Genomic DNA, 144,179 nt, shown 5'->3' on the forward strand with positions numbered 1-144,179 from the left:
TTTTATTCAAGGCTATACTAACACTGTTGTCAGAAGAAATAAGTCTAGGTGAGCCCATAAGATCTGGGCAGCTTCACCTGATTATAAACATCTGTCCTCCACTACATGTTCTTACTTCCATTGTGTCTGGAAAACTTTTTTCATTGAAGGAATGATGAACTCTGAGAAATATATTTACATACTGAGAAGCAGAATTGTTGCAAAATGATAGAAATTCCAAGTAGAGATGGAATGCTGCAACATCATGATATACATTGCTAAAGGTTAAGATATTTATGCAAGAGAGGGAGATAGATATGCTTCATGGACCTGAGAGCTCTTCTGATTTAAACTCAATTGAAAACCTATAGTCATAATCAAGGTTAGACTTGGGAAACTACTATTGATTTTTTGAAATTTGATTTATTTATCTTTAGTTTTCAATATTCACTTCGGTAAGATTTTGAGCTCTAAATTTTTTCCCTCTCCTCCTCCCCCTTTCCCAAAGTAGCATGCAATCTGATATATGCTATACTTATACATTCATATTAAACACATGTTCACATTAGTCATATTGTAAAGAAGAATTAGAACCAATGGGAGAAACCACAAGAAAGAAAAAATTACAAAAAAAAAAGAGAACACAAATAGTATGCTTTGATCTGCATTCAGACTCCATAGTTTTGTTTTGTTTTGTTTTGTTTTTTTCTGGATGTGGATAGCATTTTCCATTGTGACTCTTGTGGAGTTGTCTTAGATCCTTGCATTGCTAAGAAAAGCTAGGTCTATCAATGTTATTCTTTGCACACTGTGTACTGTGTGCAATGTTCTCCTGGTTCTGCTTACTTCACTCAGTATCAGTTCATGTAGGTCTTTCCAGGTTTTTCTGAAGTCTGTCTGCTCATCATTTCTTATGGAATGATAGTATTCCATTACATTCATATACCACAACTTGTTCAGCCATTCCCCAATTGATGGGCATCCCCTCAATTTCCAATTCTTTGCCACCACAAAAAAAGCTGCTATAAATATTTTTGCACACGTAGGTCCTTTTCCCATTTTTATGATTTCTTTGGAATACAGACCTAGAAGTGGTATTTCTGGGTCAAAAGATATGCAGTTTCATAGCTCTTTGGGCATAGTTCCAGATTGCTCTCCAGAATGGTTGCATCAGTTCACAACTTTCCCAACAATGTACTAGTGTTCCAATTTTCCCACATGTTCTCCAGCATTTATCAAAAAATACTGTTGATTAAAGGTAGGCTTGATACCCAGTATAATAAAAATATGGTTTCATGATGAAGAATTAAAGAATGTGTCAAAATCTTGTGAATTCAATGTCAAATTATGTAAAATTTAATGACTGCCATGATATTGAATATGAAGGTTTTTTTGAGAATGTTAAAAGTTGTAAAGTTTATTGTATACCAACAATTTATTTTACTTTGTTTCACTTAATTTGAATGACACTATAAAACACATAGATACAAAATGTATACATGATTATGGGGTGGTTTGGAGTGGGGCAGGATGATTAGGGGATCAGAAAAGGCCTCATGTAGAAAATGGCATTGTCTTCCAATATTCTTTTGTGCATTTGTTCAGGCTGGTCTCCCAATTCTGGAATACATTCCTGACTTTTCCCTTCAGGTCCAACTGACGTATAATACTTCCCTGATATCCACAGCTGAAAGTGATGCCTTCTGTTTTTTTTATTTTTTATTTTTACTAGTCAACTGTGCTTTGCCTATCAAAGTCTTACCTTGTAGCATATGCATTTGCATACATTTTATATTCTCCCTCCTCCCCATAAATCTGCAAACTCCTTGAAGGCAGTAACTGTCATTTTTCCATTAGGTACTATTTAGCACTTTGAGAGATCTCCGATATCACTTATATACTACCATCAGTGATAGAGATTGTCACCTTCTATGCCTTCTCAGCCTGGGACACTCTTGTTCACGTCCTTTTATAACTTGTCCACTCAGCATGTTGAGGGCCTTCTGTAAGTCCTTTTGATGTGAAATGGATAACAATGGAAAACACAGGCTTTCCCTGCTGTACCACAGGACCTGGCCTACTTTTTCTGGCTATATGTTTCTCTTGTGACACCTTTACCTAACTTCCCTTGTGCAATTTGTGGTTGGCAATGAATATTTTGCATCCTACCCAGACCCACTGTACATGTCTCCATTGCCCTTTTGGTGAACCTCAACACATTTCATGATTGTTTCTTGATTGAATCATAACTTCCTTACTGTTATATTTGAATGTAGCTTGCAATATTTTTGTTGGTAAGGTTCTCTTTCTTATTTTGCTCTGACATTGGAAGTACTTCCAAAGTCAAGTTCTCACTTACCAATCAACAGCCTTCAAGGAAACTTGAACCCTTGTGGACTAAGATCAGATAGTGAGACCTCATTTTTTTTTTTTGGCAGAAGGGTCATGATCTGCGATTTCAGTGGTATAGGAAACTCCTTTTACCAATGCATATGGGCAGCTGCTCTGCAATTTAGAGCTTTAGTGAGTGGCCTGGGGCACTAAGAGTTTAAATGACTTGCTCAGGGTAACATAGGCAGTGTGTATCTGAGGTGGAACTTGAACCCAAGCCTTCTTCACTCAAGGCTCATCTATTTATCTACTATATCACAAGCCCTTAATAGGAGGTAGTTAAGACCACACACAGTTCCTCATTTTATTTACAGTTGCTAGTTAGAATTAATTTTCAATTAAAGAAAACATACTGAAAAATGAAAAAGCATGGTGCTAAGAAAATGCTACAAGAATTTTATGCCATATCATCACTATAATATACAATAGAGCTGAAAGATTTTCTAGTAAGATATATAACATATAATTCGAGAGTGAAGAATTATAACAAGGTAAATTATTGCTACATAACATGACACAGAGGAACTTAACTCCTACATGACCGGAATCTACACCGGGGTGTTCCTATGTTTTATTTCTTGATTGGTAGTTGTCTCATTATACCACTCTATCCATCTACCCATCTTCTCACCATGTAGCAATGCTTCACTGTAATTCCCAGGACTTCTCTCTAGGTACCTTGTACATACCCCTGTTCCCTACCTCGGTCTCCTGCCTTCCCTTTGCAGTTCTAGAACCATGATTAACTTTACTTTGTCATTGCTCCTGGAAAGGTTGCATCAGTCTATTCTCCTCCAGCTCCCCTCATCATCTCCATAATTCTCCAAACCAAAATCTCTCACCTGGTTCATGACTCCCCAAAATGTGTCACCTCCCCTAATTAGAATAATATAAGCTCCTAGAGGGCAAGAACTGACCTTTTGCATTTGTATCCCCATAGCTTGGTACATAGTAAGTGCTTAATACTTTCTCATTCATTTATAACATTGCCCTATTATCATGTTAATTTAAGACTGCAGTGCTCTGTACATTATCTTCAAAAGGAGGCCCCGATTCTTTGGTATCTCCAAATAATTGTTTTATGTATGATCTGGTCACATATTCCTTTGAATTTTTTAGAAAACAATTTATTCTGAGCTTAACCACCAAAAATAAAAAGTGGGGGAGACAGAGATAAACACACACACACACACACACAGAATTTTCATACACTGAGTAGAACACAGAAGATTCCACACGAAATCTCTAATCTCTATTTCATTCTGCCTTTTACTTAAAAAAAAATCCACTTGATACTTTCAAGAGTGTTTTGGTTGTCTTTTTTTGGTACAACACTACTCCTCCCCTTACCCAATTAAAAACCGAGAAAAAGAAATAGAAAAGAAAAACACCTTTGTAACAAATAAGCATAGTCAAACAAAGTAAATCCACACATTCACCGTGTCCAAAACTGTGTTTCAGCATCTTGTTTCCATCACTTCTATGGAGGTGGTCTGTCATTGCACTGATCAAAGTTCTTGTTTCAAATTTGTTTTTCTTTATCAGTGTTTCCATTCTCGTGTAAGTGTTCTTATTCTGCTCACTTCACTCCACGTCAGTTCATACCTACCCAAGATTCTCTGAAATCAGCTCTTTCATTATTTCTTATGGCTTGTAATATTCTATTATATCCATATACCAGAACTGGTCCAGACATTTCTCAATTATCTAAGAAACAATCTAAGGTACCCCCCCACACACCCTTAGAGTCTAGTTCTTTATTCCCCCTTCCTCTTTTAATTGCAATGTCAGAGGTTTTTTTTTTCCGATTACAGCTATTCCCTCCAAGGTCGTCCCCCTTCCCAGCCCCAACCGCTCCCACTGCTCCCAATCTCAGCTTGTATTTTGGTTGTTTGGTGTCTTTCTACCCCAAACGCTTCGTGTGTTTAAGCCTCCTTTATTCATTTCAGATAAGAAAATCATCTGTTGTCCATTCTTCCTATCCCTTCTTACATATTTGTATAATTTTTCCTCACATACTCTAATTAGAGAAATAGAAAATTCCACTCCATTTCTTCCTCCTTCTTTACACCAGTATATTCCTTTAGTTGTAAACCTATCTCTTTTATCTTCTGGAATTTAATATTCCATCATCTCCTCTCTTTTATTGTAGAAGTTCCCAGGTCTCGGTGTTTGAAACGCTTTTTTTCTAGATGCTTTTTCTATTTTTCTTTGATGTAGGAGCTTTGGCTCTAACATTCCTAGGACTTCTGCTTTTGGGATTCCTTTCAGGAAGTGATTGGTGGATTCTACATTTTGTCCTCTTATTCTAAAATATCCAAGCAGTTTTCATTTATAATTTCTTTAAATATTGTGTTCAGGCTTTTTTTTTTTAAATTGTGGTTTTCAGGGAATCTAATGATTTGAAGTTATGTTTTCCAGATTGTTTTATTTTTATTTTTAAAATTTTCAAATATCTTCTTAAATTGTCTTCAAGTTTTTAAGATTTTTTGATTTTGTTCTAATATTTCTTGCTGTCTTAGGGATCACGTTTGATGTCTTATGGTTTTCAAGGAGTTCATTAGTTGGGTAAGAGTGACATTTCATATTCAATCACTTAAAACTGATTCTACCTTCCCAACAACTCTTAAATGCATTTCTTCATCTATATTTCCACCATACCCACCATCTTAATACCAACCTTCATTGCCACCCAATTGTACTACAGGTCTTCCTACTTCTATACTTTCTAAATTCTCTAATCCTTCCTTTATATGGTTACCAGAATGATATTTAATACTGGTAAAACTGGCTATGTCATTCCTCTTTATTTTTTTAATTTTCAGTAACTCTGTTGTCTACCAAAGTTCAAATTCATCTTGCTTGTCATTAAAGACCTTCCACAATTTGGCACTTCTCTAGACACTTTTTAAAAAGCTATTTTCCTAATTCTTTTCTCAAGAGCTTTTATCTCTTGCTGTATTTCTTCTAGGTATTCATCTAGTCCTTGTGGAAACCTTTTTTTCCTCCCTTTGAATCACTGGTTATAGTTGTTACACCCTACTTGTTTATGTGGTTCTCTAGATTTGTGATAATGCTGATACTATTTACTGTTTTGATTTATTCATTTTTCTAGCTTTTGTCAAGTGGGGCTTCTACAATGGCTAGGCTTCACCCCCAGAGTACTTTTGGTGGTGGCGGTGGGGTGTTAGCTTGGGTTCCTTGGGTTCTTTTTGTTGTTTTTGTCTTTTGCTAGGCAATGGGATTAAGTGACGTGCCCAGGGTCACACAGCTAGTGTCAAGTGTCTGAGGCTGGATTTGAACTCGGGTCCTCCTGACTCCAGGGCTCATGCTACACTGAGCCACCTAGCTGCGCCCTGTCTTGGGTTCTTGTCTTGGGCTCCATCTTCCTTAGATACCCCCCCTCCATCTTTGCAGTTTAGAGTACAGGATATTTAGGGTGTACTCTGACATTTTAGGACAGAGGGTTAGGGACCTCAGAGCTTTGGGCGGAGGCTACTAAGTCTGAGTAATGCAGCACTGTGCTTTTCACTGCTTGCTTTCTGTGCTCCCTTGGGCCTTTAAGGTCTCCATACTGGGACTTTCTGATTATCCTGGGGCTTCTCAGGGAAGCCCTCCAGTCGCATAGCTTCTAGAGATAAATCTTTGCAGGCTGTAGGCGTCCCATCTCTGGTTGCACTGAAATGAAAAGATACTGGTGCTGGGTTTTCTAGAAGGTTCCCCTTTTCCTATTTCCTGGCTGGCTTTTTGTACAGTCATATGTTCCCTCTTAAGGAATGTACAATTTGCCTTAGACTAATATGGATTTATTATTATTGATTTTCACAATTAATATAGACTATTCAAATTTATACAGCATGTTTCACATTGGATACAATAATAAAACTTTGACAAAATTCCCTATTTCCTGATCTTTATGGTCGTCAAAAGGTAGCATTTAAAATCTGAAATATATTTTCACCATGTTAATACATTTTGAATCATATTTCATTCTCTCATTTATATATCACCAAGTAAATTTTAAATAATCTCTCATAAATTTGGTAGCTTATAGAAATGATCTTGAGTATCTAATATTAATATAATATACACTATTAGATTCTTCTGTCACTATGACATGATAAAACGTAATTGTTAGAATATATAAAGTTAAATTTAAATTGGTGTACAATTGTGTTAATAAATTATACTATTTTCATTATGATTTTGCAAAAAGTTCATATTAAACTATTTTTGATATATTATTGACCATACTGTACAAACTGTACAAAAGTATGTCCAAAACTGAGTTCATTCTTTTCCCTCCAAACCTGTTCCCTGTTTCTGACCTCACTATTTATCTGTTGTCTCATGTTTGTAACCTTGGAACTATCTTTCACTTCCTTTCATATACAATCACCAATTCCACCTTCCCAACATCTCTTGAATGCATTTCTTCATGTCTATTTCCACTACTACCACCATCATCACCATCACCTTAGTATAAGCCCTCATTACCACCCACTTGGACTATAGTTCTTCCTACCTCTGTGTTCTCTAGATTCTCTAATACTTCTCTTATAAGGTTGCCAGAATATTTAATCCCTGTATTACTGGCCATGTCATTGCTCTTTTTAAAAATCTTCAGTGACTTTACTGCTTACCGAAGTTTAAATTTCTCTTGACTGCCATTAAAGGCCTTCTACAATTTGGAACTATCTAGCCTTTCAACCCAAGTTTCCCACTTGCAAGCAACCTTTGCTCTCATATTTCATACTTTATAACTAATTAAGTTAGCATGTAACATTGTGAATTATAGCTATCAGTCTTTGTGTCTTATCTCCTTACTATAAGCAGGAATCATATCTTACCTCAATTTTGCCTTTTCCTCCTTGCTAATTAAGCACAGTGCTCAGCACAAAGTAGATACAGCAAATGTTAATTGTATCACATTGTTATTGTTTTTCAGTACTGAAAAAAACATGCATTGTTATTTTGGAATCCACAACATGTTACAATTTTAAAAACTAGCCTATTCCTAAAGTATTCTAATTTGGTATTGTGTAATATTGCACGAACTTTGAACAAAGGTTCTTTGTTTTGTACTTACTTTATCTAATAAATCTATTTCTTTCATATTTCAAAGTCCAGCCTGGGAACAACAACTTTACGAAGCTGCATTTGACAAAATAAGGATAATACAGATCACTTTCTAGTAGTACAACCAGCCTATTTCATAAAATTGACATTATGCTTATGCTACTCTTCACATATGAAGATGGCTCTACTCACTGCAGGCAAGACATTTTATATTGCTTTTCCAGTCGTCAAACTGGACATGTACTGATTCATCCATACTCTTTTGTCCCACCTTTGCGACCAGAGGTATGCCTGCATTTAACAAGATGGTCATCTGGGGTTATACTATCCTTTGCGTCCTTAGAATAAGGAGAAGCTACATTCCTGAATAGGGCAATTTACAATTTCAGTCTTATTAGCACCATGGTCTAACTGAATGGTATTTTTGTTTGTGTCTTTATTTTTGTGGGTAAGGTCTATGTCTTTCCTACATTTTCAAGTTATTTGTAATTGCAAACTAAGTGCGAAATTCTCAGTAAACTCAATGGACTATGATGTTGCCTAAAAGACATATAAACTCAGGAAATTATTAGAATGTTGAAGGATAGAGAAAAAGCGAAGAAACAAAGAAAGCCAATCCAAATGATAAAAAAGAATGGAAATATAATTAAGAAAGGTTAAGAGAGTCAGTACACACACACACTGGATATCTCTATATAGATATATGTAGCTATATCTCTATATAGATATATATAGCTATATCTGTATATAGTTACACACACACACACACACACACGTGGAGTGTATATGGTAGGTATATCACATTTATAGTAGATAGACCTGTGTACAAGTCTCTTTTGATACAGCATGTATGATCATGGGGAAGTCATTTAACCTTTTAGTGCTCCAGGAAACTCCTTAAGATTATAAGTCACAGAGCAGTTACATCTCTGTATTGGTAGAGGGATTTTCCTTACTGGAAGTTAATGATACCAGGTCCAGTATTTAAAAAAAAGGTTAAGTAAGATTAGTAATCACTGTCCTCAAATATAAAAACACATTATTATAAAGAGAATGCATATCAATTGTTCTTCATTTCTCCATAAGAGGGGAGAGGAGATTAAATGCCAGGGAATTAAATTTAGGAAAGACTCAATGAAGAGCAGCCTGACCAAACAATATAAAAGTCTGCTGAGAATGACTGTAGACTCACTATCCATGGAGAAATTTAAGGAATAAACCACCAGTCTTTTATGTTTTGGGTATCCCGTGGAGATATGAGGTGAAACCTTTTTATTTGTAATACTTCCATTTAGAATCTTATCGTAAATAAAAAATACTAATTAGATTTTAACTTCTCCAGCTCACAGCTTAGTCATCTTCTCATGATTCATAAGTAGGAAATGAAAAAAAAATTCCTCAAAATCCCAACATATTTAGTAGGATTAGTTAAATTCTTTATCTGTAATGGTAGGTATACCCTGGCCTTAACATTAATTTTGAAAATTGCAAAGAACTAAACATATATTACCTTTTATGTCCATTTATATTACTATGTATTTACATTATCTATGGGACAGTACTAATAATATAATTACATTGATTATATATTAAAATGGATATTAAACTTTTTCAATCAAAAGCATATGTAAATATCATAGTTCTTAAATACAGTTTTGATTTTAGTTTTGGTGAAACTTTGCATATTTGATATAAGTATAGAGAATAATTTTCTTAAGACATTACTTAATTTATTGTCCGCAAGAATAAAGAGGAATCAGATTTTTAAATTTGAAAATGTTGGAAGACTTCTTTCCCCCATTTTTATAACTTTAAATATACAGAAAATCATTAAGATAAAATTTGACAGAACAATAGATGTCACTGAGAAAAATGTTAAATTTTGAAAATAATTGGCTACTCTTAAGGTAATAAAATAAATGTGAATATGTGCAACACACCCATTTGTTCTCTGATTACTTGGGTACATATTTACCCTGTTAGTTAACATTTTCAAATGCAGAATGAAATGTAGAATTGAGTTAATAACTGGATAATGGCTAAGTTCAGTTTACAGAAATATTCTAGGAATTTTCATGTATTTCATTTAGGCATAAGCTACTATTAAAACATTTAACCTACAACCTAAAACAATACTCAAACTGTTCTTATATTGAAAAAAATTACAGATTTTCTCTAAAATACTAAAATAATTAATGGTCTAAAATTAGTCAAATTTTTTCAAAGGACTTTAAATATAAACTGCCATTATGCTCTTCTTTTAAATTATTTTTTTTAAACTTCTCAAGAAAGGTTAATTTTATGAATCCTCTTTTTTTGGAACCATATCTACATAATACAATTGAGTTGCTCATGGCTTAGTAAATTTGATTTCTTATGTTAATGGCTGATTTCTTCACAATTAATTAGACAAACTTTACACCTAGATGAATTAAGTATAAAGACAGCCAAAAATACTGACTTGTGTCATGGCCTAGTGGGGTTTACTTAACGGTCATGCTAGTTAACAGAGAAACTGTTAAGCAGGAGTCTACCTACTTAGAGATCTGTTATATTTATGATTAATGTATTAAGGAGATTAATTTTATTTGGGAAATATCACAAAAATAGGCATTAAGCAAAGAGGTAAATTTTAGTTTTATTGGTTGGTACAGTTGACCTTCAGGAATATGCTTGCTAAATATCTTATAAAAATGATTCTATATTTAGAAAAATACAAAAATAGCTTCAAAACCTAAGCATGTTTTTACTTATCTTATATAAAAGAAGTATATACTTATTTTATGTAAGTCAGAATTTGTTTAAATGTTTAGATCATTTAGTGGGAATAACAGGCCTCAGAAAGAGATTTGACTTAGTTGGTCTATTACTTGGGAACATTCCCAATTCAGTTTTATCAGGAAAGAGATAAATAGCTAGGATTTTCAGTTGCCTAATTTCAAAGATTTGCCAAGCAGACCAAGCCTTCTTCTGTTTCTATGTATTGTACTGCTTTAGGCTCTAATTCTATAAGTGGCTTTTCTTCTACCTTTATCTTCAGGTTTTAGTTTCCTAATTTTCACTTCATCTTCATTTCTTTTCACTCTTTCCTTTTCCTTTTCTTTTATTCTATCTTCTTCCAAATCTTTGCACCAAAGCTCGTTTTTCATGTACTAGGCACTTTGCCTTTCTACCACTTCTTATTTTTCTTCTTCCATTTCTGACCACCTTATAAATCACCATGACTTAATATTTTTCCTGTTAGCTAGTGCCTTGTACATGTTTTAGTAAGCTCCTCAGGGCAAGAACCTTGTCTTCCATATTTTATGCTTTGTAAAGTACCATGTACTCTTATGGCTCCTATTAACAATAAATCTCACTATGAATTAGCTAAAGCTACATCCTCCTAGTTTTATGTGTAAGCTCTAGGCACACACAAAGGCTACCATAAGTTCTTATTTGGCACTTCAAGGTATCCTTATTTCTTAGATAACACTACAATGCCACCTTTTGGTGTTCTCTGGCACACGGCCCCAAATCCATTATGACTTTGCTTATCTTTTTTTTTTTTTTTCTGGGACAAGTAGTTCAAGGACTTTTTTTTTTTAAAGAAATATCTTACTCTTTTCCACAATCTAGATTGAGGAATACAGGTCTGAAGGTCAAGCTGCTTTTTAATTTCAAATAATGCTTGATGGATAAAATTCTAAGTTTCTGAAAACATTTTGTGTTCCAGTGATAAAAACTATAAAGTATATAAATGTCAATAAGTAAGACTGAACAAATACTGATGGAATTGTTAATATAGTTGTATGCTTCATTTTCTCAGTTTTCCACTGAAATACAAGTTGAACAGTTCTGGTGCATTTACCTCAGGCTCAGATTAACAAGCTAATGTAAATTAAGGCAAACCTAAAAGCTCAATTTATGGTTTAAGAGCCACAATTTGTTTTTTGGGCACTTAGTCCAATGTCTTATAGCCAAGTAGCCAAAGATTATTCTGGTATTTTCCTGTAGTTTAGGATCTTTTCCCCCTAATCAGATACCTATGGCCCACTCTCAGATAATATTCTCAGAATTTAATTAGGTAAACAAGTCTCACCAAAGTGAGAGCTGATAACTCAAGCAGACCTTTCCCAGATGTGTTATATATACAATTTATAGGGGCCTATGCAAAATGTTCAAGTTGAAGGGATCTTTTTAAGTCTAAGTCAATGTTTCTTTGGAAAAAAAAAAAGGAAATTGATACTAAGAGAAATGAAATGACTTGCCCAAGGTCATATACAGGTATGTTGGAAATGTTTACCAATTGGCTCTCTAGGAAAAAGCAAGGTAGGTAGGACAATACACCTATGTTTAATTTGCATTATTGCTATTTTCTCCATCACTTTCTTAAGTCTATCTAAGCAACAAAACAATAAATCAAGCCTGGATTTGCAGCTAAAATTTAACAATAGGTTTTTGAGAGCCAGTATAAGTTGTAGCATACTGCAGGTCATATAGCTAGCATCTGGCAGAACTAGGACTTGAATCCACCTTTCTGGAATACAAATCTTATGTTCTTTCCCCTATATCACATGGTCCGTAGAGACAGAAAAGCATCCAAAGGAATAAAACTCAAACTGATCATGGTGGGGAAGGCATTTCCTGATGTCTTTTAAGTTGTTACAAATAGGTAACTTACTCCACTTACTTGTAGAGCCCAGATTAGGTGTAGGGTAAGGTAGGTAGCTGCACAACATGGGACACTTTTGAAATAGTTTTATATGAAGGCACATATTTCAAATGTCAGAACATTTTACTTTCCATGGTTCATGTTCTGTGATAGGTAGGTCAGTTTTCCAGTATTACAATGAAGGATCAAAGCCTTTGATGAATATAAACCCACAGGAGACTTAAATTTTCAAACTTTGCCCAGGGTGGCTTGCCAGCTATTAATAAGACTGGCTCTACTTTTTAATGACATTAACTTAACTGATGGCTTCTCTGAACACTGGGGTGAGGTGGCAGAATTTTGTTTCCTATTTATTTAGCTTGAGGTGCCTACATTCTTTGTGTTCTCCAGCCTATCCAGATTTCACTTTTCCTTACTTGTTGGCCTAACTCCAGACCCTCAAAGAGTCCCAAGATAGTCAGGAGTGACTCCAATAACACTTTGAGTCAGATTAAAAAGATCTTTGCATCAACAAGGGTCATCACGGAACTTGTGTTGAGACAATGGCCTAATCTGCTCACAGCCAGTTAGATGGTGCAGTGCCTAGATCCTTGGACCTGGAGACAGGAAGACCTGAGTTCAAATGCAGCCTCAAGACACTTATTGTGTGATTCTTGGCAAGTAATTTAACCTGTTTGCTTCAGTTTCCTTATATGCAAAATCGGAATAACAGCATCAACCTCCCAGTGTTGTTGTGTAAGACAATATTTATAAAGAACTTAGGACAGTGCTCAAGTTTACATAGGTGACCCTGGGCAGAACCATAACTCAAAGCTAAGTATTCTGCTTCCAAATCTACTACTCCTTTCATCAGGCTTGTAAACTAGGGGTCTTCTTGACTTTTTTTTCTCTCTCTCACCCTCCAAATATAATCCGTTGCTAAGGCCTTTCAATTTTACCTTTCATAACATTTCTTGCATTCACCCTTTTCTGACCTCTGACACTGTCTCAACTCTGGTACAAGCTCTCATCACCTCACATCAGGGCTACTGCAACGATCGGCTGGTTGGTCCCCCTATCACAAGGATCACCCCACTCCAATCCCTTCTCCATTCAGGTGACAAAGTGATCTTCCTAAAGCTCAAATCTGATCATGGTCCCTTTCCTCCCATTCAACTCCAATATCTCCCTATTACCACAAGAATCAAATACAAAATCTTTTTTGGTGTTTAGATCCTTTCACCTTTCCAGTCTTCTTAAAACTTACACCCCCTTCCACTGTGATTGTGATACTACCCTCCCCGATATTTCTCCAACAAGATACTCATCTCCTGACTCGACTTGGGGCACTTTCTCTGGCTGACCCCCATGCCTAAGATACTCCTCATCTCTGTCTCTACATTTTCTTCAAGTCCTAGGCAAAATCCCATTCTACAGGCGGCCTTTCCTGGACCCCGGCTAGTGCCTTCCCTTTGTTGATTATCTTCAATTTATCCTGTACGTATCTTGTTTGTACAAACTGTTTGCATGTTGTCTCCCCTATTAGACCATAAGCTCCCTGACAGCAGGGACTGTCTTTTGTTTTTCTTGGTATCCCAGCGTTTGGAACAGTGTCTGGCACATATGACAGGCCATTAATGAATGTTTTTTGATTATACCGCGTTTCCCTGTTTTGCTCTGGCTCCAAAGAATAAAAGAACTCAAAAAACCAGAGATTAGCATCAATTGCCATTTAAAGGTACGGGTGAGGACGTGCAGCTACTTTAGTCCAGAAAGGTGTTCAATCAGAAAGGTCACCTATTGACCTTTGAAGTCTCTAAAGAAGAGCGGGAGGGTCAAAGATTCCTGAGTAAGGACTGAATTTGTCCCTTGGCCTGGTCGCTTGCTCTGCTGCCGTCCAGGAGACATAGGATTTGGGGACACCTCAGGACTGCAACCAATCCTCCTCCGTCCTCTTCTCCCTGGCAGTCGGTAGGGCTTCCAGAGGACTCTTCACAGTTCGTCACTTTCATCAGCAGGGAACCTGGCAGAGGGAGGTCATGGAGAAATACAGCTTAGGCCACTTCGAGTCCAATCAAAGAGAGAAAGGAAGGCGTCGGGGAGAAGACGAGCCTCAGACGCCGCAGTAGGCGCCAGCATCAACCGCCTCAACTGCCCGCCCCCGTCACGTGACGGGGGAGCGCGGCGCACGGGGCGGCTCTGCTGATTGGTCGGATGGCGGGGGCGCGGTGTTTGATGGGAAGGGGCTGCTGGAGCGCTCTGTCACTAGTGGCTGCTGCCTGCCGGGGCAGGGGAAGGCTGTCTGCGACCGCGGCGGCGGCGGCGGCGGCGGGCGAGCGTCAGCGCCGGGCTCGGCCCCCTTCGTGCAGGTAGAGCCGGGCAGAGACGGGGGAAGGAGCAGGGTGAAGGGCTCCCGGGGATCCTTTCTCCCTCCAGCTCTCTCTCTGGCCGCCCGGCACCGGTTGGCCTAAAAGAGAAAAAGGCTGAGGTGGTGGCATTTGCAGCTGAGGGGCTTGAGCCTGGGGCTGACTCACTCCCGCCTCCTCCCCTTTTCATTTTGATGCCGCCTTAACCAAAGAGAGGGGAGGACAGGGGGGGGTCGGGCTGGGCCTGGGGGGGTGTGGGCGAGTGTGGTGGAGGTTTTCCCAGCCCCAGCTGAGGCGGGGGTGGGAGTTGCCTTTCCCAGCCCCGCCCTTTCTGGCCTCGGAGCTTTCTGGGGATGGAGCGAGATTGATGTGAGCATCCCCTCACCGCGGGCGGGGGCTGGGGTGGGACGGAGGGACTCATGGGTCCAGTGTCTACAGTGCCGCTTTAGGGGTATGCTCTTCTCGCCTCCCAACCCAGAGCCGGAGAGCTGCGAACTGTCAGTGTCACGCTGCCCAGCCCCGGGAGGAGGGAGAGGCTTGGGCGTGTGCGCCTCCTTGAGCAGCCGCTTGCCTCTTTATTTGGTTGCGGAGCCCCGCTGCGGGGAGGGGCGAGCTGGGGAGGCCGTGTAGGTTGGGGGGTAGGCGTGGCCAAGGGGAGGAAGCGGGACGGGAGGAGAGGGAACCCAGCTTCGGCTGCGGGAGGTACTTTTTGTTTGGGTGCGAAAAAGAGGGATGGTGGGTCAGCTTCGTGTGGCAGGCTGCTGGTCGTGGAGACAAGCCATATACCACGTGCCTGGCAACCGATCTCTTAGAAATTGCTTGGAAAGTGGCAATTCTTTGGGTATCCTTGTCTGGGTTAAGACTTCTGATTTTAGCTGCCTGTACAATACAATTTCTTAGTAATGCCTTCAGAACTCAAGCCTTTGTTATCAATAGAAGAAAAACGCTAGAGAGAAATTCCTTGATATAATTATTCAATTTAAAATGTCATCCATAGATTTCTTATTTGAACAGCCTAGAAACCACTTCAGACAGAAGCACCATTAGTATAACAAATAAAGAAAAACTGTTCAAGAGAAACATTGAAACCTTGTTTTGACAGTCTTAGGAATTTTTTGAGAGTCAAGGCATCTCACTCTCTTCTGCTTTGCATGTGTTTTGTATTACCTATGTATGTATGTGTATGTATGTGCATACATACGTTATGCATATGTCTGTTGGCTCCCCTGTTAATGTAAGCTCCTTGTGGACGGGGACTGTTTTAGCTTTGTTTTTGTTCCCGCAGCACATAGTGTATGAATGAATTTGGATTGGACTTACTCTGGGGAGCTTCCTTTAGGTACATGTTGCTTTTAGTATCCCAAACTGTATAGGAATATTGTGCTGTTCTCCTCGGACCATGAGTTGTTCTTTCTCTGGAAGGACCAGTTAATCTTACCTGAATCACAAAGTTAGGAGAAATGAATTTTGCAGTGGTGGGGGTGTGCTTAATTTTAAAATTTAAATTTTATGGTTACATTGTCAGTGAAACCAAAGTTAGGTAATTCTGTTATGATCAGACTTAAAGTAAAATAACATTAATAGCTGACATACGTAACTGGGATCAAACAAGTTTGTTTTATAGACATAGATAGTACAATAATATATGTATTGTATATACGGTACAATACAATATACATTTATATTATAAGACATATACAATATAATACATATGTACATACATATGTGATTTATTAAAAAAGCAAATAATATTTCCTTTTTGTCCTTAACCTCACAAGGAAGTGGTGACATATACTTGTTGCATTATTAAAAATTGTCATTTCATAATAACCCAGATCTTCTTTTGGTGTACAGTTTCAGATAGATGAGGGTGATGATAACAAATTTACAAAATTGTATTATAGTAAGTAATTTTAATAGCCTATTTACTTTTTGAAAGTTTAGGTTTCTATGCCAAATCACCTTGAATCTTACTTTGGTTACTAAGAAGTGCTGGTATATTGCAGGGCATTCTAAAGGTACCACTGATGATTATTATTTAGTCTCTGTTAAAGTAGATTTGAAATTTGATAAGTTAAGTGATCCTGGCCAAAAGAAATCATCCTTTGCTTTTTTCCCCCTAAAAGACCTATGACAGTATATTAATAAAATATGGTATTATTTTGCTTTTTTTATATTAGAGAAAAGGGAGTCAAAATAATTTTACTTAATATGTGAAATATATATATATAACTTAAACTTTTGGCTTATCATTTAATTATTTGTTGTACTTTTAGAAGATACTGTACCTGATCCACTCTGAATAGTATTTTGGTTAAGAATATGAATATCCAAGCCCTAAGATTTTGAATTATAATTCCCAAACTAAAATTTGTAAGTAGCATCTTAAAATATTTAGTTAATATAGTGGATAATATTACATATAGGAAAATGCATCATTTGAAAACTTAAGTCATTCCAAGGTACACTGACACCTAGACAGGAATAGAGAAAATCTTTACATGTTCTTGAGGGAGAGTGTCATTGGATTTATCCATCTCCTGATTTGATGGCAAATGAATTATTTAGTACATAACGTTGAAATAGTAGAGATATTTGATCTTACATATTTTCCATGGGTGTTTAAACTGGAGTAGGCCTTGAGATTGGACTACACAGAGGACTAGATGTGAGAACTGATGAAAGTGTACATAAATTAAAGCAGAAGAAAAATATTTCACTTAGCTACTTTATATTTTCATATATGTCGTAATGCATTGGCTCTTGCATGTGGATTTAAATATGTTTATTCCATTCCTTTTATATAGAAATGTCCAGGACATTGGTGGGTTTTTTTGTTTGTTTTTTTTTGGTGAGGCAGTTGGGGTTAAGTGACTTGCCCACAGTCAGACAGCTAGTGAGTGTTATGTGTCTCGACACATGAGGTCACATTTGAACTCGGCTCCTGCTGACTCTAGGGCTGGTGCTCTATCCATTTCACCACCTAGCTAGGGTTTCTATCTAGTCCAGTTGTTCTCTAAGTATGGTCTAGGGATCCCTGGTGTGGGGAGCTTGAGACCCTCTGTTGGGGTCTGCAGAGACAAAATGATTTTCATAATAATAGCAAAACTTTTAAATTTCTAATACTGTAAATGTCCATAGATATAACCTACAAACAAAAGCTCTTTGAGGGAATTGGCTCCCCATTAATTTTAAAGACAAGGAAATTTGAGAATTGTTTGATTGTCCTTTGCTTTCATAGAGGAGAAACTGAAGCCCAGAGTGGTTAAGTACTATGCCCAAAGTCGCAGAGCTCGGATGTAGTAGAGCTAGAATTGAAACCCAGGTTCTCTGTTTTTAATGCAGACTCTTGGGGTGTTTGGGAATTTTTGGTACTGGCACTAGGTCTGTTCTTGGAGTATTTGTCATGAGAGGGAGTGAATCAGTGTAGAATTGATTTATAGGCAGTAGAGGCATTGCTGGAAACCTGGGTGACTAGAAAGATTGTCTAGAAATTGATAGAAATATGGAAAGAGGGTTGGGTTTAGGGGAAAAATAATGAGTTCTGTTTTGGATATGTAGAATTTTGGACATGAGACATCCAGTGGATATCTAATAGGCAGCTGGTGACGTAGGACTAGAGCCTGGGTGAAAGATGAGGGCTGGATATATAGATAAGGAATTGTCTTCCTAGAGATGTTAGTTGAATCTGTAAGAGCCAATGAGATCACCAAGAAGGTAGAAAGAGGGCCTTGAATAGAGCATTTTAAGTTGAATGGAAGATATTGCAAAGGGCTGAGAAGTGAATGTGATGTGAGAAAATGAAGATAGCTTTTTTCCCCCCATAGGAGTTCAGCTTACGAAAAGGAGGAGAAAACTCAGGGCAACTTCAAAGTATGAGAGTCAAGTGAATGTTAAAGAAGCTCTGGCTAGGCATGTTTGAAGGCAGTAGGAGTGAACTGAGCTAAACATTACCTTTACTCTAGTTTCATTCAACAGACATTTCTTGAGTCCTATTAAGTATAAAGAATATAAATAAGCAGTTTTAAACAAAGATGAGGGAAGTAAAACTGAGGACAAACTTTTTAGAGCACTTAAGTTCTAGTTGTATGGGATGTGATTAGTATTAATGCTAATGATCATTCTCTGTTTATTAAAAAAAAAGTCCTTTTTGGAAATTTTTTTTAAAGCTTAAATAGCCATATCTTTATATATAATATCTAATTCAGAGTCTTTACTAACTCAGATTGGCATTCCCCACATTAGTCTGGAGGAATGGATTATATTGTGAGAATTAGCCTGCTGTAGTAGTTAGAGCTCTGTCTTGGAATCAGTAAAAATTAGATTCAAATCTTGCCCCAGAGGCTCTTTGCAAAGCGTAATCTTCACTTGATCCTACCATCTCTTCAAGCTAACAGATATCTCTTTCTTACTCAGACTCCCAGGAAATAAAATTCTCTACATCTGTGGTGGCAAACTCAGATAGAAATGGGGTCAGTAAAGATCACTGTGAGCCACATATTGCCTTAGAAAACCACACATGTTTACATAGAGATTTATTATTTTTTTTTATTAACACATCAACATATTAAAATCAGGGAGAAACTGTATTTTAATCTGGTTCTGCCAGCACTTGGGAGTATCATGGTTGTGTGGGCTGAATGTTTGATACTTCTGTTCTACATTATACTTCATCTTCTATACCTTAGCTCCTAGGATCTGTCATACCTCACCACTTAACTGATACTACTGTCTCCAAGGTTAACAGTAATCTCTTGTTAAATTTGTTGGTCCGTTCTGTATCACTTGACCATTGTCTTACCTACTCCCCTGAATATTTTCTCTTGCTTGCATTTTGTGGCTCTGAGCTCTATACATCATATTTCTTTTTCTTTTCTTCTTTTTTTTTTGGTGGGTCAATTGGGGTTAAGTGACTTGCCCAGGGTCACACAGCTAGTAAGTGTCAAGTGTCTTGTCTGAGACTGGATTTGAACTCAGGTCCTCCTGACTCTAGGGCCAATGCTCTATCCACTGTGCCATCTAGCCGCCCCTATACATCATATTTCTAACTGACTGAGAGTTCCTTTTCATTTGCTACATCTTAATCAATGTCCTATCGACCTTTTCAGCCCATATTCCATTTAACAGCTAAAATAATCTTCCTAAAGCCCAAGTCTGATTATGTCACTTCTCTGCTCAGAAACTTTCAGTGACTTCCTTTTATTTCTAGGATAAAATATAAAATTTTCACTCTATATTCCCTCCAAACTGACCTCCATATAGGTTTCCTAAACTGAGTATTTTGTCTCTCTGCCTTTATAGAAAAGGTTATCTTTCGTGTTTGAAATGCATTCCCTCCTTATCTCCATCTCTTAGAATCTCTAGCTTCCTTTAAGACTTATATGTTGTAACTTGTAGGAACAATCAGTCAACTTTTATTTCGCTTCTACTATGTGCCAGGCATTATTCTAAGTGGCAGGAGTACAAAAGGAAGAAAAAGACAGTTCCTGCCCTAAGGAGCTTAACATCTTTTCTCATCTCCATAAATGGAGGGTTGTTTGAAAAAGATCAGTTATTCAGTTAAGAGTCAATCTCAGTGTTTGTATGCAAAAACCTTCTCTTGAGTCCATGATCCCCTCAAGCTATCTGATTCTATCTCTATTTTTTTTTATAACTTCCCTCTTAGAAAATAATTTGTCCATACTCTGCCTGCATATCATCTCCACTTAATAGAATTTGGCTAAGAAAGGTCATTTGCAATTTGGCTTCAGTGGAAATTGCTTTTGCATGTATTTTGTATTTACTTTCCTGAGAACATGTTTCACATTGTTACCCCTTCCATGTAAGATCCTTGAGGGTAGGGAGAATCTTGGTTTTTGTCTTTGTATCCCCAGTCCCTAGCTTAGTTCCTGGTATATAGTAATTGCTTAATAAGTGGTCATTCATTTTTAAATTGTCATAATTTTCACATTAGTCAGAATAAGCTAGTTTTTACAGTGTTTATTGGCATTATAACCATAATATTTTAGAATAAATTATAGATGTGTTTTGTTCATTTAACATGAAAATAAACATTTTATTTCTAGCTGTGAATTCCATTACAAAATTGATGAAAGGCATCACCGTAACCTGTCTTCACAGATAAAAGATGGGTGGATTATTTTCCCGATGGAGGGTAAGTTTTCATTTTTTTAAGCTAGTTCTTACGTCTGAGATAATAATCTGACATAAAAACTTATTTACAAAAATCTGCTGTGTGGTATAGAATAGAGTATTAGTTGGATATTATCTCTGAGCATTGGTTTTCCTTTTTGAGTGTGTGTGTTCTCCTTTTGGTTTGATTGGCCTTTAAAAAAAGAAAGTTCAAATCAGTAGAGTTTAATAACTCAGGCATCTCTTGAGTTAATGAAATGAATAGTTGACATTTACTGATTTGTTAAAGTTTGCAAACACTTTGTCAATATCATTTCATTTGGGCCTTATGACAGCCTGTGAGGTGGAGACAATGATTTTCTACAGACTTGAAACTAAAGTTCATAGCAGTGAATTGACCTGCTTGGGGCTACAAAATTAAGACTCAAGCACAGGTTTTATATATAGCATAAATTAGAGATAAATCTTACAGGAAAGTCATTAAGGGAGCCTGTCGAAGGGATTTTAGCTGGGAACTGAAAGAAGTCTGGGAAGCCAGGAGGGAAGAGATGAGGAGGCCAAGAGTTCTAGGCATAGAGGAGAGTCAGTGGGATGCACAAGAGTGTGGAGATGGACTATTACATGAGAGGAACATCAAGGAGATCGGTTATTGTATCATAGAGTACATGGGCAGGGAGAGCAAGGTGTAAGAAGACTGGAAGGGTAGAGAGGGGTCAAGTTATGAAGGGAGTTAAGAGCCAAATACAGGATTTTAGATTTGATCTTGGAGGTAAGAGGGAGCTACTGGAGTTTATTGAATCAGGGGAGTGATATTGTCAGACTTGTGCTGTAGCAAGATCAATTTGATAACTGAGTGGAGGATAGACTGGAATGGGGAGAGATTTGAGGCAGGAAGACCAACCAGCTGCCTATTGCAATAGTCTAGGTGTGAGGTGATATGGGCCTGCATCAAGGTGGTTGCAGTGTCAGAGCAGAAAAGGGGTATATATGAAAGATGTTACCAAGTTAGAAATGTCAGGACTAACCAATTGGTTGGATTTTGGGGGTGTGAGAGAGAGAGAGAGAGAGAGAGAGTGAGGAGCAGACTAGTACATCTAGAATATAAGCCTGGATGACTGAGAGAATAGTGGTGCCCTAAGCAGTAAAAGGGAGGCTAGGAAGAGGGGAGATTGGAAAAGATATTGGGAAAGATAGAGTTCAGTTTTGGACATCCAGTTCTAGATGTCCATCAGGCAGTTGGAGATGTGAGGAGAGAGGTTAGGGCTGGATAAATAAATCTGAGAATCATCTGCATAGAGATGATGATTAAATCCATTTGAATGGACAGTTGAAGCTGTTGAGATTGTCAAGAGAAATGTTATAGAAGGAGAAGAAGGCGCAGGACAGAGTCTTGGAGGATCCTTACTGTTAAAGGATGGTGACGTGTATGAACATCGAGCAAATGAGACAGAAAAGGAGCAGTCAGACAAGTAGGAGGAGAATCAGGAGAGAGAGCAGTGTCATGAAAACCTACAGACAAGAGAGTTATCAAGGAGAAAAAAATGACAATGTCAAAGTAAAGGTCAATGACTGAGAAAAGGCCATTTAAATTTGGCAAATGAGATTATTGGTAAATTTGGAGAGAACAGTTTCAGTTGAATAATGTCAAGCCAGATTGTAGAGAATTAAAAAGAGAGTGTGAGGAAAAGAAATGGAGACTCACCTTGTAGATAGCACTCTCAAGTTTAGGCACAAAAGGGAGAGAACAGTTAGGGTGATAGCTAGTGGAAATGGATGGATCAAGTGAAGGTTTTTTGAAGATGGGGGAGACATGAAAATTTTTGTTAAGTAGTAAGGAAGCAGTTGGTAGACAGGAAGAGAATGGGGAAAAAAAAGATGATAGAGGGGAAAATTTTATGAAGAAGACAGGATGGATTTGGATTACTTGTGTATATAAAGAGGTTTGCCTTAATAAAAAGGGCTTCCTCATGTGAAATGGGTAAAAGAGGAGATGATGACAGAAGCCATCTGAGTAATATAAGATGAGGAATTCAGTAACATCATGACTTGAATGACATGTGGCAATTCTCTTTTCATAGGGAAGAAGAGGGAGCTCTTAGCAAATGGCCTCAATTGTTTTAGTGAAATATAAGGCAAAACTTTCAGCTGAGAGGCTATAAGGAAGGGGAACTGTGGGAGTTTTGAGGAGGGATGGAAAGATTTGGAAAATGTCTTTAGTGGGAGAATTGAGTCAACTAGGAAGGTATAAAAGGATTGTTTTGTTGCTGTAAGGGCCCAGTTGAAATTATGTAACATAAACTTGTGGACTCTGGCTTCAATCAGCACAGTTTTGTGATTTTTCTCCAACTTCATTCAGTAGCACATGTGTAGGAATAAAGACAGTGAATGGTGGGAGTGATCTAAGACTGAGCCTTTGGCAGAGCAAGATAGGCAGTACAATAAGGGGGCAAAAGACTATAGAATGGATAGTGTAGAGTTAAACTTACTCATCAAAGGGTAAAGATGGGGAAGGGAGAAGAATGTAGCTAGTGCAGGGGTGGTGTCTTGGGAAGGAACTGAGGAATTGAGGAATTGGAGGTCATGGTGTGTATGAAGAACAGGGTTTTTACAAGGCAGAGAGAGAGGGAGAGAGGTGGAAAGACAATAGATTGTGATTATGTAAGGGAATTTAAGAGTTCATGAACATGGAAATGGTGCATTTGTGGGAGATGGCAAGATTTAAAAATATAACCACCTTTACGTGTGGTATAGATGGGATGGAGGACTGGGCCATGGGAAATGAGTAAGTTACAGAACTAGGAGATTAGGGTATTTGAGATCGAGTCAGTATATATTGTGAACTCTCATAGTATGAGGGCAGGAGTTGGGGAGAAGAGAAAGATTGAGCCAGGCTCAGAACTCATTGAAGAAAGAAAGGGAACAACATCTGGAGGTGGGTAGACAGCAGCTACAGGAACCTTGTTTGGGTGGAAGGTATGGACTCAGTGAATCAAAAGAGAAGTTTCTGAGTGACTGAGGGGGGTGAGTAGAGGGAGAGCCTGAAAGTGGTAGTGGGTAGTGGCAAGATGCCATACTTCGTATTTATTAACTTCATTTTATTAATAATCCTTAAAAAAAGAGTCTTGTTTCCTTCTCAGATGTTTTGGGTCTTTATTTTAAAGGTATTTGTAATGAAGTGTTATATGTAATTGAATTTTGGATCTCTGTTTCCACGGAATAAATGCATGTGCAAAATCCTCATTAAATTGAATGCAAGAAAAAAATCCTTGGGCATTTAAAAAGTGTGATGAGTTTAGAAAACACCAGATAGCAGCATTTGTAAGGGAATTTTATTTAAAGGTCGTGTATTTGGGGAAGGTATATAGAGTTTGTATCTGGCGAATTCAAATTATATGGTTTCCATTTTTAAATACAAAGTATGAACTTCATAATGGAGGATCTAATCTGTGACTGGCAGTGAAGAAATATAACAAATAACAAAATGGAAATGTACCCCTTATTCTGTCTAGCTACCAATTTCATTTCCCTTCACCCTGCATTTCTTGTGTGTTTTGTGGCAATGGCAGCAGGTGGTATTTTAATATTATCTAGGGTACAAAAGTTTATATGACATAGGCATATTCGAGTCAAGTCAACAAACATTTTAAGTACCTGCTCTGAAGTTTCAGGCTTTGAACTAAAGGCCAGAAGCACAGATATTGTGGTTAGTGCTAAGCGTGAGTTTTCTCAAATGGTGTGTGAGACATCTTGGCAAATTTGAATTTCTCTCACTCTTCAGTGAATTATTAAAACTTGTAAAACCCAAACTCTTGTCTAACACTGTCCTTGATTCCTTTATGAAAGTAATAACTAACATTCACATAGCTCTTAAGGCTTTCCTATCACTTTACATTTGTTCCTCACAACAACTCTATAACGAAGTGTCGTTATTTTTCTTATTTTATAAATGAAGAAACAGACTGAGAGATGTTAAGAGACTTTCCCAGGGTCGAACAGCTAGTTGGTATCCAAGGTATAATTCAAACTCAGGTCTTCCTGAAAACAGGTCTGGTGCTCTATCCACTACAATGCCTAACTACCTCACAATCAAAATAGATATTTCTTTTCTTGTAGAAAACTGCTAAAGAATATTTTAGAAAAACTAGGCAGAACTTAATGGTTTTCATAGTTTTGCAAGATTTTAATGATCTTACAGAAAATCAGATTCTTTTAAAGAATTGGCTCCTACTTAAAGCTTAAATCACTTAAAGATTTAAATAGCTTTTTTGTTGTTGTAGAAAATAAATAATTTTATTTTTCCAGTTGTGAAATTGTTTTCCATAGAGACTGAGATAGACTTAATTTTGATTCTCTGAGAATTAAGTATCTTTTGTGTCTTGAAGAAAAAGAATAGTGGCTATAAAAATGCTTTTCATGTTCTCATAAGAATTTTTGTTTGCTAGAGAACACTCCACTTCTATTTGATAGTTATTCTTGTTTAAGCACATGATTCATAAATGCCTATGATTTACTTAGAAATACATTGACAGTATTATTATATGATGATATTTGGGAAAATTGAAACTTGCATCAAGAGAAATGTCTTTTGGTCTAGTATTTTCTGGTACATAAATACCCAAATGTCTACTGAATGTGAAAGTAGGTTTTATAGTGTAACAAGTTCTAAGTCTCCATTTTTTTCCCCTTCTGTAAACAGGCAAAACCTTCAACAGTAGAAGTTCTGGAAAATATAGATAAGGTATGTTTTTTAACCCTAAAGTTTCTCCAGACCTGAATAGAAAATTATCTCATTGTATGTAAAATAACATGCATTCCTTTGGAAACAAAATGTGATCTACAAAATTAGAATTATACTAGTAAGAAATAAGTTGGGTAAAAACCTTGATGTAACACAATCTCAAAAAAATCAAACTGTCCTAGGGAGTCTAGAAATCTGTGTCAGGTAATGGAACCTCTCAGAGTGAAATTGGATCTTCACTATAGTGTAAATCAGGATTGATGATAGAGTAAACTAAACTCTTTCGTATACACAAATTTTCACTTTGCGCAGTTTTCAGTATTCCTTTACCGGTGCCATGGTGATTATTCCTTTAGTACAAGGGTTCTTAACTTGGTCTCTATGAACTTGTGGCTTTAAAAATATTTTGATGACTATATTTAAATATTACAGTGTTCCCTTGTAATCCTAAATATTTTGTGTTTAAAATGTTAATCTGAGGAGGGGGTCTGTAGATTTCACTAGATTGCCAGAAGAGCAGTCCATGACACAAAAAAGGGTAGTAAGAGATGGTTGCTTTAATGGCTGTAGAGAATGAGTAGACAGAAGAACTACACTAGTTTTATGGGTTTTTTAAATATCAATTTTCGTTACATTTTCTAAAGCCAAATTTTTTCTGTTTTTTTTTTTAATAATGTAATGGACTTATAACAATTAGTTTCATTTTTAAAAGTATATGAAAGCGTAAGGCATGATTTTAGGCTGTTATCAGATGGTATTAGTCATTATAAAACAAATGTATTAATTTTTCTGAAGATAAAACATAATTAAACATTTAAATAGAAGTATTTTGTAAATGGAAATATGAGTAGGAGAAAGTTATTTCTAATATTTCAGTAATTGTTTAATGTTTTGTTTTTGAGGTTCAGTAACATGTGACAATTCTCTCTTAATAGGAAATCCAAGCATTAGAAGAATTTAGAGAGAAAAATCAAAGATTACAGAAACTATGGGTTGGAAGGTTACTCCTCTACTCCTCACTTCTTTACCTGTTTACTTGCATAGTAGTATACTTGTGGTACCTTCCAGATGAATTTACAGCAAGACTCACTATGACACTCCCGTTTTTTGCATTTCCATTGATGTAAGTAAATATATATTTCATTTTTCTTTTGGTGTTCTCTTTTCCCGAAATAGTCAGTTTCCTCTGGTCAGTTCTTTTTATTGTGGATTAAAGTGTCAGTGAGGCTTCTTACAGGCATTTGAATGCTTAGGTTTGCTTTTTGATAGTTTGAAGATTTGTTATATATTTTTTTAAAATAGAGCAGAGATCTTGTATTAGGTAACTCCTTCTGATGGAGCACCCAGTATCCAAAGACTTTCTGGGATATGCTCACATAATATAATACGATGATGCTTGTGCACTTTACAACTTTTAAATAAAAAATTTAATAGTGATGTTTACTATGCTAGTACTGGAGTATTAAGTTAAAGAGGATATGAGTATCACTTTCATTATATTAGTTTTTCATCTTTAAGTAGGAATATTACTTTGTAAAAACCATATCTTTTGGGACAGCGAGGAGGTGCAGTGGATAGAGCACCAGCCCTGAAGTCAGGAGGACCTGAGTTCAAATGTGGCCTCAGACCAAACACTTGACACTTACCAGCTGTGTGACCTTGGGCAGGTCACTTAATCCCAATTGCCTAAAAGCCCCATATCTTTCATAGCAACTATTTAGAGCAGGAAACATATCTCCTAAATATTATATGCCGTCTTTAGTGAACCTGTAAGAACTAGTCTTGTCCCAGCTGTTACAAATGTGTATATAGGCTTTTGAATGTTTTCATAGTGCTTTGAAGTTTGTTATTCATACTTATTTCCATTTTTTCTTTGAAATCTTGTCTCTTATTAGTGCTTTTTACTCTAGCTATGATACTGTAACTAAATATAATAACCAGTTATCCTGAGTTCCTTTCCTTAGGCTTACTTAAACAAATAAACAAAAAATGATGGTGGTCAGGAAATGGAGAAGCTCTGTTAGCAAACTTTCGTACCAGAATTAGATTGCCCTTCCACTGAAATGTGTTTTGCTAATATTTAAGGGTCTTGTGAACTTGGGATCTTTTGACTCTGGCAATAATATGGCTTGACAGATTGTACACAGTAACTCTGGTTTTTCCTTGAAAACAAGGATGTATAGCTATTGAACATACAATAATTAAGTATACTGTTAATGTTTTGGGGAAATTTTTACAAATAAATATGGCAGTTTGCTAAATAACTACTTTGCATGGATATTTTTATCATCTAAAAAGTTCTTAGGAGTAATTAGCTTTACAGAGGATGTGTGTATACAGAGAAAAGCACGTATGCACAGAGAATTAAATGGGGTATACCTTTCCATGGAGTTTGGATTATGTTGAAATTCCTGGTCAGACAATCTAGACAAGAGAATTCCTAGGACCCTGGAGGGCCTCAGTCTATAGAAAAGGGCCATAGAGAAAGGGAATTCCACTTCCGTTTTCTAATTTAATTCCTTGTCCAAGATTCTCAAATCCTGTGTCTTCAGCTCACCCAACCCACTTCACTACTTCAGACTCATGGTATTACCTGAGTTACCTGAGGAAAGTGAGGAAGAAAAAAAGGAGGATCTCCATTGTCCTAATCCATTCCCTAAAGGATAGGATGGGGAAAATATCCTTTTCCTTGATTGAATTTCCTTTTCATTCCAATTGGAATCACAGGTTCATAGATTCAGAGCTTCAAAGAACCTTGGAGATCTTTGAGTCTAACCTCCCCCCCCCTTTTTTTATAAATGAGGAAATTGAAGTAGAGAGTGACTTGTCTAGGGTCACACAGATGTGAGATATCTGAGGTAAGTTTGAATTCAAGTCTTCCAGACTTCAGTTCCAACACCCTGTCCTCTATATATCTGACTCACATTCGTCATATTTGTATTTCCATCCTTTTTCTGGAACATTGAGTGAACTGAGGGCATGTGGCTTCTACTTTTTGGCATATTTCATGCTTCCTTTTGTTAACTGCATGAGTTTAATAACCAGGTTTATGGTCAGTGAAGTGGAATGCTGAATGGGGAAAATCAGCTGTCTCAAAAAAAAGGCTTGTTCTACTTTTACTTGGCTTTTTCTTCGATTTCTTTCATTGCTTTAGAATAACTACCTCAGGCTTTTCTGGCTCCAGCTCTTATACTTTTCTTCCTCAGTCCCTGGGGAATGCCAGCTAGTAATTGGCTGGATTATATCATTTCACTTGATTGTGACATGGAAAACATGAGTAATCATGTTGCTAACAGTTGGGAGGAGGTCAGTTACTTTGATCTAGAAATTCTAGTGTATTCTAGAGGTAGGAAGTAGGGAAACATAATTTCTACATATAATAAAATTTAATTTAACTCATTAATTTGGAACCTCATTTGGAATTTATGATAATTTAGGCATTTGCCATATTGATGACAAAAAAAAGGAAAACATACTGCAAACAAGGTTGTAAAGCATGTTTATCTTAAGTAAAACTTTTAAAAGCAATTTTAAACATACTTTAACAGTATTTGTTTCCACATAGTTTTCTGGTTAAAAATATTTGTATTCAAAAAAGGTCTGGCAAGAATTCTACCTTGTTAGTTCTAATTAAAAGTAGACCAATATTGCCAAGTTGGGGGTTCAGTTGCATCTCCTTTGGTAGTGTAACATCATGGAAAGAACCCTTGGAGTTGGAATTAGGCCTGGGGGCAGCTAGGTGGCGCAGTGGATAGAGTTCTAGCCTTGGAGTCAGGAGGACCTGAGTTCAAATGTGGCCTCAGACACGTATCATGGGCTGTGTGACCTTGGGCAAGTCACTTAACCCCATTGCCTAGCCAAAAAAAAAAAAAAAAGGAGGAATTAGGCCTGGATTCAGGATTCCAGATCTTGGACAAATCAACTCTCCAGCCTTAGTTTTTTACTTATAAAGTGTAGTTTGTAGTATTTTCACTGCATACTTCAATGGGATTGTTTTAAGGCTCAGTTGTGATAATATGTAAAATGGTTTTAATAGTAAAGTCCGTTATATTCTTTTTTTGAAAAGCATTTTTTCTAATGAATTGGTTTTAATGCCTTTTCAATTTTTAACTCCTTATATTTGAGAGGAACAAAACTTAAGTTAAAAATGCTAAATTATTTAGACTGATCTCTCTGTTTTGATTACAAGGTTTTTATTGTACTTCCTGTGTCACCGATTGAGCTGTCTTTTTCTCTCATCTCTTTTTCTAGAATTATCCTTTGGTTTGTTAAATACTAGGGCTATTCTTAATGTGGTCTCACTCATATTTGTGACAGTTTTCCAACTGATGAAACTTTATGTTTTAATTTCAGTAATTTCTTAACTTCTGTGATTATATCAAATATAGGAAGCAACCAGCAGCCATTCATTTCTAATTTTTTCTGTAAATTGAGTAGAGTTTATGACTTTGTCATTGTTGGTAGTTTTAAACAGTAGTGAAAACAAAAATTGCTGGAAAGTGAGGGAGGTCTTTACAGGATGAGGCTTGGTTTTCTGGTTTCATTGGAAATTGAAGCTTGGAAATAGTTTGATAGTTTGTAGCAACAGTAACAGCAAAAGGCACATCAGCTTCTACCTTATTTTCTCCTTCTGTTTGTGGTATTTTGCAGAACCCCTAGGTACATCTGATGTCTGTAAAAAAGGTGTGCTTCCTATACGTTTCAAACATTTCAGATTCTCAGTATTAGAATATTTGAATTTGGGGCAAGGCAAAACATTGGATATCTCTAGCAAAACCTTGTGGAATATTAGCCAAACAGAATATGACAAACTTAATTTGATTTAAACCTACTTTTCTTCCCTCTTGCCTTTCGTCTTGTTCCTTATTCTCAATGTTATTAACTTCCTTTTCATGTTTAAGATAAGACTGTGCATGATACCTTTATAGTCTTTATAGTCAGAGAAGGTTTTGGTTGTAGAGATAGCTTTCATCTATGTTTCAGTAGCTGATATTCACAGGTAATTCAACTAAGTCATACTTATAGTACTCCCTTGAACACCTTTCTTTCAAGTTCCAGAGCTGTAGAATTCCAATCCATGTAAGTTCCACACAGGGGAAAGAAAATGTATTCAGAAGAATTAGTCATATATTTCCTCTGTGGTTTTCCACTCTTCTTTTTTTTATACATTGGGAAAGAAACTAAAGCAGAGGAACTGAGCCCAGGAGATTTTTCAGTCAGCCAGGCGCTGTGATAAATTATGGGGATACAAAGAGAGGCCAGAAACCAAACCAAACCAAAAAGTGTCTGCCTTCAAGAAGTGTACATTTGAATGGGGTAGACAACATGTAAATAACTAGTCAACTTGCATTTATTAAGCACCTGGTATGTGTCACACACGGATGAGGCAGCTATGTGGCTCAATGGATAGAGTGCTGGGGCTGAGGTCAGGAAGACCTGAGTTCAAATTTGGCCTCAGATACTTACTAGCTTTGTGATCCCAGGCAAGTCACTTAACCTCTGTTTGCCTTAATTCACTGGAGAAGAAAAAGGCAAACCACTACTTTATCTTTGCCAAGAAAACTCCATGAACAGTAGAGATGGTCCAAGGGATCCCAAAGAGTTGGACATGACTGAACTACTGAACCACAAATGTGCCAGGCACTAAGTAGTGGGGTTATAAAGGAAGGCATAAAAATTTCCCCCTCTGTTCTCAAGGAACTTACAGTCTAATGGGGGAGAAAATATGTAAGCAACTATGTACAAACAAGATAAATACAGGATAAGTTGGGGGTAGTCTCAGAGGGAGGAATGCACTAAGATTAAGGAGCACTGAGAAAAGCTTCTTGTAGAAGGAGGAACTTTGTCTAAGACTTGGAAGAAGTCCAGGTAAGAAAGAGGCAGAGATGAGGAAGGAGAGTATTCCAGGCATGGAGGACAGCCAGTGAAAACACTCAGAGTTGGGAGATGGAGTGTGTGAGTACAAACAGCATAGAGGTCAACGTCATTGCATCATAGAACATGTACTAAGGTACAAGAAGACTGGAAAGTAGGGGAGAGGCCAGGTTATGAGGATCTTTAAAAAACAAACAGGATTTTAGATTTGATCCTGGAAGCAGTAGTAAGCTACTGGAATTTATTGAATATGAGGCTGATATGGTCAAATCAATGCTTTAAGGAAGATCAATTTGATAGCTAAATGGAGAGTGGGCTTGAGTCTGGGAGACCAACCAGTAGTCTGTTGCAGTGGTCCAAGTACAAGTGTAAGGTGATATGGGCTTGCATCAAGGTGGTTTCAGTGTTAGAGGAAAGAAGGGGCTGTACGCAGAAGATGTTACAAAGGTATAAATAACAGGGCTAGTTAATTGATTGGATGTTGGGTGGGGGGCAGTGAGAGTGAAGAGTGAAATATTGACATCTAGGTTGTAAGCTGGAGAGGATAGTGATGCCACTGTCAATAATAATGGAGTTAAGAAGATAGGAAATTTTTTTGGGAAAGATAATGAGTTCAATTTTGGATATTCAGTTCTAGATGTATAGTGGGCATTTGGAGATGTGAGACTGGAGGTTAGAAGAGAAGTTAGGGGCTTAGATAAATTGATCTAAGAATGGTCTGCATAGAAATGACAGTTGAATCCATGGGAGCCATTGAGATCAACAAGAGATATAGTGTAGAAGGAGAAGGAAAAAGGGCTTGAGACAGAGTTGTGGGCAACCCTTACTGTTAGAGGATGGTGATATGGATGAAGATCCAGCAAAGGAGACAGAGAAGGAGGAGTCAGAGAGGTAGGAGGAAAAATCAGGAAAGAGAGCAGTATCATGAAAACCATGAGATGAGAAAGTATCAAGGAGAAGGAGGATGATTTACAGTGTCAAAGAGAAGGATGAGGATTGAGAAAAGGCCAGTATATTTAGCAATTAAGAGATAGCTTTGCAGAGAGTAGTTTCAGTTCAGTGAAATGGAGGCATCCTTCTCAAGGAGTTTAGACACAAAAAGGAAGAGAGACATAGGATGATAGCAGAGATGGATGGATAAAGTGAGGGGTTTTTTGAGGATGGAAGAGACATGATTTTTGTAGGTAGTAGGGAGGTAGCTAGCAGATAGGGAGACTGAAAATAAATAAGAGAGCGAGGATGATAGAGGGGACAGTCTGTTGGAGCAGATGAGATGGAATGGGATTACTTGTGCATGTAGAGGGATTTGCCTTGGCAAGGAAGACCACCTCTTCACCTAAAATGGGAAGGAAGAGATGGTGACAGAAAGCATCTGAGTGATCATGAAATGAGGAATTGAAGAGATAAAGGAATTACAGTCATGAGCATGGATGAAGAATACTTGTCAGTGGTGGCAAGATAAAGAGTATGACCATTGTGGTATAGTTGAGGTTGGTGGGGGAACACTAGTTATGTGAAATGAATAAGTTGAGGAATTGAGAGGTTAGAGCCGGGGTGGGGAACGTGTGGCCTTCTAGATCTTCAAGTGTGGCCCTTTGACTGAATCTGAACAGCACAGAACAAATGGAAGGATTTGTTGCATAAAACTTGGACTCAGTCAAAAGGCCGCACCCAAGTACCTAGAAGGCTACATGGGGCCTTGAGGCCACAGGTTCCCCACCCCTGGTAGAGTGTTTGAGAGAATGTTACTTTATATGTTGAAGTTCCTTAGTATAAGGTCAGGGGTTAAGGAAGAGAGGACTGAGCCAGGCACTAAACTCTTTGAAGAAAGAAGGAGACTGTCTTGAAGATTCATAGACAACTGTCATAATCTGGATTGTGTCATAAATGTGGATCAAAGGAACCACAAAAAAGAGGTTACTGAATGATAGTGGTAGAGGAGAGCCTGGAAGTGTCAGTGAAGATCAAGGAGTAATCTAATTCCCCCACAAGGCTCAGTGAATTGGATTGGGGGGGAGGTAGGTGTGAGTAAAAGTGCAACTAGTGCCAGAAATGGGAGCCAGGAAAGCCGTGTCATCAAATGGAGTCAGGTCTCATTGAGTGCAAGAAGATGGAGGGAGCAAGAAAGGAAAAGGTTTAAGATGAAATCTAGTTTGTTACCTCTGGAGCAGTTTTAAAGTGGGAAGTTGGGTTGAGAGGGTTGTAAATAAGGGAGCAGTCGGGAGTGGAGTGGTAGATAATGGGGTTTTTGACCCATGGTAGATGGGGGGTTTATGGGGTATCCAAGAGGAGAAGGTGATAAACAATGTGAAAGGTGTAGAGAGATCAAGGAGGATTAAGACTGAGAAAAGACCATTAGATTTGGTAATTAAGAGATCCTTGGGATTAGGTTTGCTGGTGTCCCCTTTATTCTCTGTTACTGGGAGAGGCTAAAGCTGATTGATTGAGTTCAGGAGTTTTGGCATATTGCTCTGGGCGGGGAGAAGATCCTGGTGTGGCATGGGCATGTAGGCCGCAGTGAACTTGGAGCAGGCCTCAGAGGACTGAATCTCGGGCAGCTGTGGTGGCTTCCAGACTTCTCAACCCACAAACACCAAAGACAACTTATAAGGTCAGTGGAAAAAGTCTGTTTCTGCGGTGGAGGAGCTAGGTCAGAGCCAGCTCCAGAGCACAGAGCGCAGAGGGCCGGGGTGGTGGCTGCGTCCTAACTTCAGGCCCACAGACTGAGGGGGAATTGAGTGGCTGATCAGAGAGGGATTTCAGGGATCTATTTGCCAGTGCTGAGGCAGGAATCTCTTGCTTTGCCCATGCTTGGATCTGGGTCATAGTTCTGGGCAGCGGTCCTGGGGCAAGAAGGAGTGCTGGCATGGTGGAGCTTGTAGTGACAGTGGAAAGGAAACCTTCTTCACAGTTCCAGGACAGAAAGGAGTGCTTGTGGTCACTAATAGACCAGAGCACAGGCCAGGAAAGGAGTAAACACCTTGCAAGAACTGAAAATTTACAGGTCCCTACAAGTATCTCTGAAAACAGCTGTATAAACCCCTGAAGCTTCGGACAGTATGTTCTCCACATTGGAAGCAGACTCTTACCTTAACAAAGAGTTTAAAACTCAAGTAATTGGCTGGGATCATGAGCAAGCAGCACAAAAAGAGTCAGACTATATTATCTTACTTTGGTGACAAAGAAGATCAAAACATACAACCAGAAGAAGACAACAAAGTCAAAGCTCCTACATCCAAAGCCTCCAAGAAAAATATGAATCAGTCCCAGGCCTTGGAAGAGCTCAAAAGGGATTTTGAGAAGCAAGTAAGAGAAGTAGAGGAAAAACTGGGAAGAGAAATGAGAGTGATGCAAGAAAATCATGAAAAACAAGTCAACAGCTTGCTAAAGGAGACCCAAAAAAATACTGAAGAAAATAACACCTTAAAAAATAGCCTAACCCAAATGGCAAAAGAGGTCCAAAAAGCCAATGAGGAGAAGAATGCCCTAAAAAGAAAAATTGGCCAAATGGAAAAGGAAGTCCAAAAGATTACTGAAGAAAATACTTCCTTAAAAATTAGAATAGAGCAATTGGAAGCTAGTGACTTTATGAGAAATCAAGACACTGTAAAACAAATCCAAAAGAATGAAAAATTAGAAAACAATGTGAAATATCTCATTGGAAAAACAACTGACCTGGAAAATAGATCCAGGAGAGAGAATTTAAAAATTATTGGACTATCTGAAAGCCATGATCAAAAAAAGAGCCTAGACATCATCTTTCAAGAAATTATCAAGGAAAACTGCCCTGATATTTAGAACCAGAGGGCAAAATAGAAATTGAAAGAATCCACAGATCTCCTCCTGAAAGAGATCCCCAAAGGAAAACTCCTAGGAATATTGTAGCCAAATTCCAGAGTTCCCAGGTCAAGGAGAAAATATTACAAGCTGCCAGAAAGAAACAATTCAAGTATTGTGGAAACACAATCAGGATAACACAAGATTTAGCAGCTTCTACATTAAAGGACCACAGGGCATGGAATATAATATTCCAGAGGGCAAAGGAGATAGGATTACAACCAAGAATCACCTACCCAGCAAAACTGAGTATAATCCTTCAGGGGAAAAAATGGTCATTCAGTGAAATAGAGGACTTTCAAGCATTCTTGATGAAAAGACCAGAGCTGAATAGAAAATTTGACTTTCAAATACAAGACTCAAGTGGAACATGAAGAGGTAAACAGGAAAGAGAAATCATAAGAGACTTATTAAGGTTGAACTGTTTACATTCCTGCATGGAAAGATGATATTTATAACTCATGAGACCTTTGTCAGTATTAGGGTAGTTGGAGGGGAAAAATTATATGTATGTAGATAGATAGATAGATAGAGGGCACAGGGTGAGTTGAAGATTAAGGGGTCATATCTGGAGAATAAAATTAAGGGATGAGAGAGATTATACTAGGAGAAGAAGAAAGGGAGAGGTAGAAAGGGTAAATTATCTCACAAAAAAACAAAAGAAAAGCTCTTACAGTGGAGGGGAAATGGGGAAGGTGAGAGGGAATGATGAATCTTATTCTCATAGGATTTGGCTTAAGGAGGGAATAACATACACATTCAATTGGGTATGGAAATCTGTCTTACCCTACAGGAAAATGGGGGAAAGGGGACAAGAGAGCAGGGGGATGATAGAGAGGAGGGAAGATTGGGAAAGGGGGTAATCAGAGGAGGGACAGGGTCAAAAGAAAGAATAGAATAAAGGGGGGGGCAGGATAGGATTAAGGGAAATAGAGTTAATTTTTCACAATGTGTCTACTATGGAAGTGTTTTGCATAACTGCACATGTATAACCTATATTGAGTTGCTTGCCTTTTCAATGAGGGTGGGTGGGGAGAGAGGAAGGAAGAAAATTTGGAACCCAAAGTTTTAAAAACACGTTTAAAAAAAAGTTTTCACATGTAACTGGGAAATAAGAAACACAGGAAATGGGGTACAGAAGTCTATCCTGCCCTACAGGAAAATAGAAGGGGAAGGGGATAAGAGAAGGGAGGGGGGAGAGATAGAACAGAAGGCAGACCAGGGGAAGGGGTATTCAGAATGCATGCCATCTTGGGGTGGAGGGAGGGGCAAGATGGGGTGAAAATTTGGAACTCAAAATCTTGTGGAAGTAAATGTAAAAAAAAATTAAAAAAATAAAAAGAGGAAGGGGAGGAGAGATCTGGGATGATTATAGCAAGTCAGGTTTTGTTTTTTGTTTTTTTTAAAGGATGAGGAAAATGAGTATATTTATAGGCATCAAATAAGATGCTGGTAGATAGAAATTAAAGATAAAAGAGACAGTGGGAAGATGTGAGATCAGTTTATTGGAAAAGTTGGCAGGGATAAGATCAAGGGCACATATGGAGGGATTTGCCTTTTCAAGGAGGTCCACATCTTTACCTAAGACTAGAGTGATGGAGGAGGTAGTGGAAGAAGATGGTGTGAGTGATATGAGATAAGGAAGGGAAAGCTCTTGGGAAAAGGTCTCAGATTTTTTTTTAATGCAAATGTTAGTGTCCTTAGCTAAGAGGGTGAGGGTGGGAAGTGCTGTGGGAGTCTTTCGAAAAGACAGAGTTTGGGCAGCTACTCAGAGTGAAGCAATGTTTGCCCTGCTGTTCACTGCATAAGGGCCTATTAAGATCAGCTAAAATAAATATAAATTGTTTTGTGATTTTTCTTAAGCTCTGTTCAGCAGTATGTGAATACAAGCTAAGGAAGTAAATAGAGTAATCCAGGGTTGAGCTTTGGCAAAGCATGATCTGGAGATAGGGCAAGGAAATTGAGCATGTAGAGTTAGCTGGTTAGTGTAGTGTAGAATTAGTTCACCAGCAGGTAAAAGAGAAGTACTTAGGGAAGAGAGAAGAGAGAAGAAGTTAGTGCAGAGATGATGGCTTGGGAAGGAATTGAAGGATGAAGGGAATGATGTTCACAATGGGGAAGAAGAACTGGGTTAAGAGTGGTAAGACAGGGAAAGATAGAATGATAATACTGATAAGATGAAAGAATTTAGGAGTTTGTGAGCACGAATTGCTTGTGGGTGATAGCAAGGTCAAAGATATGATCATCTCTTTATATAGCTGAGGGGAAGTAGAGGAGTAGGTCATGGGAATTCACTAATAGAGTACCAGAATGTAGATTGACCAATACCAGGGGTGGGGAACCTGTGGCTTCAAGGCCACAAATGGCCTTCTAGGTCCCTGGGTGCCGCCTTTTTGACTGAATTAAAGTTTTACAGAACCAATTGTTTGGTTAAGGGGATTTATTCTGTGAAATTTGGATTCAGTCAGAGGGCTGTGTTTGAGGACCTAGAGGGCCACATGTGGCCTTGAGGCTGCAGGTTCCCACCCCTGACTAATACTTTTCATCCCACTGCTTTGATGCTGAGTATATGAAGTCAACAAGCATTTATTAAGGGCCTGTTATGTGCCATGTATTAAGCAAAGTGCTGGGGATACAAATAAAGGTAAAAACAGCTCCTAACCTTAAGGAGCTCACAGTCTAGTAGGGTAGACAACAACTTTGTACAAACAAGATAATGAATAGGATAAGGAAAGGCTTGTTGAAGGTAGGATTTAGCAGACTTGATGGAAGCCAGGGTAGACAAGAGTTGGAAATAAGGAGGAAGAGAATTCCAAGTATGGGGGACAGCCAGGTAGTCAGATTTCTCCATTGGGAGATGGAATATTTTGTGCTAGAGTTGTAGGTAGGTGATAAGGTGTAAGAAGACTGGAAAGATAAGGAAAGGGCAGGTTATGAAGGGCTTTAAAAGCCAAAAAGTAGTGTTTAAATAACATGTAGGAAGTAACTATTCAAATAGAAGTTTTCCCTTAGTTTATAAAAATGTGAAAATTCTCTATATTGAAGTCAATTGATGTATCCTTTGCTTAAATTAATTTAACAAAATGTCAGACTTAACCAACCAAAACTATGTTCAACAACAAATTTAATTCTTTAAGCACATATTAAGTATCTCTTGTGTGCAGAACACAAGGATTTGGAGGAATAAAATCAAGTTAGAAGAGAACCTTAGCCTTGTAGATTTCTGTTGTTTATTAGGGAGATATGGCATGTATGTAATTAAATATAATATGTTACATAAATGTGTTAGATGGTGTCAGAAATCTGTGTGAGGTGGAAAGGGAACAGGTCATGTCAGCTGGCTGTCTTGTGAAAGATTTCGTGGAGAACATGAATCCATGGCATGTTTGGAGCCATGTCTTTGCTTCATCTCTGACCTGAACCAGACCTTCACTCTGCTGTTCTCTTATATTCTTCATGCCAATAGCAGCCAATAGTCAACAAGCATGAGTGTATTCTCTGTTCTCCCTCCTCCCCCACCCTTCCCATCTCCTGACACTGTTAGCTCTGTTAACAATGATCAGTTTCTGTGAACAATCATTCATGGGGAGGAGGGATGACAGCAGACGGGGTCTCAATCAGTTCTCTGTGACTACTTGGCAGCCCTTGCTGGCCACCATTCCTCTATCTCTATCAATTTCCCAGTCTGTGATCTGGGATTATCTTCCTTTATCATCTTGCATTCTCAATGTTTAACACTATGCCAGAGGCAGTAAAGTAAACAGAGCTAAGCACTTGGAATCTGGAAGACCTAAATTCAAATCCTGTCTCAGACACTTAATTAGCCATGTCACCCTAGGCAAATCCCTTAGCCTCTGTTTTCCTCAGTTACCTCATCTGTAAAATGAGCTGGAGAAGGAAATGGTAAAAACCACTCCAGTATCTTTGCCAAGAAAATCCCAAATGGGGTCGTGAAGAATCACAACTGAACAATAACAATAGAGACAAACTGAGTGACTCAGTGGATAGAGCACTGGGCCTGGAGTCAGGAAAACCTAAGTTCAAATCCAGCGTCAGACAGTAACTAGCTGTGTGCCCCTGGGCAATTTATTTAATCTGTTTGCTTTAATCCACTGGAAAAGAAATGACAAACCACTCCAGTATCTTTGCCAAGAAAACCCCATACGGAGGAAGAGTTGGATCTTGGCCGAAGGACTGAACAAAAGACAGTTAATGTTTGTTGATTAGCCTTATAGTAATGACTAAGAACAATAGAAATTTTAAGAAATAACCAAGGAAATTGAAGGATGAAATCCAACCCCTTTATTTTATAGATGAGGAATCTGAGGCCCAAAGAGGTTAATTATGAAATGAGATAATATTTGCAAAGCACTTAGCATAGTGCCTGGCACATTGTAGTGCTATATAAATGCATATTCCCTTCCTTTTCGTCTGCTTTTTAGTGATTTGCCTGTGGTAACACAGCCTGTGGCAGAGGTGGAATTCCAACCAAGGTTTTCTGATTCCAAATCTAATGTTCTTTCTACTTTATCCTATTGATTTTACATAACTACAAACAGAACCCTAGTCAGCCTGCAGATATTGGGGAATCCTGCCCTACCATTTCAGAATTATGACATTGTCCTTGCTGGTGTTTCAGGTTGGAATACCTTACTTATGTGTATTTTAAAATAATGAATAAATATAAAAATTATTTAACATTTCTATAGCACTTTAAGATTTACAAAGCCTTTACATGTTTTCTGATCTGCACAGCAACCCTGCAAAGTATATGTCCTATTATTTTAACTATTTTACAAATGAAAAAATGGGAGGCTGAAGATGTTGAGTTGCTTTGCCCCAGGGTTACATAGCTAGTGGGCATCTGAGGTAGGATTCAAACTTAGGTCTAACTGACACCAAGCCAGCACTCTTAATAAATGTTAATACTAATATATGTCATATGTATCTATCACTTAAGCATTTACGTGAGTACTTGATACGTATTATTTTAATATGTACCTCCTTACAAATTTCTATTAGATCCTACTTTCCCTACATACTATTATTGTCATTTCTTTCCTCTCAGCTACTCTTTGAAAAAATGTTTTATACTTTATCACTACTCCCTCTAATTTCATTCTTTTCTAAACCTTATGTAGTCTGTTGGCCTTATCACACAACTGAAACTTTTACTCCAGAGTTTTCAATGATCTCCTAATTGCCAAATCTAATGCTCCTTATCCTTCTTGACCTTTCTGCAGCATTTGACACTACTGACCATCTTTCCTCCTGGATACTTACTCTTTCCTTCCTGGGTTTTCGTGACTGTTCTTTCTTGGTTCTTTTCCTACCAACTGTTAGCTTAGTTCTTGGTCTCCTTTGATGGTTCTTCTTTCATGTCATATCCGTTAACTGTGAATGTACTTTAAGACACTGTCTTTTTTGGAGCACTTTGTTCATTATATAGTAATATTTTTCTTCTTTTTTTTTGTCAATCTAATAAACTCTTTGCTTTTGAACTGCTGATTGAGACATTTTAAAGTGGATATCCTTTAAGCATCTCAGAATTGAAACATCTGAAACAGAATTCCTTTGTCTTTATCCCCAGCACCTTTCTTCCTAATGTCCCTATTACTGCTGAGATCACAGCTATTCTTCCCGTATTCCAGGTTTGTAACCTTGGTGTCTTTCTTGCTTTTTCTTATTTCCCACATCCAACTCCATTGCTAAATCTTATTTCTACTTCCACGGCGTTTTTGTTTAAGTGCCTTTCTGTCACTTAACTAGCTACTCTCTTTGTTCAGGCTGTCATGGCCTCTTGTAGATTGTTGCAGCTCCCCACTCCAGTCTTTCATTCACACATCCATTAAAGTGATTTTCCTGAAGCATTGATCAGACCATGTTAACATGCTATTTAATAAATTCTAGTAATTCCTTATTTCCTCTAGAATTAAATTCAAACTCTTCAGCTTGGCATTTAAAGTTCTTCTGGCTTTAAACCTCTACAGTTTTCTTATATGCTACTCCTTGCACCCACTCTGTGGTTCAGCCATATTGGCCTTACTTGTTGCTTGCACAGTAACTCATTTCCCATTTCAGGATCTTTGTGCAGGCTGTCCCTCCCACCTGAAATATTCTCTCTATTCATCTCCACCTTTTAGAATTCCTGAGTTTCAAGACTCAGCTCATGTATCACCTTCTACAAGAGGCTGTTTCTGGTTCTTTCACCTTTTAGTGCCTTCATCCTTAAGGCTGCCTTATATTTATTACTCTGTATGTGTATCTACATATAGATATAGATACATAAATATGTATTATATATGGCTATGTAAGTACATGTTGTTTCCCTGGTGAGAACATAAGCTCCTTGAGAACAAAGACACCTTGCTTTTGCCTTTGTGGTTCCACTGCTTAGCATAGTGCCTGGCATATAGTAGTAGGCATTTATTCAGTGCTTATTGATTTCATTTTACTCTCACAACTGTATGAGGTAAGTACTGTAGCTTTTATTGTTTCCATTTTTTAGAAAGAAATGTGTTTTAGACAGCTTTCTAAGGTGACGATTACTGAGAAAATACTTCAGTAGAAGTTCCTCCTTGAAGGCATGAAGGTGGGACAATAGAAAGAGCACTAGACCTGGGTTCATGAAGACCCGAATTCAAGGCCCTTCTTGGTTGCTTACTAATTGTGTGATCTTGGGCTAGTCATTTTATTTTTTATTTTTGGCAAGGCAATTAGAGTTAAGTAACTTGCCCAGGGTCACACAGCTAGTAAGTGTTAAGTGTCTGGTCTGAGGCTAGATTTGAACTTAGGTCCTCCTGACTCCAGGGCAGGTGGTCTATCCACTCCACCACCTAGCTTCCCCCCCTTTTTCAGGGAGGGTTGCTAGTCATTTAACTTCTTGATAATGACAGCTTCTACCTTCCCAGGCTGTTGAGGATAAAATGAGATAATGTTTGTAAAGTGCTTTGTCAAGCTTTTGCACACACACACACACACACACACACACACATACACATATATGTATATAAATGCTATCTATTTAACAACAATGATAAAGAAACTGAGGCTTTGAGAAGTTGTGACTTGGCTATGGGTACCCAGCTAATAAGTGTTGGAATTCGGAAATTATTCCTGTGTCTCTCCTGATCCCAGTCCTAATACTCTTTCCACTATATCATAATACCTCTTCATTAGTATTTTGTCAGGTAGTTTTTAATTTTTTAAAATGTATTTTGATGTATAGTTGATCAACCATTAGTTAAATCAGAGAATCATAGGATTATATAGATCTGGACCTGGAAGGGATCTCAGAGATGAGATATGAATATAAGCATGAGCTTTAGATTAAATTTTTATTAGATATGTATCCCAGCAAATGTCAAGTCTTCTATTGGTAAGTAAAGATTGGACATCTTATTCCTTTTTTTCCCCAAATTAAGTGAAGGCATTTATTGGAAATAACAACACGTCAAACAGATTCTTCCACCCCTAAAGAAGACCCCAGCTTAAGGAGGGGGGACAGGGCCCCCCCCAAGAGGGGGAGGCAGATCCCCCAAGGGAGAAGGACTCTTCAAGGAGAAGGGTCCTTAAGGGAGATGCCTGTTTAAGGAAGAAGGGGAACACCCTCTTATTGAGGAAGATAGCCCATAGCCAGGAAAGGCTGAGCAGGGAGATGAAGTAATTAGGGAGGTTGGGGAACCTGTAGCCTTGAGGCAGAAAGTACCACACCGTTGATCTAGGCCATAGTTCAGCCCAGGGTAGAGGAGCCCATTAGTTTCCATATTTCTTGGACCAGTCTAATTAAATCTGATTGTCTCCAAGAGTGGCTTTAAGTGGTACGTGAGATAATGGGCTTTTCATAGACCAGTCCGTTTGAATCTCAATGTCTTGCCACTCTCCCATCCCCCATAATTCATCTGGGGAAAAAGGGCAAGGGTCATGCATTCCTAAAGACCTGGTACATAAGAGGCATTTAATATAAATGCTAATTGACCGACTTCAAAGGCAAAGACCTGGAGTGGGACCTCTGAACTGGAATTTCAAAGGAACCTTGAATCTGTACTTCATGGCTTTGAGATGGGACCAGATCTCCTGCCAGCTTGGCATGGTCCTCTTCAGTCCCCCAGCTCAGAGGTAACCATCTCCTCTTATGGGCAGGGGTTCTCCTGAAGAAATCTCCATCTGGGAAGAGTTTCCTAGAATTCAGGAAGTCTCTACCTTCCAGGTGCTACCTGAGGAGGAAACGGCTCACCTCTTCAGACAGTTAGTCAATGACATGCTCAAGGAAGAAGTGGAAAGGCAGAAGTGGCCAGAGATTCCATGCTCTCTCTGGCTGGCCTGGGCATTCACAAGCTGCAATGCATTTTGGTCTTTGATGTTGATGGTGGTGAGTGGAGAGAAAACCTCCCCTTGCCCACTTTGCTAAAAGTTCCAGGAAGGGAAAGGGGCACAAAAGAAAAGACATTGTAGACACTGCTCTCTACTCATGCTGCCCCACCTTCTCCTTCATTTATCAATAAAGAATAGAAGACTCTAGCTGGTAGCTTGCAGAGAAGCTGGAGCTCCCTAGGAGAGGCAGGTGGGTCCCTGCTGCTTCTTTTGTTTTCCTCCCTGATCTGGACACCATCAAATAATCTCTCTTCTCAGCAATACAATGATCCCAGACAATTCCAAAGGACTCATGATAAATGCTGTGCACCTCCAGAGAGAGAACCAATGGAGTCTCAAAGATCAAAGACCCAGTTAATTCCTTATATGCTCCTCCAGAACAGTTTTCCCAGCCTTCCCTTCCTGTCCATTTTCCCTGGGACTACCCTGGCACAAGACATCTATAAGCAACAAAAGTTCCACGAAGTTGGCTTAAGTGGGTGGAAGATAAGTAGGTGACAGTGAAGAAGCCTCAGACATGCAGTATCCTGGTTAGTTTGCGGTTCCAGATGAGGCCTGCTATCTGCAGTTCAAAGTAGGCATCATTGTAGTAGTCAGGTGACAGGAAATGGCAAGAGTAAAGACCAGTGTCAGAGACCTGGACCTGATGGATTCTCAAGATCACCTTCCCCTCAGCCATGTCATGTTTCAGCAACTCAGTCCTCCCTTTGGAACTTGGGGTCCTGGGTTTCCTCCAACTTGTCCTCATTACAGTACTGATGTGGCTTAGGGGTTCAGGGGTGCTGGGACCCCAAAATCACAACACATGGATCCTACCCAAAAGAATTCAACCCAAGCCGCCTTTCAGCCAGAGACAAGGTTTAGGACAATTGTCATATTGGGCAGACTCTTAAGGAGTCTGAACATGGGTAAGCAGTGGCTAGATTATAAGAAGAGCAGTGGCTAGATTATAAGAATCTAAGCTGGACTTTTTATTCTTGAGCTTTCTGCTCAGCCATCTACTGCTGAAGTACTGTAACAAACTCGGATGGGTTTTATTAGGTAAAGATAACTAGAAGGAGGCTGCTCAGTGTTGGGTGATATGATAAATGCCAAAAGAGTAAGAGATATTAGCAGCTTGCAGCTGGTGAAAAACAAACTGCTAAAGGTTTATTTATTGCTACCTCTACAATAAGGCAAGCAAATTCCTCTTTTAAAATACTATGCTGTATTTTAACTTACTTTGAGCATGTATAGTATTACATATTGTTAAGCTTTTAAAAATAATCATTTTTCCTTTCAAAATCTGATTGGAAAAAAGTTGATTGCATTCTTCTATGATTTTAATATATCATGAGAAGTACTTCTTGTAGAAATGTTTTTGTAACAGGCATGTTTTTAATGCTAGTCACTAGAAAATAAGACTTATTTACCTGAAATCCTCTTGTAGCAATATTTAAAAAAATAATTTATTTCATTTATTGAAGAATACTTATATTCATTTTAGAGTTTAAGGGAGTTTGTTTGGAGCACTTTGCTCATTATATTACTGAACTTTTCTTTTTTCTGTTTTCAATTTAGCAGATTCTTTGCTTTTGAATGATTGTTATATCAGGATTTTGGATCAAGCATCCATTGTTTTAAATTCATGATGAATAGTGTTAAACACTGAAAGGAGTTAATAAAGAGATTTTGGAATCTTCAGGGTTTAGGGATTAGGTCTGTAAGAAAAACAAAAAAACCAGCTCTCTCTTATAGTTTAGATTTATTTGATAAGCCTCAGTTACTTGTAACTTGTATATTTAAATATTTTCTTTAGCACTCTCCTTTTTTTTTGTTGGTTATATTTTTTTAAGTTCTATACCTTTTATTGACTTTGGAGACTTTAGTGCCATAGGAAGACTGAAATATGTCAGTCTGTCCTATAGATGGCAATTCAGCTTTCAGAAATGCCTTGTTTGCTCTTCTAAAATTTTTATCTGAAAGGATTCCATTTAATAACATTGAAGACATTAATTTAACCTTAAATTTGTATTAATTATTTTCAAGTCTTTCAGAGACATTGAAAACATCCTTTTGTTGGTGTGTGGAAACTTTGTACATTTTTGATTACCCTACATATCACCCTTCTTTGAAATACTTAATCAGAATTCATTTTGACTTGTAAATTTAAAAATCACATACCAAAAGGATAGTGTTTCTGAATTTCAGGTGTATAAACTTTTGGCACTCTTATGGTTTATTATACAATAATAATTTATGAAATGTTTTCATTTTACATTGCTTTTTCTCCCAGCTGTGAGGTGGTATTTTAAGTATCATTATCCTTGTTTTACAGAGTAGGATAGCAGAGGACAGATTAAGTAGCTGATGTTTGCAGTACTAGTTAGTGGCAGAGTTGGGACTCTGATAAAGGTCTTTTGATTACAAATAATTCCAGTAATTTTTCCATTACATTGAATTACAATTTCCTACAGACCTTTGTTTGTATATACATGCATTTAAAGTTTTGGTGTATGAGAACAAAATGATCTTAATCTTTAAATAAAAATTGGCCTTTAGTCAAAAAAAATTATGACTATCTCAGGTCTATAAATAAAACAACATATCTGAAAAAACATTGGGGAAGCTTTAGTTTTGCAGCTAAAAAATACTATTGACAGCTCACCATATAACCTTATGAGACACACTGATCAATTTGACCGTATTGGGAGTTATGGAAAGAGGCATATTGTCATCTGTAGGGATTAGAGAGCAGTGACATTTTGGGGGCTTTTTCTTCTTGTCATTTCCCTTCTCCTCTTCCTCCAGTCATATCTCCTACTCTTGTGCTTCAGGAGATTTGGGGCAGGCTGAGGTTCTCTGTTATTGTAAAAAATTTGAGAATTGTGGACAGAATAGTCATCAAATCCCTTCTTTATCCTAACACATTACATAAAGATAAATATATACATATAAATTAAGCTTTATGCCTTTTGTTTTTATATTAGTAATTTCTGGATTTCCCTCTACCTCCATCAAGTTCTTTCTAATAACAACAACAACAAAAACACCCCAAATAGTTAAGGGAAAACGCAACACAGTGACTATATGCAGCATTCTAATTTAGTGGTCTTCCTCCTCTCCAAAGAGCGCAATTAGGTTTAGGGTTAGGGTTAATATAGATGTGCAGTGCTTGGACTTGTGACAACTTGTCTAGCCATCGAGTATTCTATTAGTCCCTGTTGCTAATTTTCCCATGTTTTAGTGTTTTAAGTTTAATCATCTCATTGTTGAATGTGGATATTGTAATGTTTGTTCTTCTGTGCTTTGGAGAAAAACTTTTTATGTTAGGAATAATGATATTAACATTTTTATGATACACATTTGTAAACTGCTTTGCATGCTTTTTTAAAAATTGTAATCTCACAATAACCCCAAGGTGAATATTTCAGGTATTATCCCTGTTTTCTACAGATTAGAAAATTGAGGCTCAAAGATGGTTACTGAGCTAGTAAGTGTCAAAGTTTTAACCCAAGTCTGCTTGACTCCAGGCGTAGTTAACAAGGCAACAAACATTTACTAAGTACGTACTAGGGTCTCCTATGTGCTAGAGACTGTGCACACCAGGCACAAAGCAAAAAGAAAGATAGCCCCTGCCCTCAAGTGGGGTGGGGCAGAGGAAGAAGGTACCCACATAGTGGCATAATGTTCAAGTCCAGAAAATTGGAAGCAGAGCCAGGATAATGACATTTGACTGGACTGGGCCCCTTCCCAAAATGGAGTCCCAGGAGGAACTTAACAATGGGAGAATGATGCTGGCACACCAGGATGTTCCAGAGTGACGAGACCTTACATGGGAAATTTATTTACGAAATAAATTCTAAAATGTTCGCAAAAGGAACAGTTTTGTTACATTTTTTAGAAATTTAAGACTGCAGCCTGATTGTGGTAAAATTAAATTCTTATTAGTCTCAGAGTTGGCTCCAAAAGTAGGAGTTGTGCTCATGGGGTTTTTGTAAAGAGATATTTGGTAAAATTTACCTATCAAGTGCTCATTTTTATCTTATGTGGAATTTTATTTTTCAGATAGCTTAATATTTTTAATGATAGGAATTTTTACTACTGCTTTTCTATATTTTAAATGAAGTGTTTTATTAAAAATTGGAGGTTGAATAGTAGTATAGCCAATTTAACTTGCATAGTAACTACTTAAATTAATTTCAGTATACAATAAACATCTGAAAAAATTTTCAATCTTATACTCTTTAGTTCTGATAAAAATTCTTCATCCATATTTTCTCATTCATTTCATTATCTGTCCTCTCTGTCTACTCTAGACCCTCATTCTCTTACTAATGACCTCCATAATTATCTGGTCCCTCTCTTTCCCCTGTATTCCTTATGCAATCGAAACCTCCAAAGGGAAAGGGACCCACATGTACAAAAATATTTATGGCAGCTTTTTTTGCAGTGGCAAAGAGTTGGAAATTGAGGGGATGCCCATCTATTGGGGAATGGCTGAGCAAGTTGTGGTATATGAATGTAATGGGAATACCATTGTGCAATAAGAAATGATCAGCAGGCAGATTTCAGAAAAATCTGGAAAGACTTACATGACATGATGCTAAGTGAAGTGAGCAGAACTAGGAGAACATTGTACAGAGTAACAGCAACATTGTGCAATGATGAATTTCTCAGAAATGCAGTGATCTAAGACAATTCCAAAAGACTGAAGATAGAGTATCCACTTCCAGAGAAAGAAGTATGGAGTTAGAATGCAGATCAAAGCATACTATGTTCACCTTTTTTTTGTTTTTTTTTTCTCTTTCTCTTGGTTTTTCCCTTTTGTTCTGATTCTTCTTTCACAACATGACTAATGTGGAAATATGTTTAATATGATTGTACATGTATAACCTGTATCAGATTGCTTGCTGTCTTGGAGAGGGGGAAGGGGAGGATAGGGGAAGAGGAGGGAGGGAGAAAAAAAGTTTGGAACTCAAAATCTTACAAAAGTGAGTATTGAAAACTTTCTTTACATGTAATTGGGAAAAAATAAAATACTATTTAAAAAAACTATAATAAAATAATAAAACTATAAAATAAAAATAAAATACTATTTAAAAAAACACTCCAAGATATCTATTCTAGGCTTTTTCTAGGTGTCAGAGAGGATACTTTTGGGTGGTAGGGCCTTTCCCCCACCACAATCCTAATTATGCAGCCCATCTTTGAACTATACTCTCCCTTAGTTAATTCCTGTCTCTCTCTGTCTCTTTCTCTGTCTCTGTCTGTCTCTCTCTGGTCCCCCCTCCCCGCCCAGTTTGCATCAGAACCTCCTCCCTAGGTCCATTCTCTCCCATTCCCTCAGATGTCAGTTGCCCCTAAGAGTTCCAACTCCCTGCCTTCCTGAGGTAGGTTAACTAGACTTTTCAAGCAACAAATCCCCCAGGGCACACCCAGCACACAAGGTCCCCATCTTCCTTCACAGACCATTTGTGGATTCTTTCAATTGGTACTTATTTTCTATGTTCAGAAGTTCTGGGCGGTTCTCTTTTATGATTCCAGCGTTGTAGTGTTAAGGATTTTTGTCCTGTTGTATTCTTCTGGGAGACCTGTGATCCTATGATCCCTTGGTTGTCTCTATCCTTTTTTTTTTTGCTTGCATAAACAGCATATTTCTTTTTAATGTTAATTGGTTTTTGCTTCTCTTCTAGATTTCTCCCTCTCCTGTATATTTGCATTTCCAATATATTGTTTTCTCTCTTTTTGTGTGTGTGTGTGTGTTATGTTTTAGTTTTTCAATTCTGCCCATAATTTTTGTTCAGGCCATAAATTCTGCTTTCATAATTCTCATTTCTCTTTTGAATCACTCAGAACAGGTCTAGAGGCCATATTTCCTTCTGTTGTTACTGTTTTTACCTGTTGATTTACTTGCTTATGTTCAAAGTCTTCAAGTTTTCTTTTTCCTGAGATTTTTGGTAATTTAATACCCTTCCCCCCCTACTTTTCTGTATTCACTCTCTGATTCTGTTCTGTCTGATGGTGATTTTCTTTGGAGACTGGATCTCAAGCGTGAGTCTCAGCCTCCTCCCACACAGTTCAGTGACCTCCAGGTAATTTTTGGGTTGTCAGAATTGGCCCCAGCTGGATATTGTGCTCTTTGCCTCAGCCTTAGGGGAGTACTGTATAGTTCCCACTCCTCCCCTGACCCCAACACACACACTTTGTCTCTCTCTCTCTCTCTCTCTCTCTCTCTCTCTCTCTCTCTCTCTCTCTCTCTCTCTCTCTCTCTCTCCTCTCTCTCTTCTCCTCTCTCTCTCTCTCTCTCTCTCTCTCTCTCTCTCTCTCTCTCTCTCTCTTTCTCTCTCTCTCCCCCCTGTCCCACTCTGCCACTCTGTTTGGGGAGCTCACAGCCTTGCTGAGTTGGTGCTATGGGGTTGTGGCCCCCAGTAGGCTTTTGCCCCTAAAGGTTTACTAGCTATCCATCACTGGCTAAGCATACTTCCTCAGTCTGGAGCTAGAGTCTCCATGGCACTGGAAAGAGGGAGGAGGGGCCCCGGCATGAGGTCGATTTGGATTTTGTTGCAAGTCTCAGCAGGGGTCCTTTGGTCTGCTAGTACAGCCTGGCTGGCTGTGGAAGGTGGTCGTGGTGGGGATATTGAGTGAGCTGAGTCAGTAAGTATCATTTCATGTTTGTTTGTTTGTTTTTTTAAACCATCTTTTGGATTCTCAGTGTCCTAGACCATGGAGACACATGAGGTTGCTTCATTTTTGGTGCATAATTTCTGTTTTGAAGAGCTTTGAGAGTTGTGGGGATTGGAGGAAATATTTAGTTTGCCATCTTGTTGCTCATGTGACCCGAAAGTCTCTTTTTGTCCCTTTGTTTTCACTTTTCTACTTATGTGGTCATAGTGTATATTCCATTCTTCTGGTTCTGTCTTTTTCACTTTGCATTATTTCCTTAAATTCTATCCATATTTCTTTGTAGTCCTCATACTTGTCTTTATGGTATTCATTCCATTAATATACTATGCTTTATTTTGCAGTTCTTATACTGTTGCACATTTAGGTTGTTTGTAGTGTTTTACAATTATGTATAATACTTCTGGGAAAATCTTTATACAGAAAGCTCTTTTTTTTGGATTAATATTTTCATGGTATATAGATTTCAGTAATGGAATTACAGGTACTTAACCTATATTAAATGGAAGAAGATCTATTAGAAGAAAGCTAAGTAAGGACTTGGAGTATGATTTTGTTTTATACTGCGTTGTCCCAGTTTCACCTTAGGTGTGTTTTTCTGAAGGGAATGTATACTAAGAGGGATTCTTTAGCAGTAGTAGACTTTTTTTTTTTTGGCAAGGCAATTGGGGTTAAGTGACTTGCCCAGAGTCACACAGCTAGTAAGTGTTACGTGTCTGATGCCAGATTTGAACTCAGGTCATCCTGACTCTAGGACCGGTGCTCTATCCACTGAACCACCTAGCTGCCCCTGTTGTAGACTTCTGGTTTGATCTTAGGTGGTTTTTTGACATGGTGTCCCTTTTGATTATTATAAAATAGGGGAAACAAATGTTGTCTTTTTGAACTTGGTTATCTCTAAATATAAAATATGTGCTTATGTTCTTTTCCCAACTCTCTAATTGTGTTAATATTTATGTTGTTCATCTATCCCAAAGATAATTTGATTTCTAAATTATTTTTCTCTCACAGCATATGGACCATAAGAACAGCACTTATTTTCTTCTTTTCCAAGAGAACAGAAAGAAATAGTAAGTCTGTTTCTCTAACTTTTACAAATAAATTATTTTTTTTAAAATTAATTTGTCTATTTTTAGTTTTGAACATTCACTTCCATAAGCTTTTGAGTTTTAAATTTTCTCTGCCTCCCTCTCCTACCCCTTCCCCAAGATGGCAGGCAATCTGATATAGGCACTATATATACATTCTTATTAATCATATGTTCACATTAGTCATATTATAAAGAAGTAAATTCTTTTTTTATAGATGTTTTAATTTATAACTGAAGTGCCCTATGGTGGTATATTGCATGAGAACTTGAGTTTACATGTGAGTGTTGAATATTTAATTGGTTTTCTAATGTGTTAATATTTGTAAAACTCTTTAATATATAATCATATTTGATCTTTACAACTCTTTGAGATTAGATATTCTGGGTATAATTGTGGCCATTTTACTGATGAACAAACTGAAATGCATGCCAGTTAGTCCAGGGCATTTTTTCATGGTCATTGGTACAAGGTCCAGAGATAGTATTTGAACCCAAGTCTCTCCTGATTCCAAATCTAGAAAAACATGTTTAAATGACTGTGTATATGATGACATCTTTGGATAAGAATTTTCATTTGCTGTATTTCTGTGTTGCCTAATGTGTAGGACTTTCTTTAATAAAAAACAACAAAAAATCCCTTTCCTCTAAATTAGGAGAGACAGATAAAAAGAACTTGGTTTAGATCAATAGACTTGACTCTCTTTAGTAAGCTAATTCTGATATATTTAAGAATAAAAAGTCTGGAATGTTGTTACTCTAAAGACTTTTTATTTATTGACATCATTATCTCTGGTCGCATTAATAACACAACTAGATCTAACCTTACAATCACAGACCTCTAGTTAATATTGAACTCCACTAACCCATTGCAAAATATATTTTTAATATTTATTCCATCTCTGCATCTTTGCAGATCTTAAAAACCATAAATTACTAATAAAGGTTTACTACACAGAGCACTTCATTTTGCCTTTGTTATAAAAATTTCAAACTTGAGGAATTGCTAAAATTTAAGTGAGATTTAAGGAATGCTTAAGCTGAAACAAATATTCACTAAAACAATTTACTAAAACAGTATTAGCTAATATAAAGTAAGTAGGAAAACAAAACTTTGGCATCTGTACCTATTTTTTCATGGGATTCCAGGAATGGGAGAAGTTTCTTTCGGTGAAGAGGCCATATTGCAAGTATAGGAAAATGTTGTAAAGTTCTGAAAGACCCAAAAGGATACCAGTAGGAATAATATTAGCACAACATGGATGGCATAGACCTGGGTAGGTCACTATTGTAATCATAACTTCCTTGCCAGGATTTGGGAGACTTTTTTCCCCTATATATCTGTGTGGATCACGGATTTCATATATTAAAGTATGTGATGGCACATGCCTAATTTTGTAAAAAGTCAGATTTCATTATACGATTAACTCTGAGCACATCTATCATGTGAAGCAAAGGATACCTTCGTTACCATACAAAGTAACCTTTGAGCATATTATTATTTAACCAAAAAACAATAATTTTAGTGCAAATAGATATGTGTTTTATGTAGTTTTTTTTTAAATCAAATTGATAGAGGCACTATGACTTTGGGCAAGCCCTTCTAACTAAATTTTACTTTCTTCATTTGATTGATAGAGATAACCATGCTTTTATTAACTACTTCACAGGGCTGTTGTAAGGATCAAATACATTCATAATGTATGTGAAAATGTTTTATTAACTGGAAGTTTTGTGTATTTCACAACTTTCTGCTACATGCTGTGAAGGTACAATGACATGCTTCTTGCCTTTGAGGAGCTTCTGTTGTAATAAGAGACATACAACATGTTCCTTTCATTTCATTACCATTTAAATATGAATATTTTGAAAAAATGTTCCCCTGGAGGCAGAGTCAAGATGGTGGAGTAAAAGCAGTGATTTGCTTGAGCCCTCCCCCAAAACCCTCCAGATACCTATTAAAAATGTCTCTAAACAAATTCTAGAGCAGCAGAACCCACAAAAAGACAGAGTGAAACAAATTTCCAGCGCAAGACAGCCAGGATGGTTGATTGGAAAGGTGTATTGTGCCTGGCTGAGAGCGTAACACAGTTCAGCATGGGCACGCAGGCAAAGATGAGGCCTCAGTGAACCTGCAGCAGGCCTCAGAGGACTGGATCATGGACAGCTGTGGTAGTTTCCAGACTTTTCAACCCACAAACGCCAAAGACAACTTAGAAGGTCAGTAGGAAAAGTCTGTGACTGTGATGAGAGAGAAGCTTGGTTCCAGCCCCAGTCTCAGTTGCAGCCCTAGGGCGGTGGCTGCTTCCTGAGCTCTTGGCCCACAGACTGAGGGGGCATTGAGTGGCTGATCAGAGGGGAATTGTAGGGATCTCTTTGTTGGTGCTAAGGCAAGAATCTCTTGCTTTGCCCGTACTTGGATCTGGGTCACAGTTCTGGGTGGCAGTCCTGGGGCAAGGAGGAGTGCTGGCCTGGTGGAGCTTGTAGTGGTGGTGGTGAAGAGGGAATCCTCTTCACAGTTCCAAGGCAGAAAACAATGCTTGTGGTCAGTCATTGACTAGAGTACAGTCTAGGAAAGCAGTAAACACCTTGCCGTTGATCATACCACCTTGGAAGAACTGCAAACTTACAGGTCCCTAGAAGTATCTCTGCAAATAGCTGCATAAAACCTTGAAGCTTGGGACAGTACATTCTCCATACTGGAAGCAGACTCCTGCCTTAAAAAAGAGTTTAAAATTCAAGTAATTGGCTAGGATCATGAGCAAACTGCACAAAAAAAGTCAGACCATAGAATCTTTCTTTGGTGACAAAGAAGATCAAAACATACAACCGGAGGACAACAAAGTCAAAGCTCCTACATCCAAAGCCTCCAAGAAAAATATGAATCAGTCCTGGGCCTTGGAAGAGCTCAAAAGGGATTTTGCGAAGCAAGTAAGAGAAGTAGAGGAAAAACTGGGAAGAGAAATGAGAGTGATGCAAGAAAATCATGAAAAACAAGTCAACAGCTTGCTAAAGGAGACCCAAAAAAATACTGAAGAAAATAACACCTTAAAAAATAGCCTAACCCAAATGGCAAAAGAGGTTCAAAAAGCCAATGAGGAGAAGAATGCCTAAAAAGCAAAATTGGCCAAATGGAAAAGGAAGTCCAAAAGCTACTGAAGAAAATACTTCCTTAAAAATTAGAATGAGCAATTGGAAGCTAGTGACTTTATGAGAAATCAAGACATTGTAAAACAAAACCAAAAGAATGAAAGAATAGAAGACAATATGACATATCTCATTGGAAAAACAACTGACCTGGAAAATAGATTCAGGAGAGAGAATTTAAAAATTATTGGACCATCTGAAAGCCATGATCAAAAAAAGAGCCTAGACATCATCTTTCAAGAAATTATCAAGGAAAACTGCCCTGATATTCATAGAACCAGAGGGCAAAATAGAAATTGAAAGAATCCACCAATCACCTCCTGAAAGAGATCCCCAAAGGAAAACTCCTAGGAATATTGTAGCCAAATTCCAGAGTTCCCAGGTCAAGGAGAAAATATTGCAAGCAGCCAGAAAGAAACAATTCAAGTATTGTGGAAACACAATCAGGATAACACAGGATTTAGCAGCTTCTACATTAAGGGACTGCAGGGCTTGGAATATGACATTCTGAAGGGCAAAAGCCAAGAATCACCTACCCAGCAAAACTGAGTATAATCCTTCAGGGGAGAAAATGGTTATTCAGTGAAATAGAGGACTTTCAAGCATTGTTGATGAAAACACCAGAGCTGAATAGAAAATTTGACTTTCAAATACAAGACTCAAGAGAAACATGAAGAGGTAAACAGGAAAGAGAAACCATAAGGGACTTATTAAGTCTGAACTGTTTACATTCCTGCATGGAAAGTTGATATTTGTAGCTCATGAGACCTTTGTTGGTATTAGGGTAGTTGGAGGGGAAAAAAATTATATATATAGATAAATTGATAGATAGAGATAGATAGATAGATAGATAGATAGATAGATAGAGGGCACAGGGTGAGTTGAAGACGAATGGGTGATATCTGGAGAATAAAATTAAGGGGTGAGAGGTTTATACTAGGAGAAGGAGAAAGGGAGAAGTAGAATGGGGTAAATTATCACATAAAACAGATAAGAAAAGGGTTTTACAGTGGAGGGAAAGTGGGGGAAGGTGAGAGGGAATGAGTGAATCTTATTTTCATCGGATTTGGCTTAAGGAGGAAATAACATACACACTCAATTGGGTATGGAAAGTTTTCTTACCCTACAGGAAAATGGGGGGGAAGCAGATAAAAGAGCAGAGGAAATGAGAGGAAGAGGGTAGATTGGGGAAGGGGGTAATCAGAAGCAAACACTTCTGAGGAGGGACGGGGTCAAAAGAGAGAATGAATAAACAGGGGGTAGGATAGGATGAAGGGAAATATAGTTAGTTTTCCAGAGCATGACTACTGTGGAAGTGTTTTTGCATGACTACACAAATATAACCTGTATTGAGTTGCTTGCCTTCTCAATGAGGGTGGGTGGGGAGGGAGGAAGGGAGAAAATTTGGAACCCAAAGTTTTAAAAACAAATGTTAAAAAATTGTTTTCACATGCAACTGGGAACTAAGATATACAGGCAATGGGGTATAGAAATCTATCTTGCCCTACAGGAAAATAGAAGAGGAAGGGGATAAGGGGCAGGGGGAGATAGAAGGAAGGGCAGATTAGGGGAAAAGTTATTCAGAATACATGCTCTCTTGGGGTGGGGGGAGGGGCAGGATGGGGAGAAAATTTGGAACTCAGTCTTGTGGAAGTGAATATTGAAAACTAAAATTAAATAAATTAATAAAAATACAAATATTTTCAATTAAGTATATAATTTGGTAAGTACAGATATATCCTTTTTAGGAAAATCCAATACATGAACAATTGAACTTTAAAAATTAGATAAATCAGGGTGATTCATGCTAATAATGATTTCTTTGTTTCTAAAAGGACTTCTGTTAATTCACTTAGTAATTTTAAAATAGGATTAAAATATAATTTTAACTTTTCAAGTTAATATCTATTTCATGAAGCAAAGTGCTATATACTTGTAATCCTGCTTGCCTTTTCAGTCTCTTATTTCTTGAGGACTTCTACCCTTTTGGTCTGTTAGTACTCTAATGAGTATTTGGCCTTTTGGGTACTTATCCTTTGTGCATTGCTTTTTCTAGTTTACAAAAAAAACAACAACCCACATTTCAATAATTTTGTATTTTTGATGAATTTACTTTTTTCTTTAAATAGGATAAACTGTATTTTGTTGTTTTATGTGTTCAATGAGAAAGTCATATACTCAGAGGTGAGATGAGGCATTTATGTGAACAAAGCAAGGTTTGAAAATTATGTTCTTGTCCGTTGGACATAGTAAACATTCACATGCAGCTTTATTACATTATTGATAGTAAGTCACATTTATGCAACACTTTAAGCTTAATTTTACAAAGTGCTTCTTCTCACAGCAACTGTTTGAGATATGTAGCAGAAGTATTATTGTCTGTACTTTGCTCACAGGGAAACTTGAGGCTTAGCAAGGTTGTGATGCACAGCTAGTGTGTATCTGAGCTATAGTATAAACCCAGGTCTCCTGACGCCAAGTCCAGTATTCTTTATACTGTATGATACTGCTTTAAAATAAATAGGGTCATGGAAACTGGAATTTTGTGGCATTAGCACAGCTTCTACATTGTAGACATTTGATAAATGTTTGTTGAATTGGTGTTAAAAATGCACATTTATCAAAAAGCATATTAAAAATTACTATTGTTGTTTTAGGCATTTTGCTATTTTAGCTAGTCCTGATTCTATATTTATATACGTACAGCTTTAGTTAAATGCAAAAACATTTATTTAATGATGTTTGTTACAAGGCAACATTTTCTACTTATGCCCTACCTATTTTCCAACAGGTAATTTCCAACAATAATACAAGTATCTTTGGTAGTTATGACTCCAGTCATTTTTGTTATGGGAAATTGGAGAATTCATATATATTTGAAGAGTTCCATCTGCATTTGGAATTACCATTTAAAATATTCATTATGAGAAAGTATATAAATTTAAGTACAACATGAGCAAATAAACTCTGGGAACTTATGACTAGTTTTAAATATCCTCTGTCAGTTACCTCCATAATATTTATATCACTATCCTTTAAAAAGTTTTCACTACTGGTGTACAGATCTCTAGTTGTAAAACAAGCAAAAAGACATTTTGTTTTTTTTTTTTTAATAGAGGGAGATATGAAATGTTTAAAATTTTTCCTTTAAAGGATAGGGAAAGAAATAATAAAAGTATATGTATTTTTAAAAGCATGAGTAAGTGATATGCTTTTGTGTTTTTTGCTTTACCCATGAAATTTGGGAGAGGCAAATTAGGAAAGAATTTTTTTTTGTTAAGTGAAGTTTATTTTGTTTTAAAGAATGTGAAAAAGTTAAAAGCTCTCACAAAAGAATTAAACTAGTGGAATGTGGGTGATTTATAGTCTTGACAGATTTTTCATGTTATATTTAAATATGAAAAATTTTTAATAACTGGTCAATATATAGCATTTAGGTTCTTTTCCCTTATATTTAATATATCTAAGCTTTTGAAAATCACTAATGTTAATTAAAATCTTGTTTTTTTAGATGAAGCATTGGATGATTTAAAATCACAGAAGAAAAAAATAGTAAGTAAGCCTTTATCAGCATTTTAGACAGATTAACTTCAATAAGACTGCTTTCACATGAAAAGGTCAGAATTGAATGAGTGACTTACGGAGGTTGGAGATTAATGGTCTTCATAAGAAAGAGTATTCTTTTAAACAGGTAGTTGAATGATAACAGTAAGTGAAGAGGTTTGCTACTGAGTAATGATAAGTGAATGGGGAAAAGAATGGTTAAGGTGGACTTTTGATATACTAACAGACTGTACTATTGGCATATGGTCAGGAGTTAAGGTTTAAACATGAGGGCTCTAATAGGAAAAAGTTTTAGAGGTAATCATTATGTAGTTTTTAAAAAAAAAGTCCAGCCTGTAATTTAATCAGTATAGGAACTCATGCATTGGGTTGGTCAAGATGGCTCATGAGGGTCCCTTTCAACTCTCATATTCTTTGGACTTCCCCTACCAGTCTCATTGGCACCTACCCTGAAACTTAGAGAATTTCCTGGGCTCATTTCCAAGTTAATTGACTTGCCCATGGTCATAGAGCCACTATGTGTCAGAGAGATAGCTTGAACCCAGGTTTTCCTGATGCTGAGGCGAGCTCTTTATTATACCACAGTGCCTCTCATAGTTCTTAATTAGTAAAGTTTAATTAGTCTCTTTTTTTTTTTGCTAGGCAGTGGGGTTAAGTGACTTGCTCAGGGTCACACAGCTAGTAAGTATCAAGTGTCTGAGGCCACATTTGAACTCGGGTCCTCCTGACTCCAGGGCTAGTGTTCTATCTACTGTGCCACGTAGCTGCCCCTCTCTTTTCTTTTAATTAATAAATCATTTTTGTAGTGCCGACAATGGCAATTTCTTTATAGTCAACAACTTACTGTAATTAATTAACTGAGTATGGTCTGATCCGTACTCAGATCTGTGAGTGATAAAATTCAGATTCAGAAGCTATAATATGTTGGTCTGTTGGACCAGAAGAAAGGAGTACTCTCATTGTCCAGTGGTGCGTGTCAAAGCCATACTCTGCTGGTATCAAGTCAGAGATACTTCAGGAAAAAGTGAGATATAAGATTAGGAAGAAGAAAGAAATTTAGATAAGAAGGAAGCCTGTGGTGGAAATGAGAAGTAATAGCCAAGAGTTAGAAGTAGTGACAGTGATGAGAAACAAGCCCAGTGATAGGGGTAAGAAGCAAAAGTGAAGAATAAAGATGTCCATAAACTAAGATTGAGAAGAAACAGAATGATAGAATAGTTTTGGAGGCATTCAGATTAGGATGAAACAGTTTTAAGACACCTAATAGCCATCGAAGCATCGTAGCAAAGGTTTTTTTTCCCTTCTTTTGCAAAGTAGGTGCTATTATTATTTCCATCTTTATAGTTGAGGAAACAGTGGCAAAGAGAGGTTAAGTGACTTCCATTTGGTTACAGAGCTAGTGAGTATCTGAGGCTGAATTTTGAACTCAGATCTTCCTGACTGCAGAACCCAGCACTCTATTCACTGTGCTATCAACTGCCTCTTTTAAAAAAATAAATATGTTAAATATCTTTTTATTTTTAATTTTTTAGTTTCAAATTCTTCCTTTCCTCCCACCTTCTTACCCACCCACTGAGAAGGCAAGCAGCCTATCAGTTATACATATGAAACTATGCACATTTCCATATTAGCTATATTTAAAAAAAACCCCAAGAAAAACAAAGAGATAAAAATTATATTTCATTTTGCACTTAAGGTTCATCAGTTCTTGCTCTGGAGGTATATAGCAGTTTTTCATCCTTGATCATTGTATTGTTCAGATAGCCAGGTCTTTCACAGTTGATCATCATTACAACATTGCTGTTTTTGTGCACAATGATCTCCCAGCTCGTCTCACTGCACTTTGGCTCAGTTCATATAGGTCTTGCCATTTTTTTCTGAAACCATCATCTTGTCATTTCTGATTACACAGTAGTAGTCCATCATAATCACGTACCACAGCTTGTTAAGCCATTCCCCAATTGATAAGCATCTTTTCAATTTCCAGTTCTTTGCCACCACAGAAAGAACTGCCATAATACACATTTTTTTTTACAAATAGGTCCTTTTTTAAAAATCTTTTTGGATTACAGACCTAGTAGCGTGAGGCCAAGGGATATGCACAGCTTTATAGCCCTTTGGCGTAGATCCAAATTGTTCTCCAGAATTGTTGGAGCAGTTCACAGCTCTAAAAGTTCATTAGTTTTTTCCCCCATCCCCTCCAGTATTCATCTTTTCTGATAGGTGTAAGATGTTGTACCTCAGAGTTGTTTTAATTTGTATTTCTTTAATCAATAGTGATTTAGAGCATTTTTGCATATGACTATAGATAGCTTTGATTTCATTTTCATAAAGCTGTCTGTTCATATACTTTGACCACTTATTAGTTGGACATGGCTCTTATTTTTATAAATCTGACTCAGTTCTATACTCAGCATATATTTGAGAAGTTAAGTCTTTATCAGAGAAACTTGCTGTAAAATTTTTTTATATTACTTGTCTGTGGTACCTTTTAGCATACAATGTAGTTTCCTTGGTTATCTCTTTTCATTAGGTCTGTTTTTGCTTTTGCTTAGTCCTAGATCACAATTTCTACCCCTGCTTTTTTTTACTTCTGCTGAAGCTTATAAGATTCTTCTCCAGGCTTTTATTTTAATTCTGTGTCTTTTTTTTAAGTGTGTCTCTTATAAACAACATATTGTTGGATTCTGGTTTCTAATCCAGTGTGTCATTGGCTTGCATTTTATGGGTGAGCTCATCTCATTCACCTTCACAATAATGATTACTAGCTCTGTATTTCCTTCCATCCCTTGTCTTCTATTTATTCTTCTCTCTTTTTTTTTATCCTGTCCCTCCTCAAAAGTCTGTTTTGCTTCTAACCACTGCCTCCCTTAATCCACCCTCCCTTTTATCATTCCCTGCCTACCCTTCCTCTTTCTCTAATCTCCTTCCCCTCCTATTCCCCTATTGGATGTGTGTGTGTGTGTGTGTATGTGTACATATATATGTGTGTGTGTGTGTGTATACACATACACATACATGTACATACACACATGTATATATTTTAATATATAATATTTAACATGTATATTGTGTGTGTGTGTGTGTATCTATCTATCTTTATATATATATCTTTATTCTTCCTTATTTGAGCTGATTCTAATGAGAGTGATATTCAGGCATTGCCTGCTCCGTATTGGGGAGGGCATTTTCCCTTCCATTGTAAAGCTCTTCCTTGTGTACCTCTTTTTATATGAGAAACATTTCCACATTCTACCTCTTCCTTCTTCTAATGCATCCCTCTTTCTTCCCTCTTCATTTTTTTGGAGATCATTCCAACATAATAAACTCATACCCATGCCTTCTGTCCATGTAAACTCCTTTTAACTGCTGTAATAATGATAAAGATCTTAGTAGTTAGATAAATCATCTTCTCTTATAAGAGTGCAAACAGTTTAACTTTATTGAACCCATTATGGTTACACTTTCATATATACCTTTTTATGCTTCTCTTGAGTCTTATTTGAATGTCAGATTTTCTATTCAGCTATTCTTTTCATCAGGAATGCTTAAAAGTCCTCTATTTCATTAAATGGCCATTTTTTTCTCCTTGAAGGGTTATACCCATTTTTGCCAAGTAGATGGTTCTTGGTTGTATACTAGCTCCTTTGCTTTCTGGAATATCATATTCCAAGCCCCTCTGCTTCTTTAACATGAAAGCTGCTGAATTTTGTATGATCCTGATTGTAGCTCCACAATATTTGAATTGTTTCTTTCTGGCTTCTTGCAATATTTTCTTCTTGACCTGGGAGCTCTGGAATTTGGCTATAAATAAAATAAAAATAAATTTGGCTAGGAGTCTTCATTTTGGGATCTCTTTCAGGAGGTGATTGGTGGATTCTTTCAATTTCTATTTTACCCCCTGGATTTAAGATATTGGGGCAGTTTTCCATGATCATTTTTTGAAATATGATATCTAGTCCCTTTCTTTGATTATGGCTTTCAGGTAGACCAATAGGTCTTAAATTATCTCTCCTTGATCTATTTTCCAGGTCACTTGTTTTTCCAGTGAGATATTTCCCCTTCTATTTTTTCATTCTTTTGACTTTGTTTTATTGTTTCTTGATGTTTTGAGTCAGTAGCTTCCACTTTCCCAACTCTAATTTTTAAGGAATTATTTTCTTTAGTGAGCTTTTTGAAAACCTTTTTCTATTTGGCCAATTCTACTTTTCAAGGAGTTCTTTTTTTTCCAGTGTACTTTTGTACATCCTTTTCCATTTGACCTATTCTGCTTTTTTAAGGTGTTACTTCAGCATTTTTTGTGCCTCTTTTTATCAAAGTATTAATCTTTTTTTCATAATTTTCTAGCATTAACTTTAATTTCTTTTCCAAATTTCCCCTCTACCACTTATCTCTTTCTTTAACTCTTCCAAGAATTTTTTTTGGACTTGTTGGGTCCCATTAGCATTTTTCTTTGAAGCTTTTTTGGTAGCTGTTTTCACATTGTTATCTTTTTCCGAGTTTATGTCTTTGTCTTCCCTGCCACTGTAGTAGCTTGTTATGGTCAATTCTTTTTTTGTTGTTTGCTCATTTTCCCAGCTTATTTCTTGACTTTGAACTTTATGTTAATGTTGGGCACGGCTCACCTTTCCAACCCTAGATTTATGGTTCTTCTGTTTGTCCTTTTTTACAGTGAAATACTTCTCTATTATATTCATGATTGTTTAGGGTTTTGTAGTAACATTAAAGATACTTTATACTTTTGCACTTTAACTTTAGTTAAGGTGAATTTAAGTTGCAATTCTGTTGACCAAGGTCAACTTTATAACCAGCATATTGCTATTCATGTTAAATAATACAAAATGGATTGAGGTCATCATTTAATTGTATTCTTGGGGTCAATGCCAAATCATGTGTTTATAGTTGAGTACTATAATTTTCTATTTTCAGCAACTAAATCTACTTTGGATTGGATTCAGAAAATACTCATACCAGCTTCTAAATTTACTCCTATAGTGCAAACTTTATAGAGATTTTCAAAAAATATACATTTTTCTATACATCTTTTAGTATCTCATAGTAACAAACTGATAAAAATGAAAAGAAAATACAAGTAGAATTATATTCATAATGAATTAAAATCATTTCCTCTTATGTAGTGTATAGAACTAACTTGTACTGAAATAGCAAATGAAAAAAGTGTAATGAATTTAATAGGAGAAAGTAGGTGTGTTATATAGATAATATATTTCCAGTTTTTGGGATGTTATTGTTTCAGTTTCTGGAATGTTTTGGACTGTAGGTGTGTTTCTGGTGGGCTGCTTGAACTCTGTATGATGGGGAAAAGGTGAGAATTGAAGATGGCACTTACTGCTTGGAAGAATAGTAGCCCTGTGACTTACTTCATTTACAACTCTGTTCAGTTCTTTTTTGCCTTGTGCTGAGCACAAATAGCATAGCATAGCATAGCAGAATGCCATTCTTGGTCATACTAATTTTTTATTAAGATCCTTTTTCTATCTTTGAAAGAGATAGTTGGTTTTGTTTTTTTTTGTGGAAGGGTATCCCCTATAATTTATTGGTCCATGGGTGATTCTGAATCCTTTGTGAACCTACTTGTATACATACTTTTTGGTGTAAAGTTTCCAATAACATGGTATTTATCTTTATTTGTCTTCATGTTACCTCTTCTCATTTGATGAACCATAATTATAAAGTACTTTAAGTAGAATCTTGAAGAGCTCAGGGAAAAAGGCTGGCATAAAAGCTTGAATTTTATCTCTCACAAAAAGTAATTGAAGTTCATTAGTGTTTTCTGTGGACTGTACATATATATATATATATAACATATAAAATATACACACACACACACTCATAGTTTTCTATTATCTGAATGTAAATTATGTGGGAATTTAATCTAATTTGTTCTTTATCAATAAACATTTATTATGTGAGCAGTTTAGCTTCCTGAAGCAGATTGTTTTTCTATCTTCACTGTTTTAGTAAGTTCCTTCTTACTAAAGTTAACTTTTTGAAGGACAATTAAGATATAACTATATTGGTCTTTCTACTAAGAGGTTTCTTTAGTTCTATGCAAGACTCAATTCTTGCACTCAAGGATCATTATAGCTGACCTGCTCATTTTGTTAGAGCATGTCTTTGATCATGATAATAACTGATATTTATATAGTGCTTTACATACATTATTTTGTTTGAGCCATTTTACATATGAGAAAAATGAAGCTTGGAGACATTAACCAACTTGTTTGTGTTCACAGAGCTAGTAAATACCAGAGGTGGGATTCATACTCAGTTCATGTTCATCACCAAGTCTTGTGCTTTTTACATTACGCTAGGCTGTATCTCATAAAGTACCAATTTTAGATTTTAATCCCAGTATGAGCAGAACCAGTTCATTTTGCCCAGTGCTATGGGAATAAACTAAAATTCCCTAATCCCTGCCTGTGCCATATGTTGCAAATCATTGGATCCAAGGCATATCAGATGACAGTGTGAACAAATATATTCCCACTCAGAAAAACAAGTCAAGGTATATTCTATAATTGTGTTGTAATATTTTAGTATAAAAAGAATAGCATTGCTATTGTTACTGTTCAGCGATTTTTAGGAATTGTAGAGGATATAAAAGAAGTAAAAATGACCTCACTATTCTCAAGAGTTTATAGTTTAGTTAGGTGAAAAATAGGACACATGTATGAAATAACTGGCGAATAAATAATAGGACAAGGTAGATGGATGACAAGTGCTTTATAATGTAGCTCAAAGTGTATATTGTAGCCCACATGAGGAAATTAATTCAACTTTGGAAGAAATAAACCTCATTAAAGTGCATTTAGGACTAGCTGAAATGCCACCCTAGTTTTATAGTTTTTATTTAAAGAAATAAACACACACACACACACACACACACACACACACATACATGTGTGTGTGAAATTATCTCTACTTGAATTAGGCACAGTAGCAAAACAAAGAGACCAATCTTTTGGAGCCCTGGACTAAGGGAAGTTATCAAAGTATAATAGAGTTAATTATGAAGAAATTAGGACTGGGAAAAGACTGTCAGATTTGGCAATTAACAGATTGCTGGTAATTTGGAGAGAGTAGTTTCAGTTGGGTGAAGAGGCTATAAATCATACTGCAAAGGTCAGCAAGTAGGTGGCTATATCAACAAAACAATAAATTAAGTCCTGATTTGTGTTTGCCAGTTTGTGAGGTATAATTGTTCATCCTGAAATGTTAATAATTGGCTCTTGCAAGTTGGCATGAGCTGGCTCCAGCACATCTCTGTTTGAGCATGTTGGAGGCAGTAGGTAGGAAACAAGTAGATTGAAGATTTGAGATAGAGTGAATAATCAATGTAGTAATCTGCCAAGGGTAATAGGAGGGGATAGGGGTCAAAGACATGTGGAAGAGTTGGTCTTGGTAAGGAGAAGGATCACCTTATGGTCAGAAAATGAGGGAAAAGAGGGAAAGAGGGGCATGATGTCAAGGGCTTTTGAAATTAAGAGAATGGGAGAAAATGAATCCATATCACATGGCTTCCATTTTCTCAGTAAAGTAAGGAAAGGTCTTCAGTTGAGAAATGAATGTGGTATAGGAGGCTTGATATAACAAGGTGAGGTTTGCAAAAGTTTGTGTGGGTGAGATAGATGTTGCTAAGGATATAATTTACCTAGAGTAAAACTTTTGATAAAGTATTTCTTACCATTCTTATGGAGAAAATTGAGAGGTAGCCTAGACTAGGGGTTAAACAACATATAAACAGTTTATGGTTGATAAAAAAAATTAGTTTTAGCTCATGGGCTATAGAAAAACAGGTAGTGGGCCAGTTTTGGCCCATGGACTATAGTTTGCCAGCTCCTGGACTAGATAACAATATAATGAAATAGATTCAGAAATAATTGAATGACCATATTCAAAACATAGTTGTTAATGATTCAGTGCTAACAAAGCAAGAGGTTTCTGGTAGAGTACTCCAAGGATCTGTGCTTGGCCCTGTGCTATAGCACTTGTTCTAAAAAAAGATCTGGGTTCTTTTAATGGACTGCAAGCTCAGTATGAGTCAATGTGATGTCATAGCCAAAAAAAAAAACCCGTAAGTATTCTTGGGTTCCATTAAGAGAAGTATAGTTTCCAGAAACAAGGAGATAATAATTCCACTGTACTTTGACCTCATTTGACATCAACTTGAGTATTGTGTTCAGTTCTGGGCACTATAGCATAAGAAGGACATTGATCAGCTAGTTACTATAACTAGAATGATGAATGGCCTTGAGCCTGTGAAATGAGTATCTGTTAATAGAATGACAGTGTTTAACCTAAAGAAGAGAAGTCCTGGAGAGCAGCATGAGAGCTTTCTTCAGGTATTTGGAGGACTGTCCTATGGAGGAAGGATTAGGTTTGTTCTATTTTGCCCCAGAGGGCAGAACCAGGAGCATTGGATAGAAATGGCAAAGATGGAAATTTAGGCTTGGTATCATAACAACTTTCTAACAGGTTGAATTTTCCAGAAGTGGAATGGGCTGCCTTGAGAGATGGTGGGTTCTTCCTCTTTGGAAGTCATAAGGCAGAGACTGGATAACTGCTTGTTAGACGTGTTATAATGGAGATTCTTTTCATGTATGATGGGTTGGTCTAGATCATAGGTTCCCAAACTGGGTGATATCATCTCCTAGGGGGCACTGGAACAATCTAGGGGGGCGGTAGTAGCCTTGAGTGCAATGAGGGGCAGTAAATAAAAGTAAGGGGGTGGTGGAAGCATAAGGAAAGAAGAGAAGATAAGAAAATTTTGAAAAACCATTCATACGCATTTCATCTGTTGTGTAACACAGTTAAAGTCATAGTGATTACATTATTTTCCAAATAAACACACAAAATGCAAGTTATAACTGATCAATGGTCAAGTTTGCTGACAGGTCTTAACAAGTAAGTGTTGGCAGGTGGGCATGTTGCTCATTGTCAGGATGTCCAGCGTGCATCAGCAGGAATGTGTGTGTATAATGATTTGTTTGTAATGTGATACTGTTGTTTAAATGATGCAATATTACATCATCAAAATTTAAATTTTCAAAAACTCTACAAATTTAACATAAATTACTAAATTTAAGATATCATTTAAAAAATTGTGGTTTTTTGAAATGATGCAGATTGAAAAAAAACCATGAAAGGGTTAAAGAAAATAGATTTCTAGGAGGGCGCTGATTTTTTTTTTTTGTGAGGCAATTTTTTTTTGGTGGGAGGTTAAGTGACTTGCCCAGAGTCACACAGCTAGTGAGTGTTATGTGTCTGAGACCAGATTCGAACTCAGGTCCTCTTGACTCCAGGGATGGTGCTTTATCCACTGCGCCACCTAGCTGCCCCTAATTTTTTTTTTTTTAAAGGGAGCAGTAGGCTAAATAAGTTTGGGAACCTCTGGTCTAGATGTTGCTTAGGTTCCTTCCAACTCTAAGCCTCTGTGATTGTATGTTTCTGTGAACAAGATTTGGAAAGTGATTGCATATATGGAGTGAGGAAAATTAAAGAATAAGGACTCCAAGGTTGTAACCCTGGGTTCCTTGAAAGGATGGTGGAGTCTTTAACTTTAAATAGGGAAGTTTGGAAGCTATGTGGGTTTGAGGAGAGAGATAAGTTTTCTTTTAGATATATTTTATTTGAGACACCAGTGAGGTATACATTTAAAAATTCCTACAAGGTGTTTGGCAATACAGGATTAGAGTACAAGATGGAAACTAGAGCTGGATATGTTTATATGGTAGTCATCTGTGTAGAATTGAACTGCTGTCGGCCTTTTGAAGTCACCAAGAAAGCATGTAGAGAGAGAAGAGGGTTCAGATGTGAAACTTCAGGTATACCCATAGTAAATGGGTAACATGAATTATGTATGATGCAGCAAAGGAGACTGAGAAGAAGCAGTGAGACCAGTAGGAGAAGAACTAACAGGAGGTGATATCACCAAAATGCAGATAGGAGAGCATAAGAAGGGGAAAGGGGTCAACAGTGTCAAATATTGCAGAAAGGTTGAGAAAAGTTTATTGTATCTGAATGTTTGAGAGATCATCAGCAGCTTTGTATGAAGGAATTTCAGGTCAAGTGGAAAAGCCAGATTGCTAAGGCTACGAAATGAAATGAGAGGAGAGGAAATGTAAACAGTTTATTTAGACTACAAAAGAATAATAACTTGAGGTCATGTGAGTTTTTTTTAAGGATGGAGAAAAACCTGGGCATGGTTGCAGGAAGCAAAGGAGAATTAGCCAGTAGACAGGAGAAATTCAAAATGGAAAAGAGAGGAAGGGGGTGGTCAAAAGTCCAAAATCCTATAGGATTTGGGAGGCGTTGGCCCTGGTGAGAAGGGTTATCTCTTCCCTTGAAACTGGAGGAAAGAATGGGGCATGATGTCAAGGGGGTTTGAGGTATACAGTGATTGACAAGAGGGAGCTCATGGTGAATGCCCTCTATTTTCTCTCAGTAAAGTGAGACTAGGTCTTCCTCTGAGAAGGCAGAGGATGGGGTGGTATGAGAGGCTTAAGGAGAGAAGAGGAGGTTGGAATAGCTACTGTGATGAGTGTGTTAGAGAATCAGGGAGGGATAAAAAAATTGCCTTAGTTTTTCTTATTTAGCTTCAATCTCTTCTTTCTTGATGGCTTATTTCTGTCTGCCTACAAATATGCTTAAGTTTCACCAGGCCTAAAAAATGACTTCCCCTTGACCCTTCTATTCATCTAGGTACTGTCCCATTTCTCTCCTCATTTAGCAGCCAAACTTCTTTAAAAATTGCCTGCATTTTGTTTCTATTTCCCCATTCCCCACTGTTTTTCCACACACTTTGCAATCTTCATTCTACCCCTGCTTCTCTGTTCAAATTGCTTTTCTTAGGGTCGCCATTGACTTTCCAGTTGCTAAATTCAGCGACTCTTTTCTCAGTCTTTATTCTCCTTTACTTATTTATAGCATTAAAATGCCTCGCAGTGGGAAAGTTGCCCTTGAGTCAACTTTTTTTTCCCCACAAAATTTAGTTGGGGGTGTTGTTGGCGTGAGATAGAACTGTAGACATTGGTCTTGGACTAGGTCAAGATCACTTATGTCTGGGGGAAGGTGAAGTTAGTGGAGCATGGCCTAGCCAGGGATTACCATCTCAGTTTGGGGCTTGGGCAAAGTACTGGACACTGGGCCCTAATTATGTCTGTGATGGGTATCTTCTCTTTGGCTTGAAGGTACTGTACTATCCTCCTCCTCTTCCTGCCTTTCTATCTGTAACTTCTCTATCCATTATACCATGCACAAATAACTATAATAAATAAGTCATTAGCTGGCAAGACAGATAGCTTTTTGAAGTCCGAGAAAGGAAAGGTCATTACTGGTAGTGTGGAATTAATGCTAGTCCTGAAGTCAGCAGAGACCTGGTTCTGATACTAGCTGTGTAGCCATGGGTAAGTGAAATTAACCTTCTGATTTTCCTCATATTAAATGGGGATGCAAAATGCCAGACTGGATGAATCAAAAGCTGGAATTAAGGTTGCCAGCAGAAATATCAATAATCTCAGATATGCAGATGATACCACTCTGATGGCAGAAGAAGAAGAATTAAGATGCTTCTTGATGAGGGTGAAAGAGGAAAGTATATTGTTTTTGTTTTTGCTAGGCAGTGGGGTTAAGTGACTTGCCCAGGGTCACACAGCTAGTAAGTGTTATGTGTCTGAGGCTGAATTTGAACTCAGGTCCTCCTGAATCCAGGGCTGAATCCACTGCGCCACCTAGCTGCCCCTGAAAGAGGAAAGTATAAAAGCTGGCTTGAAGCTTCACATAAAAACCAAAAAACTAAAATGTTGGCAACTTGTCCCATTACTTCTTGGCAAATAGATGGAGAAGAAATGGAAGCAGTGTCAGGTTTTATATTCTTGGGCACAAAGATCACTGCAGATGACAACTGCAGTCACGGAATTAAAAGATGCTTGCTCCTTGGAAGGAAAGCTATGGCATATCTGGATAGTACACTACAAAAAGCAGAGACGTCTTCTTGCTGACGAAGGTCCGTACAGTCGAAACTATGGTTTTTCCAGTAGCAATGTATGGCTGTGAGAATTAGACTATGAAGAAAGGTGAGTGCCACAGAAATGGATGTTCTCAAATTGTGGTGCTAGAGTAGACTTTTGAAAGTCCTGTGGACAGCAAAGAGATCAAATCAGTCAATACTTAAATTAATGCAGGCTATTCCCTGGAAGGTCAAATACTGAAGGTAAAGCTTAAATATTAAATAATGAGAAGATAGAAAAGATCCTGATGTTTGGAAAGATTGAAGGCAAAAGGAAAAGGGGACAGCAGAGGATGAGATGAATAGTGTCATGGAAATAATGAATGTGAACTTGGACACATCGAGAGATAGTGGAGAATAGAAGGGCCTGGTGTGCTATGGTCCATGGGGTCATGAAGAATAGGCCACAACTGAACAGCAACAGTAAACAACAACTATCGTTAGTGCCTACCTCATGGGGTTATTTTGAGGATCAAATTAATTTAAAAAAGCATTTAGCAGACTTTATGATGCTGTATAAAGGGGTGGGGTTGGTAGGGGCAGGGGGCTGGGGCAATTGTATTAGGAAATTGTATTAGGAAAAGCTTCATTGAGAAGGTAGTTTTTGTATTAAGCTTTATTAAACCTAAAGAGTGTAATGAGAACATTCCAAATATAGGAAACATTTTGAAAAAAATCAGAATTTAACAAACACTAAATAAAATGGATATTTTTATATACAGAGTATAGGAGGAAAAAAAGATTGAACATGAAACTATACTGTTATGCACAGCTTGCTTTTCTTTTAAATATGTAATAAATTAAATGTAACTTTCAAAGCTGTCTCTGCTTTCCTGTCATTCTTCTTTTGGCCTTTGTTCTAGTCTGTGCATTTTTTTAAAAAGATGCTTTAGTGACCACCTCCTTTTTCTTTTTGTTACCTTATCTCCTCTCTCCATATCACTCTACCTCTATGTAAACAAAAATGGAAAAAAAGCCTTGTAACAAATGTTCATAGTCAAGAAGAGCAAATCGTAGTAAAACATTGTGAACTAAGGTCTGGCGTGAACTGTCTATAGCATGTAGTCTGGTTTGGAGCATAGAGGATGTGAAAGGGAACAGTAGTGGGAAATTGGGATGAAAAGGTAGCGTGAGGTCAGATTATTGAGGACGTTGAATGTCAGATCAAGGAGTCTAAACTAAACATAAAATGCAAATAGGGAACTATATAGGGCTTGTAAATTGAGAAATGAGATAATGTCTCTTCTAAATAAGATAGTCTCACAATGATAGGAAAGATTGATTTCAATAGGGAGAAAGACCAGGTAGGAAGATATATTATGAGCCTCTTGCAATAGTCCAGCCAGATGATAATTAGAGCCTCTCCTATGGGATGGTGGTAGTGAGAGTAGAAGTGGGAACAAAGATGAAAAGCAGTAGAGATAAAATCAACAGAAAACTTGTATTTCCACTGCTTCGCATAGTGCCTGACACATGTGTTTGGGCTTTCTTTCAGAAGCTGCCAAAAAGTGGGAGCAAAATTAAGCAAGAAATAGATCTTCAGAACTAATCCTTTGAACTTTGTATGGTGGTACAGTGTTAGTGTGGTACTTAATGTTTTCTTTGCTTAAAATTTTTCCTTTGTCTTTGAAGAAGGGATTATAGAAATGCATATAGAAGATCCTCTTAAGTGAGTTTTAAGGAATTGTTCCCTTATATTGTGGTGCAGTAGGAAAAAATTCAGGACATGGAATTTGAATCTTTGCTACTTGGTTCATGTGTAACCTTGGGCAAGTCACTTCTGTGGACTTCAGGTTCATTTATAAAATGAGAGTTAGAATAGGTGACTTCTGAAGGTTATTTTTAACTCTAAATATGTGCTCCTATGATCCTTCATTGGCTTTATTTTAAAGTTATTCTTTATTTGATATAAAATATATAAATAACTATTAGTAAACAATAAATGCATATTGATTTAAAGACAAATTTATCTAGAAGTAGTAATTAACAATACTAAAGCACCTACTTCTAAAATATCTGAATAAGTTTTTCTTAGCAATAATGTCTGAGTGCATTGCACTTTTCACAAATTAGCACCAGTGAGGGGCAATAATTAAGTGTCTGCTATATGTCAGTCATTTAGTCAATAAATGTTTATTAAGTGCCTTCTGTGTGCCAGGCACAGTGCTTAGTGCCAGTGATACAAGGAAAGATAGTCTCTGCTGTTAAGGAGCTCACACTCTAATGGGGAAGATACAGAGTAAATGGGGTGGTGTGAAATTTAAGACTGGAAAAGTGGGAGAGGCAGGAGGTGGGAGGGGAAATGGGGGAAAAGGAAAGATTATAAAGGATTTTGAATGCCACACAGAGGATTTTATATTTCTTCCTTGAAGTGATAGAGATATATTTGGGGTGTGTGGGAGGGTGAGCGATGTGGTTGGACCTGTGCTTTAAGAAGGTAACTTTGATAGCTGAGTGGAGGATAAACTGGATTGAAGAGAGACTTGTGGCAGGAAGACCAATTAGCCAGCTATTGCAGTGTCCAGGTGTGAAGTGATGAGGGTCTGCACCAAGGTGGTGACAGTATTAGAGGGGAGAAGGGGGGTGGTGGTGGTATATACAAGAAATATTATGAAGATAGAATCAACAGGCCTTGGCAGCAGATTGGATATGGGAGGGTGAGAGAGAAAGAGGAGTCAAGGAAGACACCTAGGTTGCAAGTATGGGTGACCAGGATGATGGTGGTACTCTGAACAGTAATAGGAAAGTTAGGAAGAGGGGAGAGTTGGGGAGAAAAGGTAATGAGTTTGGTTTTGTACATGTTGACTTTAACATGTCTATAGGACGTTCAAATGTTCAAGAGGCAGTTGGATATGTGAGACTGGAGGTCAGCAGAGAGGATCTGGATAAGTAGATTTAAGAATCATCAGAATAGGGGCAGCTAGGTGGCACAGTGGATAGAGCGCCAGCCCTGGAGTCAGGAGGGCCTGCATTCAAATCCGGCCTCAGACACATGACACTTACTAGCTGTGTGACCCTTGGCAAGTCACTTAACCCCAGTTGCCTCAATAAAAAGCAAAAATAAAAAATAAAAATTAAAAAAAAGGATCATCAGAATAAAGATGATAATTGAATCTGTGGAACCAAGTGAGACAGTATTGAAGGAGAAGAGAAGAGGCCCCAGAACAGAGTTTTTTGGTTTGTGAGCATGACCTGAATATCCAGGAAAGGATATTTATTGAGGAGAGGTGAGATAGGTAGGAGAACTACTAACTGAAAGTATCGAATTATGTCGATTACTAATTCCTTGCCTTTCAGCCAAAGAGTTGCAGCCTACTACCCTTCAGCTGCTTACAGGGCATCCTAAAATGGGCTTTCCTTTTCTACTTCTGTGAATGATACCATCATTGTTCTGGAAGCCTGCTCCATTCCAGTCTACTGTCAAATTGTGTTGAATCTTTCTTTCAAAATGTCTCCCTTTCCATTCCCATTGATTCGTGATTGGTTTATGCCTGGATGACTATTGGTCTCCCTGCCTTTAGACTGACCTTTCCGTTCATCCTACATGCTGCTGTCAAATAGAATCTAAGACATCCTTCCCATTCACATTCCAAATAAAAAACCTTCAGACAATGATTTGTAACTATTGTCTTCCTGAAGGAAATCCATACTTCTTAGCTTGGCATCTCAAGGTCTTTTATGATCTAACTTCAGTCTGACTCCCAATCTGTTGGCACAAGTTTCCAATGTAATAACCAACTTTGTGTTTCCTCTTGCTATTCTCCTTATCTTGACTTCCCTTCTTTCTTCTCTCAGCCTATCCATATCCGGCCTAGTTAGGATTCAGATGAAGTCTCTCATGAGTGACTTCATGAATGACTGAATGAAAAAGTATTTGTGAAGTGCTTATTTCTGTGATGAAGCCACAAATAGAAATTAATGTACTCCCTGATCTCAAGGAGTTCAATTTTCCCTGGGGGAGACAACACATATAAGAGGGTGCAGCTGCAGGGTGGATGTTAAAAAGGATGCTTCAGGGTTGATGTCTCTAGGTTTTATATTTTTCAGGGTGGATGTCTATAGGTTTTGGTGGTGGGGACTGGTGGGCTTTAGGCTATAGTGTCAGGGCAGGTGCTTAAGCTCACTGATATTTCGAGTTTTGTTTTGGTTTGGTTTTTTTGGCTAGGCAGTGGGGTTAAGTGACTTGCCCAGGGTTACACAGCTAATAAGTGTTATGTGTCTGAGTTCACATTTGAACTCAGGACCTCCTGAATCAAAGGCCGGTGCTCTATCCACTGCGCCACCTAGCTGCCCCTCTCACTGATATTTCTTCTTACCGAAAGGATTATATAGTTGGTGACCACCTGTTTTTCCTGAAGTGTTGTGAGTAGCCATGATTGCCTGGAGTGGGAGGAGGCAGAAAGACTGGAGGTGCTTGGACCAAAGACTGTTGGAAAGGAGGGATTGGGACTGAGGGAATCTGGGCTTCTTATCACAGGGAGGATGTGGGAAGAGGGCTTGGGCGTTGACAAGAATGGGGGAGTGGAGAAAGGGAAATCCCAGTGTGATCTGGGTAGAAAAGGGTGAGAAGTAAGGATGAACTCCCTAGCAGCTTATTCTACTGGGTGAGATGGTGTAGTGGATAGAGCACTGAACTTGGAGTCGGGAAGATCTGAGTTCATATCCTGGCACAGACACTTACTAGCTGTGTGACCATGGGCAAGTCATTTAACCTCTCCTACTCTTAATTTCCTCATCTGTAAAATAGGGAAAACAAAATCACCCACCTTCCAGGGTGATTGTGAGGATCAAATGAGATAACATTTGTAAAGTGCTTAGCACAGTACACATGACGCATAGTAAGTGCTATATAAATGTTAAATTATTTTTATTATTGATCTTAGTCTTCCCTGACTCCTTCCTTAGCCCTCACTGGTTTTTCCTTTCTCTGTAATCTCATAACATTGTGTAAACTTTTGAAATTTAATCACACACTTCGTGGCATTGTTATTAACTGTTTATACGTCTTTTATATACCCCTTAGCACGTAAGACAATGTTGTACACATAGTACAAGATCAGTAAAATCTTGTTGAATGAATGAAGAAGGAGGATGTGGAATTGGGGAATATGAACCTTGGTAGAAGCCAGTTGTAGCTGAAACTGGTGGAAGGCCCTTAGGTGGTCTCCCCCATACAAAGTTCATGTGTTTACTAGAAGACAGTAAAGAAGTAGCTAAAAGGAGGCTCTGTTCCTAACCTGTCTTATAGTTGGGGATTACAAGTAAGGCTGAGGACTGCCTAAGATCAAACTATAGTACCCTAAATTTAGCTGCTCATGATAATCACATAAACTTCTAGGAAATTTCTTCCTGTAATTTCTGTCCTGACAGTCAAAACTCATTTTGGCTGCAGGCTATGATCCCTAGAACTAACATTATGAGTCTTTGCCTTTTTTGCCTTCCTAACAGGACGGTTATTTGGACAAATAAAATCTGTTCCCTAAGTTTTAATCTAGTCCATTGCTGTGTTTTAATTTCTAAAACTTACTTTAGAAGGATGATATTGTACTTTTTTACTCTGTAAGACTGATGACACTGTAGGAGTCGATTCATTTGTCTCTGGGACTTGCGTAGTTGCCCTATTTCTGGATTAGAGAGATGAATAAGTGAAACTTAGCCTCAGTCCTTTATGTTTTATGGGTCCCAGCTATCTCATCAGGATACCAGGGGCTAACCAGCTTGGGCATCTTGCCAACTGCCCTTCACTGTAGTTATTTCACCGCAAATCCCCATCTCCTTTCTACCTTTTCCTCAAAGCAGTGTTACCATGGTTACTGGGAAGAGTATAATATCCTACTATCTTATGACTTTACGAAGAATCCCAGCAGACTTCTTAGACTAAAACACCTTTTCCCTGGCAACCATTCCTTGTTCTTTCATATCCCATCTATGTCTGTTCTGTTTCTCTCAAGTACCTACCCACTTCTTCGCTCCTTTTGCATTGTGTCGGCCTTACTTTCCAGGGTGATTATACATTGCTCCCTTGTATTCTTAGATACTGTCAAGCCAGATTTGCTGTTGCACAATCATGAACTTCTGGATCTCACCTCAGTGCCTTTGCACAGTCTGTTTCCCATGCATGAAATGCTGTCCCTTCTCTCTGCCTTTGAGAACTTAGGTTCCTTTCAAGGCTCACTTCTATTGCAGTTTCCTCCAAGAGGCCTTTCCTGATACTCTCCACTGCTAGTGCCATCCCATCAATGGGTATTTTTTCTCGTGTATATACAGCATTTATTTATCTATCTGTGAAGATGTATCACTAAGCTGTTTAAAGGCAGGAATTGTTTCGTTTTTGTCTTTGTATTCCCAGTGCCTAGTACACTTCATGGTGCTTAATGCTTGTTTGATTTGCCCCAAAGTAATAGGATTCTGATCTTGGCGAGCCAATTCTCAGTCTTTTTGGAGGTGTGTTGCTCTATCACTTTTTTTGTCTTTGTGTAGGGATGCATTCTGTACCATCAGCAAAATTATGTAGAGCACTTAAAAATCAAAATAAATAAAATTCAGTTTTTTTGGGAAGAGAATTTCTTTGTATTTCTTGTGATAATTGGAGACAAGACAGTAACGGCATTAAAGTAAGACTGGGAATCACTCAACTAAGGCAGTTGTTTTTTTACTTGCAGAATTGAGTGATTAACCAGAAATATATTAACTCTTTTGTGGTAGTGTCTTTTTAATTCTTTTTACAGTTAGTAAGTACACTTGCAGTTGTATTTTAAAATATATATATGGCCTTTTGAATATATATATATATATACCTATATATATATACACACACACATACACACATATATGTGTATATTAAAATATATATGATGAATCCAAGAAGTTGTTGTAAGTAGTTATTTGGAAGGGTGATGTCCAGTTAAGATTTTTAGAAGTGTTTTATTCATTCTACATATTAATTATAACAGTATTTGCATACTAAAGTTAAACTTTCTAACATTACCTTTTAACTGCTAAAATTATTTTTACTAGTGATAACTTTTAATATTAAGTATTAAAGTTATAATGTGACCTGAGTTCATTGTAAATAAACTACTATAATAATGGAGTGTGTTAGTTACAACCCCTAAAGTATGTATAGAACTCAGTAAATTTTTTATTTAAATTCTTACCATGTATATTTTTTTCCTCTTCAGAAGTTGTTTGACTCTAACTGTAAAAGTGAAATTTAGCCCTTAAAGTCATTTGAGCAAATTCCATGGCTGTTCTCCCAGTTAGTGAGTTTTCACAGCATTTGCAGCAAGCTAATTGCTTCTGCTAATAAATAATCTAAAATCGATGCTGACAGCAGTTAATTGGCACAGAGACTTTATTCTGTAAAGCACTTGGCTAACGACCTTCTTTAAATTAATAGCATTAAGTGCTATGAGAAAATAAATCTGAGGAATTGCCTGTCATTTGCTTGTCATGTCTAATAACTTCCAATAATGATGGCTGATAGATTTTTGCACATTCCATTATTGAAGTTGGTGCATGTAATTATTCTCCTCATTATATGTAAACAATTAGTAATATTTGGTGTTTCTTTCCAATAAAGCTGTAAAATACAAGTAGCATATTAAAGGTTAGAAATTATTATAAAACCTAAAATTTTGAACATAGGAAGTCTTTCAGTCTTGTCTAGATATATTATGTGGTGTGTTTTCACTGAACTTTTCACTTTAACAAATTTTAAATTAGACTTGTGAAAATAACATTTATAAGCGGTTAAAATTTAAAAATGACAACTTATGGAAATTTTTGTTCACAGCTTGAAGAAGTTATGGAAAAAGAAACTTACAAGACTGCTAAATTAATTCTTGAAAGGTTTGATCCAGAATCAAGGAAGGCAAAGGTAGGACCCTGATAGCAATAGTCATTTATTGTTAAATATACTGTATAGCAAAACACTTAAAACACCTACAACTTTCTATAATTAACAGGAGCTTGAGCCGTCGTCTTTAGGAGCAGCTGCAACTGCAAGGCCTGGACAAGGTAAATAACTTTGTAGAAACTGCTGCTGCTGTTGGAAAGATCCGTATTTATACAAGTGAGTTCTGAAGTGTGATGGAGAAGTGTGAAAATCTATGTGGAATGTTTTTCTGTTTTTTCATTTGTTTTGGAATACAATTTGGGGTGGGGTGGTTATTTTACCTGATAATGGTAGATCTTTATATGAATGGTTTGACAAATGAAGTTACTTCTGGGATTTTAATGCTGTTGAGGTAAAATCTGGAATTGATTTTAACCTCTTGAAATTTGAGTAACCTTGTTTGAGATTTAGTATAAGTTTATTTTGTTTTGTTTTTAGTTAGTTTGTAGTTTGATTATTATAGAAGTCTTTGAATCTTTATATTGACTCATTTTCCTGTAGAACTTTTCTTTGCATTGCAATTTATGTTTTTTGTAAGTTTAGGAATTAGACAAACACATAAATAAGAAAATTGAAGCAACAGTTCTTAAAATTATTGCAAAACTTTTTTAGATTGCCTAGCACGAGGAAAACCATTAATTCCATATCATCTTAGTACTAAGTAAGTTTGAAAATTTGTGATCTAGTGAGATATATTAAGTTTTACTTAAAACAAACATTTCAAAGAAGACCATTTTAGTTTTGAGCAGGTTGTGACTCTGCTATCCTCCCTGAATCCAGTGGTGCTAGTGCTGTACAACGTGGAGTTTTTTTGTCTTCAGTCTTCTCTTTTCAAAAATAACACTCAAAGTTGCTACCTGTTTTTTTTCCATGAACTTCTGATAGTGCTTGTGAGCACTTGTGAGAGAAACTTGCTTCTTTTAAAAAAATGCTTTCATAAATACTGAGAAAAATAATAGGTGTTGTTTTACATATTAATAATTTTTCCATATTAGTGATTCATTTAGAGTTGGAAAGAACCTTTGGGCATCTTCTAATCCTCTTTCTTTGTTTTGTTGATCCTGAAAATAAGGCGCTGAAGGGTTAAGTGACTTGCCAAATGTCACACAGATAACTCAGGCCTTGATTCCATACCCAGCACCTTTTCCTCTGTCTTGTGCATCCAATTTTTCTTTCATAATACTGAAATTCATAATTCAGCAGAAATTAATATGCAATGGATTTACCTAATTATAATTTAAATTTTCCTGTAATTTACTACCTTTTTAAAGGAAATAAAATTTTTTTTGTTGCTCTCATAAAGTTCCAGGAATTTTTACAATATTTCCTGCATTTTATGCTTTTCTCAGAGATTCTTAGTAAATATCTCTATTGTGTTTTTGTGAAATTTGATTTGAAGAGCTTCCTGTCTCCTATTTAAGCTTCCAATAAGTATTTAGATGAGTATTTCTCCCTTAACAGAGTCTCACAGACAAATTTCCGTATAGTTTGTTAACAAAATGCATAACACCATTGGAATTGTGTTCTGGGCAGTTGCACTAGCAAGCATTTTGTAAGTAGCTATAAAAAATAAAAATAAATAAAAGAATGTGTAATGTTCTTGCCTGTGACTTAAGGGCAGTTGCTTTACTTTTGATGAAGAGAATCCATAATTACTTTACCTAGTGCATACAGTGTTTTATCATTTGTATAAAAACTTAACAGTGGTATCCTAACAATTTTTTTCTGCCTATTTATACTTATTTGTGCCATTTTTAATATTTTCCCATAATCCCCAGAAAAGTTGGAGAGGCAATACATTGTTAAATAGTACATTGTATCTCTCATTGGAAAGTCAAATTAATCTTTATGTTTTTGACATGTAACAGCAGATCACAAACCTGTAAATGCCAAATGCAGTCATATCTGATTCTTAATGTCTCAAGAAAAGTCTTTGTTAAATTTATTTATGAATTTGTTACTAGGACTGGCACAAAAGTATTGCCCCCTCAGACAAAATATTTTGCTCACACCTTATATAAATGCCATTGCAGTTATTATTCAGGCCTTTTATGACACTGTCATCATTACTCCATTGTTTCTTAAAATAGGAATAATAAATTTTCATGAAGTGACCCACCACTGGCAGCAATGTAAGAGTTAGTTCTGGGAGTTGATATTTTGATCCCATTTACTTGTACCTGAGCTCTATGATTTGTGTCTGCTCTTTCAGACTTAATTTCACTTTAGCTGAGGGCAGATCAAAGAGAGTGGAAGCAGTGGTAGATGTGCATTCTGCTGTAGGGGAGGAATTTTATATAAATGTAACCGCCTTTCGTTGTGTGCCTATAGTGGTTGTTTTAGCGATTACACTTGGACAGAGAATCTGAGAGTGATCAGAATTCTAGGTACACATATCTGAATTTAACTAGTTGGTTCAAGGTGCTTCTCAGGTTGCCTTGGCAATTGAAAACCCTGTTTCATTTCCATATAGTCCTTTAAACTTGAAGGGATTTAAAGTTTTATATAATAAAATTTATGACGAACTTCAAGGAATAGCCCTTATTTTAGGGAAAATAGATAAAATACTCATGTTTCATTTCAAGGTGCAGGAGAACTCTGAATTTATAATTTCTAAAATGTTAGTCTTGGTTTGAGCCATTCATGTGATTTTATCTTGTTGCTACATGTTTCTTCATTCTTTCCTTGTTTAATTTTTTAAGACATTAACAGACTTTTGGTCTCATTTAATGACATAACTCTTCTTAATGATTTAGCAACATTTACATAGCATGCCCAAGATATTTTAAGAAGCCGAAGTTGTCTTTCCCAGTATACTTTTTGAAAACTGAATAAATTCCCTACTTGGGATGTCATGTTGTAATTTCAGAATGACTAGTGTTGTTCTCTGTTATGTTGTTTTCTGAGAGGGAAAGCAATATAGTATAACAATAACATCTAACATTTATACAATGGTTTGAGGTTTACAAAGAACTCAACATTACCTCATTTGATCCCAGAAATACACTCTAGGAGGTTGGTGCTATTATTATGCCTGTTTTATAGATGATGAAACTGAGGCTGAGAGAAGTTAAGAGACTTACTCAGGGTCACATAACTGTTAAGTGCCTGAGGCTAGGATTTGAACTCAGGTCTTATTGACTCAAAGTCCAGTACTTTTATTTACTGTATCTTTCTTTCTGTCTGTCTGTCTGTCTATCTAGCTAGCTATCCATTCATTTATTTATGCCGCTTACCAGCCCAATATAGTGGATAGACCCATGGATTTGGAGTCAAGGGACTTAGATTCGAATCCTAACACTAACACTTACCTGTATTACTGGGGGCAAAATACTTTGCTTATGTCAGGCTCATTGGTTTCCTCATTTATAAAATGATTTGGGTTGTTCATTCCCTAATTTTCTAGTTCTAAATTCTGTTTTCTTGTTCTCTTATATACATAATGATTCCTTTTTGCCCAGTTTTCTTAAAACCTAATTTGCTATTCTGATTGGTTCTCAATTTTTTTTTTTTAGTGTTGTGGCATGTCCTTCTTTTCTTTTTTAAAAAATTAATTTTTTTTTCAATGAAAATTCCCTTTTTTCTCTTTCTTCTCCTAAGTGGGAGAAAAAAAAATACAAAACCCTTGTAACAAATATGAGTAGTTAAACAAAATAAATTCTCCCATTGCCATTGGCCAAGTCCAAAAATTATATATCTCATCTGCACCCTGAGTTCATTACATCCTATCAGGAAGTGGGTAGCATTGTGTTGATCACAGTTCTTAAGTCTTTTCAAAGTTGCTTGTCTTTATTTTAGTGTTACTGTATAAAGTGTTTACTTTACTCTGCATCAATTCTTTTTTTGCTGTATTTTTTTTGTTTTTCATGTATAACAAGTATTTTAAAAGATTAATCTGACCCTCTCATTCTTTAACTCTCTCATTGAGCAAATTAAAAAAAAAAAAAGAAGGAAAAAGAAACAAACCTGAAAAACGAATCCCAAAATGTCTACATAGTCCAGCAAAACAAATTCTCATGTTAGCCATGTCCATAAATGTATATCTGTTTTTGCATTTTAAATTCATCAGTTCAGACAAGTTTTCCTAGGTTTCTCTAAAATTATCTCTTTCATCATTTCTCACAGCACAATAGTGTTTTTCATTACTTCCATATACCACAGTTTGTTCAGTTGTTTCCCAATTGATGGGTACTCCTTTAGTTTCCAATATTTGGGCTATAGCCATAGTAATATCTCTGGGTTTTTTTGGCTTAGTTCCAAGCCAAATGGAGCAAAGAATACCCTGCCTACCTCGTGAGGTGGTTGTGAGGAAAGAAGTTTGTTAAACCTTAAAGTGCTGTATTGATGTGAATAGTTAATTAGATTAATTTGGCAATTAAGAAAGACTGTTTAATGTCACAGAAATTTAATGTGATAAAAATTTCTAAAAATAATTTTGAGTTTCTTGAAATTTAATTTAAAAAGAACATAATTTCTTTCTTTTTTCTTTTTGTGAGACAATTGGGGTTAAGTGACTTGTGCAGGGTCACACAACTAGTGAGTGTTATATGTCTGAGGCCAGATTTGAATTCAGGTCTTCCTGACTCCAGGGCCGGTTCTTTATCCACTGTGCTACCTAGCTGTCTTTACTGGTACAAAGAATTTATTTTCTTTTTTTATAGTAAAATCTAATAATGTTCTCTATTTCATTTCTGAGGATAATTCATAAGATAATGAATGTGAAAGCACTTTGAAAATTTTAAAAAATGCTATCTAAATGCAAGATATTACAGCAGTATTCTACTTAATACATTTCTAACAATGTTCATCCTCTGGAATGTATCAGTGAACCCAGAAGTAAATGAAAAAGGCCTTTGAAATATCTATAATAAAGCCCTGTCACACAACTACATATGTTGGGTAAAACCCTCCATAGCTCATGTAGACTGTATTTGCAGATATTTTACATAGAGTGGGTTTTTGTTTTGTTTTTTTAAAACAAGTGCAGCTCTCTCTTTTCTAATCCAGTAGTAAAATAGGGGTATTTAGTGGCGGGTTGTTAGAAGCAGGGATAATAATAGTTTAGAAATAACAACTGATAGTAGATTAGGCAGAAAAATTAAGACAGAAATATATTGTGGATAGCAAAGTACTGTAGTGGAGCTTCTTAATGATGACCCTGAATCATCAAATTGTATTTAGTATGTCATAGACTGAAAGGTGCAGAGAATATAAAATCTTACTGTGTTTATTGTTTGAAAAGTCTTTTATTGGTTAGAACAAAATGCTGCCTTAAAGACTTCCCTCTAATAAGGTATCTTTCATATATATGTTAAAATCTTATGATTCCGGGGCAGGTAGGTGGCACAGTGGATAGAGCACCTGCCCTGGATTCAGGAGGACCTGAGTTCAAATCTGGCCTCAGACACATAACACTTACTAGCTGTATGACCCTGGGCAAGTCACTTAACCCTATTGCCAAGCCAAAAAAAATTAATGATAATAATAATTAATAAATAAAAGGGGAGTGTAAACACTGTGAGAGGTGGGCCTATTTAGTTTTTGTTTTTGTATCCTCAGCAGGCAGTTGAGAGGTGGCTGGGTCGATACAGTTGGATAGAGGGTTGAACCTGGAGTCAGGAAGACCTGAGGTCAAATCCAGCCTCAGATACTTCCTAGCTGTCTGTCCCAGGGCAAGTCACTTAACCTCTAGAGGTCTGCCTCAGTTTCCTCAACTGTAAAATGGGGAAAAAATTTTCTAGGGTTGTTGTAAGGATCAAATAAAATAATATTTGTAAAGTGCTTAGCATAGTGCCTAACACATTATTATAGTGCTTAACACATATTAAGTGCTTAGCACTTAATAAATGCTTGTTTTCTTCCTTTCTGCCATGTAACATACTGTTTAGCACTCAGCAAGATCTTTATAAATGCTTGTCATGATTGATTAAATTCCTTCACAACACAACCCCAATATATCTTTCTAGCTTTAATTCACATTTAGTTCCCTAAGTCTATGGTCCAGCCAAACATATTCCTTAATATTCCTCATATATAGTACCTTATGCTGAACCCCCACCTTACCTCTGTCTTGCAGGAAACTAGGTATATAGTATTTCACTAAGAAGAACCTTCTGTATGAAGTCTTTCTCCATTCTTCCAAGCTAGTGCCTTGCCCTTCCCTCCCATACCTTATCCACCATGATAAAATGTAAGCTCTTTGAGGGAAGAGATTTTTTTTTTTGAAGCACCTAGTGTAGTGCTTGACACATGTAGGTACTTAAATTTTTGTTTTTTTCTTGTAGAAAATTTGTTCTTTTTAGTTAATTAGTGAAATTCTATTTTCTCTCCTCCTGATTGAGAAAAAACCTCAAACCCTTGTTACACACACACACACACACACACACACACACACACACACACACACTCTCTCTCTCTCTCTCTCTCTCTCTCTCTCTCTCTATCTCAAGCAAAAGAAATTTTTGACATTAGCCATGTCCAAAAATTATTTGTTTCAGTCTGAACCCTGAATTAATCATTTTTTTTGTCCATTGGTATGAAGCATTCTTTACCTGCAGTCCTGTGGAATCATGGTTGGTCAATCATTGCATTGATCAGAGTTCTTGAATCTTTGAAAGTTGTCTTTATAGTGTTGTCCTTATTATAGAAATGGTTTTCTTGATTTTTCTCACTTCACTCTGCATCCAGATTTCTTTGAAACCGGGATGTCATTTCTTTTGACAATGATATTCCATCACACTCTTATGCTATAATTTGTTTAGCTATTCCCCAGTTGACAGTTACCCCCTTAGTTTCCAGTTCTTTGCCACACAAAAATTACTGTTGTAGTACATATTGGTCCTTTTTTCTTTGATGTCAGAGAAAGAGGGTCAAAAGATATGCAGTTTAGTATATTTGGGGGCTTAGTTCCAAATTGCTTCCCAGAATGGCAAGATCAATTCATGACTCCCACAACAATGCATTAGTGTACCTATTTTCTGGTAGCTTCTCCAACGTTTGCCATTTTCCTTTTTTGTCAACTTTCCTAGTCTCATGAGTGTGAAATGGAACCTCAGAGTTATTTTAACTTGCATTTCTCTGTTACTTATTGGGAGCATTTTTTCATATGTGATTGATTGCTTAGATTTTTTTGTTAGAAAATTGCCCTTTTAGCCTTTTAACCTTTAACCATTTTCCAACTGGAGAATGACTTTTAAGAAATACTTGCTGATTGAATTGTGTGAAAAGGAGCTAGAAGTTAAAAACTTGTCTTAGGGTTTAATAGGAGTCAATCGTATGACTTTACACCAAAAAAGCTAATGCTTTTGTAGGCTGCTTTGAGAGGTGTAGTGTTTAGAACAGGAGAAATTCAGGAGGACCTGAGTTCAAATCTGGCCTCAGACCAAACACTTGACACTTACTAGCTGTGTGACCCTGGGCAAGTCTCTTAACCCCAATTGCCTAAAAACAAAAAAATTTAAAAAATAAAAATAAATAGAACAGGAGAAATTATAGTTCTCTTCTACTGTGATCTGGTCATATCCCATTTAGAATATTGTGTTTAGTTCTAGTTATATTGGAGGGCAGGGATAGGAACTGTACCTGTGATTTCATTAGTTTATTAAACTCTTAGAAAAGGTAACTCCTTTTACCAGTTCAGGTCTATGTCTTCTCTGCACCTTACAGTGTTAGGGGTTTACCTAGAACACCGATAGGTCAGGTGAATTGTCCAGGGTCACATTCAGTGTGCATCAGAGGCAGAACTTCAAGTTTTACAGAAGTTTTCCTGACTTAAAGGCCAGCTCTCTATCCATTATGCCACATGGGCTCATCTCTCAGTTTAGGTAGGAAATTTGTGAGGAGGAGCATGTTTAGAAGGAGAGGACTGGAGAATGTGTCATGTGAGGATCATTTGAAGGAACTGGGGCTGTTTATCCTGGAGGAAAAAAGAATGACGGGAAGGTAGCCTTGAAGTATTTGAAGGGACCTCATATGAGAGTGATTAGGCTTGATCTTCTTGTCTTCAGAGGGCAGAGATAAGAGCAGTGGGTTGAAGATGTAAGGAGGAAGATTTAGGTTTGATGAAAGGAAAAACTTCCCAATTATTACAATTATTTAGAAATGGAATAAGCTATTTTAGGAGGCAATGGATTTGCCTTCACAGGAGATCTTCACTGTAGAACCTTAGTTATGGTTTGGATTTGATGACAATTGTTGCCCACAACAACCCTGTGACATGAGTATTGTAGGTACTATCATCCTGATTTTACAGATGAGGAAACTGAGGTTAAGGTTAAGTGACAGATCCATGATTGTAGTGACATGGAAATGACATCCATCATGTCAGAGGTCTTGCCTAACTACAAGTCCAGCACTCTTTCTACTGTACCACACAGGTCCCTTCCAATTCTTACGATTCTATGATTATGTATTAAAAGTTAGAAAGTGCCCTTGTATGGTTTTAGTAAATACAGCTTTTCAACACAGGTTGAAAGCCAGAGGATTTGGGGGTTGCAGTTGGTAAAGTCAATTACAATGTCTTTTACTCTAGCCTTCTGATTAATGGAAATCTTACTATGTCTTGTTTTGGAATATTGTTTGTTAGGTGATTTGGCTATAGAATTTGGGTACTAAAAAATCCTTGAAATATCTAGTTCATTTTTATACTTTAAAGCAGAGTTGTATTAGAACCATTCTGGTAAAGATCAGTAGACAAAAAAATGGCTTCAATAAGCCACCTCACTGAGTGGTGAGATCTCCTACTTGGTTAATCATATTTAGAGAATTCTGTAGTAAAAAGGGGCAAATACTGTTAAGCCATCTCCTTAAACCTTTATGTATGTGGAGCAATGTTGTCAAACTCAAGTAGAAATGGGGCCACTAAACTGTGTAAATCACATATTAACATTTTTTGTGTTTTGTTACATTTTTATTTTATTTTGTTACATATTTTTCCAGTTAAATTTTATTCTGGTTTCACTGCACTCGGGAGTGCCCACAAGCAGTATTTTTTTTTTAAAAACACTTTCAGTCTAGATTTCCTGCTTATTGCTTGCAGCTATTCAAGGAGCTCTTTGTACTAATCCTAGAGGTCTGAAGGTGACAGTCCTCAGTTCTGAGAGATTTTGAGAAATTTCTAGACAGCCCTCTGTCAAATGCATGGTAATCCTTGGGACCAGATATCAGTCTGGCCTTAGATCCATTCTGTAGGATAGATATAGGTCCTATCCCCATCTTGCCCTGGGGGTTCAAGATGCCATGGTACCTCTTTAAGGTCACAGCTTGCATGCCAGCATTTGGGGACCCCACAGTCCATCATTGCCAGTTGGCATTTGTACTAGACTGGGGGTCATGTTTTTCTTTTTAGTGCCAAATACTACTGTAAAAAATGGGAAGATAATTAAACACCCTCTGGGGTGTGACATTTTGGTATGTCAGTCATTGTCAGCTTTTCCTATATTTATCCTAAATATCTTTTGCTTCAACTCAAACTCATCTTCTCACATTATCTTCAGTGAGATGGAGAATATTGATTCACAACCCTCTGTGTAGGGGTGGAGAACCTTTTCTATTGAGGGCCACTGACCCACAGAGAAAAAAATCAGTTGAAGGCCACATGCAAGTAAAAAGCAGCTTAATTTAGTTTTTTTGTCTTAAAAGTATAAAATGTTCAGCTCACCTGCTTTTCAAATTAAAGGTAAGAAACATAAAACATTACCAATTAATACAACAAATAGCAAAATAAAATAAAATGTAAAGATAGAGGAATGAGAAATAGAGTTAGAGAGAAAGGAGTGGGCTTTGAAGGTCTGGAAGGTGAATATTTCTCTGGTAAATTGCTTTTCCCATGGGTTGTGGATCCTTTTGCCCAGAGAAATAGCACTAGGGGTGAGGAGGAGGGAATGGCACCTGAGATTAAAGAGAGTGCCAACTTTTATCTAGCATTGGGCTGAGGATTCCCCACTTTCACTAATAGCTTTTAATCTATCTGAACATTTTAAAACCATTTTCCAGCCTTCTTTTCTTTGAACAAAATAATCCAGTTACTATAACCCTTCCATGTGAAGCCCAGAACTGAAAACAGTGTTCAGTAAAGTGCTTGAATAGCACTAAATGGTTTACTAAGGACTACCTGATAATCCTCCTGTTTTTTTTTTAAAAGTACCTTGATTTAAAAAATAAAAATAGCGACAAGATATGAAAAACCTGTACTTAACCTGGTTTGTTAAATTACAGAAGGATTTGCTGTAGGATTTCTCTAATAGCAAGCTTGTCCAGCACTTGTGTATGTACAAAGTTGTAAAAATTCACAACTTTTAAGAAACATGTTGCTTGAAAATCAGTATTCATATCTATATTAGGCTTATTTAAAAAAAACACCAGACCCATAAGCTTTCTTAGCATATTATTTCTAGATCTCCCTAGATAGTTAACATAAAGCCATTCATTGCCACTTTATTTTTCTTTTCCTCTAAGTGCAGTTATCCCTATTTGACCCATGTTTGAGTCAGACTATTTCAATTTAAATTCAAAACCACCCCAAATCAGACTCCTTTTCAATCCAATTAGCATATTTTTGTTATATCTCTAGATAATTAATGGAACTATTAAATTAGTTCTCAGCCTGGAATGGACTCTATGGTATGACATTTGTCATATTTCTCTACCCAGAAAGTAAAGATCATTAATTTTTGGGAAAATATTTATTTTAAGTACAGATTGAAATAAGACTTTTGAGTACTAGGTTTTTTTAAGATTACCTAATGTGTAATTTCTCAAGCTATAATGAAAAATAATGATGAGTCGGATACAAAAGATGACATATTCAGAAATGATTAAGTTGAAAATACTGGGAATTTGGGTAATACCAATATACATTGCGGTATACTTGAAAATATTGTAGCTATTGTTATTTCTCACTTCTACCAGCCCTTCCTTTAGAAGTACTCAAACGAAGTGCTCAAACTGTAGCTACCTTCCTTCGCCCCTCCCCCCATTACTTTTTCTTTTGTATATTTGTCCAGTTCAGATTTTAGAATCATCAGGCAAAGTGTGTGACTTAACTGTTTTATAGAATACCAGACATCATGTCTTTTGTTCAGTAAAGGTTACCAGTTATAGTCTTCACCTTTTAGTGAAGTGTGAGTGATGTTAAGAGTGATGTGGTTAGTCTCAGATACTGTAATATACATTTAAAGGAAGAAGGCTGAATAAATAGTCTTTGCTGAAGAGATGAAAAGATAACAGTCTACTTTTAAGTGTCTTGTCACAGTTTGAGAAGTGCTCTCAGTTATCTGAGGCAAAAATACAAATCTCTGAACTACACTTTGGCAAACAATTGGGGCAAAAATAGATTTGGAGTTTTTGATGCATCCTTTTGGTAACAATTTAAATTTCCAAATCCTTGTGTGTCAATATTGATTTTGAAAGCCTTTGAAAGAAGCCTTAGTTTCCAGAACATTTAATATGCTTCCTAACTGAGTAACAATGATTTCCTTGTGGATAGGAAACATTAAATGACTAGCTGTTTGCCGGACATGTTCGAGATAATTAATCCAGGTGGATTCTGAAATTCTCTACTTCAGATAAACATGGGAAGTTTCAAAGGGTAAAGGGGGTTCATTTCACTTGTTCAAATAGACTATGGAAGGAGGGTTTTTCATTGTCATTCTCCTCTCCTCAGTCTCCATTTAATCCTTAAATTTTATCTGATCATCCAAAATGTTCTTGTCATTTCAGCTTTTGTATTTTAACTTTCTAATTGGAAATTACTAGTGGGTCAAGACCCCTATCTTCTCTTCCCCCCAGTCCTCCCCAATAAATAGGTACCTTAATTGGAAGTTCTTCAAACAAGTTAAGTTTTTTTGTTATATTGAGCTATGACTAGAGTTGTAATTTTTTTTTTTTGTAATTGGAAAGTAAAGAAGGCACCAACAAAATGTTATTTTTTTCTCTGTGATGGTGGGTCTAAAAAAATTGTCTTTTTATCTTAGTATTTCCTTTGGCATAACTATTCATATTTCAAGGTAATAGTTCTATATATAAGGAGTAGTATATGTTTCTACTAATTTTGGCCATTCAAATAAAATTTCAGTAATTTGAATTGTACTCATTTTAAATTTATGATGATTTGACATGTATGTGAGATTAAACAAATTCAAGGGATACTTGACTGGAGATCAGACCATTGACAGAATAAGATGAGTACAAATAGAAAATAAGAAAGGAAAGAACAGACTTATGTAATATGATATTTTCTAAATGCTATAATAAGTAGAAAAGAATAATTATTGTTAACCTCATTAAATGTACTTTTTTAGTCAGTCAGTAAACATTTATTAAGCACTTACTGCATGCCAGGCATCCTACTAAGTACTGAGAATCTTGAATAAGCAAATTAATAGTGTAAAGCTTATTGAAAATAACAAACAGCCTTTGGTTTTAAGTTAAATACCATTAAAGATTCTTGGCTCTATTCTATTGCATTTAAGCAATATGCTAATTACAGATTGTTGTTATTCCTAAAGAATGGGGGTGGAGTAAGTAGGGAAGCAGGGAGGGTATTGAATGTATCTTTTTAAACCCACTTTAAAATGAAGCTTTTTGGGAAAAAATAACCCTAAAATTTGGGTTTGCTTTTCTTTTTTTTACTAATTGCAGCTAACTTTCCCCCCCACCATTATCACAAATTAATAAGACTTACACATCAATCAGGTTTTTATTTAGTGCCCACTATATGCCATGCACTCCCTTAAGGAATTTTTTTATTATAAGCTTATGACCTGAATAACATGATATGTAACTGATCTAATCGTTTTCTTATTTTTATTTTGAAAAAAGAGTAGGCTATCAATATGTAATTCTTTTATAAGTGTAATGAGAAAATAATGAGTAATTGTCTTACAGCATTAAAATGAGGGTATCTTCCTTGCCTTTTGATAATTTTTCTGCACAGTTTTGCATAGATTCCTGTTGGGTTCTGTCTGACCTCATAATGTCTTAATACTTATACTGTATAATATAAATCACTGATTGGTAAGAGTTTGTGGTATTGGTAAATTAGGGTCTTGTAATGTGGTATTGGTCATAAAATTGAGCATATACCTGTTCCCGTCAGAAATCCGTCAGCGGACTACAGCTCAAAGAAACCTTTCTCCATCAACACCAGCAAGTCCGAACCAAGGATCACCTCTACAAGTTCCAGGATCTCCCGGTCCACAAAAGGATGCTTCAGCTCCTGGTGGACCACCAGAAAGAGCCATTGCTCCAGCCTTGCAGTCAAATGTGTTACCAGGGCGTCTTGGATCCCCTGCTACAATGCCTGGAATGGGTAAACAGAGCACTTAATGTTATTTACAGTTTATATTGTTTTCTCTGGTTACCAATAAAACAGGCCATTTTCAGACAGTATGGAAATGGCATTTCATTTGGAAATAGCAGAGCAGTTATCTGATTAAGCAGGAGTTCCATATTCAATTAGCCATAACTCTTTACAGCTGGCACCTTGTGATACTGAAACCTATTGCCTGAGCTCATTTAACTGTTATGGCTTCTTTGTTTAAATGGCAATAAAACTTTGCAGTATTCTGTAGTCAACAGTATAGTGTACCTTTTTATGTTCCAAGTTTAGGAAAGCTCCAGATTTATATAAATCAAACATAGAAGCAACACTTTCAGAATAAATTCAGGTTTTTTTTTCCTATACCCTGAACATATATTTTAACATGTATATTGACAATTTACTTAAGATTTAATTTCAGGAAGGATGCTTATACATTGTGCATAGTATTCTATCTTCAACCATTACCTGATTTTTAGTTTTTGTAGTATTAGAAGTTATTTTTCAGGATAGTGAAAAAAAAATTTTTTTTCTGTCAATCGGATCCAACTCTTTGTGATCCCATTTGGGTTTTCTTGGCAAAGTTAGTGGAGTTGTTTGCCACTTCCTTCTCCAGCTCATTTTACAGAGGAGGGAACTGAGGCAAATAGGATTAAGTGACTTGCCCAGGGTCATACAGCTTGTAAGTGTGTCTGAAGCCAGATTTGAACTTGGGTCCTCTTGACTATCTACTGTGCCACCTACCTGACCAGTGGAGACTTAAGTTTTTCCAAATTTTTAGTAATAGCTTCTATCAATTAATGATATTTTTACAATTATTGAATTCATTTCTACGTTCTTTATTAAATTTGATGGCATGTAGGTGATAATTCTCTTAGAGACTCCAAACTCCAAGGTATGTTGTATTTGAAATATGCTATTGGATCGTGAGTAGAATGTGGAAATCCATTGGTTCACATTAGGTTTTAATGTTAGATTACAGAATTTGACAACAGTCACAGTTTCATTTTAGGTTTATTTATTCTGACTAAATTTATTTTTGGTTAATCAAAGTTCTCCAAAGCCATTTACAACTAACTTAGTTGCTTTTTCAGTGTCCCTGAAGTTCTGACTAAATAGTAAGCATACTTAGATGAATAATATGTGATGAGTGTCTTCCCCTATGGCTTTTGTGACAATAATGTTTTCTTTTTTATCTCGAAAGAATAGATTCATATTTTGGAAAACTGGAAAAATAATGGTTAAGGGATAAGTTTGAAAGGAGAATTACAAAGTCACCCAACTATAAGTCTTGAGGTCTATTGTATAAACTGTATTTTTAAAGATAATTCTCTAAAATATGTTTATACCTGGCATATTGGGAGCTCATCGTGATAAGTATATTTTAAACCTGAAGTCCAGTGAAAAATAATTTTTGATGTATCAAATTAATTGCTTCAAACTATCATAATATAAAATTTTAGTATTCAAATTGTTTTGTGGGAGCTTGTCTACTTCAGCATGAACTTTTGAAGTATACATGTAGTTTTTTTTTTTGCCAAAATAATATTAGATTTTTGTTTCTAACCTTTGAAGTAGTTGTGATAAAACAATTAGATCATAAATTCAGGTACATGAATAAGAGACTAATTTTAAGGTGGAAAAAATTTTAAAGTTTGTATGATGATGAAGATAATGATTTTAGGAATGATGGCTTAAGTTTCATGTGTATATAAATACATCACCATCAAAGTTGTCAAAAGTTGTTTTTTGAAAAAGAGGCCATGTTTGCTTCTAAGTTTGTGCCTTGCTTTAAAAAATATGAATTTTTAAGGATGTGACTTAATGATTTCTAATCCTAAAGTAGAAAAGAATAATTCAATTTTTTTCATTAAATATGTTTGGAAGAAGAGAATTAGTTTAACATGTATTACCACAGAGCTCCCATATGTTTGAAAATTAATAACCAGCAGGTAGTTGAGAGTTTGCCAAGCTTTGCAAAAATGACCAGTCTTCCTACAATGATTGTTTTTGATGTTTATATTAATCACTGTTGTTCATAACAGCATGAGTATGAAGATGCCTGGTTTGAGAGTTATTAGTATGCGAGTAATTGAAGAAAATCTCATGAAACATATTGTTTCACGTGTCTTGATTTCTTTGTGGGATCTTTGACAATTTGCACATAAAAGTAACATGCTTGAAAGTATTCGGTAATCTTAAGTTTTTTCTTCAACAGCTTATTTGGTATGCATCCTGTTCAACTCAAATCTCTTATCAATAGTTTCAATAATCTCTTAGATGAGGAGTATTTTGCTTTTAGGTTTAATGATAATGATTGAAGGAATTTGCTAACTTCAGTAAAAGAATATACTTTTTGGGTAATCACTTGGTTTATGAAGTTACAACTGTTCCAGCATCTAAACTTCATATAAAGTACTTTTGACTTTAGGCCTCTTTCTAGACAGTGATAACATCTAGATTTTCTTTCTCTTGTTTCCAAAATTAGTCCTATTTTTTTCTCCTTCAGATGTAATACTGCTACCCTTCAGGCCATCTTGAATGCTTTAAAGTTGTGTCAGCTGCCAACATTAACTTTGTTATATCTTTGTTGAAAACCTTGGACTAGTTAGCCTTGTATGTCTAGGGACAATTTTCTCACTATTTCAATGATTTCCCTTAAGGCTTCACTAAATTAGCTTGTTTCACCTGCTCTTTCCCCTCTGCTTACCCCGTTTTCATTCTGTCTGACTCACAGTGGGAAATCTTACCTTCAGTAGGTGATCATTCACCTTCTATCTTTTCACTACCTTTAATCCCCGACTCTTGAAAACCTATTTTCATGAATTTTTCCGAGAACCTGATACTGGAGACTGTTTCTTTTCCCCTTCCTAGTTGTGGATTTATATTTATTTTATTTTTCATTCTCTATTATAATAACATTAATTTTAAAATACTTATATAAAGCATCAACATACAGCATTTATTTGGTAATATGTAGCTCTTATTAGCAGTATGTAGCTCTTTGGGACTTCCTCTATCAGTACTTTTCTTTTTTGGTTTAGCATGGTTTTGTTTTAGTTTAACTGGTGAGTTCTTAAGGGACAAGGACTGTGCCTGACTAGTTTATGTGGGACCTAGGATAATGTCATTCATCAATATTCAGTTTTGGTAATGGTATTATATATATGTTTTATTTCTATTAAATTTTGGTTTTGCAGTAGTCTTAATGAAAATCATTATGGTAGGATTTTTAAGAATTGAGTTTCATCTTTACAATTTTAAAAATGTTCATAGCTAAAAACCAATTTAGAAAAATCAGAATTACCTTTTAATTTTTATTGATATGTTTTTATTTTACATGAAGTTTCCCAAGATACCCAAATAACTCTCCCACAAAACATTTGCCCCAAAAACAGTTAAATAAAACTGCACACTAGTGTGATTTTTATCAGATAGTCCAGGTCACTTTGCACCTTCAGAGTTTATGTACTGCAGCTGACTTTTAAATGAATATCGTTGGTATTTTAAACTCTCCTTTTACTTAATTACAAATTTAAATTAAGGGAAACTTTTAAAAAATTGACTTATTAGAGGGTATAAAAAATCTTAATAGTTCAAACAAGCATTATAACTTAGCTGCTGTACTTGGTTTGATAATTTCACTTAATTCTTTGGTAGGTCTTCATCCTCCTGGTCCACCTTTAGCAAGACCCATTCTCCCTCGAGAAAGAGGTGCTCTGGATAGAGTTGTTGAGTATCTAGTTGGTGATGGTCCACAGAACAGGTAATATTTACTAGGGCTACAAATGAATAAGGGGTTTAAAGATCATGGTCAGCCTTGTTTTTACTGGATGCCAATTCTAGAATTCTGTCACTCCTATATGCTGACTTTAATATTAGTGTATCTTATACAGTATTTTACAAGCCTGGGGAAATAGCAATTGCTTTTCCCTTTGAATTTGAATAACAATACATTTTAGATCAGTTTTGTGAAAATCAACCATAATTGAAGATTGTATTGATTGCTTTTACTTTGATTTTATGGTAAGTTAGAGAAACGGAATAATCTTTTATTAAAACATTTAAATCTAGGAAAACACCATGGCAGTCTTTTAGGATATGTACAAATGGTGCTTCACAAGAGCCTGTCCAGAGCTTGATACCAATTGATATTTTTGGATAATGAAGTATATGTTTTAATCATTTAGGTGGCCCTAATATTTGAATTATAGAATCAGAATTTAAATTGAATATATTTGATAAATTAGAGTTATCAGAGTGCATGAATCCTTTCTCAGACATTGAATAGCTTTGTGACTTTGGGTAAGTCACTTAAACTCTTAACTTCTGTCTCTTCCTCTGTAAAATAGGGATATGAGTGGGACCTATTTCTAAGTGTTATACTGAAGCTCAGGTGAAATAATGCATGGAAAACGCTGTGCAAATGTAAAGCTCTCTAAAAATGCTGGCTGCTACTGTGAGATTGGGTAGGTCATGTCCATGGTACCATATTCAGAGAGAAAAAAGAAATTATTATCCTTAGAGTGCTCTTACATTTATATAGTGCTAAATGGTTTACAAACTGGGCTCTTTACCCAGCAAAAACTTAAGAGGTAGGTTATTTGAGTTTTACTTCCCTTTTATAGATAAGGAAACTGAGGCTTAGAACAGTGAAGTAACTCGGCCCCACCATGCAGCCTGTCATGTGAATACAAGATGAAGCAGTTGAGCTTTGTGCACATATAGCAGGGTTGGCCAGCATGCCACATGAAGCACATGTGATAGGAGACTAGTCCAGAAAAGAACCATTCCCTCTCCTGTCTAACTGTCCCACCCCTGCTCCCCAGGTTATCTAGTGCAAGCCCATCTTTACATAGGTGAAGAATCTGAGGCCCGTAGAGGTAAAAGAGGTATCTGAGGGCACATAGTAAGTTAGTAGCAGAGCTGAGACTAGAACCCAGGTCCTTTTACTGAATTATCTAGTTCATTTCTCTTTGTCTAATACCATGCTGCTTCTCCATGTACAGTTGAATAAATAGAAGTAAGTAAAGACTGGCAATAATTGGCATTAATTAAATTTTTATTCAATTACTTTTTGTCATTTTGAGCTCCAGCTGCTTTAGAGAAATGGAGAACTTTGAGAAGGTTCTTAAAAAATTCTTACTAAAGCATTGAATTAAAGGTCTGGAAATAGGAAGCATATAAAAGCTTAAAGTTATTATCTTGAAGGAGAAAGAGCTAAGGTGTGACTACCCAAATAACCTTATACTTGGGTAGTGCTTTGAGGTTTTCAAAGGACTTCCCCTGAAACAGCCTAGTGAAGCAGATCCAGTGCCACAGTGACTTTATAGAGGAGGACGCTGAGTCTCAGGGGCTTTCAGGGATTTGGCCAAGATCACACAGTTGGGAAGAGTCAGAAGGGGGATTCAGACCCGGATCTTCTGATTCCAGGGTGAGAACTATCTCCACTCCATCACATTGACTTCCAGAAATGGCCTATGAAGTATCTGAACATCTAAGCTAATGGCTTAGTGATGGCTGGAGTGGATGTTCCTGGCATGTTGAGGATGGAACATGAGGAATTACAAGAGTAATGAATAAATTTAAATGAACTTGAAAGGAAATAACAGTCAGAGGTGGCTTTCTGTGTACTTGAAGTTCTTTAAAATGAGTTAGTTGTTGATTTATTTGGAATAATTAAGGTAGTGTCGTTTTGTGGAAAGAGCCAGTGTGGTATAATTGGGGGCGGGGGAAAAGGGGGAGTCAGAAGACCTGGGTTCAACTTCTGCATTTTATGTTTATTCTCTGTCCTCAGGCAAATTATTTAATATATTTGGACTTCTCATCTCTGAGTCTGGCAGTTGGATTAATTGGTCACCCCTTTACTTTTGTTTTTGTGAATCTGCAAATTCTCCTATCTGTAGTCCAGGTTTCATTTATATGTGTTGGGCCATCTAGTGTCTGAGGTCCTTTCCAATTCTTAACATTCTGTGATTCCAGTTCTTTATGGACCAAAGAGAGGACTTTTCAAGATTCCTACAACTTAATTTATATATTCTGTTTACAAATGCATTCCCTCCACCCCCAGGTGATTGGATTTTCCCTTTTTTCCACCTCTTTGTAGCCTTCAGCTATTTTTTAAACCTTATGAAATATGTTCCCTGTGTGCTAACTTTGAAATTTCAAATAAAGATCAAGAAAGAGACTATTTAGCATAAAAGACATGGTACTGGACTTGGAGTCAGAACATAACTGAGTTCACATCTTGTGTCAGAATTATTAGCTCAGTGACCATATGGAAGGCATGTAACCTTTCTAGAGAGGTTACATACCTTCCATATGGTCACGTAACTAATCTGCAAAATGGGGTCAGTAATACTTGTGACACTTACCTTATAGGGTTGTTGTGAGCCTCCTCTGTTTGAAAACATACTTTACAAACTTTAAAGGGCTATATGATTGTTAGTTGTTGCTGTTATAAGTTATCTGGTTGTTAAATTTTTCTTGTTTGCTATCAAATGTCTTAAAATGAGTGAACTTTTATTTTCTTGTGGAATGTTTATTGAGATTATTAGACGTTTAACCATATTAAAGTAGAGATTTGTTAGGATGCTAGGAAATAGTTAACTCCTAATAGTTCATATTTATGTGAATTTATAATTGATAAACTTTTTTTTTCTTATGGTTTAGGTATGCTCTTATATGTCAACAGTGTTTTTCTCATAATGGCATGGCTTTGAAGGAAGAGTTTGAATACATTGGTAAGAACTGCTTTGGGTAGTTAAGAATTAATTGCTTTTAACTTTTAGTTCTATGAAAACTTAATATGATACTACCTCATTATGGTGGCTTATTGTATCTGTGAACATATGTACTAGGCAAGTTGACCTTTCTATTTCCTTATTGAAGAAGCTGAGATACCAAAGATTTGGACATCAGAGAAAAGGCAGAGAAGACAGTTTAGTGAGATGTACTGCTGTTGCATAATCATCTCGAGTATGACTTAACTTTGAAGGAGTGAGTTAACTCCTTTCTCAGAATATACACAGAATAACCACTCATTCAAGCCATTAGTATTATGTTCTTTCTACAGTCACAGTTATAGATTTATTTGCTAGATGGTACTGATTACACTATTACAAATGTTGTTTTGTGTCTTTATTTCATATTCAGTATTTTAATTTAATGTCTTGCTTAGGTTAAAATGCTTTGATTAAAATCTTTATCTTAATATCAAAATCTTACTTATTAACCTTAGAAGGAATAAGTAATTTTGAAGTGTACTTTGTATATTTGCAAACTCATTCTTATTAATTATGCGTTTCTTAAACCACAAACCCAAGAAGGTAAATTTTCCAATTCTTTGTAGCATTTCGGTGTGCATATTGTTTCTTCCTGAATCCTGCAAGAAAAACTAGACCTCAGGCTCCAAGACTTCCAGAGTTCAGTTTTGAGAAGAGACAGCTTTTGGAAGGACAGAGTTCTATTGGTCCTCTACAACTAGGAAGTACGATTTCACAAGAGAATCAATTTACTGAAGGTATGAACATGTTCTAGCCTCCTAATGAAAGTACAGTTTTTAATGCCCCTTTATAGGCATACTGCTGTTTATTTTCTTTTAAAATTTAAGAATGGACAATTTGTCATATTTTTCATGCAGTTGTTAGATACTCTTATAGAGCCACAGACTACCTTTTTTCTCACTGGTATGCTTTTTTCTTTTAATAAGGTTATGGTAAGCAGCTAGTTAAGCACTGTTTGTGCAATGACATATTTTAGTAGATTGTTGGGATGAAATGTTTTCTTGGAGCTTTTTCTCTAAGAATCCAAATAACTGGCTTGGGCAGAATACAAGAATGATAGAAAATGCTTACAGAATAGGTGGTTAATTTTCATAAAAATCTTTGAGACTGTACTGGTGAAATGTGCTGGAAAAAAAAATCGGAAAGCAGAGAAACTTTGGAACTGCAAAGTGTGACTGCTTTAGACTCTGGATGAAGAAAACTTGTTTGATGCTGCTATGAAATGAATTGAATTTCCAGAGACTCTGAGGATTCACATTGCTATTTACTGAGGTGCATACCTTTGATGTGAAATCAGCCTCTGTTTTGGAGGAACATGGTTTTTCCAGGCTACTTCAACTTTTAGAGTCTATTTGGCACCTCTGCTTTAGGAAATTTTGAGGCATGACAGTTTCTTAAAAATTTGGAAAAGATGAAACTGAAAATTTCACTTAAGATATGACATCTATTTCTTATTATTTATAAGTCAAGAATGTCACTTTTGCCAAGCTTATGAGTTGTAAAACTTGTCTGTAATTTTAGAATTTTAAAAATGAATTCATAGTCTTTGTTGTTTCTATGTGAATCCTGGTAGAACAGTGCTGGATATTGGATGTTAGCTTCCTGTGAGTCTTTTGCAGTATTAGGACACATTCCTTAAATTCCTTAATATTTCTTTTTTAAAAACATATAATTTTGTATTTTCTAGAATTCTAGTGCTTGATTATTTTTTAAAATTTTGTTTATTAAGAAAAACAATCAGGTTATGAATTGCTTGGTGGAAGGATTTAGTTAGCAAATTTGAACATCTTTCTGTCCTTCGAACAGTTAATAGAAATTATATAGTGTGGGCTTGCCATTTGACTTATTAACAACTCAAAATGAATTTAAATGCAAACAACAATGACAGTGGTGTATGGGGGTGTGTGCATATATATATATATATATATATATATATATATATATATGTAAATATGTAAAATTATTATTCATCTTATGATGTGTGTGTGTGTGTGTATACACACACACACACACATCATAAGATGAATAATAATTTCCTCTTTCTGCGAATCTGCAACATCAACATTAAGGAAGATCAGATTGTTTTTCTTTTGCTTGAATCATGCTCTAAGCTGTATGTTGTCTGTCATGTTTAAGTGTGTGCCTTGCGAAAACAGCTTCTTGGAAACCTTACTGAACAGAAAAGAATCTTCATGCAAAAGATGGAGAGAGAGAAAACAGAAGTCCAATCACTAAGTTAATTTAAACAAAATCTAAAATTAGAAACTTGGAAGCAAGTATAGTTGCAACAAAAACTTGATAGCATGTCCCATGCTTTTATATCTTCTGCTAAGATGGAGGCAATTAGTTAGCAAACAACACCCAGCTATACTTTTCCTTCTTATCTAATATAGGAGCAGCAGTGCCCCAGAAGTCTTATTGTCTGTCTGAAATCTCCGGAATGAAGTCTAACTGGCTCAAACTCAGCCCCATTAAGGTAATGTTGATAGGTGGGGGCAAGGCTTTTGAGACAGTTATGTGGTGCTAGAAATCTTTGATGAAGAGGCAGCATGGTATAGAGGATAGAGTATTAGACTTAAAGTTAGGAAGATCTGGATTCAAATCTTGCCTCTGATACTAGCCGTCTGACTTTGGGGAAGTCACTTAACCTCTCTGAGCTTCAGTTTCTTCATCTGTAAAATGAGACTCAGATGATCTTTCTAAGGTTCCTTCTAATTCTAAGTCTATGAACCTACAGTAAGATAGTATAGAGTAGAAAGATTTTCCTATTTTGTCTTGGATACATCTGCCATCTCTGTCCATAAACACCTTTTTACTTCATCTTTACAGAAGACCATATGTTTTGTCCAAGACTCATATCTGACAACCTTGATACATATTCATCACTTCTAGGTAGAATTTCTGCAGAAAATCCTTGGGAGTGCCACTGATTAATATATGAAGGCTGAGATTCTTTTCACTGACAAGAGCACACAAAGTTTTTAGGATTAGCTTCTAAGAATAATCACATCCTTTCAACCGTTTGCTTTTTATACTGTTGGTTAATAGAGCTGCGGTTTTAGAAATCTTACCTCTTAAGTCTTGAATAAGAGAAAAATACCCTTGAGGTCTAGAGAGAAAACTGTGTTAGATGTTGCTTTTAACTGACTTAAAGGCACTAGATACTACAAAGGCTGATGCTATAGAAATTTACGGATGGAAGTAAAAAGTAGCTATCTTACAACTGTTCTCTAGTTGGTGCTTAAAAACTAGATGAAGTCAGGCTCAGGATTTTGCAGTTCTTGGTCTTCAGAGTTTTGTCTCAATTCTGATACTAGAACATGCACAGGATGGAGACATAGGCCTCTTTTTTTCCTTTCAACTCATCCTGGTATAAACCTTTAGAATCTTGAAAACTTATGCCAAGAAAAAAGACTCAGGAAGATAGATCTCTCATTTTTGTTATATGAATTCTTAGAATATTTGGGTAGAAAAAACTGAATAAGCCATCTTTTTAGACTACTCAAATCACATCAGTGGTAATAGTAAAGAAATAGTAAAGAAATGCAAGGGATGTGGCTGGCATTGTCTTTATTTGACAGCATTTTTGTACATATATTCCACATTAGGACATACTCTTGAAGTTGCTTAAAAAGTTTAATTTCTCCTCTTTTAAATGGTTTCTACTTAAATTTCTAACAAGTCATCTTCTAGCAGGATGGTTTATCACTTTAGTAGCCTAGAGTTCCTTATTTCCAGAGAATGTAATTTCCTAAGTACCTCATACGAAATAGTCTTCTCCCCTTCTTCTCTCCCTTTATGTAGTTATCATTATTTTCATCCCAGAGCAGATGCTGTTATTACATTGTTAGTATATCTCTCTGAAGTGTGATTAGTGCTTTGATTCAGGCTAACATTGAAACAAAACGAAACTACCAGAATTCAGTATTGGCATTTGCTTAGTTGTATAGTTTGCTTATTCTCATTATATTTAATCATATAACATACAAAAAATGGTTGAGTCTTTTTCAGTATTGTCTAAGAATCGTATAGTTAAATTTGTAAAGTATGAAATTTATCTTAGTATTTCATAAGTTATATTTCTTGATTTAAAAAAGACCAAACTTTTTATTTGATATTGAACTAGGATAAATTTTGGATTTTTGTAATGTTTATTGTAGCATTCTGGGAAGCTGAAGAATTTGAATATAAAGGAAAGAATAAGCATATATTTGTTTCTGAAAAGTTTTTACCTTTGCTATAATTTCATGCAATTTACGCAAAATTTTACACAAAAGTTTCATACTTGTATTGTTTTATATATTGATTATAGATCACTCTAACTGAAATTAGTGTCCAGCATAACTTTCCCCTTCCCTCTTCTACAACTCCATATAGTAAAACTGAATTAGTATGAAGAATTTTCTTTTTAGCTTTTAAATATATGAGGAAGTTATTTCACTGTTAATTGACTTGAAAAGGAGTTTCCAAATGATAAAACAGTACTTTGTGTGGCAATTTCCTCATTTCTTCCTAATTGCTTAAATTAAATTGTTTTCAGTAGGATTGAGTTGAGATAAAATTTGTACCTTTGTTTCTTGAGTCAGTTTTGCTATTTTCCTCGAGGCAAGAAAATCTAGTAAAACTGCCTTGTTTAAAACTTAAAGTTCAAAGACAAATTGTCAATTTTAGTTCAACAAAGTTCCTTTGGAGAAGTTTTATAGCCTCTGTATGCAGTGGGTGGGTGTCTGGCAACTTCTTGTTGTTGTTGTTAAACATTTTTTAAGGTTTAGAATTTAGTGGTTATACAAGTCCCTAGCATGAGTCATATTGAACCTATGCAAATTTCTTAAAAGTTTAATCAGAATGTAAGCATATGCTAGGATAATTTCCATTGGTAGAAGCTTAGCAACTTTGTTTTGCCAGACTGCCTATTTTTTAATTTTCTTGCATCAAAATTGTTTTTCTTTTAATTTCAAATATGTGAATTATAACTTGAAGATAAAATGTTGCATTTCTGTATTCTGTGTAGAAGATGAGATTGTACTATCACAGAAACTAAACATAGTTTTATGGTTTAAATTTTTCTATCTGGGCTTTGCTACTTCTGTCCAAACAACCGCAGACTGTTTGTGACAATAGAAAAGGCTGCTTTCTCAAGAATATTGTGTGTGTGTATGTGTATATACTTAGAATCAATTTAAATGGATAATTTTAGTTCAGTTTTTATCATTTAATATTTATCATTAATTTATCATTTAATATTATATATTTTTTCCTCTAGAATCACAAATGCCAAAATAGACTTATAAATATTTTTAATAGGGAAGGATTAGTGTGATTTTTCTAAATATATTACTTAGTGTTTATTTGGTTAGGTATAAGGATTTTATAGCTCATCCTTATAATGGTGCTGTCCAGGAAAAGAGTAGATTTGTTTAATTATAGTTAAAACAAATGTTGGTGTCCAGAATACTACTTTATACCAGTATGTTGGCACCATTCTGAAATGCAGTTTATATCCCCAGCTATATTAAATCACAGCTTCACTGAACAATTTAATGTAAGTACCACATTATAGCTAGAGAAGCAGGCTTTGGAGTTTGCCTTTGACACATACTGGCTGTGTGACCTTGGTCAAGTAAATCAACTTATTCTCTCTTCTCCCAAGTGACTTTTAAGAAGATAAGTTTCTGAGCAGGTATGGGTCTCCATTAGTAGAGAGTTTACTCTTTACTCCCTGAGATTTCCCTGTACCAAAGACATCATGGCCCTTGGCCTTCCCCCAGAATGCTCCTGATAGAGAGCTGTGTTCAAATATGTTAAATATAAATTTAGAAAAAAATTATTTCAATGCATCTTAGGGTTGCTAATATAATTCCTTTTTATAAACAAAAAGATTTTTACTGCTCCATAGATTATAATGGTGAAGGAAAATGCTCATTAATAGGTTCTTTGCTAATCATTTAACTATTTTAGAATCTTATATGTCACTTTATTAGTCTTTTGCTCTTTAACATATTCTCTCAAATAGTTGTAATAGTAATAGCTAATATTTATATAGTATGTTAAGGTTTACAAACATATTAATGTATACATACATTACATACATAAAATCTTGTGAGGTAAATGGTATCATTATCCTCATATTACCCATTGAGAATATGAGATGGAAGATGTTAAGTGAGACTTGCCTAGAGTCACAGAGCTCATAAGTATTTGAGATAGGATTCAAACTTAGGTCTTCCTGTCTCCAAGTCAAACATGTATTTCATTAAGGGACCTCCTTAGAAGTAGGCATAATAGTAGTGGTGTTAATTCGCATAATTTTATTCAATATATTTTTATTTCTTTCATTAAATATTTCTCAGTTACACATAGAAAATTTTTTAACATTCATTTAAAAAAATTTTTGAGTTCCAAATTCTCTCCTTCTCTCTTGTTCCTCTCCTTGAAAAGGTAAGCAATTTGATATCAATTATACATGAGAAGTCATGCAAAACATATTTCCATATTAGCCATGTCACAAAAGAAAACGGCCAAAAAAGAAGAAAAATAAAGAAAGTAAGAAAACTGCTTCAGTCTGCATTGAGAGTTCATGAAGCCTTTCTCTGGAGGTGGATAGCATTTTCTGCCATGGGTCCTTTGGAATAGGATCATTGTCTTGATCAGAGTAGCTAAGCCTTTCATAGTTGATCATCCATATGATATTACTATTACTGTGTATAATGTTCTGGTTCTACTCACTTCACTCTGCATGAGTTCATATAAATCTTCCCAGGTTTTTCTAAAACCATCCTGCTCATCATTTCTTATAGCACAAAATAGTATTCCATCATAATCATATACCACGACTTGTTAAGCCGTTCTCTAATTGATGGACATTCCCTTGATTTCCATTTTTTTTGCCACCACGAAAAAAGCTGCTATAAATATTTTTGTGCAGAGAATTCTGATAAGATGACGGAGTGGGTTAGAAAATTCTAAGCTCTCCAGATTTCCTCGACTAACAAGACAAAATAGTACCTTGGGGTGAATGAAGAGTGGCAAAAATAAACAAGAGTTGGTGCAGAACAGTGGTCCTTCTGGGACAACTGGAGAACATCCAAAGAAGAAAGATCCTAGGACAGAGGTTCTGCCCAAGTGGAGTATAAACACCTCCAGGCTAGCTCTGTTGAAACAGGAAGCAGCAAGCCCTAGGGACAGCTAGGTTGGGAGGTAGTCTCAACCTCAGCCACAGGAATTTTCACCTCCCAGACAATATGGGGAGTCAGGTGTCTGAGCAGAGGAAGATTAAGGGAGCCTCTGCTGATAGGGATGCCAGGCCCAGCTGTGCTGCTGAGATGTACTCCTGGGTGAGAAGAAACCAGCACACATCTGATGAGAACAGAAGCAGTGGGGCAGGGACAGTGCTGGATGTGGGCGCTTACAGGAAAGTTCTTAGTCTCTATTCTAGGCCAAAAGGGAAAACTGAAGATCGCAGCCATTGGAGGGGCTCAAGGAGCAAGAGAATTTCTAGCACAGTGTGCCTAGGGACCCTAACTATGGCTTGGAGGGGGAAAGGAGTGCAGAGGTTGAGCCCAGGACAAAGCCCCAAAAATAATAGCAAGAAAGACCTGAGGCCAGAGGTACCATCCCCCACACCCCAGGATTAGAGGTTATTATAATGACAAGCTGCTAAAAATTAAAAAAAAAAATTAAAAAGAGCAGGCAAAGGAGAAAGAACCCAACCATAGACAGTTCCTGTGGAAATAGAGAAGACCAGAGTTTGTCTTCAGAGGAGGATACTGAAGCAAAAAAAGCCCCTCCTACACCAGAGAGTAACGTCAAATGGTCACCTACCCAAAAAGAATTCATAGAACTCAAAAAAGAATTCAAAAATCAAATAAGAGAGAGTGAGGAAAAAATTTTTTTTAAAAGTAAGAACAATTTTTAAAAAAGCCCAAGAAGATTATGAAAAGAAAGTCAGTCAGAAAGGGAGATCCAGAATCTTAAGGAAGAAAACAACTCCTTGAAAATTAGGATTGGGCAAGAGAAAACCAACGAAGTTATAAGAGACCAAGAAATAACATAACAAAATATAAAGAATGAAAAAATAGAAGAGAATGTGAAACATCTTATAAGAAAAACAACCGATCTGGAGGACAGATCAAGAAGAGAAAACAAAAATAATCAGACTACCCAAAAGCTACAATCAATGAAAGAATCTTGATATAATACAAGAAATAATTAAAGAATATTATCCTGAAGTGTAAATAGAAAAAAATCCACTGATCACTACCTGAAAGAGAGCCTTGGAGGAAAACCAAAGGAATATCATAGCCAAATTCCAAAATCCCCAGGTTAAGGAAAAAAATATTATGAGCAATAAGAAAAAAACAGTTCAAATATGGTAGAGCCGCAGTTAGAATTATACATATAAGACCTAGCGGTGGCTATAGTAAAAGACCATAGGTCTTGAAACACTATATATTGAAGAGCAAAAGAACTGGGGTTATGACTGAAAATATCATATCCAGCAAAGTTAAGTATAATCCTGAACAAACAAACAAAAAAATGGACATTCAATAAATTGACAGACTTTCAGGATTTAATTGCAAAAAGACCAGAACTTCATAGAAAATTTGACACACAAGATCAAAGAGAAATATAAGGTAAACATAAAAAACTGATTACAAGAGACTCAATAAGGATAAATTGTTTGCTTTTTATATGTGGAAATGCTAACTCTATGTCTAAGATTGTCATTAGTAATTGGGTAGTTCAAAAGAATGAGTCGAGTAGAACTGAGTATGATGTGATTATAAAAAGCAAAAAGATGTAGGAAAAGATAAAAAGAGTAATTATTTCATACAAATGAGGCTGGAGAGGAAGAACTGATACAAAGGAATTAGATGGGGGAGGATAGTGGGTAGTTCTGGAACCCTAAGAGGGAACAATATGTATGTATCTAGAAGAGTATAAAAGTTTTCTAAATTCAGAAAGAAAGAAGAGAGTAAGGGGATAGGGAAGAGGGGGAGGATAAGGAAGGGGGTAGGGAATGGGATAAGGAAGGACATAGAAGGGTGTGTAGATTAATAAAAATGAGATAAAGAGGGTACAACATCATATATGAGCTTGAGTATATATGTGTATGTTTATGGATATGTGTGTGTATGTGTGTGTGTGTGTAGCAGGGATATATATAAATATACTAGCTTAATTGTAGCCTTCTTGAGGGGGGTGGAGGGAAAAAGAGGAAAAAATAAAGTGAAAATTGCACAGCAGAGGACAAAAGAAAGCATACAAGGAAGCAAAGGTGGACAGCTTTGAAAATAATGTGTAGTATTCATTACATAGGTTTTCTTGAAATGAAATTTATTTCTTTATATTGAATCCTCGCTTATGTTGTACTATGTACACGGCAATCTTTTTTTCTTATTTTGTATTTGTTTAAAATAAATTTAAAAACTAAGTTCAAAAATATTTTTGTACAAATAGGTCCTTTTCCCTTTTTTTTTGATCTCTTGGAATATAGACTTAGTAGTATACATATTGCTGGGTCAAAGAGTATGTACCATTTTATAGCCTGTTGGACATTGTTCCAAATTGTTCTCCAGGATGGTTGGACAAGTTCACAACTCCACCAGCAATGCATTAGTGTTTCAATTTTCCCATATCCCCCCCAGCATTTGTCATTTTCTGTCATATTAGCCGATCTGATAGCTATGAGATAGTACCTCAGAGTTGCTTTAATTTGCATTTCTCCAATCAGTAGTGATTTAAAACATTTTTTCATGTCACTACTGTTAGCTTTGATTTTTTTCTTCTGAAAACTGCCTGTTTATATCCTTTGGCATTTATCAACAGCGGGGTGGCTCTTATTTTTATAAATTTGGCTCACTTCCCTATATTTGAGAGATGCGACACTTATCAGAGAAACTTGCTATAAATTTTTCCCCCCAAGTTTCTTGTTTTCCTTCTATTTAATTTTGTGTGAATAAAATTGTCCATGTTGTTTCCTATGATTCTCTCTCTCTTGTTTGGTCATAAACTCTTCCCTTATCCATGGAGCTGACAGGTACATTTTCCCATGCTCCCCTAGTTTACTTATGATGTGATGTATGATATTATTTATGTCTTAACCATTTGTCCGTTTTGACCTTGTCTTGGCATATGGTTTGAAATGTTGGTCTATTACTAGTTTCTACCAAACTGCTTTTCAGTTTTCCGAGAAATTTTTGTCAGATGGCAAGTTCTTACCCCAAAAGCTTGGGTCTTTGGGTTTATTAAACACTAGATTACTATGGTCATTTACTACTGTGTATTGAAATCACATAATTTTTTGCTCTATCAGATACTATTAATCTTTTCCTTAGGTGAGCAGAGTGGTGAATGAGTCCTTCCTATTTTTGAGATGTGTACTTTAGAGAGACATTGTCTTCCCCCTGGAACAGAAATAGACATGTCCTTGGTTTTGCTTTTATTCAGAAATACCCACAAAGATACATGGGATACAGGCGACCAGTCCCAGTGCAGATATGATATGGCTGTCTTTGGCCCGTCCAAGTGCCCTTGCTCTCCAAAGGGCATGGTTCTCAGGCTTATGTAGCCATGTCCTAATAGAAAATATGAAGCAACTCTGGTTAGAAATGGTGTGTCTGACTGCGTCATTTCTGGGCTTTTTATATTTGAAGGGGCTCTGATTCTGAGAAGAGGTAATTTCTTTTTCACTGCTAATTTTTGATTTGTTGGTTTCTAATGTTGTGATTGGCTGAGAGGGCAAAAAGGCAGGTTTTGCTTACAAGTTATATTCAGTACACCTGTGCCCTATTTCATATGTGCATATAACAACAGATAAGTACGTCTTGTCTCATAATGCATATACGTATCTTGCACAGTGACACCTTTTTGCATGATTGTATATTCTTCAACTTAATTTTTATTTGGAAGTATTATTACTTGGGTACTACTGAAATGCTCAACTTTTTTTTTCCAGAGTCTTTAGAAGAACAAGATGTAGCTATTAATTGCACAAATCAGACAGATGAAAAAGCATCGGATACAGAGCAGACAAGTCAAACAAATGAAAAAGCATCTGGTCCAATGGAACAAGAAGAAGACAGCGTAGCAGGGGAGTCTGAGAATAAAGAAACTACAGTTAATGAAGCCAAATCTACAATTTCTAATGCTGATTCTGCTGCTGTTGATGAACCAAATGGAGAATCTTTGATGGAAATTGAGTAAATGCTTCCAAGTGCCTTCAACTAGATCTTTGTAACTTTGTTGGTGTCAGCTATTGCTTTCCAGGTGGTGTTTTTGTTGTTGTTGTTGGTTGATTGGTTTCAGTTTTTTAACGGTCCATTTGGTATCTGAACTCTGACTGCCTAGCTATTTCATTCTGTCAGATCTATCTGCTAGGTGTTTAAAGTTGAAAGGGTATGCTATCAGTGCAATAAAACCCTATAGAATGTGCAAAGGTAAGCATTATGACAGCTTCTTCTAAACATATTTTGGCCACTTTAAGCAAATGTAATAGCAAGTTTGTTTTCCCATACACGTGACCTGTAAATAATATCCATTTTGTCAGAGGAAGAACTTTGATTAGGAAAAGTATTATAGCATTTGGTTTAAAGAATGAAAATCTTTTAGGATTCTTAATACTTTAACATTAAAAAATGGATGGAATTTTTCAACTGTAGGTATTTGCCAGATAAAGTATATATTTAGGCACTCATCTCTAAGCCGTATAAAGTTATTCTGTAACTGTAACTATAGTCATTGTTGCATAAATATTTTTAATAAGAATACAGTTGAACAGTCAAATGCAGTATTTCTTTTGATGTCACTTACTTTGCAGATGGGCCAAAGGCACACGTGTATATATCTAGCTAGTGTTTACATGAAGACAAAATAGGAAATTTCTCTACATTTGATTGTACTTGAATGCTGACCATTATTTATACTTGTATCATAATGATGTAAGTGAATTTTGTGCCTTTGTGTGTGTATTTTGTTAAGGAAAATAAAGACTTATCTATCAGCATTTAAAAATTTTAATTTTTGTTAAACATTGAGAAGCTTTGGACGTGTGCTTTCATCAAACTATGAAATTTCATAATGTGAAGAACTCTGAGTTGATAAGTCTTCAAGCTATTTGTTCTTTTTTAAGGGAGTGTTTGTGTTTAAATTAGTTGCTTTTAAATTTTGGAAAAAAATCGAATGAAGCATGTATTTATTTCATCATCTTCTAAAGCCTTTTAATCTAGCATAGGCAAAGTTTGCCTAGCATGGTTAATTGGTTCCATAGTAACACATTTTATGTAAAACAACATCACGAAAGCCAGTTATAGGACTAGAACTGAACAGAATAGAAAGCAGGAGCTACCCAGGTAGCAAGCAGGAGCCACTTAGGTAAAAACTTTATAGTGGGGTTTGGTTATAATGTTCTAACAGTTTGTAATACTCTTAATTTATTTTTTAAGCATTAGCAAAATATGAATCCTCATGCCTATAGATTAGAAGTTACATTTTTAAGACATTAAGAATATTTCAATGCCACTTGGAGCTATGTGCTTTGGTAAGAAAGTTTATTACTATGATAACAGATAGTTATTTGCTAGGACCTGTATCAGTTTCCTACAGTGTTACTGAGGATTAAATGGGGAAAAGATGAATATAAATGATTCCTTAAGATTAAAACGTGGAAACAGATAGTTCCAAAGTCTTGAATAGAGTTTTTACTCTTAAGATTAAAGTTGTTATTTCTTGTTTCCTTGTAGATCTTAAAAAATACTAGATCCTTTTGGTGCCAGCTGATTGTCAGAAACAAGTCAAAATGAAGCTGTTATACAAAATTGAATGTATTCAGTATATATAACAGCTGTTTCCTAAATTGTACACATATGCCTCATTAAAAACTGAATGAAACATTATCCTGAATTTGTTTTAACTTTTGTCATTCACATAGTATAATATGAATCATGTTATGAACTTTATCTGTTAACAGGTATAACATCACTATATAATAGAGAAAGAGAGTCTGCAGACTGAATCTGTTTGCAGAAACTAAAAAGTAGAGAAGAGCATTGGGCTTGTGGGGAATCTAAGCCAAAATTATAGCATCACAGATTTCAAGCTAGAAGGGCCCATAGATAGACTCCTTCATTTGGTTCTAGGACTCATCATCTTTTTCTTTGCTACTGTTACATTTTTTCATATTCAAAATTTTTAAGTCAAGGGCACAGCAGACCAGGAATTTCATCAAAACAATATTTTTTGTTGATAAAGTTATGAAGATCCCTAACTGTTCTTCATTTGATCCAAATAAGTTTCATCCACATTGTAAATAATTTTCTAGTTTTTGATTACCACTGAATTGAAAGGCATGTGTATCATAGGTGAATAAAATTTCATGACAAAACCAGGAAAGGATTGGAAAAATCTATGAGCTGAAAAAAGAATCTAGCAAACAATATTTTATGATGATCTAATATCCTTGAACGTAGAGAAATTTATTCTGACAAAGTTGTAATGAAGAATTAACTACTGGAAAATTTAGTGACATTGGCCTTGGAAACCAAGAAAAAGTCATATGAGAAAAGCCAAATTATTAGACATTTTAAACAGAATATTAAGTATTTTGTTGTATGTCTAAAGCATCTTTGAATAATAGAACCGGGGAGGGCCCTTGGATATAATCTAGTCTAATAAAGAGAAAGTCGTTGGACTAGTTTATTTCTAGCTCTTTGGTGAATCTGTGAGGTTATTTATTCTAGATGAGGTTCATATGTAGGTTGGATTAGAATGCCTTTTCCAACTCTGAAATTCTGTGATTGTTTATGATGTAATTGATATGGTTTCATTTCTTGCTTCCTCTGACAAAATGCTTCAGGTATTTTAAAGCTAGGTCTGTATTTAAAGAGCAGAAGAAATATTAGTTTTGAAAATATAAAATACTATTTTTTTTAACATCATCTGTTGAATTTTGTGTACAAATAGTAGTTTTAAGGGCTAATTATAGATAACTTCTGGAATCACAGGCAGTTGTTTTAAAAAAGATGATGGAAAGAGAGAGCTGTCTTAGGTAGCTGGACAAAAATAAAACATTGCCTCTTGATGGCATTTTAAGAATAACGTTTATGAGTGTCTAAAAGTCCATCTGTAGTGGCAACAAGGAAGAATTTGTTTGGGCTTATCTCTTGGTTCACGGATGAGTCTAAGCAGAGATGGACTATAGGAAAATGGACTGCTTATACCTTACAGAGCCTCTTGTTTATGATTTTGAAAATATAATAGTAATCTTTTTTCCTCTTAAAATCTGTTGTCCCTGGGGCTGTCAGATCAACAAAATAAAACCTTTTGTTACTGAAAGGGAAAGAAGTATACATATATAATTGACATGGGAAAAAGCTTGAATAAAGAAAATAAGCATGATTGCTAGGATCTTAAGAGCTTTCAATCTATGATCCATGTGAAAATGATTGTACTTGAGTACTTTAAGGAGCTGTGATTTCTTCTGTACATGTAATGTCACCACTTATTTAGATGGTAGTGACTCTATACCTTATATTTTCTTTGACCATTGCTGAAAAAATAGCACCATGAACCTTATGGCCGATCTGAAGGTGTCTGTTGAAATTTATCTAGGCTAATTGTCATATAACTCACACAGTCTGTCACTAGTCCCTTACTGTACTTTGAAGCCCTTCTCAGTTGGTATGCTGCTAATGTAGCCTTCAAGAGTACAGTGAGTCATCAAAATAAGACTTCGGTGGAAGATAAAAACAAATACAAAATTAAAAATGAGTTCTGGCTTCATTTAAACTTAATGCATATTAAAACCAGTTATTGAAATATAACCAAATGCTTGAGAAAATTTTTACTTAGCGAGGTGAAATTGCATTTTAACTTTTGTCCTTCTACCCTATAGTTCCCTAAATTCTAATCCTAGATAGTTTACTTTTATGCTAGCTTCCTCAGAGCAAACTGATTTTTATTTTCTTTTGAAGTTAGTGGTGTTTCCTTCCCTGTTGCATTTCCCCTTCCCTCCCTCCCTGGGAGGTTGGGGGAGTGGTGGTGGAGGATTTTCTTAAGTCCCTGGTACTACCCCCTTTTTGATTATAGTTTAGATTCCAATTTCTTTTGTTTTATACTGCATACCTATTACTACAGTGTTTTGAGGGAGGACTCTTTATGTAGCTAAACATCATTTATTACTTTTACAAATATGTACGTGCTACTTTGGAGAGGGGAGCACATTCTTCTCAAATATTTTTATTTTTTGACAGTAAAATCGTTGGAGTTAATGAACAGCATATATTAAGCACCTCCTTTGTGTCAGGTACTGTGCTTGCCAGATGCCAAAGGGTACAGACAGGAATATGACAATCTCTGCCCATGGAGAACTGTAGTTCTATTTTGAAAGATAACATATATATATATATATATATATATATATGTATATATATATGGAATAAATATTTGCAGAACAAATGCAAAATAAGTATAATATAGGTAAATACAAGTTGGCAAGGGATTGGAAAAAGTATTGTGTCAGAGGTAGCGCTTGAGCTGCATCTTGAAGGAAAATTAGGTATTCTCTGAGGGAGAGGTAAGAAGGATGTGCATTCCAGGCAAGGGGGATGGCCAGCATGAAAATAGGAATACAGGAGATGGAGTGCCACGTGAGGAACAAATACAAGTCCAATTTGGCTGGATTGTAGGATGCGGAAAGGAGAATTATGATGAGCTCATGAGCCTGGTGTTCAAGAATGATGCTACCTTGACTGACATAAGTAAGGTAGTTTGGTAAAGGGGTAAAAGATAATGTTTTAGATATGTTAAGTTTAAGATATCTTCAGGACATCTAGTTAGAAATGTGTACTAGGTAGTCGATTGATGTGAGACGAATTCAGGAGAGACTGCGGCTAGATATAATAGTTCAGGGAGTCATGCATAAAATGATACTGTAATTAAACTCATGGGATCTGGTGAGCTCACCAAGAGAGAGAATATATTGAGAGAATAGAAGAAGACTCTGGACAGAGCCTTGGGGTACATTCTGAGTACAGAATATGAGGAGAGAGTTCTACTGCAGTAGAGAGCTCAAGAATGATGCGTACTGAGACCATCAGATTTTGTAATTAGGAGATCATTAGTAATTGAAATTACTAATTAGAAATTGAAATTAGTAATAGAAAACAGGCCTAGTTAGGTGAGCAGATCTGAAGTTAGAATGCCAAGAATTGGATGAGAGATGAAAAAAAATGGCTAAGGGGATGGCCTTGAAGTCTAGAAGACCCGAATTCAAATCCTGCCTCAAAATACTATGTTATCTCGGACAAATCAGTTAACTTCTTCCAGCCTCTGTTGCCTCATCTGTAAAATAAGGTTGCTAGCCTCTTCCAGCTCTAAATCTACAACCGTATGTATGCAGACATCTTCTCTAGGAATTTGAAAAAGGGAGGAGAGGACAGTAATTTGAGAGGATGGTGAATTCTAGTGAAAGCTATTTAAGAGATGAAGGAAAGTTGGTCATACTGGAAAGCAGTAAGAAGAATGATCAGAGATTGAAAATTAGAGAGGGGGAGATGATTGAAGGCCAGTGTGCTAGAGAAGCTGGAAGGGGGGGAGTGGGATCAAGGGCACATTTAGAGGGGGTTAGCCTTGGCAAGGAGAAGGACCACCTCATTATTAGACACTAAAAGGAAGAGAGAAATATCAAGGGGGTTTGAAATGATGAGAAGGGGAGAAGAAAGAATGCACTGTGATTGGCATCAATTTTCTGTGCAAATTACCAGGTGAGATCCTCAGCTGAAAAGCTGCAGGGAGGTGGAGGGGGAACAATGAGGAATTTTATCTATGCTATTCGGAATGGAATTTTATAGCACCAATGGGCGGTGTATAGCTAGGTCCTGATTAGTGTGTGAATCTTTTGAAGTGGTCACATGTTTGAATTTGCACTATTTGAAAACATAATTATGTAAAATATGGTAGTTTCATCCCAATGAAAATATATAGTGCAAATTCGAATACAACCATTTCAGGGGAATTCATTATTTGGACTAATTGGGACCTAGCTGTACTATAATTATATGGGGAAAAACCTCTGCCATAAGAAGGAACTAGGGCTTATGTGTACATATGAGAGGGCTGAATTCAAAAGAGGCAAGACCCAGAACAGTGGAGACAGTTGATATAACAAGAGCAAGTATTAAGCCAATAATTTGACTTGCCTTTTATCTTTCCTAAACTCATTATTTCTTTGGATGTGGTTATTGACCTTTTAATGGAAGGCTTTTAGATCTATTACACTTTTTTCCCCTCTAAATGATTTTCCACTGTAGGTTGGAATGGAGTCTTACAAAAGTTATTAAGCATCTAGGTGGCAAAGTAGATTCAACACTGGGCCTAGAGTCTGGAAGACCTGAGTTCAAATGTGGCCTCAGACGCTTAACTGTTTTATCTTGGGCAAGTCATTTCACTGCTGTCCACCTCAGTTTCTTCAACTGTAAAATGAAGATCATAATAGCACCCTCCTCAGGATTGAGTATCCTGTGGATTGAGTGAGATAATATTTGCAAAGCACTTAGTACATTGCCTGGCACGTAGTAGCCCTAGTGGTACATTAATAAATATTTACTCCCATCATTCCCTTTCCTTATTAGTTCATCTGATGAGAAAAGAAAGATGAAAGTACTTTTGAAAAGGTTGGGATATGGAAGATCTTTTATTTCTTGTCATGACTACATGATCACCTTAATATCAGAAGGAACCTGGCAGTGCAGTGAGAATTTGCAGGATTAATTTTTTTTTTTGACATAGGTATTTTGAGGGCTTGCCAACTGTGTAAATTTCTGTGTATAAGCCATAGGAGTTCAGACTTGGAGTTTGGGTCTTTCCAAGGAGTCATGTAAAACAAAACACTAAGATATACAACAAAATATTATCAGGAGTTTATTCATTATGGTCAATTATTTTGCCCATAGCATGTATTTAAAAATACAAAGTTGCCTACCTGGTTTCTTTTACTCTGTGTAGCAAAAATTGTAAGCAAAACAAAATGGAACAAAAAAACTTTGCCCATTTGACCGGATTTGGCATTTTGTCAAAGTGCAATTCAGTGTTTGGTCTGCTAAATAATCTTACCTAGCATCAACAGCAAAGAAGAAGCTAAAATCCCATGGGTATATTAGTATTCTCATCTACTCCAAGAAAAAATGTTATGAATTTTATGAGTTTACCTAAATTATGATTGTAAATGAAGATAAATCTAACAATGTTCAGGAGTTACACTGCATAAAAACCAGGACTTTTGGGGTGGTTGAATTTTGTTCTTATTCCTTTTAGATGTTTTGTTTTTTGCTAGTTTTCTAAGATCTGGTTTTCTTTTCTCAATACATATTACCTTCTCTTCAACAAACTACTCTCCTCTAATTGTATTTAAGGTCAATTACGTTTCTCTTGATTTCTTAAAAGCCATTATCAAAGCAAGAACAGGGTTTTCTTTCCCTGTTTGAACACGAAGTCAGCAGAAAACAGCATTTATTCAGGGTTCAGTAGATTATTGTGGAAATAGTTGGATGATGGCATGAATGACCAATGCTTTTCTTAGATCAGGATGGCACCAGACTGCTAACTCACGTGTAGAAACAGGAATGATGGGTGTTGGTATTTGGAAAAGAAGTGAGAGGCCAATGATAGACTTCCTTTATTGAGCTGAACTGAGGGCTGTTAACTTTTAAGTAACACCCTTTAAATAATGGAGTGCCTGGAGCATTGTGAATGCTTAATAAATGCCCTTTCTATCTATCTAGAGATATGTCAGCAGATGCTTCTGTTGCCTTCTATGAGAATGTAAACATCGGTTTGGGTATTATGGGCTTCATTGTCTCCAAATGGTGATGTATGTCCTTATTCTTACATTATAGTCCATAAGGTACTGCCCTATGTCACAGGCTTATATAATCTAATTTTTTTAGACGTATATTTTCACTAATACAGCTATTTTAGCTTGTGATTATTGTTCTGGACCTCATTGACAAACTAAGACAGTATTAGATTCATAGTGTTGACATTTAACCCTGCCACTCTGACTTGTTGACCCTTCTGCTCCCAAAACATGGGTTCATTTTTTTTTCCTCTTAAAGTCGAGGTAGTCCTCCATTCATTTTCACACACATTGTGGGCGGTTTAAAGGTTGGTCACAATCGAATATTGCTCTTTCAAATTTGATAATGTATGAGTACAGAACTGTGACCTTTGATACATAGTAATACATCAACATGACATGAGCAGTAAGTGCAGCAATTACCTTTACTACACTTGAGATTGTGTGTTAGCGCTCATCTTGAAAGCAATTATTGCAACAACAAAAGAAGGTGGCTTTAAGTATATTTTATAAATCCAGGTAATTTATGTTTAGATAAATATCTTTAGAAATTATCTAATTTATGCAATTATTTTCTGTCTCCAGGGCATATTTTTAAATGAGCTTTCTTTTCCTCAGAACATAACAGTAGTTCAGTAACAAAGGATCTTAGTTATTGCTGTGATGTAGTTGGCAGAGAGTGTCGCAGAGCTGGGGTTTTTTTTTCCCTCAGAGGTTATTTTTCAAGATGATTAAATACTGTATCAATGCAAAGCTTTTTTTTTAAAAACCATTTGGATAGAGGGGTGTGTGTGTGTGTGTGTGTGTGTGTGTGTGTGTATGTATATGCACGTGTGCATGTACACAGCATATCTTAAGCCCATTAATTAAAAATGCACAAACAAGTTTTCAAATGTATCATGTGGCCACAGCACATTTAAGAGAATTTTAGTCATTGTAAGAGATACTACAGTCCTAGCCCGGGGACACTGGAGACCTCCTTGCATGGAAAGCTACTGATAAAGTGACTCCCAGTGTTTGTTTTGCTTCCATGCCAGCTTGGAGGGACCTAGGCTGCCTGGGTGTTTTATTAGCCTACTGGATTCCTGCACACATGAGCAACTGTTTACACAGAGAATCTGCCTCAGAGTAGAAGAGAGCTCGGAGCTATACAGTCCAACATAATCTGAACAAGGATCCCTTCTACAAAATACTAAATGGTTATATAGCCTTTTTTTTGGAAGACTTTTAGTAAGGGAAAACCCCTTAAGGGGCTCCTTTGAGGGAATACCCCTCAAGGCAACCTGTCCTATCTACTTTGAGGTAGCTTTAATTATTAGGAAGCTTTTTTTCTAACTCAAAGCCAAAATCATCCTTTATATGCCTTAAGTCTGATGAAAAGACACCAGACCTATTCATCAATAGGTATTCGATCTATCTATACATTTGTATAGAAGAGCTGAACTAACTGTAAGAATCAGGATTTTGAGGAGGATTGCAGTAAGCATTTTGATTTTATGATTATTGTAGCCAAGTGGGGTTACAGGGTCCCAAGCAGCTTATGTTTTGTATATTACTAGTTCGCATTTTGTCTCTCCCCCCCATTACAATGTAAGCTCTTTGAGGGTAAGGGACTGCCTGTTCTTTGTTTCTTCAGTATTTTATCAGTAAGTACCTAGTATGTGTCAGTGCAGCTAGATGGTGAAGTGGATAGAGTCCCAGACTGGAGACAGGAAAACCTGAGTTCAAATCTGGTCTCAGAGACTTACTAGCTGTGTGACCGCGAGTACATGACTTAATCCTGTTTGCCTTGGTTTCCTCTTCTATAGAATGAGCTGGAGAAGGAAATGGCAAACCAGTCCAGTATCTTTGCCAAGAAAACCTCAAATGAGGTCACAAAGAGTCAGACATGAAAAACAACTGGTTAGCAATGTGGCAGGAACTCAGCTGGGGATGGAAAGAAAGGCACTCACAGTCTAATGGGAGAAACAACATGAAAACACATGTGTAAACAAGCTATATATGGGATAAATGGGGAATGATCAACAGAAGGAAGGCACTAGAATTGTGAGGGATTGGGAAAGGCTTTGAATGAGACTTGAAGGAAGCCAGGAGGTGGTAATGAGGAGGGAAAACATTCCAGGTGTGGGAGACCGTCCAGAGTCAGGGGATGGAGCATCTTACGTTAAAAAAAAAAAAAAAAAAAAAAGCACCTCAGGAAGCTAGTGTCACAGGATTGGATGTAAAGTAAAAGAAGATGGAAAAAGGAGTGTGTGTGTGTGTGTGTCGGGGGGAGTGTTTTGAAGGGGGTGAGTCATGAAGGGCCTCGAACATCAAACAGAATTTTGTATTTGTTCCTGGAGGTAATTGGGAGCCACTGGAGTTAACTGAGTGTGGGGGGTGGGGAGAGACAGGTGGAGGTGGTTAGGAACCTGTGCTTTAGAAAAATCTCTGGTGGCTTAATGGAGGATGGATTGGAGAGGGAATAGACTTGTAGCAGGCAGACCAACCATCAGGCTATGGCAGCGGTTCAGGAGTGAGGAGGTAAGAGCCTATACAAGGGTGGTGGCAGTATCAGAGGAGAGATAGGAACATAAATGAGAGATGTTGCAGAGGTTAATTGACAGAGCTTAGAAACAGATTGGATATGGAGAGTGAGAGATAGTGAGGAGTTGAGGATGACACCTAGGTTTTAGCGGGGGGGGGGGCAGGGTTTGCAAGATGCTGATGCCCTCCACAATTGTTCTTCATTTTTGAAGAGGAGCAATGACATCACAAGGTGATGTCTTCACTCATGTGTGAATTGCATTTAAGTGAGGCAGAGTTGCACAAAGTTGTTAGCCTCACCCTCTCTTCCAGAATGATCATGGCAAGACAAAAAATCAGGATGACTTGATGACGGCCCAGCATGCAGTGGATGACCTTGGTATCTTTGACATCTGACCAATCTCTAAACGCTTCACATCGCCTGCTTTGGCTGCCTTAACGGCTATTGGAACAAATTATTCTCATCTGCCCATTCTACTGGGGGAAGTCTTCACATGCTTCAGTAATAGAGAAGCTGAAAGGGGAAATGAAAAGGTTTAGGGAGAAAGATAATGAGTACTAAGCATTGTACCTGAGACATATAAGTGCTTAATAGATCTTGTTTACTTAATGCCAGTCTAGGGTGGTTCTCAATAGCTACTCAGACCAGAATTCAAATGTAGACTAGAAAAATGGAAGATTTTAGTGAAGATTATCCAATATGTCAGGGTTCTAGACATTCTACTGTGGACTGACTCTGGAAAACACAGTTTTATTTTCTTTGTACACATTAGATGTGTATTTAACATGTATTTGTTGGTTAATTAAGAATGCTGACCTCAGTATCATGCCAGCCTGCTCCTTTCCATGACTGTCTTTGTTCAAGTTTACTTGCTTGCTTTTTTTTTTTTAACAATCTAGTTCCTATGGTAGAAATCCAATAATATCTTTAAGTGCAGCTCTATCTCCTCCACATAGATTCAACTGTATCTCAACCACGTTTCTTATCATGCTTGTGAAATTTGTATTGAAGGTATCTTTTTTTTAAAGGTATCTTCTTTCATCAAAGTCTGAAGATTTTGTGCAAATTATCTCCCAAGCCAAAGCCAAAAGACAGTAGTACAGGTTTTAAAAGTCATGCTAAGGATTAACAAATAAATATTGAAATGTGGCTAGTTTTATGTTTCTTTAAGATACTGATGCTCATGTATCAAATATAACATCTGTGACAAGAAGAGAAGCTGGTAAAAATTTTGCAAGTAAGTGAAATTTTTGTAGCCCTCAAGATTTCATTTATTTTTGAAGCTGGACTAGTGTACCATGCAGTCTCTGCAGAAAAAGAAATTGTGAATTTTGTGGGGGGAGTATAAGGAGGAGGAGACATTGCAAGGAATATATCTATTGAATTTGGGGAGTGTATGTGTGACTTAAAAATGGAACAAAAAGATGAACAAAAGCATTAATCTACCTTTTTGGATTACAATCTTTGGTCTCACTACTTTTTAAATGTAAATTTATTAGCTTATAGGATTTAAGACTTGAAAGGAACTTTAAAGAGAAGTCTAAACTCATTTTATACTTGAGGAAATGAAAGGCCATTTAATTTGTCATAAAGTAGCAAAGGGAGTGTCAGGATTCAAACCTAGTTTCTTGGATTTCAAATGGTTCTTATTATGAATGCCAGTTATTGAATACTTGATATGATTCTAGTGCTTCATGGGCATCTGTCAAATGGGAATATATTTGAAATCCTCAGGATACTTTATAGGGACTGCTGAATACCTGTCAAATAGTGATGAATTTTTGTCCTTTCTGCTCAACCAAATTCAAAATGGCGACCCAGATACATATTCTTAACATCCCCTATATCCAATCATTCCCCATTACCTATGTCACTAATATTTAAGAAACATTTAATAATAGCTTAAAGGAATCAAACTTTATGGAAGAAAAAAGAATGTGTATATGAAATATGTGTAATCCATTTATTTGAGAAACCATCCCAAAATTTAAAATGTTACATGAATGCTCTGGGCTTGAATTATTTATATAGGATCATAGGTCTAGTGTTGACAGGTACCTCAGAGGCTATCTATTCTAACCCCCGAAGTTTATAGATGAGGAAAGGAAGGCCCAAGAAAGTTGAGTACCTTATCTGGGGTCACAAAGTATCCATTGTGGGGTTTTGAACCCATGTCCTCTGACTCCAGAGCCAGTGCCCTTTCCACTATATGATCTTGTCTCCAGAATCCCTCTGATCTAAAGATTTGCTTTGCATAAGGAGGAGTTGCAAAAAGTGGTTAGAGTTAATAGTTAAAATATGTATGGATTGTATGTACATGTATATGTATTCCTGCAATCAAGGAAGAATAAAACAGATATTAAGAGGTAGTTGCATCAGTATGCTCAGTATGTACATTGTCTTTTATCATCCTCAGAAACCCTCCAGCTCAACAAAGCTGAAAAAATATTGCTGAATTTGGTGCTGAAATATGTATTTTAAGAGTATATACTCAAACTGCCTTTGGATGCAGATAACTGTTTTTTGTTTGCAATAATGAATTCTATTCCAGTTTGTTCTATTACAGTCAACATTCTTCATTATCCATCCAGAAAAACTTATCTTTGGTGATTGGCTCTTTACAAGGCTGATCTATATGTAAATGGAAAAGGTTCTGCATATTACAGTGACATGCTTAAATAATCAAAGACCCTTTGAAAGCTGGTCCAGCCATAAGGACCACCCTCAGTTAAAAAGTTAATCCTTTAATAGCTAAAGAGGTTGCCCTTTCAGGCACAACTCAGGGCAGAGAATTTATTATCTGAGGCATGATCTCATTGGCTATGCAGAGTAAATAGCCTCATTAAAAATGGAATGTGAATGAGATACTGTACTATTCAAATAGGGCAAAAGAGGTGAACAAGATAAGAAAAAGATGTAGTGAATTAGAAGTCAACTCCCTGTTTTATTGTGCTTTTAATATTTTGTACTAATTAAGACATTTAAAGGGGCTGTTGCTTAGCTTCGGTTAAAGACTAAGAAATATGCTTGCTTCTATGGTTTGTAGTCCAAGAAGGAGGTTTCAGAGAAATAATACAGTAGCGAATCACCTGTTGACCACATAAATGACTGATAGGCCTGAAAAAGGATTGGCTTATATAGTTTTTTATCCTAAGCACATATTTGCCAGGGAATCAGGGGTCCCTGGATTCATAATGGTAATGATGATAGCAGCTAACATTTGTATAGTGTATTAAGGTTTGCAAAGCACTTTAATGTAGTTATCTTTTGTTCCTCACAACAACCCTGTGAGGAGGTGCTATTATTTTCCCAATTCTACAGATAATTGCCTAAAGTCACACAATAAGTTAAGTGTCTGAGGCAGAATTTGGACATAGATCTCTCCTGACTCCACGTGCTCTATCCACCAGCTACCTAGCTTCCTTAATTCTCTGATGTCTCATTTGGTTAATTTCCCACTGGACTAAACACATTGAGTCTTCTGTTATTGTCAGAATTTCAAAACAATGATCTTCTTACAGAAATTTCCAGTTGCAACAGACACTTTGGCAATGATTGTCCACAATGTTATTTCTCTTTCTCTTCCTGTTTACCTGCAAGTGTTCACTGTAAGAGGCTGACAGGATGATCAAATCTGAGATAAGAAAGTCAAAATTTGCTTTATTAGCTTGTAAGTTGATAAAGTAGTAGAGCTGTCAGGGATCTGGAGGAAGCTCAGTTCCTTGCCTTACGCAAGTTAATGACTCAACTCTCCAGGAAAAGTTGATGTCTGTTAAAGACTGTCCAGCTTCTTGGTTCCCCTTTCCAATATGTAAATATCTGCATGGTTTAGTTTGACTATCCTTTGGTGCTCAAAATATTTGTTTGGTTGAGTATGCTCAGTGCTTTTGATCCTTTCAAGCCTGTAGCTGAAGGATCTTCTGTAGAGGAAAGATCATTTATCCCTTGAATCCTCAATGGAAATCTTTTTACTTCTCTGAATTTCTTTCCACTTGCTAGACAGGAGACATGTAACAGGTACTTAAAGGAGACCTTTTACCTTGCCCTTTTGTTTTTTTTCAAACTCCAAAGTGACAGAAGTTTTCTACAACCTTAGAAGAAGTACTGGGCAACAATCAAGAAAAACTTTGATCCCATCATCCTAGGGATGAATTTACGTTTATGACTTTGCAAGGCACTGATTTATAGTGTTGGTCTATGGCTGAAGCCCTCTGCCAACCTTATCCAGGAAAGTAGAATTGCTGGGTTTTGTAGGGATCTTTGATGATGATTAGTGGCTACCTAGTTATTTTTAAGTTGATGTTTTATTGATGCCTTTTAAAAAATGTCATAGTAATTTCAGAATTAGAGCCCCACAAACTCCCACCCACTCAATTACAAAGGAAAATAGTTAAGACCTTGTTAAAAAGAAAAAGTGGAACAAAACTGAGTGATACACTGACCATACCCGAATGCTTATGTAACATTCTAAAATCATAGCCCTCTACCTCAGGGAAAAGAAGGAGGCATGTATCCTTATTATTTCTTTGATACAGCTAGGATTGGCCATTGTGATTGCATGGTGTTTAGTGGCATCTTAGTGTCACTTTCATCTATATTACTGCAGGTAATGTGTATATTGTTCTGCTGTTTCTGCTTATTTTACTCTGCATCAGTTCTTACAGGTCTTCCTATATTTCTCTGAATTCTGACTAGCCATTGTTTCTTATGGTGCATTATATTCAGATGCCACAATTTATTTAGTGACTTATTTTCCAGTCAGCTAATACCCCACTTTGTTTCTAGATTTTTGTTCTCACAAAAAGTGCAGCTGTGACTATTTTGGTAAATGAACCATCTCTATCTTTGACCTTCTAGGAGTGGGGATAGGGGTTGTATGTGGAATCTCTGAGTCAGTTGATGTAAACAATTTAGTGACTTTCCTCTTATAATTTCAAATTGTCTTCCAGATTGGTTGAACCAATTCACGTCTTCACCAACAGTCTGTTAGTATCCTTGGCTTGTAGCTCTTCCAAAATTGACAATTTTTGTCTTTTGTAATCTTTGTCAATTTTCTGAGTATGCAGCAAAGCCTCAAGATTGTTTTGATTTGTGTTTTTCTTATCATTGGTGATTTGGAACAATCTTGTATGTGGATTTTTATAGTTTGCAATTCTTTTTTTGAAAACTTCATATCTTTTGACCATTTAGCTATTAAGAAATGACTCTTCTGTAGGCCCAGTTTTGCTCTAGGTAAAGTTTAGCTTGGGTGGCCCATATTTTGTTTCTTTCATGATACTCCATGATTTTTCATTGCTGCTTGGTGGCTCTGTAAGCTGTTAATTTGATAAATTCATCCATGCAATTTTGGTACTAATGTGTTAGGTTCCCTTTACAGATTAACATATTGGCATTTCACCAAAGGCTTTCTTGAGACATTGCCTTAATTAAAAAGGTAGAGGTGAGGGGGATATTTTGGGAACAAGCTGGTCTTTTAGTGTCCTTCAAATTGTATCCCACTGGGAAGTATCTACTCTGTCTATTCAGGGTCCAGTGTTGGCCCCTTACTAGATATACCATCTGCATTTGTGTTAAGCTGGGAAAGACCATAATACCATAAGATCGTGAGATTTAGAGCTAGGAGAGACAGGAAGCCACAGTGTAACCATGCCTTAGAGATCCCTTATTTTGAAATTCGTTTCACTCTCAAATATAGCATGTCCATGTCTGTATATATGCACATGTGTGTGCATGCATGCATGTATATAATTCCTTTGTAAAAGATCATGTAACTCTCATGCCATCCTAACAGCTAAAATATCCCATCATAAAACTGGCTTGGAATAGTGAAAATCCCATGAAATTGAATTGATCCTCAAATTATTGCTTAAATGATAGCACAGTAGAAATTTAAGAGCATATTAATGCTAATGGGAATTGCTCGGTTAATGCTGTGCATGGCCACTGGAGAAGTGCACTTAGAATCTGCCAAAAGGCCATTATGCTTATCTTCTCATAGATGCATGATTTGTTTTATTCTGAAAACATTTGAAGTTTCAGGCTTTCATACGATGCCTTACAAATAGATGTGTAATGGTGTTGAAAACCAAAATACTGCCCTTTACTGTGAATAGTGATACAAAAAGAAAATTCTAGTTGAATCATATACAGAGGAAGCTGTTTTGTTAGGGGTTTGGGGGGTTGGGGGTGGTGGGAGGGGTTAAATAGTTTAATTTTATATTATTTAGCACATTAATTCCTAGATTTAGAAAATTACAGAATATCTGAGTTAGGTAAAAGCTGCTAGGGTGAAACACTTTTTAAAACATGAAGGTTCTCTAAATCAAATTGCTTACAACCTCAAGGATGAGGGAAGTGAGGGAGAAAGGGAGAAAATTTAGAATCCAAAATTTTCTTAAAAGAATGTTAAACATTGTCTTTACATGTAATTGGGGAAAATATAATTTTTAAAAAATAGAAAAAAAAACCCATGAAGATTCCCTAACTTGGGCTTTTCCAGGGCATCTAAGAAAATGGAAGTACCCTCATGGTAAGATCAGATACTTAAAAATATCTTGCTATTTTTAATCTGCATTCTTCCTTAAGTGTGTAAGCACCTCACCCAACCTAAACATAAACTGATCTTTTATTTATGCTTTGAAACTAGAGCAGATAAAAAAGCATAAGTGTGCCTGATATTACGTTGTGTCATATCTAGCTAAAAAGATTGAAATCCTGAGAAACAATTTTCTGAAGAAATGAAATACCATGCCCTCCTGAACCCTTGGGGAACATAGCCTGGTTGTTTGCTTAGAATACGAAACTGCAAAGCAGTGTAAGTCAAATGGACAGCCATGTCACATGTGTTACATTTCTATTTGTGTAGTTTGGGAATGATGTTTTAAAAAATGTTTTCTGCCCCTATACGAGTGTGTGTGTGTGTGTGTGTGTGTGTGTGTGTTTGAGTATGTTTTAAGAAACAAATGGTGCCAGTAACATTTGCACAGGTCTGCTGAGAGGAGGCGTTCTGAATCTGATTGATTGATTGATTCATTTTCCAGAGAAACTTGGGAAGCTGTTTTGTAAAATTGAGATTGTACTAATTCTGAGAAAATTTGCAAAGAGAAATATATTGAGAAGGCATTGGGTTCTGGTCCCTGAACACATTAATGGTGGCTTCAAAATTGTTTGACTATTGGACATTTGAAATGGTCCCAGTAAAACTTATTTGCCTCACCAAATGGCAAGGTGTGAAAGGCCTGCTTGTTGGGAGAAGAGGGAGGAAGGAAGGTGATTTTGTTTGTTTGCTTGTTTGTTTTAAGGACAAAATAAAGAACATTTCATATGTTCTAGCCACCAGGTTTTCCAAAGATAAAATGTTTTCCCTTTCCCTTTAGAATGAATTTCTAGATATTGTCACATCTGGCCTCCCAAATAACAAGTGCTCCCTTAGGGTGTGAAGACTTGATAGCCTGGATAATTCAGCATTGCTAAGGTCAGAGGTGAAGATTCTACAAAATACAGAATGATACTTTGCAGATTAGCATAATATACACAAACACTCTTTGACTACCTATCTCCTGTTCTTGCTGCAAGATCTCAAATCTGGAAGAAGGGAAATATTTTTTTTCTTTTATAGGCCCAAATAAGACTAATTAAATAAAAGTTTTTGATAAGAATTTTTCTTTCCCATGGAATGTATGCCATGTTATAAAATCATGATGATATGTTGCTGGGTAAAGTTGCCTAATAGTGACAGAAATTCAAGTAGCAGTTTCTAATATTAATGCAGAGAACACTCTCCCACAGGATAGAAGAAATATGTGTCACAGTGTTCAGGATGCTAAGGGTTATAAGCTGTAATTGTCTTTTCAAGAACTCAGAGTGCAAATTCTGTAAAGAAAAGAAGCCAGTTTGAGACATGGTACAAAGATTGCAAGCTAACTCATCTTTGAGTGAGTGTATTTGCAAAGAAAGGAAGAAAGGAAGCATTTAGTAAGCACCTACTATGTTCCCGGCACTATGCTAAGAACTTTGCAGATACTATCACAACAATTTTGGTAGTGAGGTGCTATTATTATTCTCATTTTACAGTTAAGGAAACAGAGACTGACTGGGACTCAAAGTCAGAGTCACACAGCTGATATGTGTCTGAAGTTAGATCTGAATTCAGGCCTTCTTGACAACAGGCCCAGTGTTCTAGCCACCTAGTTGCCTTTGGTGCAGCTAGGTGGTGTAGTGGATAGAGTTCCAGCCTGGAGAGTCAGAAAACCTGAGTTCAAATCTAGTCTCAGAGGTTTAATAGCTGTGTGACCCTGGGCAAGTCATTTAATAGTTTGCCTCACTTTCCTCATCTTTAAAATGGAGCTGGAGAAGGAAATGGCAAACCACTCCTGTATCTCTGCCAAGAAAATCTGAAATGGGCTCGTGAAGAGTTGGACAAGACTCAACAGCAACAATAACAAAAGTTGCTTCTAGGTAGCAAAGGAGGGAATTAGAGACCTGGGTTTGGAGTCTGTCTCTGTGACTCATCTCTGTGACTCTGGGTAAGTCACTCATTTGTAACATGAATGGGTTGGCCTGGATCATAGTACTCTGAGGGCCCTTAGGGGCCATCTAGTAAGGCCCTTTCCAGCTCTAAATCCTGGGATCTTATGGCTCCTCACCCAGTGTACTTTTATATCAGCAAAGCTGTAAATGTATGAAGAGTTAGGTTTTAGATGACTGCTCTCTGGCATAATTTGCAAAAGCCCCTGCTTAGGGTTCTCAAGACGATTTCTTAACAGGAGTCTTGAGTATTGCCTCAGACTACATTCCTTTAGCACTAAAGGCATAACTGCTTCCTGTCTTCCCTCATTAAGGTGCATATTTGATTTAATTGGGACTTTTCTGGTGGACCTTGGAGGAGGCCAGATTTTGGGCAGAAGAGGCAAGAAATACTTGAAAATTTCATACGGGCTCTTTACCATAATTCATGCTTATAAAGTGCTTTTTCAAAAGAGTCTTAGAACTTAGTGAGACTGTCCCTATTGGCAATCAGAAATTTGTCTTTTGGGGTAACCACATCTTATTTTCTCTGTCTTGTAGTGTCCTGTAGTACACTGAACTTGGAGTAAGGAGGGCTGGGTTCAAATATAGCCTCAGGTACTTGCTATGTGTGTCCCTGTGAAAGTCCCTTAACCTACCAGACTCTTAATTTCCTTATGTATTTTATAGGGTCAATGCTCACTGCTGATCTCACAGCTTGCCACCTCATTCCCTCTTTTCCTTCTTCAGTCTCTCCTTATATGTTAATCTTTTCAAACATGCCCAGATCTCCCCCAGATCCAAGCTTCACCTAACCTCATTATTCCCTCAGGATATAGTCCTATACCTCACCTCCCTTTCATTGCCAAATTCCTAGAAAGAATCATCTAGACTCCACTGCTTTCACTTCCTCATTACCCACTGACTTCTCAGTTCCTTACAATCTGGATTCAGACTCCACTATTTGACTGAAACTTCTCTCTCTGAGGTTGTCAGTGATCTTGACTAATCTGATGGTCTTTTCTTCAGCCTTGTTCCTCCTTGCCTTGAATGGTGGTGCTATCTCTATGTACATGACTCTCTAATTTAGATAGTCAACCCTAATTTCTGTCCTGAATTTCAGTCCTGAATTACCAAAATGTATCTTGGATGTCTCCACCTCTGTGTCCCACAGGCATCTCACATTCAATGCTCCTATTTTTGTTGAGGGCACCATTACTCTCCTAGTTACCCAACCCTTACCTTTCTCCCATTTCTCAGATTTACTCAGTTGCAAAGTCTTGTTTATTCCAGTTCCATGAGTCCATTTGCATCTGCTTCTTCCTTTCCATGTGTGCAGACATCATCTGTTAAACTATTGCCCTGCTAATTGGTTTCCCTGTTTCCAGACTTTCTTCTGTCCAATCCATCCTCCACACAGGTGTCAGAATAATCTAAGACACAGTTCTGGTCAAGTCACTTCTTTGTTCTGAAGCCTTCCATGACCTCTCAGAAGCATTTGACACTGTTAATCGCCTGGGCTTTCTTCTCTGTCCTATCTATACTGTTTCACTTGGTGATCTCATCAGCTCCCCTGGTTTCAGTTGTTATCACTATGCAGATGATTTGCAGACCTTTATCTAGCCCTAGTCTCTCTTATGAGCTACAGTCAAGTATCATTGGTTACCTCTTGGATGGATGTCCCATATTCGTCTCAAACGCAGCATTTCCAAAACAGAATTCATAATCTTTCCCTTCCAACCTTCTCCTCTTCTGAACTTCCCTATTACATTCAAGGGTACCACTGTCCTTTTGGTGACTCAGGCTCACAACCTCAGTGTCATCTTCAACTCTTCACTTGAACTCATCCCACCTATCCATTTTCAAATTTTGTCTTTTTTTTTAACCTTTATAATATTTCTTGGATGTAATCCTTTCTTTCCACTCATGTAGTCACCACCCTAGACTCCGGCTGTCATCACTTCTTGCCAGAACTATTCCAATAATTTCTAATTGGTGCCCCCTGGGTCAAGTCTCTCCCTACTCCACTTCATCTGCTACTCAGTGGTCGTGGTGACTTTTCTAAAGTACAAATCTGACTACGTAACCTCCCTCCCCTCGGTACTCCCATCTCTAGCTTCAGTGCCTGATGCTCAGAATGTACTACTTCCTCATTCCTGCCTGTGAGAATCTGTCTTCCATCAAGACTCAGTTCAGGAGGGGTAGCTAGATGGCACAGTGGATAGAGCACCAGCCCTGAAGTCCCTGAGCTCAAATATGGCCTCAGACCAAACACTTGACACTTGCTAGCTGTGTGACCCTGGGTAAGTCACTTAACCCCAATTGCCTAAAAAACCAACCAACCAACAAACAAACAAAAAAGACTCAATTCAGATGCTGCCTTCTCTGTGAAGTTTCTTGATTCTACTATCCTATCGCCTTGTTACCCCTCTCTCCCCCTTTTCCCTCTTTTCTTTGCACCAAACTTGTGTGATTGTTGTAGTCCCCTACCATAATATAAGTCCTTGAAGGCAAGCACTTTTATTTTGTCATTGAGCCTCACACATAGTAGGAGCTTTCTATATCAAAGAATGCTTTATAAATGCCTTTCATATTTATATCAGTTGTTTCCCCTCTTCACCTTCCAGAATGAACCATCCAAAATGGACTAAAGTGTTCAATACAGAGACTGTATCTGACTTCACATATCGTACTCTGTCCTACTAGTCCGCCATTTCTCTGCCATGAAAGAGGAAGAATGTTTAATTTTCTCTTTTCCAGGATCTTCTGTTTTGTCCGTTACTCATTTCATTTAGTGAACTGTTCATCCATAGTGTGGAAGGCATGTCTATACTGCTTGTTTGCATCACTTTATGGGCACAGCTTCCCATTTTTCTTGAAATTCCTCATATTTGCAACTTCTCACTTCACAACATTATGCCATTACATTCATATACCATAGTTGGTTCAACACAAAGAAGACAATAAATATAATAAACCATGTTAATAATATAAATAAACCCAACCATATGGATTATTATATCCATAGATATGGAAAAACCTTTTGATGAGATTTATTTTAACTCTAAAAATTATAGGAATAAATGGACCTTTCCTGAATATAGTCAATGACATTATTGACTATATTTATCATATAATAATTATATAATGCCAAAAACAAACAATGGAGAAAAGTTAATGGTCTTTCTAGTAAGATCAGAGGTAAAGCAAGAATGCCCAATATTCCCACCACTATTTAACAAAGTACTAGAAATTGACAAGAAAATGAAATTGAGGGAATAAGTATAGTCAAAGAGGAAACAAAATCAACATTTCTTTTTTGCAGATGATGTGATGCAATACTTAAAGAACTATAGGGCATCATATAAAAATTAATTGAAATAACTTTAGCAAAGGGGCAAGATATAAGATAAATCTGCATAAATCATCAGCATTCATATATATATATATAATGTACATACACACATACACACACTTATATGTATGTGTATATATATGTACATACATACAAACATATACTTACAACAAAACCCAGCAAGAAGAACTAGAAAGAGAAATTCCATTAAAAGTAACTAGCGATACTATGAAATATTTGGGAGTGTATCCATCCAGAGTCACCCAGTGACTATATGAATCAAACTATAAAACACTTTTTTCAGAAATAAAGACAGACCTAAATAATTGGAGAAACAATTGTTTGTGTTAGATTGAGCCAGGATAATGAACATGACAACACAACTTAATTCATTTATATATTCAGTGCCATATCAATCAAACTCCCCAAATAATACTTTATAGGGCTAGAAAAATAATAAAAGTCATATAGAGGAACAAAAGGTCAAAAATGTTAAGGATAATAAAAAATTTCCGTAGGAAGGGTGTCAGTCAGTGTCAGATCTTAAACTATTCTACAAAGCAGTAATCATTAAAACCAATGTTGCCCAGTAGAACAGATTAGGTGCCCAACATAGAGAAGACAACAAACATAGTAGTAGAGTGTTTGATAAACCCACAGATCCATTGCTGAGGAAACCGAACAGGAATCTGGTAGAATTTAGGTGTAGAGTAACACCTAATAGTACACACCAAGAAAAACTCCAAACCTATTTGTTGCTGTTGTTCAGTCCTTTCAGTTGTGCCTGACCCTCTGTGACCCCCTTTTGGGGAATTTTCTTGGTGAAGATACTGGGGTGGTTTGCCATTTCCTTCAGCTAATTTCACAGATGAGGAAATTGAGGCAAACGGGGTTAAGTGACTTGCCCACGATCCTAGCTAATAAGTGTCTGAGGCCAGATTTGAACTCACGAAGATGAATGCTCCTGACTTCAGGCCCAGCACCACCTAGCTGCCCTTCTAAATGTATACATAATCTAAAATTTGAAGGTCACATTACAGATTAGAAGAGCAAGGAAGGAATTGCCTTTCAGATCTACGACTGGAGAAGAGTTCATGACTAAACAAATGATAGATCTCCCATTAGAATGTAAGTTCCCTGAGGGCAGAGATTATCTTTTTTTTTTTTTTTTGCATTTGTGCCACCAGTTCCTTGTTAGAATGTGGGGACCTCAGGAACAGGGATGTCTCACTTTTCTCATTGTTTTCCTAGTACCTAGAGCAATGCTTGGCCCATGGTAAGACCTTATTAAATGCTCATTCATTCATCCAGGAGCTAATAATCTAGTAGGCTAGGTGTCCTGTACCCAGACAACTTTCATGCTTTAACGGATTTATAATGTCATCCCCTCCAGTGGTACAGACTGTATAACCTCTTCATGTCATCTTATCCTATGGGACATTCTCTCCCCTCCCCCCCATCTTCCCATAAATCCTTCATGGAATGTTCTGGGGAATCCCATTTAGGTCTTTTAATATCATGTGGGTACCAATGGAGCACTTGGACTATCCATCTGTTATTTCTCACTCTCACATAACCAACCTATTTTTTTCCTTATCATACATATCCTAAATGATGTCTTTCATGATACTCCTTGAAGACAAACCACTGGTAATATGCCAGATCCAATTTATACCCACCATACATCTTTCCTACCCTTTGGGTCACCTGTGATTTTGATTTTTCAGAGTGTGATGAAGCATCTAGGTGGAACAGTGGCTAAAATGCTGGACCTGGAATCAGGAAGACCTAAATTCAAATCCAGCCTCGGACACTTACTAGCTGTGTGATCCTGGTAAAGTCACTTAACCTCTTGAGGCATCAATTTCATCATCTGTAAAATGAGAATAATAATAGCACCCATCTCTCAGGGCTATTGTGAGAATCAAATGAGATGATATTTGTAAAGCACTTAACACAGTGCCTGGCACATAGTAGATGCTTAATAATTGCTTTCTTCTTTCCTTTTTCCTTTCTCTCCATGATCATGTTGTATCACTGCAAGAATGCCAGTATTACAATGATGGATTTTTGTTTGAAGAACTGCTACGAGTACTGGTCATTTTTCTGAATATAATCCCTCCACTCTTCTTCCTATTTAGTCCCTGGGACCAGCTCATTATTCACCTGCAATTCCTGCTAAAGATCTATGTACCAATGAACCAACTTAATGGGCTGTCAATACAAGTATATGTCAGTATTTAAACAATTGGCATTATTCATCCACTTCATCTTTCCAGTTCATAATGTTAGGCCAGATTCTTGAGTGATTGCAAATCTAACTTATCACTGGATGTTCCTCATGCCTGGAAGGTGTCCCTCCTCACTTCCACATCTCAGCTTTCCTGGTTTCCTTTAAGACGCAGTTCCCTGCTCCATCCCCTCCTGCTAGTGTAATCTCTTTGAGATTACCTTCCTTCTATATCTCATATGTACAGAATTATTTACATATTGTCTCCTCCATTCAAATGTGTGCTCCTTGAGGGAAGGACTGTGTTTTGGCCTTTCTTGGTATCCCTACAACAGTATCCAGCATTTAATAAATGCTTAGAGACTGACTGACCAATCTGTTGATTTATTAATGTCAACCAAAGCATAAACCGAGGAGACAAATACTTGGGAAAGGTGTTTGCCACTGTCATCATTGATAGCCAGTCCAGTGCAGATGGAAGAAGGTTGCCCTGGAGATGATGTGGTCCTCCAGGTTTGCAAATGGCATTTGCAGATTGCATCAAACTCCAGAATCAAAACTTGCTAAATTAAAATAGCAAGGATCTAGGTTGTCAATGACAAACAGAACATTTTATATTTGATCTTGGAGGGAACACTGGAACAATGAAATTTGCTGACCGGTTGTATGTGATCTTAAGGATGTCAATAACTACTAACGCATATGCCTACTTTCTTATTTCTGTAAAACTTTTGTGTATCAAGACAGCTTTGATAAAAATAGTTGAAGGGAATAGGTCGGCTTTTCCAAATGACATTAATGTGCCGCTTTTTTGTTGATTTTTCTAATGCATTTGATTTAAAAGGTCTGACTTTTTTTTTTTGGGCTAGGCAATGGGGTTAAGTGACTTGCCTAGGGTCACACAGCTAGTGAGTATTATGTGTCTGAGGCCAAATTTGAACTCAGGTCCTCCTGAATCCAGGACTGGTGCTCTATCCACTGCGCCACCTAGCTGCCCCTCTCACTGACTTCTTAAAGGCTCTATTGCAACAAGCTATCTCCCATGCTTACATTAAATAACTATTATATGGCTCCTAGAATACAAGAAGTGAAAAGAAGACATCCAGAAAAAGTGATTATCCCAACAGGGTTAGGAACAGCAACTGGAAGTTCAGCAGTTAAAGAACAGGAGCTATCCATATCTCTGACTCAGGTGTCCTCACTGTTCCATGTACAGAACCCTTCTTCTGGATATACAATCTCATTCCACTCCATTTCACTGATGGATGCAGAATAGTCTCGCAGAGCTAAGCAGTGGCCCCACTGGGACTATGGAAAGTTAAATCATGTCAAATGAGGAGTGATTGAAGAAAACTCCAATGGCTCCTGTCACCTCCATGATCAAATATAAAATCTTCTGTTTGGCATTCAACACCCTTCATAACTTGTTCTTCTTCCCATGCCTGCTTTTTCAGTCTTCTTACACCTTACCCTCATGTATTCTGTGATCCAGTGACATTGACCTCGTTGTTGTCAAAAAAGATAATCTGTTTCCTCACTGAACATTTCTACTGGCTGTCTGCTATGTCTGAAATGTTCTCCTTATTCATTTCTACTAGCCTCCCTTGGCTTTCTTCAAGTCCCTGCTAAAATACCACCCTCTGAAGGAACACTTTCCCAATCCCCCTCAGTGCTAGTGCCTTCCCATCATCTCCAATCTGTCCTGTGTATGTTCTGTTTGTACCTGATTGCTTACATATTGCCTCTCCTATTTGACTGTGAGTTCCTTAAGACCAAGACTGTTTCTTGCTTTTCTTTGTATCACCAGTGCTTAGCACAGTGCCTGGCACATAAGGTAGCCACTTAAGAAATATTTATTGATGATTGATTGTTGTTTAACACAGAGAAGAGAAGGCTGGTGAGAGTGAGGGGGATGATTGCTATCTTCAAGTCTGAAAGACTAACATTCACATGATAGAATGAGTTTGTTCTTTGTTTTGTGTTTTTCTAGAGGGCCAACCTATAAGTAAGAAACATACATGGAAAATGCAAATATGAAATGATATAGTATGTGATAATTTCATGACAGAATTAAAAAGTACTCTATGACATGGTTGGGGTTGGGAGTTGGAAGATGTTGCCATTTTGGGCAGGTGGGGAGGACCAGAAAAAAGCTTAATGGATATAAATGGCTTTGAAGTGGATTTTAAAATGTATGTAGGAATTGAGCAGGTAGACATAGGGAAGCATATGGAACAGAAAGAGATGGAGTCCATAAAAGTACAAGACATGTTTTGGAGGCCATTAATAATTAACAGTATAATCATTAATAATTATAGTTAACTAACTATAATTAATTATTAACATATTATATTACCATATTATATAATATATTATATATTAACATAACATAATTATTAACTATAATTAATTATTAAGTCAATAATTGAGGTTGACTGAAGCATCCAGTATGTGAAAAGGAATAATATGGAAAAAGTCTGGAAAGTAAGGATGATAGTTGTAATCTTAGGCAAAGAAATTTTAATTATGCTTAATAGAAAACAGATGAGTTTTGAACATAATAAAATAGCCAAGTTTACGCATAAGAAAAAGGATTTTTTTGGTCAGTGGTACAGAGAACAGATTGGAAGCAAAAAAGCATTTTAATGGGCTATCTATCATTAGTACAGGTCGTATATTAATAACTCACATTTGTATATTTTGATAAGCATTTCACATGTAATATATAATATCTCATTTGAGCCACAGAACAACTCTGTGAGGTAGATACTACAGATGGCATGAACCCATTTTACATATGAGGAAACTTGTTTGTAGTGACATAGTTAGCAAGCCCAGAGGCAAAATTCAAACCCAGTTTTCTCCATCATTATTTCCACTCTACTATGCTGCCTCACCTCAGTGGTGGCATTGGAAATAAGAAAAAAAAAAGAGGGGTGAGTAGTTGTTAGAGATGATATGCTGATAGAACCTCCAGAACTTGCTAACTGACTGGATATAAGAGGTGAGGCAGAGGGGAGAGCCAAAAGGAACCCACAGATTTTGACAAGGAAAGTCAAGGCATTATGAAACACAGAAATGGGGAGAGTATGAGGAGCAGGTTTTCACATGTTGTAATTGCCTCTACTCCTGTAGGGAGTTAGAAATGAAGGCCTGAGATTTTAAGGCATGGTCACAGGACTGGAGATGATGATTTCATTGTTAGTGAACAGAGATAGTAGTTGAAGCCATGATTGAAATGAGATTATTAAGGGAGAGAGTGCTGAAAGAAGAGAGGACCAAGAACAGAACCTCAGGGGACCACCTACCTAAAGAGGTTGAGAAGATCATGCTGAGCCAGAGAAGGCTAGATTTTTTTTGGTTTTGTTTTGTTTGTTTGTTTTTGTGAGGCAATTGGGGTTAAGTGACTTGCCCAGGGTCACACAGCCAGCGTCAAGTGTCTCGTCTGAGACTGGATTTGAACTCAGGTCCTTCTGACTCCAGGGCCAGCACTCTATCCACTGCACCACCTAGCTGCCCTAAGAGAAGCCTAGATTAAAGAGGAATGAGAAGATCAGAAGAATTATGTTCCTTCTGAAACAAGGGGGAAGAGAATGTCAAGTGTTAGATACTATAGAGGATCAGGGAGCAGAAAGCCTGGGGATAAAAGCTATTGGATATATCAGTCATTGGTGACTCTTAAAAAAGTACAGTTTCTGTGGAGTAGTAGGGATGAGGCTGGATTCCAAATGGATGATGAGTAGGATTGCAAGGAAATAGAGGGATCAGGTGGAGACAACTTTTCCCAGAAGCTTAGGAGTAAATGGAAGGAGAGAGTGGGAAAATGACTTGGTGAGTTAGAATACCAAGAAGAAGCTTTTTAAAAATTGAAGATAGTTGACCATCTATGACTTAAGTTATGGGGCTTAGAATAGGGAAAAAGATCTTTTTGAATCACTTTGATCTGTGAAGTAGGAAGCAAAGTCAACTGCTACAAGTGTGGGAGTTGAGGTTTTGAAAGTAGAGGAAAAATTTTTGGGCAGGCACTTTGGGGATGAAGTAGGGAATCAGCAAGGGTAGAAAACAGCATCGAGGGCCCAGCTTAGGTAATAGACATAATTGGTTGGATTCTGAACAATTTTCCTCCACTGGTGCTTCAGCTAAGGAGGAGTAAGGAAACTGAATGTTTTGCCCAGTTTACTCAGGGAGAAGGATTATCAGGGGAGAAATGGCAGACAGTGTGAGGAATGATTCCAGTGTGGTGGAAAACCATGGGATCAAGGCTAATATAGAGAAAAATGAAGCTAAAATGGGGCAGGTGGATGGAGGAAGTAGGGAGAGATCAGAGACCTATGGTCACAATGAGGTCAAAGAGTAGATTTAGTGAGAGTGGGGGAGGAGATCATGGTTAGAAAGCAGTTTTTTAAAAATTCAGGATCTTGTGGGTAGTAGAATGTCTTAAAGTTCCCCAATGATTTCCTAATCACCAAATCCAGTGGCTTCTTTTTCAGTTTTTATGCTCCTTAAAATGAATTCTTAAAACACATTGGTAATGGGTTTGTATAGTCTCCAGGACACAGAACTAGTTCTTCCATGCTTTACCAGGTCAAGCCACTTTGCCCCCCAACTTCTAGGACCACGAATGTGTTTGGGGCTTTGAATTTGAGTGAGCTAAGACTGATAGAAGCATCTGATAACAATAATTACATTCAGCATTGCTTACCTCTGATATAGCTATTAAAGTTTGCTTATGACTCATTCTTCAGGGAAGTTTTCCTAGATTAAACCTATTCTACTCTCAATATGCCTTTATTGTATCTCCTCTTTGCATTTATTTATTTATTCTTTTTAAACTTGCAATTATTTGCTTTGCTGTTCTTCAGTCTTTACCTCATGCCTGGACTATTGCAACAACCTGTGAGTTGTTCTCCCTGCCTCCAGCCTCTCTCTGTTCCAGTCCATCCTCCACTGAGCTGTCAAATTGATCTTCCTAAAGTGCAGGGATGACCATGTCATCACCCAGTCATTCAATAAACTTCAGTGGTTCCCTATCACTTCCAGGGTCAAAAGTAAAATGTTTTACTTGGTGTTCAAAGACCTGTTCCTCTCCTGACTTTCTAGTCCTTTAAGCCTTACACCTAATCCAATCTGCTCCCAGGAAATAATTGTTCAAGTGACAAAACATTGAAAAGGTGCTCATAAAGGACAGTTCACCTTACTTTCTTTTCTTGTATTCTTATTTGTATATGTGAATACCTATGCTTCTTAAAGGAAATTAAAATAAAATGTTTATATATGAATGCATAAATGAATTAAAGTACATTTATTAAATGCTTACTTTGTATCAGGCATTGTGCTAAGCTCAAGGGATACACGTACAAAAGTGAGAGAATCCCAGCCACCAAGAGACTTACAATGGAGGCAACACTGACATGGGAAAAGCGTTCAGGGAAGATAGTACAGTCAATCTTCAGCTTTCATGGTGGATAACATTTCTAGAAAATGGCACAAAAGTAAAAAAAAAAGAGAGAGAGAGAGAATGTTGAAACATTGAAACTATGGGAAATAGAGGTTAGGTTCCCATGACCACCAAAAACTATAATCTTTTGCTACAGATTACTAAAAATACACTTTTCTGCATACAATTCTTTATAAGAAAATATTAATTGAGACAATATGCACTTTCCTAGCACAATAACCGTGAAATAACCCATAAAATGCAGTGCACAAAATAAAATTGGTAACATGCAAAACATTTTTTCTCTCTGGTAATTTCCTAGAATTCTGTAACCTTTTATACTAACATCTCAATTTAAAAAATTGATTTCAGATAATATTCACTTTTCATAACACATAAAATCTATAGCACCATAAATACTTTCCTTTTTGCCATTATAATGAATCCTTCATTTGTTAACACCAAACTTGAAGCTAATAGCAGCTATAGACATTTTGGCACTATGTATTTTTTCTCACACCTTTATTTTCTCAGTAAGCCCATCACTGACTTTGCAAGCTTGGTCTAGAGCCCAAAGGACTTGCACTATGCTTTGGGGACATGATTACAATACACAAACTTGAGTTTTATAGGCAAACAATGAAAATATGCAAGGAATGCATAGGGAGCTCTTTACAATGTTAGGGTAGGGTGAACAAGACCAGTGAAGCACCTAGTAGGATACTAGCTGCTCCATAAACTTGTGGACATCATGCCTCTTATTTTTTCTCTACTGTGCATAACCACAAATGTGCATGCTTGCTGAAATTACTAATAAAATCACACGAACCCTTGAAGTCATAGAAGTTAAACTTGTGAATATTGAGGATTGACTGTATCTAGGAAGGCACAGGCATGGTGAATTGATCCACAGGGCATTTAACTGACATACTCTTTCCCAATAACAATTGTAGTATATATGGTAGTATTAATTTGATCACTGAGCCCAGAGCAAGAGGTGAAATGGTGTGCATATAGGAATGGGTAGTGAGGAAAATGAACACCAAGTGGTGGTGGTGGTGGGGGGGAGGTGATTTGATGGGATATTAAATGTGGTATGGTGGTCTGGAACCTAGATATACTGGGTTAGTTGAGTTTGTGCTCTCTCGTTTATTTATGTAAAAACAAATATCTTTTCAATGATTGAATAAAAGAATTACTTTGGGTTTTCTTTCATCTGGGTCTGCATTTGTGACTACCTCCATAGCAAGGGGTGAAGAAAACACTAGAATTGTGACATAACAAAATAGTATAAACTCTTCCACAAAATTCCCTCCCTCCCCCACCAAACGCAACATAAAGGAAAAGCAGGAGTTATTAATTCACCAATTTAATAATGGAACAAACATTTAGTGTGGTGCATGAAGTACACTCTGCCAGGGGTTGGACATACAAAAATGAAACAAGATACAGCCTTCAAAGAGCTTGCATTCAATTAGAATGTAAGCTCTTCAAATAAGGATGATTTCATTCATTGTTGATTGGTTGACTGATTGATTACTTAAGTTTAGACTGGGAAATGCATAGGAGAAGTAAAACAGAGAAGCATGAGAGATTCAGAAAGGATGGATCTCTTAGATCAGATGCCTCATTTCTTTTAGACCTGGCCTGATTTCTTTTAGGTTCTGCCTCTGGGGCCACCTTCTCATTTTTGTGGCTCTATTTCCACCCTAAAAAGTAGGGAAACTAAAGCACTTGGAAGAAGCCACTTGATTAATCTCCCTTTTTCTAGGCAAAATTGCATCTAAGTTATTTCAGGCTTAAAAATCTTAGGTAATACACACATACAGTGTGCATTTAGGAATGTATTGTGTAATGCTGAAACAACTCACTGCTAGGCCCTTCTTGCTGCTGCCAATGGTATTGAATCCCTTTTGTTCTATTCTTTGTGACAATGGTGGTCATTTTAGAAGTTCACTAGTTCACAGAATCAGAGATTTAGAGCTGGAAGAGACCTCAGTGGCCAGGCAAACCCCACTTGCTCATTTTACAGATGAGGAAATTGAGGTGCAGGGAAGTTAAATGACTTGGCTAAGTCTACACAGGGAATAGGCATCATGTACAGGATCTGAACCCAGAGGCACCAGAGATAAGAGAGAAAGAGATACTATTTCTTCTTATTCCGTCAATATCAGATTATACTTTCATTCAAATGGTAAGACACAAAGAAACCAAACAATTCTAATGAGCCCAAAGGAAGATGAAATTTGATTCCTAGAACTAGTCAGGCTTTACTTCATGCAGAATTAAAAATAGTGAGCCTGCTAATGAAAAAGTCCTGTGGTTGGTTTTGGCAGCTTAATTTACAGCTAAGAATAGGATTCCTGTCCTGGTTGACCTTAATTGCCGTGGGCTAAGGACGCTGACCTCCTCTCTCCTCCATTCTTGGTTCCAGAACTTTTTAAATGGTGGGTGATTTTTCTGAACTTTTCATGTTTCAGTTATAGAAATAGGTTGTGTTGATGAGGCATACATAGTCTGAGGGAGACTTCAGAGCTTCTTCTACCCCCAAATCCTAGTTCTGGAGTATTCATTAGGATAAATTTGGAAAATTCATTAGGATTAAAAAACAGGGTGTCAATGAGAGCCCAGTCCTTAAGAGTATGTATATAATTATATAAGATACTTCGCCTGGTATCAACACACATGGAGGCTTGGTGAGCCTGCTGCCAGACATGTGTAAGTATGTATAATGGAGAGACCCTGCCCCTGATTCAGAGCCTACCACTATCTACTGTTGGTTTATTGCTTGGTGACAAAAACCTTTCAAGTGGATACTGAGCTAGCACTGAGTATGCATACAATTGGCAGAAATAGAAAGCTTCCATTCTCTCTCTTTCCCTGGGACTTCTAAGTATAGTAACTTTTGGCGGCCTCTGGTTTGGGGAAAGATCTGGGATTCTCTGTCTCGTACCCAGATGCCTTGCAGTTATGAACGCAAGGCACTACCTTATTCTGTCTCTCGTATGTTTCTGTTTTCCTGATCTTAGGTGGATGAGTATCAGAGACAACCTTGTGAGCTTGGAAAGGTTCCGAGAGCCATCAGAAGTCCAAAAACTGGAGTGCCTAGGAGAATTTGTTATAGCCAAAGCAGGTGAAGAGCTAGCCCTGAGGAGTGACCTGATTGACCCAAACTAACAGTGGATCTACCTGTTCAAGACATCCTGCTCTGCAAGCAAAAAAGCGACTTATCCATGGCTGAGTCATACCCAGATGTGAACTTGGTAGCAACAGTCTTAAGACTGAGTCCACTCTCTAAGAGACCTACCAGGTTTGTAGATGAGAGAGTATGCCCCAGTTTTGGGGATGTTTTTTTAGCTTTGTCCTTGCTACACTGTCTAAGTAAATATCCCTTTGTAGAAGCTAATTGATGTTAATTGTTTAATTGATGTTGATCATAGATAGCATTGATCATTTATATAGCACTTTAAGATTTGCACAGAATTTTACTTGTGTTAATTCATTCAAACATCACGACAATCCTGTGAGGTAGGTGATATTATCATTTCCATTTTTCTGGGGAGCAGTAAGTATCTCAATATTGATCGGGGAGTTATTGACAGGTTAATTAATATTGGAGAAATTCTAACTGGTTATTGATTTGGAGGGGGGAGATACACTGGATGAGGCTTGAGAGATATAGTATCATTAGAGTAGCTTTAGAAAAATACCCCATAACCTCTCAGAGTAACCTTTAGAACTTTGAGGTGAGAAGAGAGTAATGTCCTTGCTCTGGAGACCTGATCTGCTGTGCAGGTTGGGGTTGGAAAGGTTAAATACAGAGCTTATGTCCTAAAACTTATGTTAGGACTTTTTACATTCCTTCTCCTGTAAAAAACAAAACTAACAAAAGCTATTATAGACCCTTCCAAAAATGTTTGCCAGTGAACCATTTAAAAATCAATGCTTTTTTTTTTTTTTTGGTGCAAGGCAATTGGGGTTAAGTGACTTGTCCAGGGTCACACAGCTAGTAAGGTCAAGTGTCTGGTCTGAGGCCAGATATGAACTCAAGTCCTCTGACTCCAGAGCAGGTGCTCTATCCACTGCACCACCTAGCTGCCACCAAATTAATGCATTTTAAAGCAGGACTTTTGTCTGTCAGCTCCTATCAGGGTTGTTATAATTGCCTCAGGGCCAGCAAGGTGGCCCAATGGATTGAAGGCTGGGCCTGGAGTCAGGAATACCTGAGTTCAAATCCAGTCTCAGACAAGCTGTGTGATTTCAGGCAAGTCATCTAACCTCTGTTTGCCTCAGTTTCCACAATTGTAAAATGGAGATAATAACAGCATCTACCTCGCAAGGTTGTTGTGAAGATTATATGAGATAACATTTGTAAAGTGCTTAACACACTGTCTGGCATGTAGTAGGCACTATATAAATGCTTATTCCCTTCCCGGCTTCCCTCTTAAGTGGTGTCCTCACCTTAAGTCTCCTCCCTCACCAATTCATTATTCATGCAGCTGATGAAGCAATCTTTTAAAAACTTTTATCATTTTTTTAATTAACAAAAATCTGTTTTTTTAAAAAAATCTCCTACTTATATGAAACAAACAAACTAAACCCAAAGGCCTTGTACCTAATATGTAATGTCAAGCAAAACAAATCCCCACATTGGCCAAGTTCAAAATATCTACGTTTCATTCTGTGTATTGAGTCTATCATCTCTGTTAGGAGGCTAGCAGTATGCTTCATCGTTAGTTCTTTGGAATCATGGCTGGTCATTCATTGCACTGATCAATATTCTTCAGTCTTTCAAAGTTGTTCTTACAGGGTAATCCTAATGTTTCATCATTCTGATCATGCTACTGCTATACTCAGAATCCATCAGTGGGTCCCCATAGCCTTACTGAGTAAAAGACAGATTCCTTAGTCTGCCATTTAAGGCTCTCCACAATCTGTCTCCAATTTATTTTTCCAGACCTAATTCATACTCCTCCTCCTTGACTTAGCCAAACTGGACTGTCCATTTTCTCCTGATCTTGTTCTTCCTTCCTGGCTTCCATTCACAGGCTCACCTTTCCCTCCTACCTCCTTCATCCCTAGAACTTATTCTTCTCCTACATTTCTTCCTGCTAAAATACTCTTCCTTCAAGGTCCTGCTCTTTATGAAGCCTTCCTGGAGCCTCCCTTGTCAGCTAAAAGTTACCCCTCCCTCTCAGAACTCTCTCTTGGCTTCTCCTATGTACTTAGTCATATACTATTCTTGTGATATAATTGTTTGTACTAGATTGTAAGTTCTTTAAAGGCAGAGAACCATTCTTATGCATCCTCAGGACAGAGGCAGCTAGGTGGTTCAGCGGATGGAGCATTGGGCCTAGAGTCAGGAAGCCCTGAATTCAAAT

General features: G+C 36.8%; 1 protein-coding gene across 2 annotated transcripts; it reads left to right on the forward strand.

The window, feature by feature from the left end:
* The first annotated feature begins 14,316 nt into the window (after positions 1 to 14,316).
* Positions 14,317 to 110,787, forward strand: LNPK (lunapark, ER junction formation factor). 2 transcript variants are annotated; one of them, XM_020991020.2, is made up of 14 exons: positions 14,317 to 14,451; positions 20,514 to 20,602; positions 25,277 to 25,318; positions 26,254 to 26,441; positions 51,077 to 51,135; positions 57,811 to 57,851; positions 77,690 to 77,773; positions 77,862 to 77,913; positions 90,888 to 91,100; positions 94,770 to 94,875; positions 97,782 to 97,852; positions 98,461 to 98,631; positions 100,288 to 100,370; positions 108,852 to 108,944. In XM_020991020.2, the coding sequence occupies exons 2-14, from the start codon at positions 20,576 to 20,578 to the stop codon at positions 108,858 to 108,860; spliced, it is 1,146 nt and encodes a 381-aa protein (XP_020846679.1). In that variant the 5' UTR covers positions 14,317 to 14,451; positions 20,514 to 20,575; the 3' UTR covers positions 108,861 to 108,944. The 2 variants fall into 2 exon arrangements, with proteins under 2 accessions (XP_020846679.1, XP_020846678.1); XM_020991019.2 differs by lacking the exon at positions 100,288 to 100,370 and having other exon boundaries at positions 14,320 to 14,451; positions 108,852 to 110,787.
* Positions 110,788 to 144,179: the final 33,392 nt, after the last annotated feature.

Source organism: Phascolarctos cinereus, unplaced genomic scaffold, assembly GCF_003287225.1.
Source record: "Phascolarctos cinereus isolate Bilbo 61053 unplaced genomic scaffold, phaCin_HiC Scaffold_726;HRSCAF=1367, whole genome shotgun sequence".
Taxonomy (NCBI): domain Eukaryota; kingdom Metazoa; phylum Chordata; class Mammalia; order Diprotodontia; family Phascolarctidae; genus Phascolarctos; species Phascolarctos cinereus.

Coding starts and splice junctions, on each gene's coding strand:
- LNPK (XM_020991019.2), top strand. CDS start 20,576: ATGGGTGGATTATTTTCCCGATGGAGG. Junction 25,319..26,253: donor TTCTGGAAAATATAGATAAG/GTATGTTTTTTA, acceptor CTCTCTTAATAG/GAAATCCAAGCATTAGAAGA. Junction 51,136..57,810: donor CAAGAGAACAGAAAGAAATA/GTAAGTCTGTTT, acceptor TTGTTTTTTTAG/ATGAAGCATTGGATGATTTA.